At 36.9% G+C, this 144,179-nt stretch overlaps 2 protein-coding genes across 2 annotated transcripts; one reads left to right on the plus strand and one right to left on the minus strand.

Annotated features, from left to right (window-relative positions):
* Nucleotides 1–6,729: 6,729 nt before the first annotated feature.
* Nucleotides 6,730–68,978, plus strand: LOC131032938 (uncharacterized). The gene is made up of 9 exons (XM_057964040.1): nucleotides 6,730–7,629; nucleotides 7,871–8,027; nucleotides 8,219–8,305; nucleotides 30,605–30,732; nucleotides 67,476–67,572; nucleotides 67,664–67,741; nucleotides 67,872–68,097; nucleotides 68,253–68,476; nucleotides 68,566–68,978. Exons 1-9 carry the CDS (start codon nucleotides 7,457–7,459, stop codon nucleotides 68,593–68,595), a joined length of 1,200 nt encoding a protein of 399 aa, XP_057820023.1. The 5' UTR covers nucleotides 6,730–7,456; the 3' UTR covers nucleotides 68,596–68,978.
* Nucleotides 68,979–112,814: 43,836 nt separating this feature from the next.
* LOC131032945 (uncharacterized) lies at nucleotides 112,815–115,170 on the minus strand. The gene is made up of 3 exons (XM_057964050.2): nucleotides 115,074–115,170; nucleotides 113,604–113,685; nucleotides 112,815–113,269 (listed from the first exon to the last, which is right to left on the minus strand). The coding sequence occupies exons 1-3, from the start codon at nucleotides 115,125–115,127 to the stop codon at nucleotides 113,031–113,033; spliced, it is 375 nt and encodes a 124-aa protein (XP_057820033.1). The 5' UTR covers nucleotides 115,128–115,170; the 3' UTR covers nucleotides 112,815–113,030.
* Nucleotides 115,171–144,179: the final 29,009 nt, after the last annotated feature.

A 144,179-nucleotide genomic window follows, 5' to 3' on the forward strand; every position in this document is an offset into this window, starting at 1 on the left:
GTTTGCAATGTCAAAAAAACTAAGATCGACTATTGATTTGTCAAAATTTGAGAAGGTAAAAATTAAGGTCAATTTGGTTGAGGGCATGCTTTACAAGGCAATTTCTGGAGGTAGCTAAAAAATCTGGACACTTTGGCACATAATGGAGGTCACCATCGTGCTTAGAAGACCCAAAAACCCCTAAATTGTCTATCAAATCGTCAAAACTGAAGACTATAAAAATTTCGAGGCATTTTTTTGAGTTTGTGCATTGATTTTTTGTACATTCGTATGGATCCGTACCCATAGATGTACTTGTAGCATCAAAAAATTAGTGTAGAAAAAAAAGCAGGGGGGGGGGGGGGTTGGAAAAATCGCAAGTTGGAGCTTTTAATAACATCAAAATTTGTTTCATTAAAATTTGAAGAAAATTTTTTAATGTGTGCATGCGTGGGAATAAGGGGGTTTGAAATTTTAAAGGAACAGTTGATGACATTAGCAACTCCTTTGAGTTTTCCTTGAGACTTTTTTGGTGGGTTCCACTAAAATAACACCTTCTCCAATTTTAGCGAGCCTCTCTAATTTTAGAAGACAAAGGAATATTCCAAGGATCAAAGAAGATTTTTTGAAAGGATCCGATTTTTTTCCACATCAGTAGTGCCACATCATCAAGGTACCATGTTAGTAGTTTGATCGCCCAATCAACAAGTTGACTCTGATCAGGTTGACTAGTTTGATTCTCCAAGGCCTAAATAGCAGCATGTGGTTTTTTGCCCATCCGAGCTCCGTTTTGCACAAGAGAGATATTGATAGAAAGCTAGTTCAGAGGGCTATTCGAATATGGAGTTTGTGTTGTCAGAATTTTCTCTAGGTGTTTGCTACATGCCTCCAAAGTCATACTTATTTTTCATGATTTTTGGGCCATAACTTGGGCAAACAGACTCCGTTTTTTGACTTCCACACATAATTGTAAAGGTTTCAGAGTCCTACATCTAGATATATTGCCATGTTTTTTGCATATTGTTCTCTAGGTAGATTTTATTTGAGTCTATTATGTTTTTTACTTCATGGCTGATTACTTGGTCATTATGGCTCTTGAAATCTTTTTGTTTACAATGGATGGCTTCTCTTGGGACGCCCTACATGTTTTTATAGAACTTTGTCCTATTTGGGAAGTTTGGGCACATTCACTTTGTTGTTTATAGACACATTGAGATAAAGTGTCACTCTTGTGTATGATTTTTGAGATTTTGCAAATTTTATTGTGCCTTATTTTGTACATGCACTATATTATAAAGTGCCATGGGGGGTTGTTTCGTGCCTTTTGTTTTTCCATCACACCTTTGTCTGGTGAGTGTCCCTCCACGACAACATCGAATCTCAATGATTCTTGTCCCATGCATGTGTGCATTGGTTGCATACTCTTTTTCAATTGCAGGTACTTTCTTGAGCACATTCAAATTCTCCTTCATGCACTTCATGGTGACACACAATTTCAATGGATCTATCATGCCTCTCCCTTGTTAGCATTATGGGGGGGTTTCTATTGTTGGTGTTAATGCTTCCCTGGTTTTGTCTTGGAGGTGACCTCCCATCCTCAGTTGATCAATGTTCATTAGACTATTGGTACCTATATTTTGACTAGCAGTTTTCTCTTGCATGGTTGAGTAGTGTCATTGGGGCCACTCATGTAGATTCATGTGCCATCTATATCTTTGACTGACATATGTTTTTGCCTTTATTTTTCATTTAATTGTTCGATTAGTGTCATTGGGGGAACTCATGCAAATTGTTGTCTTCTTGATCCTGATCATCATCTTGGTTTTAGAGGAGGTTCTTCATTCAACACTATAGCAGTTATCATTCGAAAGTTGTTTGTAGCTTCTTTGTGCTTTGAGGATGTTCTTAATGTTCCTATTCTTTTGGGACATTTATTTGGACGCTTCTTAGTCCTTCATTCCTTTTTTTAGCAATTCATGTTTCTTTTTCATGCATTGCATCTCTCGCTTTTGGAGGCTTTTTTCCCATGTGGGTTTTCTCATTTTCTCCGCTTAGAAGGATTTCATTCGTTTGTACATGGGTACCTAATCAGGCCCTTTGTTGTCAAGACCCATTTTTGCATTCAGGCATTTAGAGTTTTTATACTCACCAGTGTTAGGGCATATTTAGCTATTAGTTGTTGTTTTACTTGATTACTTATGTTTTTCTGCTCAAGTTCACTTAGTAGTGCTTATTTTAGTTGTGATAGTTGTGCATCTAGTTTATCTTTTCTGCACACAGTTTAACTAGAGTTGAGCTTTATTTAGCTCCTCATGCTTGAACTTTAGTTCTCCTAAATTTAGCTTTGTGCTTTCTTTATAGCCACCTCATTGTACAATTATAACTCATTCTGTATTCTTTGCTTTTGAGTAATATAGCATTCTTTTGTGCAACTCTCTCTCTTGTGGAAGGTGTTTTTGTTTGTTGTTTGATCTTGGAGGAGCTTGTGTTGCAAAATTCAACAACATCATATATCGATATTTAATTTATTTTTTAATTATTTATTATAAGAAAATGTTCTTAATTATCCACTTCTTATTTTGAAAATTTTTATTGAGAAGAAAAATTGTAAATTCATCATACTTAAAAACTAAACTAAAATTGTAATGATTGATTGTCAACAAAGATAACTACTAACATAGAATTCAATATACATTTTCTGGGTCATATAGACCAATTCATTTTTGAAAGACATTATGAGTCCTCCTAATCATATAATTTAAAATTTTAAAAAGTCTTCCTACCTATCAACAAATATTATTATAATATTATAAAAAGAGACACAAAGCGTCAAGTTCTTACCATTAATATGGTTAGTTTAGAGTAGATAATAGTAGAGATGAAGATAGAGGGGGAGACAGAGAGGGAGAGAAGCAAATAGAGAGATAGAGAGAGAAAGAGATTCAAATAGAGAGATATAGATAAGGAGACTGAAAGATAAAGAGGAAGAGGTAGGGGAGAGAGAGAGAAAGAGATTCAAATAGAGAGATATAGATAAGGAGATTGAAAGATAAAGATAAAGAGAGAGAGAGAGAGAGAGAGAGAGAGAGAGAGAGAGAGAGAGAGAGAGAGAGAGAGAGAGAGAGAGAGAGAGAGAGAGAGAGAGAGAGAGAGAGAGTATTGTTTGATTTTAACAATAGCGTATGGAGGAAGCCCATTTGGTAAACACATATTTATACGAACTACAATTTTTTAATTTTATATTAAGTATATGAAAGGTGGTTAGATATGATGAGTTGTGTAATATGTGTGAGAAGTTATATTTATGCTTAAATTTTTCTTTAAAAATTCAATGGTATATTTAAAAAATATATATTATGGATATTAAGATCATTATCTATTTTTACTTATAAGGAAAAGGTTATTTTGTATTTAAATCTAGATTAAACAGTTAAATTAAAATGATTATCTAATAATTGATCTAGGATAGATAATTGAAATTTAACTTGTATGTGTTATAATTAAATAAAGGGATATGTGTACATTGTTCTAGAATCAATGATGGATATATGATGTAGGTTTTGATTGAAATATGTTGTTGTTGTTGAAAGATTAGTTATTTTAGTTTGATGAATGTTTGAAACTCTAAATTGATAAAGATAATTATGTAGATGGATCTTGAGATCTATGAGTTTGATTCTCGATTATCATGAACTTCATCTAATGTATAGAATTGATCTTGAGATCTATGAGTTTGATTCTCGATTATCATGAACTTCATCTAATGTATAGAATTGATCTATATTGTGTGGGAATGGACTAATAGAATGTAATCATGAAAAATGTCTCACCATTGTCTTATAGATATATGCATATGTTAAGGTGGTTTCTAGAGACAATGATTTAGTAAGTGAACACGTTCTCCTAGGTCAAACCCTTTAGTGAATTAAATTAATGACAATGAGAATTATTAAAGGTAACATTTGCAACCATGCAAATGTCTTATGCGATGAAACTTGCTAAGTGAGGATCTTCTCCTTTGAAAAAGTCCATGCAATTTTATATTTCTTTTGAAGTGAGGAAGATAACACAAAATGAATACATTTAGAATTGCGCTAAATGAGAGCGACGTAGAACTTAGAACAAAATACAAAAGGATGATACAAAGACCTAGTGTGAAACTAGGGTTTTTGAAAATTTGTTGTCAAAGGGGTAATGCAATCAAAACATGCAAATATAACATAGCATTATGATAAGAGGCGAGATCATTTTGAGAGTAACTCAACTAGATAAGGACCCCTCTATAAGTTTGGATGATAGATGGATGATGGATTGTAGATCTTGGATGATAAATGATATTAAATGAGGGGGAGGAATGTCTTTTATAATTGAATTAACACATAATTTAATAATTTGATGCAAGAAATAGATGATGATTAGCTTGAAAGGAGTCTGGTTCCACCTATTTTAAAATTTTAATTTGAATCTTTAAGGGTTGAGTTTGTAGGTATGAAAATGAATGAGTCAAATCCACAAGAGTAGAATTAAACTTGGGAGGAGAATACATAGTATAAGATTTGATAAATGTTGAAGGATTGCAATATTATTTTTCTTCAAAATCTAAGGTTGGAAAGATTTAGTTGTCATAGTTAAGTTAACATGGTAGTGGGTTTATTATTAATAATAAAAGATCTAATCGCCATTCCAATATTAGTACCCTTCCGTTGCACCTCCTAGATGTTAGTTTTGTATTGTATAATGGTGTGTATTATGAATTACTAATGTAAGCACAATTTTGACTTAATTCATATATAAATCCAAGCATCCCAATTTGTATTTGATATATTAAAATTTAAATGCTATAGACTAACTTAGTCTATATTAGATTTGTAAGAAACATGTGTAATTATACAAATTTTATAGAGTCACACCTTTATATGATTACAAAATATTTTATGTTGTTAAATCTTATTCTTCTTCTTCTTCTTCATAATTTGAACTTATTTTATATTTTTATATGGTTAAAAAATGCTACTTTTTTCTTAGTTAGAATAACTTATCCTACACTTTTTATTATTTTCCATATCCATAGTTAGGAATTTTTTTGTTTATGCTCATTTTTAAATAGTGTCTATAAACATAACCTCCTTTTAAGACAAACACGTGCATTCCAACAAGGCAATAACTTAGAAACATAAGAATAGTTCAGATCTAAGTGTTTAATTCAATTTCACATACATTTTTTTCAAAGCAAAATAAGCAATGATAAATTTTAAATCTAATTATATTTACTAAATACAATTATGAATTTTTACAATGTTAATTGTTAACACTTCCAATAATTATTTTCCACTATTAAATCTAGATATTTCATTAAATTTAACATTAATTTGAATATTTAATTTCACTCTTTATCAAACTAATTTGTGACACGTATCATTTTCCCTTACAAAATTAAAATACTATGCTAATATGAATAATTTAATAAGATGAAGGCAAATTGAAACTTTTTATCTTCAATTTAAAATCGATTTTGCAAACATTAAAATCGATATGGAGATGATACTCCGCCCAAAAATCAGTGTCTAAAATGACGAATTTTCTTAGTAAACTTTTTAACAAGACTCGTGACCTCATGCTTCACCACAAAAAACTCTCGCCAATCAAGCTAGGCCCCAACCTTGCATTAAGGCTAATTTAAAACCAGGGATAAATATTAATTATTTCCTCAAATTTATGTCCATATTTAAATTACATGTAAAGCAAGAAAATGCAATTTGGTTAATTATGGCTTCATTTACAAAGTCAATGCAACGTGTCCCATTCAATCATTGGAGATTTCTCTACATTTTAAATATACATAGGAAGAATCTCTCGCTATGGGGATACGTGCCAAGGCAATAAAAAGTGGAATAACATATTGGCTGAAAAATGATTTTACGTGTACAACAGTTAATGCGATAGTCAATTCCATCTATGTCTAGCGTACATTGTCAGTAATATTTATGCAACATAAATTAATTTAGACGCAATCTATAGTATCAAATAATTTAAATAAAATTAATTGTCACGATTTGAATTAAAATATGGAATATTTTAGAAAAGAAATTTTGATTTTTGCTCTTATTGTAACCAATAAGAACATAAATAAATGATATTTTTACAATTATTTAAAATTAAAAACTAAATATGATAAAAAAAGTTGTGTTCAAATTTCTTAATTCTGTACTATAATTAGTTAATTTATTAAAAATTTAGAACTGAAAAATATAAATGTAATGTTATAATTTATAAATTGATAAGCATATTCTGTTAAATTTGAATTGTAGAAATGTAAATAAATATGCAGTGAAGATTAAATAATATATTTATAAATATAATTCAAAAATAATATTAAATTCAAATCTTCTTCAATATTAAAAAAAAAAAAACTCAATAATAAATTTAAAACAACAATCCATGTACCTCCTCCAAATTAAATATAGGTTCACTGAAAAACACTGATCTGAATTCCAGAAATATACAGAAACCCCGAATATCTATTTTTCTTTTTATTGGAAAAGCTAAAAATTTACATAGACACCCCAAATACTATATTGCTTGTTGCATTCGTGTAATCCCTTGATCGGGTTGATCATCATTAAGAAGGCATGTGTACCTGCAATAATGGAAACCACAGGAGGCTATAAAATCACTTTAGTTCTTTCCCAGTTGAACTCGAAGAAAGTTATTTTATATCTTTTTGTGTAAAGCATCTTTCTTTTTCATGTGGGCCAGAGTATGAGGGCTAGTGGGATTTATGGGCCGACTTAAACAAGTTCAAATTACTCTCCAAATGTGATTAGACTGAAAACAGAATCTGTAAAATCCTCCCAAAGAGTAAAATGACAAATGTTCTGTCGTCCTTAGTGTAAATTACATGTCCCCAGCAGACATCATACTGACCCACAGAGTAAAAACAAAACAATAATTCTGAGTCTATAAAATGAAGAGCAGTTCATATTAGCAAAAATAGTTCAACCGCTTTAGTATTTTCTCACCTAATTGGCAACTCTCCAAAGGGAATCGTATAATTAGAAACTCGGAAGAGGTGTTTCTTAATATGATATAGGGAGTCTTTAACAATGTAAGACATCATATGTGTTTCAGTGTTTCAGGTCATTGATTTGTTGGTCAAATGGATAGTTAATTTCCCCATAGATTTGTTATTTTGCACTTATTGTTGACCACTTTGAAATGATTGATTTGCTTGTAGAGAGATTATTTTTTCCCTAAAAGTTGAGATTTTGCTCGTGGTTGCATTTTCCGATGGTTGTTGCCTTCAACTTGAATTTTTTATCCATAGAATGTGCATCTAGGGCTATAAACTCTCATTGCATAGAATGTGCATGTTGGTCTGGAGACTATAATGTGATAGAGAATACTTCTGAGTTTCTCTGCTATTAGAAAATTTGGTAATGTAAATCTTCATAGCTAGAGTTTTGGAGCGGCAAAAGCCATGTTGGGTTTGCACGGGGATAAGCGGGGAACAATCAGGAGCGTCGTGCTTTGTCTCGCTTTGTTTGTTCTAATTTGCTACACCAATTTATGGAATCTACGGAGAGCATGCTCTCAAGATATTATACATTTTGTAGGAAGAAGTCTTCTTTCCTGGGAAGAAGTCTTGGAACTGTAAGTAGGGTTGTCTCAAGACTAATTTGTTTTTGCTTTGTTACATTTCACCGGTTCTCTAATGTGTAACAATATGTAGATAGTTATTGGGGAGGAGTATTTACAGGGAATTGGAAGTTAAAAATTCTCTGCAATAATACACAATTCCTTGTTCCTTGTGGGATTAAGACTGAGTAGAAGGAATGAATTTAACAAATAAAATATTATATGTAATTATGCAACTGCCGATGTTATTATGTAGGAAGATGGACAGACAGTACTCAAAAACTATGAACTTAATTCAACATTCATCGGGGGAGCCTTTGCCTGCTGCCAATCCACTTATTGTGAAAGACGAATACACATTTGAAGCTAATACTGCTCCTTTTAATAGTTGCCATGCATCTACTATTGTTGAGGCGAGTGAAGTATTTTTTAATCTAGTAATGCCATTTATTTCATTGGCCTCTAGCATTGCTTTTAACTATGATTTGCCATTAATCTGTCGACAAAGAATCTGGTATCCATAACTAATTTGAGGGCTACAAGCATTACAATAGCTAGCATTTTTCCCGTTTCTGACAACAGATATTCTGGACTGGTTCTACAGATTGAGCCCGACCATCTATTAATTGCTTATTTTGGAGGGAGTTACGAGGGTGCACCTGATGTGAAGATATGGCTGCAAAGGTACAAGGTGTGTATTTGTTTTAAGGTGCTCAATATAGATTCTGTTGCCAATGCTGCTGAATCAGAATGTAGAAGCAGAAAAGAGTATCCATCAAATAACGAAAATGGTGACATGTTATATGTTCTGAATTGAATCTGACAACAGAGAAAAACAGAACAAACGTTTACAGCATCATTTACAAAACTGTGACATTTTTTATCTAATTTTCTCGCTTTTCATAGCTTACGAAACTGAATTACAATGTTTTCACACTAAGAATCGCTATAGATATGAAAAATAACCACTTTATAGGGAGTCTTTAGCCTATCAGCTAGCACCTTCAGATAGCACAAAACATCATAAACAATTGTTGGAGAGCTGTGGGCTCCCACTCAGGCGTAATCTGAGAAGAGTACAGATGCTGCAGATGGCAAGAAACAGTCTTTCTAGTACTTTTATAAACTTTCCAGTCAAAAGAAGAAACTCTATTGTTGTCTTAAAGGCCTTCTATAAACACTCACAAGCATAAGGCACTGTGTAGCTGACTCTAGACTCCTTTTGCCAACCTGTAAGCTCAGTTATATTTTAACTGACATATCTGTTATGGTTGCAAATTGATGGTAACTGACTCATTAGAACTTTATCAAATGTCCATGCTTCTATAACCAAGACCCTTAAATGGTGATCTGTTCTTCACTATGATGGGCTGGAGTATTCATTCCTTGGCCATGTTTACTGAGTCCTTTTCCATCATATCCCATCCTTGCAAGAAATCTTGAACCTACACCCTTAGTGTGCTCTTAAAACTTACGAGTGGAATCATTAGATTTCAAATCACTGAAGGAAACTTGTTCGTGGATGCTCATGCATTCCATTCAAATAGTTTTTTCTTCTCGAGTAGAAACTGGTCCACTCGTCATGGTAGAGCCCTTTCTCTTCTCGGAGCTTTGATATAAGCTCATCCTTCCCTATCAGCTATAATTGCAATTGCTCGAGGATTCCAACAAAGAACTTAAATAGGTTCTTCTCAAAGAACTTAAATAGGTTCTTCTCAACTTGCTTCAATCTTCTCTCTCAATTCCCAAACTTTTCTCGAAAAAGCTTTGACATTTCTCCCAAAACCAACTCATGGCTTTCTTGGAGGTCTTCAAGGTTCTTCTTTTGAGACTTTGTTGTGGTTGCTCCTTGATAACCTACACAACTAGAAGAATTTGAAACAAAGGTTATAGACACAAAAATGTAATGTCTCCAATTAAGTATTTTTGCAGTACTCTGATTTTTTTTGGTTTTTCTGCTTTTTGAAAATGAAAACAAACTGGAACAGCAAAGTAACCTTGCACACAATCAACTGAAAATACTGAAACAAACCCTTAGAAACATCGCACAGTAAGTTTGAACCAAATAAAATCAATTATGCTTTCTGGTGGAAACCTTAGAGCACATCAAACATGCAGAGGTGAGCCAATTATGAACAAAGAAATGATCCAAAGTCTGATTTTATTGATATGCAATTGGTGGAACTGATTTACTGGGCTGAGAACATCATCATAATGTCCAGGTCTGAATTTTACATGCCATCAATATGTACAGTTCTGAGCATACATGAATTATTTAGATTTTTCAATGCCAAACCAACTTACAAATCACTTGAAAAGACTGATCAGGTATGAGCCTGAAATGACTGATAAACAGCAACCAGGAGATGCATGGCCTGCTGCAACAATGGCTTTTACAATTGGAAATGTGATGTTGTACAGCTACCACAGGAGTGAAACAGATCTGAAAATATTATTTTAATCATTAATGCTGAGCGCTCCAAAACCTTTAATGTTGATGTTGTATGAACCTCCAAATGCTTGATCTATTGCAAGGAATGGTTATACAGCTTCCTCTTGGGCTGGCACACCTCATAAAAAGCCTTCAGTGCCTCTCAAATGATTCTCCCACCTCTAGAAAATATTTTGAAATTTGTTAAACAAAATTTCTGAATTTTGCCAAGGTAGGCGACCTCCAAAAATGATGAAATATCCTTGAATGGACCCAAACCAGCAATCTGCACTATTTGAAAATCTCCAATAATCATTTGCTTCCAAATCCAATTGATAAATCCATAAAATTTTGCTCAAAATTGCCAAAAACCTCAACATGCAAACCCTAGGTGGAATTTTCCTATGCCAAAAATGAAGGTTTTCATCCTCACCTCCAAAGAATCAATAGTCAAGAGAGTTTTCATGCTCTTGGATTGCTAAAAAGAGCCAAGGGTTTTTGTTCTTGGATGCCAAAACTCAAAATAAAATGCCAAGTGAGGCTAGGTGCCTTCATTTTATACTTTATCAATTTGTGCCATTGATTAAATTTCCCTCCAAATAGTACTTAAAAATACTTTTATTTTATTTCATTTTTAGTATTCAAAAGTACTTTTTATTTTAATATTAGTGTTTAATATCACTTTTTTTTAATAATATTATTAATTTTGCTCCTTAGATTAGAAATTAATGGGCCAACTTAAAATAATATTAAAATTTATTTCCTTTGTTCTGCCCTTTAGCCTACGAGAAATGGGAATAGGCTAGATGTCTTCTCCATGGCACTATTTTTGAAAAAGGACATGACAAAGAACCTCTCTGTGTCAGCCGAATTTCCTTACAAGCATAAAAGGATGTTTGGCTTTAGTTGATCCATAATTTCCCTTATACTAGGTAACTAGGGAATCAAACATTGATGCTGTTAATCTACTAGAAATCCAAATAATAGTGAAAAATGGAGGTATTAGAGTGCTGCTTTACGCAAGAATGAAAGTATCAAAATGTAAATGCAACATTACACCATAATATGAGCTGGGAAACCCCCTACGAGGTGTGAAAAACCAGGTTAGGAGCAATGCTTCACTACTATCGAATAGACAAGTATAAAGTTGATACATTCTTTGTCAAGCCTATGGCTATTTTAGCTTCCCAATCCAGGAGATGCAACATATGATTGCCTCCTGTGTACCAATTTTTGAAATGTCTTCAGTGATTGTTGTAGACTCCTTTTGGTCTTTACAAAGTCTTGGAAGACTGCCCTTACATTTGCCATGCCTTCAAATTAGGAATTGAAGAGGCAAGAATGACTGTTCATTTCAAATTCTACTTCCTTTTTCAACTAAAGTGAAATCATCCCTTTCCATAAGTTCAACTATCTTGTCTGTTACACTTTCGCTAGTGTTGAGTACAAAACTGCCATTATTAGCAATTCTAGGTCCCACTTCTTCCTGAAGCCATAACTTCTGCTAATAAACTCAAATGAGATGCCAATTTTTAAAAAGTGCATAGCATTTTAAGAGGAATGCGGGTTAAATTTATGATCAGATTTAGAACAATGCAGATATGAGACAATTCACACAAGTTTACACAGCATATACCCTGGGAAAACCTTCCAACTTGAAGGTGAAAAACCCAGCCACAAATGTCTTTTATTATATTCGACAAAATAGCAAGTTGTATTTACAAAATTGCTTCACTTCTTGAAGCTAGATGATTGGAAACAATCCACCATAGATGATATACGATATGCAATGTGAATCGGACTTCCTTAGATAATCCACAAACTGCTGTAGATGATCTTCGATCTGCAGATAGATGCGAACTCCTTGTGAAAATTCTACGATCTGCTGAGTGTGTATTCGAATGCCAAGGGGAAGATAATTGATCTTCCTTTATACCCGTGTTAAGTTGACTCTTCACGAGGAGTTGGCTCCCTTAGGAATAAGACATCTCTTCGTTTAGGGCAATGTAACCTTTCATTAAGGGTGGTGGACTTTGCCAAAAGTCAGCCCCCTTTATAAGTATATTTATTTTGCAACAAATAAGGAATCACACCACTTGGATAATTATCGATAAGACTCCAAATATGTAAAGCCGAAAACTAGTTACATATTTGGTGGAATTGTCCCTCAAGGAGACTCCCGCAGATACATATGACAACACTCCCTCTTAGCTAGGGAGGACTCCTTGCTCATATCTATGTCATGGAATGACATCCACCATGGCTACTCCTAGAGGGTGGAATAAAGTTCATCACGGAGGCACTCAATGTGATGACATCCATCATGGCTATACCCATGAGTGGAAATGAATATGAACACAAGTGCCCATCACGGAGTCACTCAACGTGATGTCGTCATCTCATCATGATAGTCACCGTGGCTACTCCCAAAGGGTGAACAAACACAAGTGATGTTGTCATGGAGTCTCTCAACATGACATCCACCTTGGTTACTCCCAGAGGGTGGAACAAGGGCTTTTACCTCAAACTTCTCTCTCGCAGAGAAGAATGCATTAACAAGGGCTTGCACCTCAAACTTCTCTCTCACAGAGAATAATGCATTAACAAGGGCTTGCATTTCAAACTTCTCTCTTACAGAGAAGAATGCATTAAAGTACATCTCAAGAAATCACTGATGTTGAGACTCCCTCTTAGCGAGGGCTTCATTCTCCACAACTCCAAGATTGTCTCGAAAATGCACAAACTTCACTCTGGCAAGAGGCTTGGTGAGAATATCGGCCGTCTCATCATCAATGCTAATGTACCTCAGTTGAAAAGTATTCCTTTGCACCATATCTCTAATATAGTGATATTTGATCTCTACATGCTTTGTTCTGTCATGAAACATAGGATTGACATAAATTTTCACACAGCTTTGGTTATCACAATGAATAACTGTAGGCTCCAACGATTGTCCAAACAATCCTGCAAGGAGCTTCCGAAGCCACACTGCTTTGCGAGCTGCCACACATGCTGCAATGTATTATGCCTCTGCGGCACTCAGTGCCACTGAAGACTGCTTCCTGCTACACCAAGAAATCATAGCAGATCCCAAACTGAAGCAACAACTAGAGGTGCTCTTTTGATCAGTAACACTCCTTGCCCAATCAAAATCAGAATAGCCTTGCAAATTCAGGTCCACACTGGAAGAATATTTCAAGCCATATCCAACTAAGCCATGCAAATATCTCAAGATATGCTTGGCTGCAACTATATGTATTTGCCTTGGTTCACACATGAATTGACTAAGTGCACTCACTGCATAGCAAATATCCGGTCTAGCGTTAACTAGATACATCAAAGATCCAATCAACTATCTGTACATAGTAGGATCCACAAGATCTGAACTAGCTGCAGATTCACTCAATTTTTTCAAGTTAGTTTCCATCGGTGTAGACATAGACTTGCAATCTAACATTCCAAATCTCTTTAAGATGTCAATGGTGTATTTTCCTTGACTCAGGATGATCTCATTAGGCCTCTGCCACACTTCCAATCCTAAGAAAAAATGCATAAGTCCTAGGTCCTTCATCTCAAATTCTGAAGTCAACTCCTTCTTGAATCTAAAGATGAGATGTTCTTCTCCAGTAAGAAATAAGTCATCAACATAGAAAATCAAGATTAAAGCTTCACCATTGACTACCTTGAAGTAAAGATTCAGATCAACATCATTCTTGTAGAACCTTAAACTCACCAAGTATTGGTCAATCCTTTCATACCATGCACGAGGAGCCTCCTTAAGACCATAGAATGCTTTCTTTAATTTGCATACATGAGACTCTTTCCCCTGAATCACGAAGCCTTCATGTTGCTCAATGTAGACCTCTTCTTTAATTACACCGTTGAGAAAAGCTGTCTTCACATCCATCTAATGTAGCTTCCATCCCTTAGCTGCTGCAATGGCAATGATGGTCCTGATGGAAGTATAGTGAGCAATTGGAGCATATGTTTCTTCATAGTCTATTCCTTCTTTATGAGAGAAACCACGCGCCACAAATCTAGCCTTGTACTTCTCAATGCTTCCATCAGCTCCATGCTTAATCTTGAATAGCCACTTGGAAGATACAACTGATTTCCCTTCAGGTCTAGGTACAATATCCTAAACATCATTCTTAATAATGGATTGATATTCTTCATCCATAACATCTTTCCATAGTTGCTAATTTGAGGCTTCCTCAACATTGGAAGGTTCAGTCTCAATAAGATTACACATCAATGCAACATAGCTAGAGAATCTCTCTGGTCTTCTACTTTCTTTGAATGTGCCTCTAGGAGCCGCGAACTTTTCTGCCTCTTGCATAGTGTTCCTTGCCCCAAAGAGGTTTCTTTCGATTCACAATAATATCTCTAGGCCCATCAGTAGGATCCAAGGGTTCAATTAGATCAATAGTCTCTACTGGTTCAATAGACTCCCTCTGAATCTCAGGAGCATGATCAATGTCCATGTCTTGAGGAGTCTCTTGATCTTCATCATCTATCTCCATGCACGAACCTTTAGATTTTCTGAATGCAACATCTTCTTCAAAGGTGACATCTCTGCTAACCTCTATATGCTTTTGACCTGGAATGTAGATTCTGTAGGCTTTAGAAGTTTCACTGTAGCCCACAAATCCCTTTCTTTCCAGAAGGATCCAGCTTAGTTCTTTTATCTTTAGGTACATGAACATACACTGGACAACCAAAGATTCTCAAGTGATTGACTTTAGGCTTCACACTTGTAAAGGCTTCTTTTGGAGTCATATTCTGCAGTATTCGATGAGGAGTTCTGTTCTAAACATATATTGCTGTCCTGGATTCGGCCCAAAGAAATGTTTGAAGGTCTTGATCATGGATCATGGCTTTTGCAGCTTCAACAATGGATCTGTTCTTTCTTTCTGCAACCCCATTTTGTTGTGGGTTGTAAGGGACACAAAACTCCCTCTTAATTCCTGCCTCAGTACAAAAATCACGAAAGCTACCAAAGGTGTATTCACCTTCATAATTAGACCTTAAAACTTTAATTCTTTTCCCAAACAAGTTTTCTACGTGGGCCTTAAACTCTTTAAATCTACCTAGGACTTCATCAGATTCAATCCAAGTTTTCTACGTGGGCCTTAAACTCTTTAAATCTACCTAGGACTTCATCAGATTCAATCCAAGTTTTCTTAGAGAAATCATCTATGAAAATTACATAATACAAAAATCCACTTAGGGATGCCATAGACACTGGACTTGTTTCCCCCACATTTGGCATACCTAAAATTTAAACTTCAAATCAGTCTCAGTATCGAGGAAAGGTCCAGAGGGTGTTTATGCATAAGAAATAAGCGCGTTGTCCAAGGTCATTACCAGTCAGAATTTGAAAAATGGAAGAATTTTGAAAATTATCACAAATTGAGGGAAATCAGTTGACAGTCAGGATCTAAGTGTCATTTTGTATCACGTGGCCAACTTTCACCTAAACCCAGTTCATACTCGGTCATATTTTAAACTTTCAATTTTTGGTGTCTTTTGCTCCCAAATGATTAAAATATCTCATTTAAGGCTTTGTCATGAGGTGTAAATAATTGTGTGGACCCTTTTCCCTTTCATTGACGTGTGTTTCGAATTTCAGGACCTAACTCCCTACCATTTGAAAGTTATGCCATTTTTCTCCAGCCAAAGTGATATATTTAAAATATTTAAATTATTTCTCAAATGATAATTTAATATTATAAATTATTTCATTATGTTTGGTCATTTGCGATAAGAAAATCGTCTTCAGACATCGGTGACATTCTTCCTTGATTCATTTTCAATGAAAAATGGTTTCCAAGGTGTAAAGGATAGCTCGTTGAAGCAAAATGCTCACTTTTTGAGCATTCTTAACCTCATTTCTTAACCTTTTGCCAAAATGGTTAGAAATGCTCAAAGAAATGCTCACTTTTTGAGCATTTCTAACCCATATTTCTAACCTTTCACAAAAAGGTTAGAAATGCTCACTTTTTGAGCATTTCTAACCTCGTTTCTTAACTTTGTGGGTCCCACCTTGTCAGAAAGGTTAGAAATGCTCAAAAAATGAGCATTCTTAACTCTTTTTCGTAAGAGTTTTAAAAAAAGAAAAGAAAAGAAAAGAGAGCTTCAAGTAGCAGGTTATCAATGCACTGAAGATAGCACCATATGCACCAAATGGATTTGACGAGGAATCTTTAGAAATTTTCAAGTAAATGTAGCCATTTGTTTATAAGAGCCAAACTCTGCAAACTACGTCAACATTCTCTTCGCCTTTCCTGGAATGGAAGTTCTGGAAGGGATATCAACATGCACCAGAGTATAATGGATATGTTCTAACAGCCCTGGCCGCTATGTTTGTAGAATGAATAAGAGTAAACAACGCATTGACATGTTTAATAAACCTCAGACAAGGGAGCATGGGCATGCCTGAAATGTGAATACGGATGCGAAATGTGGAAGGCATAGAAGAGCCGCAAACCATTTGTCAGAATGCCTCAATGATTTGTCATCTCAGGGAATGACGTATAGCACACAATCTGTTTGATAGAATTACATAGTAACCCAAGCATGTAAATCATGGTTGAAATAATGCAGAATGTGGAAGTTTTGACTTGGCCATTGTAGTAGTATACCCTGAATGTATGCCTTTAAATCTGCGACATTCATCATAGCACAGAGGATAGAAGATGCAGCTGCCTGGAACGGTTTGTATGCAGAATATGGAGGTATAGTTAATGCACGTGGAGTGTTTGGCAAAACACCACGTGAAGCGTGATAATGGAAGCATTGACAAGGCGTTTACTGTTTGACAAGTTGCCACCAAGGAATATGTCACCCAAGCTACAAACCATGGAAGCAGATCATGGGCACGTGAACTATTTGACAGAATATCATGGCAGACATGAATGCAGATCGTGGAGCATAGGGAAAGCATAGACAACACACGTGAATAGTTTGACAGAATTCCTCAAAGAAACATTATCTCATGGCATGCGTTGATAGCAAAAATGTGGTCTCATGAAATGCGATGATTGCTGGATATCCACAAAATGGATTTCTTTACATGCAATAATCGCAGAAGATAGAGGATTTCTGTTCGATGTTGTAGTTGCAATGGCTTTGGGAGATGATGCTGCAAATCGTGGGAGTGTAGCCAAGGCAAGCAAACCGTTTGACAAAACGCTCCAAAGAGATGTCTTCTTAGCAATGAAACAGATATGCCCTCAACTGTCATGCGATATGACTTGTTTGGCTGATGTGGAATCATTGGCACCGCATCTTAAACATTAGAAATAGTGCTTCAAAGAATTGTGGTGTCATGGAATGCAATGATTGCGAGATTTGCAGAAAATAGATTTGTCGCCAAGGCTCGAGAAACTTTTTGCAAGTTGCAGGTGGAAATCCAAGTCCCACGACCCCTGCCATTATCCTCCACATCGCTGCCCAAGAGGAGGCATTCTACCACGATTGATTACTTTGCATATTGATCAGAAAGAAAGAAGTGTCCATGCATCTCCAGGTGATTTGGTCAAATGACGCTGAAAATGTGATAACTGGTTATAATTGCAGCTACTCTGGTACTGATAGATGTAGATTGCAGTGCATAGACAACGTGTGTTATACGTTTGACAGAGAACAAGGCCGAATCTGGAGTATTGGATAGTATATCACGTAACATACAATAATGGAAAGACTCAGATACGACATATACATTGTTTTCAAGCAAACAGTCTCATTTCATGCAATGATTGCAAGGTACAAATAAGATTAATCCGCAGAGTACAGAGGAGGGAAGTTGCAACGGCTCTTGTTTCAGAAGATTTGCATTCCATTCAGGACAAAGAATAGAGTATAAATTGTAATGGCAAAGTGGGATGCTTTGAAAAGGGATTCATTAAAGAAACACTACTTTCTATATTGTGAAGAACATCAAATTTGTTCCAAATAAGACTTAAGACTTCCAATGATGGCAAACACCAACTTGCGAGGATTTGAATAAAGTCAAGTGATAACAATCAAGTGAAGATACTTAGTAGATGTAGAGGTGGTTGGAGAGCATCTCCTCAAAGACAGGTTATTGGTGGACAAATACTTCTTCATGTCAATGATCATTTTATCAATGCATGGGCATATTGCAACAATCAATCCCTTAAATTCTTATGGAGAACCTCAAGGTTGTCTTTTCCTTTCAAATGGAAAGACATATTGAAAGTCCAAATGAAGTGGATGAAGACAAAGAAGTACCTCAACATAACTTATTACTTTATTTTTCATCAAAATCATAAAGTTTCAAGCTGTTCTTTTTGTAAAAAGTGACTTATGTTGCTTATTGTAACCAAAGGTTAGGAAATTGACTTTTTCTACGCATAAGTGGGTAAGTTATTAACTCATTGAAATTCATGCAGAAAAGAGTTAGTTATTAACCCAAGATTAAAGTTAGTTATTAAGGTGGTTATTCTAGGAAGCCTATAAATACAAGGCTATTTGTAATGTAAAGGGGGACTTTTTGACAGAGGGGAAAACTCTGCTGGAATTCCAGGAGAAACTTGTAATGACATTTTGATTTGCACTATGTATAGAAAGGATTTTGGACTTGTATTTTTCCATAAGGATAATGAAGAATACGTCTTAGTTCGTGTGTTCTAAATGTATTCATGTGTTATCATTGCTGATTTCTCATATGTCAAATTGGTAGTCTTTTTATGCATATGTGATTTGTACAATTGATGTGATGATGCACAAGCAACCTTTGGTATCTCAGTTTGAATGTGTTGAAGTATCTTATCTCTTCGTATGTTGAGATTTGTCATTCTTCTTTATCGTCATCTCATGGTTAAGCATATTAACTTATAAATTCCCCTTGTTATTTGTTGCTAATGTTGAGAAATCTCAGTTGATGGTCGTATGTCTAGTGTTGGGGTTTCTATCTTTATTTCTTTTTAGTTTTATGTTTTCTCCTTTATGTACTTTCAGGTTAAAAGTACATAAAAATCCTAAATACCCCTATCATACGAGGGAGCTGCCCCTCTCAAACGCAGAGGAAGATCGTGTTTCACAGAACGATCTCTCCAACTGTTGGAACGTTTGTCACTGCTTATCGAGCAAACAGGGTCAGTTTCAAGTAAATGACCGCAGTGACAAATCTGTTTACCAATAGGACCACATAAATTAGAATGTACAAGATCTAATATTTCTTTTGACCTACTTTCACTGCTATGAAATGGACTCTTGGTATTTTTACCCATAGCACAACCTTTACAAGTACCGTCATGTACATGACTAAGTTTAGGAATACCTTTAACCATCTTTTCCAATGATAGAAGAGCCCTATAATGTAGATGACCAAGTCTTCTATGCCATAGTTCGTTGGAACTGAAAGAGTCATGTAGAAGAGCTTGAACTGGACGAATGGAAAGCTTGTACAAACTCTCATGTCGATTCCCGATCACATGAGTAGTCTTGATGCTGGAGTTTTTTGGCCATGCAAGAACTATCCCTTCTGAAAATGCTACTTGATAACCTTTGTCCTCCAAGGCTGAAATAGATACAAGATTCCTCTTGATTCCTGGCACTAACAAGACATCACTTAGATGAAGGGGAATGCCAAATTCTAGATGGAGAGAAGTGGCAGCAAATCCTTTCATGGAATAGCATGCATCATCTTCAATGATCACTTGAAGATTAGTCTCCCTTTCCACCAAATCTAAAAGATGTTCTCGATAGCCTATGATGTGACGAGAAGCTCCACTATCAATCAACCAGGTGTCACTATTTGTGGGAACATTACTTGATAAGGCGGATATGAAGAGGAATCCATTAGAATTGTCTCCAGCTTCCTTTTGAGTTGAGACTTCATTAATGTTTGCCACTGTTGCTTTGGCCTTGTTAAACAATCTCTTGCATAGTGACCAAACTTGTCACATCTAAAGCACTGAATGTGGGAGAGATCTTTCTTCTTCTTCTTTGAATAAGGTGCAAAATCTGATCTTTGATCTCTATTCCTCTTGAAGTTGCCTTTTCTCCAATTTCTTCCTTTCTTCTTAGTAGATTGAGTGGCTAGAACATGAGTGTCTTCATTTTGGGAGCCTTTGCCATTTCCCCTTGTAGCCAACCTAGATTCTTCTTGGATGCAATCAACACAAAGAGGATCAAACTTGGTCAACTTGGATCTCCCACTGATACTTTGAATAAATGGCTCCCAAGAATGAGGAAGGCCATTTAATGCCAACATGACAAGATCTTTATCCACAACTCGATCTCCAATGGCGCTTAGTTGATCTCTCAGCTCTGAGATCTTCATGAAGAATAATATGACTGTTTCTCCTTTCGCCATCTTGACTTGATGAAGTTGTTGATCTCATATAGACCTTCCTGTTATTGTGTAGCTAGGTCGGATCCCTTCCAGGGCCGACCTAGTGCACAAAATGCCAAGTGGCATGTCGGCCTTGGCATTTGGTTATCTCAGTTGTATGAGTCTAATTTGGGGCAAGCCCTATTTGGGCGAACCACTTGTGTGTAACTTGTGATTAAGTTAATGTAACTTGCAACTAAGGGAGACTCATATGTAACTTGTAATATATTGGTCTGACCCTATCCTTGGCACCAAAAGTATTTGGTTGACTTGAGGTCTATTAAGAGGTATTGATTCATATATATGCAAGGTCACCATTGCATCAATATATATGAATTCAGCAACATGAAGGACATGTACTGTGCTCGGGGGTGATGATAAGAGCTTATCGTCTATGGTTGGGAAGGCAACAAATCTAATGTTTGCCTGTGGTTAACGAGCACTACCATAAAATCAACATGGTATCAGATCCAGATCCAGGCTAGGAGCCCCAAGCACACGAGAGGTGTGGCTTAAGGGGGGGTGTTGGTGTTGGAAATAAGCCACACTCGGACCGACGATGGACCGGTCCAAGAAGTGCCAGTAGCTTAGTGGTAGAGCACTCCAACAACGTATGGAAGGTCCTAGGTTCCAGTCCTAGCTGGTCCATGTCTCAACATGTAGTATCCCAGTTTTTTTTGTTTTTTTTTTAGGCCAACAATAGTCATCAACAAACAAATAACCCGTTAAGGTTAGAAAGCATAAACTGAAACATGCTGGAAAAGCAACCCTTCCACTTTCTGATCACCAAGTGCCCAATGTGGGAAGGTGAGAGCATACGGTGTTGAGGGGATCGTTAGCTTCAACTAATTGGAAACAATACAATGCTTGGGCGGCAAGCCAGCCCCATCTGCTTATCCAGCGGGAATGCAAGAAACTTGGCGATGAACCAGCCAAGAGAGACACACAAAGGCACAAATCACTCAACCACAATATTTCAGTGGGAGGACTGAAATTACATAACAATCTCAACTCAACCGCTTATGCAGCGGGAGGACCATTACACTTAGACATCACTCGACCACTTATGCAGTGGAAGGACTGAAATTACAATTTACTTGATAATAGGCGGCAAGCTAGCCTCTTCCACTTTTCAGCGGGGTGAGAATTACAAATCAGAATTGGTTAGTAGTACTACTACTTAACCTTACAATAATAAAAATGATGTGAGAAGAGAGTAATGTTGAATATCCAAATAAGAACATGAAATTCTGCTAACATCAAATCTGTAGGCTAGAATTGCAAAACCAGCAGCCTAAGGAATCACTAAAGTGCTCACAACTCTCTCAATACTTATCCAAAGCACCCAAAATCAGTCCCAAACCCACACTAGACAAGCTACGATGACAACCAACCAAAGACAAGCTATCATAACTCCCTTATTAATTTGGCATGCATCCCAATGCACTTCAAAACCTCACGCCTAGCTAAGGAATTTCGATTTTATCTAATAAATTCAAAGCTCAACCAAAGATGCCGCAAACTTACATTGTAAATCGCTAGTACTAGGAAGGATGAATGAGCCAATACCCATAACAGTCAGTCACTCTAGCAGAGAGGTATGATAAAAAATGCACTTCGGCCATAGACAAACCGGCAAATTCCAAAGTCGCTCCAAACACCAAAAAGGACTAAGATACGCACTGAGAATATGGTAGATTACAACACACAACTATGTACTATATTTCAAGTACGAAACTGGGAAGCACTAGGGAGATGCACTCCAAAGCCTCAAAGTTCTGACGCCAATCCGACAGCATAACAATGCAAATTTTCAAGATGCCAAGAATGGGAGCCCAAGGCTCTTATTTATAACCTCAATATCACCAAATTCAAATGCAAATGCTTCAAATTCAACTTTCCCATTTGCATTTCATTACTTCTCACGTGGACCCCAAGGATGGCGCCATTCCTCAAGTCAAACCTCACGCCAAACAGCAAGGACCACGATTTTTGCTTAGCAAACACTTGAGATGAAATAAAATAATATCTCTATTGACAATTTGACGTCCCCTTCTAGACATAATATTCGCTTAGCACTTAGGAGATATTATGCACTATTTCCAAAGCCAATAAATCAGTAGTAACTAATCAAATTAATTAAATATTAAACCTTAGGATAAGGAAATAATATTTAATTATGTCACTTATGACTCCAATATTGATTATTGTCAAAACCAGGATGACGCTGAGCCAGGAAGACCACTGAACTACTGCAGGATCAGGACCCTGTCCACTGCCAAAAATAGAAATATGCCATACTGCCACTTACTAAAAATAGTAAGTCATGAACTACTGCTTTGAAAAGCATGATCTTCGTGCCTAGTGACAGAGCATGGAGAGTTCAGTAGGACAGTATCACCAAAATGGCCAAACCCTGACTTACTAAAAATAGTAAGTTCTCGCCTCATCAATGCTGGACACTCATTCTTCATTCCACCTAGCCTACAGGTCTCAGGAATAGGCTAATGGACCACTGGAAGGACATCAACGAGAAGGGGACATTACACAACACTTCCAAGGTTTTGAACATGTCTCTTGCAGTTGTCATCTTGGAAATGAGAGGCATTAAGTGATCCTTCACGGAGTCAATCAAGATCTTCTTTGCTTTTATGGCATTCTTCTTGAATTGAAGTTTCTCCGCTTGATCTTCTGGCTCAAATAAATCTTTTTCTTCCACAAACTGAAGATCATTTTCTTCAAGTGCAATAAGAACTCTAAACTTCCACGAAGTGAAGTTTGAAGCACTTTCAAGTCTATCTTCGACCTTGAGACCGTTCACCATTTTTTCGAGGCTTTGATATTGCTCCTTGAAGGTGAGAGATGAAAGAGAACTTTGCTGCTATAAGGAAATCTGATCACGATCTTCTCAAACCCGCTCTGATACCATGTTAAATTTATGATCAGATTTAGAACAATGCAGATATGAGACAATTCACACAAGTTTACACAACATATACTCTAGGAAAACCTTCCAACTTGAAGGTGAAAAACCCAAAAACAAATGTCTTTTATTACATTCGACAAAATAGCAAGTTGTATTTACAAAATTGCTTCACTCCTTGAAGCTAGATTATTGGAAACAATCCACCATAGATGATATATGATCTGTTGTTTTTAGATCAGAATGATAGCAATTAAATAAATCAACACAATGAACAAGGAGAACACCAAAATACCCTGAGAAAACCTTCCTCTTGAAGGTGAAAAACCCAGCAATCAAATCTCTGATTATATTGGACAAGTACAAATATATCTTTACAAGTTCGCTTCACCTCTTGAAGCTATATGAACAGACTATACATAGGGGAACATGAATCTGAACAGCACTAGGGTACCAAACAGTCTGCAGTCTGCTTAGCACAAGCTGATGAAGTACTACAATCTGCTGTGAATGAATTCACTTGCAGAAGAATGACTTTGTTTGACTGAGATGTGAGTTCACTGCCCTAGGAATGAATTTGTTAGCCAAAAGGAATTCGCTGATCTGTATATGTTTACTCTGCTCAAGGAAGTATTTGCTGAATGCTTGAATGAATTGATGCTTATGAATGACAAATACACCTTGTATATATATGCAAGAGGCACCCTTTCATAATGGGTCGGCCCTCAAGCAATATAGGATAAGAAAACAATAACATTAATTTAATATTCCTCAAAGGGTGGCAGACATATAGGGTCGGCCCTAGATAAGTTATACTTTATTTTTGCACATTTATTATGATTAAGGCCGATAGGCCAATTAGTCATCCATGCGCTAGGTCGGTCTTAGAAGGAATGCGACCTAGCTACAAACATGCAATGTGAATTGGATTTCCTTAGATAATCCACGAACTGCTGTAGATGATCTTCGATCTGCAGATAGGTGCAAACTCCTGTGAGAATTCTACGATCTGCTGAGTGTGTATTCGAATACCAAGGGGAAGATAATTGATCTCCCTTTATACCCGTGCAAGGTGACTCTTCATGAGGAGTCGACTCCCTTAGGAATAAGACATCTTTTCGTTTAGGGCAATGTAACCTTTCATCAAGGGTGGCGGACTTTGCCAAAAGTCGGCCTCCTTTATAAGTATATTTATTTTGCAAACAAATAAGGAATTGCACCACTTGGATAATTATTGATAGACTCCAAATATGTAAGGCCGATGACCAGTTAAATATTTGGTGGATCATCCCTCAAGGAGACTCCCGCAGATACATACGACAACAATGCAAATATTTAATCATATTCAACATTTGACACCACATGAATATGGTTTTTGGCCTTGCAATATGCTGAAGTATCTTTCCTTGTAGGCTGAGATGACACCTTGATCCAATATGGATGACATAGATAGGTCTTAAAGAAGTCATAATTATCAGCAATAGGTGAAGAATGGCCATAATGACCAGCAATATGTGAAGAATGGCATTCTTAAAGTACTTTACTCTTTTTGATATTGGGTATGGCATTCTTAAAGTACTTTACTCTTAAATCTGATATTGGGTAGAAGGTATATCCAATCCTTATAACAAATTAAGATGCATGAAATGGTATACATGTTGTCCTCTTGATTCTTTTGAGTCTTGTAGCATAACAACAACTTTATGATCTTTATATTCAGTGAATATTTTTATTCTATTTCCCCATCGTACTATAGATATCACATGCAGTTTAGTTAGCTCAGATAAGGAATCTGCAACATCATCATTTATGACCTTTTGTATCGAACTTTAAAGTCAAAACCTTGCAGTTTTCTTAATCAGTGTGCTTGTTATTTGCTTAAATTTTTCTAGGATAGTAAATAGTTTAAAATTTGATGATCTGTTTGACAGATGCGACTCTTGACCCAATAAATATGGCTTAAAGTTTTTTACAACATGCACAAATGCCAACATTTCCTTGTCATAGATGTGTAACAGCTTCTCTTTCTCAGCCAAATTTCTTCATTCTAAAGCAATAGGCCATTGATTTCGCATGAGCACAATTCCATTGCTTTTTCATGAAGCATTACATTCTATTACAAAGGGCTGTGAAAAATATGGAAGTGCAAGTGCGACACTAGATGTCACTACCTTCTTTATTCTTGGAATTTAGCACATGCTGCTTTGGTACATATAACGTGATCTTTTTCTATAAGATCTTTGAGAGATGCCATGATGCCTCCAAAACCTTTGACAATTTTCAATAGAAATACATATTCCATTGAATCCCTTGAGTTGAATCAGGAGCAACCCAATCAAGAATGGCCTCAATCTTACATGCATTATGTAATATCCCGGATAGTTTTTTTTTGTTTTTAAGAGCAATAAGAATTACCAAGCAACACATAACTCGTTAAGGTTAGAAAACATAAACTCAAAGCTTGCTGAAAATGCAACCCTTCCACTTTTTGATCACCAAGTGCCCAATGTGGGAAGGTGAGAGCATATGGTGATAAGGGGTTCATTAGCTCACAAATCTACTGGAAATGATAAAGCAAATACAATACTGGACGGCAAGCCAGCCCCTTCCGCTTATCCAACAGGAAAGCAAGGAACTTGGCGGTGAACCAGCCAAGAGAACAATACTGCAGACACAAATCACTCTACCGCAATATTTTTGCGGGAGGACTGAATTACAAATTACTCAACTCAACTGCTTATGCAGCGGGAGGACCATTACAACCAACATCACTCGACTGTTTTTGTAGCGGGAGGATTGAATTACAATTTATCAGATGTAGGTGGCTAGCTAGCCTCTTCCACTTTTCAGCGGGATAAGAGATTACAATTCAGAATGGGTTAGTATTACTACTACTTAACCTTACAATAAAAAGGAAAGTGAGAGTAAAAGGATAATGCTGAACATAAGAGAGAATGATCATGAAACTCTTTCAACATCAAAAACAGCAGGCTGGAAATGCATAACCAACAACCTATAAACCCATTAAATTACTCAGATCTCTCCCAAATCTCACTCAATTCACCCCAAAACGCTCCCAAACCAACACTAGACCAGCAGCGACTAAGTCAAACCAAAAGGAAGCTACCAAAACACCCCAAATTACTTGGCACACAACCCAATGCACCCTCTAAAACCCACGCCTCGCTAGGTATTTTCAATTTGCATTATTAAATTCAATACTCAATGAAAAGTGCCACAAACTTACAATATGAATCACCAACAACAAGGAGGATGATTGAATCAGTACCTAGAATGATGACCAGTCACTCAGGCATAGAGGTGTGATAAAAAAACGTGCTTTAGCCACAGGGTTTCCAGCAACTCCAGAAATCACTCCAAACTCCAAAAACACTAAAATATGCAATGAAAGTATCATAGATTACAACGCGCAACTAGGTACTATATCTCAAGTACGAAACTGGAAAACAGTAGGGAGCCGCACTTCGAAGCTTCAAAGTTCTGACGCCAATTCGACAGCATAACAATGCAAATTTTAAGATCCCCAAAATGAGAGCCCAAGGCTCATATTTATAACTTCATGCCTTCCCAAATGCAAATGGCGCCCAAACTCCATGGAAGAGTTGCTCTACCTTGGTCACATTATCAGTGCAGGTGGTGTGAAGGTGGATCCTGAAAAGATTAGAGCCATAATTGATTGGTCTTCTCCCGAGAACATAACACATTTGAAGGGATTTTTGGGTTTGTGTGGGTTTTATCGGAGGTTTGTGAAGGGATATTCTCAGTTGGCTGCCCCCCTCACAGATCTTACGAAGAAAGGAGCTTTTGAATGGTCCGAAAAGGCACAGATAGTGTTTGAGCGGTTTAAGGGGATCATGAGTTCCTACCCTGTTTTGGCGTTGCCTGATTACACCAAACCTTTTTAGCTGTAGTGTGATGCATCTGGAGAAGGTGTTGGTGCAGTCCTCATGCAGGATAAGCATGCTATAGTCTTCGAGAGCAGGAAATTGAGAGGTCTTGAAAGGCTGTATTCAATTTATGACAAGGAAATGCTTGCCATAATGCATGCCCTTGCAAAGTTCAGGCAGTATCTGGTGGGGAGTAAATTCATTGTTAAGATTGATCACAATAGTCTTAAACACTTCATGCATCAGAAAGATTTGAATGAAAGACAACATAAGTGGTTGAGTTAGCTACAGGCTTACGATTTCGATATTGAGTATGTTAAGGGAAAAAATATGTTGTGGCAAATGCCTTATCCAGAAGACCCCATTTAAGCTCACTATGCGAGCTTACTGCTGATTGGAGAAAGTTGTTGCTTGCTGATTATGCCAAAAATCAGTTTGCAACCAGCCTTATAGAAGGTACTTGTCATGATGAAAGGTACAAATTGGTTGAGGGATTGATATTGTACAAGGGAAGAATCTTCATAGTGGTTGAATCTAAGTTAAAAGAGAAGATTCTAAAGACTTTGACATCCCCCTCGCTGGTCACCAAAGTTATTTCAAAACATACAAGCAGATCTAGGAGAGATTTTCTGGGAAGGGACTTAAAAATGATGTTTTGAAGTACATTAAGGAGTATCATACATGTCAGAGGAACAAAGATGAGCACACTCTGCCAGCTGGTTTGTTACAACCCTTGCCTATTCTCAGTAAAAAATGGGAAAGTATTTCCATGGATTTCATCACTGGGTTGTCTCGGGCTCAAGGGAAGGACAATATTTATGTGGTGGTAGACAGGCTAACTAAGTTTGCTCATTTTTTTGCCATCACCAATTATTTTACAGCAGCTCAGGTTGCTGAAGTGTTCTTTCGGGATGTGTTCAGATTGCATGGGTTACCAAAGAACATTGTGAGTGATAGGGACAGCAAGATCCTAAGTGACTTTTGGCAGGAGATCTTCAGATTATGTGGTACTGTGCTCACTCCAAGCACAAGTTATCACCCACAGACTGATGGGTAGACTGAGATAGTGTATAAATGGTTGGAAGGATATCTAAGGAACTATGTCTCGGAGCAGCAGAATAGATGGGTGAGATGGCTTCACCTAGGAGAGTATTGCTACAACTCCTCCTATCACATGTCCATCCGGATGTCACCATTCATGGCACTATATGGTTATGAAGCTCCTAGCTTCGCAGACTTGGTATTTGGTGATAGCAGGACCCCTCAGGCAAAGGATCTGATGCAACAAAGTCAAGATATTTTGAGGGTTCTGAGGGACAATCTCCAACATGCACAGAATCAACAGAAGTTGTATGCTGATCAACAACAAATTGAGCGCACCTTTGAGGTGGGCGACATGGTTTACTTGAGGCTCTAACCCTTACAAACAGTCTACTCTCAAAAAGAGTGGGGTTGAGAAATTGAAGCCATGATTCTATGGGCCTTTCAGAGTCAACAGGAGGATTGGAGAAGTGGCGTATGAGTTGGAATTACCAACAAGCAATAGGATCCATAATGTATTTCATGTGTCTCGCCTTAAGAAGGCCCTGGGACATAATGTTGTTGCTTCAACTGAGTTAACTCCGCTTGATGAGGAGGGAGAGTTGGTTTTGGTTTCTGAAGCTATCCTTGATTTCAGGGAATGATCTTTGAGGAGAAGAGTGATTAGGGAATACTTGATCAAATGGAAAAATCTACCAGCAGAGGATGCTACGTGGGAAAATGAGGAGACTTTACTGCATCCAGCCTTATAGTTGCTTGAGGACAAGCAATTTTGGAGAGGGCGGATTGTGGTTATGATAGCTTGTCTTTGGTTGTTTGTCATCGTAGCTAGTCTAGTGTGGGTTTGGGACTTATTTTGGGTGTTTTGGATAAGTATTGAGAGAGTTGTGAGCATTTTAGTGATTCCTTAGGCTACTGGTTTTGCAATTCCAGCCTACAGATTTGATGTTAGTAGAATTGCACGTTCTTATTTGGATATTCAACATTACTCTCTTCTCACATCATATTTATTATTGTAAGGTTAAGTAGTAGTACTACTAACCAATTCTGATTTGTAATTCTCATCCCGCTGAAAAGTGGAAGAGGCTGGCTTGCCGCCTATTATCAAGTAAATTGTAATTTTAGTCCTCCCACTGCATAAGTGGTCGAGTGATGTCTGAGTGTAATGGTCCTCCCGCTGCATAAGCGGTTGAGTTGAGATTGTTATGTAAATTTCAGTCCTCCCGCTGAAATATTGCGGTTGAGTGATTCGTGCTTTTGTGTGTCTCTCTTGGCTGGTTCACCACCAAGTTTCTTGCATTCTCGTTGGATAAGTGGAGGGGGCTGGCTTGCCGCCCAAGCATTGTATTGTTTCCAGTTATTTGAAGCTAACGATCCCCTCAACACCGTATGCTCTCACCTTCCCACATTGGGCACTTGGTGATCAGAAAGTGGAAGGGTTGCTTTTCCACATCATTACATTGTATTACACTTTCATACAATTAGAGGCATAGATACAAACCAAAACATCAATTTCTGGTTTCGAACTTGATAAAAGTTCTTTCCATCAATTCTCCAAAATGGTAACCCGAGAAATATCATTTTTCACAATGTGTCAATGAGAAAATGGAACCTGATTTCCCCATTTTCGTTATACTATCTAGAGCAATACATGTTGCCTGAACATGGAAAGATTCAAAGAAATAGGTTCAAGTTTCTTGTTTAGAAAGTTTGTATATAGTACCATGGTCTGTATTTTGTATAACTGTAGACAAACCATGTGATTCCATAAAATTAGATCCATATTATGTGAGTTATACACTTGATTAGATCAATATAAAATTAGAAATATACATAGTGTGATTCACTGTCAAATAATCTGGGAGGAAAGATCAAAGCTCACTAGGCAAAGATTCCCTATCGCACGCTCTCCTAAAATACTAGTATGAAATCAGTTAAATGCACAGAATTATAGAATTCTGTTGATCCTTTTATCGCTGGAAACTATTCATGGGCTAGAACTCACTTAAATAAACCGTACATGCATCAAATAAATGATGCAAAATAGTTTTATGTTGAAAAATCTTTTAATATGTCCTTGGATTTACATTTTTGTTGCAAAAATAATGATGAGAACGAGGCTTCATTTCTTTGAACGTTTATGGAAAACTAGCAAACCTTGTACTGAAAAATGTTTCTACTGTAAACTATCGTGCATTCAGTTTCTTTCTGCCTCCTAGATCATTTGTTCAGAATTCTATACATTGCGATTTCAGCTATTTCTTTCGCGTAGTACTATACAAGAAAATTCAGAACATGTAAGATCAGTGTTTATTCCTTTTCAGGATGGTATATGGCATGCTCCAGAGGTGGGAGATGAAGAACTTGATGTTCCGATGTGGAATCCAGTTCTTTTTAAACTTCCTAGTGGTGAATTGCTTCTATTCTACAAGATTGGTCAAGAGGTACAGAAGTAAGTTGAAATTCCCACATTTATCGTTGGGACGTTTTGGCTATTGTTTAGCAGTTTCCTCTAGATTTTATAAATTATAGAATATAGATAAATCTAAGATTTCAGAATTGATTATACTGATCTAAAAGGAATTCTGACTTTTTTTGTTACCCGCTTGGAGGAGGAAGAGAAGTGCCACAAACAATTTTTTTAGCTCATTCATTCCAATGGCAAAGGAAAAAAATTCTTTTGGAGAAAACAATAAGATTTTTTAAAAAAGGGAAAATTTTCTGATTTAAAAAATGAATAAGAAAAAAATCTGTTGCTTTTTAAATTTAAATGCATTTCTATAGCATAAATCTATACAAGACAAATAAAATTGAAAATTTACTCATGAATCATGGCTTACAGATTTTTTTGTCATTTATTTTTGTATCACTGATAGCATTGCACAATGCATACTTCATAATGCATAAATAAGAATTAGATGCTAAATAGTTTTCAAAATTTCAATTCCAATTTACTTTGTACAAAGTCAGTCTACCTTAGTCCTTAAAAAAATGGCCTTACATTTACAAGAGTGAGATGGATTCCCTTTTTCTTTTGGGGGCTATTTTCATTTTGTTTTTTGAAAGTATTCGAAATCAACCTTTAATTTGTAGCCATATTTTAAGCCAATTTTGGTAGTTTTTTACTTTTTTTTTCAGTTAAACTTATTCGTTGTGTGCGTTTTGTTCTCACCTGATTTTCTTGCAGTTTAAGTAGGTAGCAAATGGTCTTTACAAGTGACGTATTATTTCCATTAGAAGTTTTTGACATTAAAATATTTTTTTTTTTAGAAAAGAGGGGTAAAAATTTATTAATCAACAAAGATCGGTACAAAGTAGCACGAGCCAACAAACTCAACAATAGGTCAAACAACAAAGAAGACAACCAACCAAAAGAAAGCCCTCAAACCCCCAAATAATCTCTCATATCCCCCATAACCAACTCTTATAATAACTGAGACTACTCTATGGACAAATGTCCCCAGTCCCAAACATCCCAAATTCCCAAATGTTTAGAAGCCCATTTCACCAAATGATCTGATACCTTATTCCATTCAGGAGGAATGTGATAGAAGGTAACAAACTTCAAAGATCCACAAAGTCTCTCAAACTGATTGACCACCAAGGCCAGCTGCCAATTCAATCCCTCCACTTGCTGGTTATTGAACATATCAATCACAATCTATGAATCAAAACCATAGATGATCTTTTTCCAACCAAGCGCACAACTTCATACTAGAGCATGAAGGATAGCTTATGTAAAGTTGTTAGTATGCTAACTGTAGACATGTTTTTTATGACGACTTTGTAATGTCCCCTTCTCCACAGTGATTAGTTCAGCTGGCCATTTGCCTATTTTGGAGGCCCGTAGGCTAGTTAGGAGTAGAAATTAGGGTTTCCTATTTTCTAGGAGGATTCTTTGGTGTTTTCAGGAGGTGTATGTGGGAGTTTGACAGTTTGGATTCTGGATTCCTTTTGGGTTTTTAGAGAGCTTCAGGATGGTTCGACATGCATCTGCATCGGGTTACTTTTTCTGGACTTACTATTTTTAGTAAGTGTGACGGCTACTCAGAATGTGGTTAAAATCACTTTGGAAACACTTACTATTTTTAGCAGTATGCTATTTTTAGTAAGTAATAATTTTAGCAGTTCTATTTTTAGCAGGATGTCAGCAGGCTTGTTCAGATGGCTATTTCCGGTAGGTCAGTTTGAGCAGTTGGTCTTCCCTCATTTTTTGGTGCTATTCTTGGCAAGGGTTCCTCAGCTCAGTTCAGTGACTATATCTGGCAGGACAAGTCTCTCAGCTTGTTTCCCCATATCCTTGGAGCTTGTTTTGGCAGGTTCAGTATTTGATGAAAAATGGTGTTTAAAATTAAATTATAACTTAAGGCAAAGGTTGGACGATTTATTTAAAAGGGATTGCTTAAGTTATATTCATATATAAGTCATTTCCTTAATTATATATTGGGCGATTTATTGTTGAGGAAAAATACTTTATAAAGTGAAATATTAATAAGGCAAGATGGATGCCTTATGGAGAAATAAGTTAATTTTATAATATATTTCACTTATCTACCTTGGATGCCACATTATGATTTTATTGTCATTTTTATAAAGAATATTTGCTCCTATGAGAAGGTCGATTTGGAGAAAGGAGAAATGAAATGTAATTTCAAAATAATGTGAAGTGAATGTGCATTTGGGTTTGGCGTTCATTTGGAGGGAATGTGAATTTGAATTTGAGCCCTCAAAATCTATAAATGAGAGTGTTGGGCTTCTCATTTGGCATCTCAGACAATTTACACCGTTATGCTGTCGGATTAACTCCAGACAATCTTCGAGGGTGAATACCTCCTAGGGCTCTTGACAGACTTCGAGTGTGAGACATCACTCCTAGCTGTGATTGGATTTTCTGAATGTGTGGTTCGATTTTAGTGTGCATTTTCAGATTCTTAGTGTGGTGTGGATTTTAGTGTTGCTGGTTTTTGGTGTGGCTGAAGCGAGGATTTGATCATATCTACTTGCCTGTGCAATCGATTATTCTGGGTAATAGCTTGTTGGAAGCGTATCTGGAGGGAGATCATTCTTCTACCTTGGTATTTCATTTGGTGTTCTTTCTGATTTTTGGCAGCAAATTGAACTTTCCAACTAGGTCCTACCATCTCTTGGCTGCCTTGGGTTGCGTGTTGGCTGTTTTTGGTGTTCCCGGTGCAGGTTTGAGTCTCTGGTTGCATTGCCTTAGTCATAGCTTTCATTTGCTTCCGTTTTTGTGTCATTCGGAGTTGATTTGGAGAAGTTATGAGCATTTTGGGGTGTCCGTAGCTTGCTGGTCTGCGTGTTATTGATTTTCAGAATTTCATAGTTGTGTGTTAGAAGAGCTTTTTGGTGTGAGTAGTCTAAGTTGGTTTGGGAGTGATTATCTATTATTGTTGTAGCTGTTGGATTTGTTATCAGCACTTGATTCTTCATTCTATATGATTGTAATGCTGGTTAGTAATACTAACAGCAAAGTTATGTTATTTCTTAGTCCCACTGCATAAGTGGAAGAGGATGGCTATGCCGCCTATCTTTGGGATAGTGATATTTCATGTATTGATAATCCATAATGTGCATTGTAAAGCTAGTTAGTAGTACTAACAGCTATCTTTTGGATTATTACTTGTAGTCCCACTGCGTAAGTGGAAGAGGTTGGCTTAGCTACCTATCTTGAATATTTTGCAATAGTGTCCTCCCGTTGCATAAGTGGTGGAGTTGATTGCAATGTTGTCCTCCCGCTGAATAAGTGGTGGAGTTGATAGTAAATTTCATTTCTAGTCCTCCCGCTGCATAAGCGGTAGAGTGATTGCTCTTCAGTTTCTTGTATTATCCTTGGCTAGTTTACTGCCAAGTGATCTTCAATATTCTCCATATCCTGCTGAAAAGTGGAAGGGGTTGGCTTGCTGCCCGAGCATTGTATTATTTCCAGTTATTTGAAGCTAATGATCCCCTCAACAGCGTATGCTCTCACCTTCCCATATTGGGCACTTGGTGATCAGAAAGTGGAAGGGTTACAACTTCAGCATTATTGTATCTTGATTTCCTAACCTTAACAGGTTCTTGTTGTGATTGTAATTGGAAACAAATTGAAAAAATTTGTTAGGGATACTACAGACTTCTAACACAGAATAAAGTAACCAACGGTCACCTTACTCTCTCTTGAACAAAGTTAAACTATATGCTAAGATTGCAATAAGATCAAATGGCTAACTCCAAGGTTCCTTCGTGCAACGGACGTGACTCAGTTGGCTGATGTGTTTTACTGGTAATCCAAGGGGCCTTACATTTGAATCGCTCTTTCACTCCTTTGCCGTGTCTTGGAACTTCATCATCGAATATGGCGATTCTATGATGCTTCTGCTTTGAAATCAACTGAAACTAAAGGGGAAAGGGTTAGAGGATCTACTTCTACTCCTAAGGGCAATGATTATTAGAATAATATCTTTCTCTTTGTGTTATTAATGGTCATTTAAGTTGTTTCTAATTTTTCCTCTAGTTAATGATTGTTTCTTTTAGAAACATCATCTTTGTAACTCTATTTAAAAGAGCTTTGTCTCCTCAATTAATTGAACAACATCGATTCTTTGAAATCCATATGCTTTTGCATCTGTATTATGGTATCAGAGCCTTGGTTATTTTCAAAATAATTTTTCAATTAAAAATTCGTAACAGTTTTTTTTGAAAAGTTTTCTGTTTTTTGGCAGTTCGTTTTGGCTGTGGCTACTAGGGTTTTCAACTATTTTCTGGCTATTTTTTGCCCTCTCATGCGACCTGTCTCTCCTGCATTTTGTGTGACCACGCGACGCAATTTTTTCCCGCTTGCAAATTTTTTCGGCCATTTTTTGGACGGAAATCTGCATTTTCGACTAGGGTTTTTTCCCTTCAGATCAAGTTGATTTTTTTTTCCGATTGCAGATTCTTGGTGGGTTTTTCGAGATCTCAATTGGGTCGCCGTCAGAATTTTCTGGGTGCCTGGATTTTCGAGCCAGCGGATCCAGATTCTGACAACAAATTCTTTTTGTGTTTTTTGCAAGGATTTTTGGGTTGTCTTTGGATTTTTCTGGGTCAGCCGAATTTTTTTCTTGAAATTCGTGCCAGTCATACTTCATTTTTTTGAAGATTGTACCTACATCTATATTTGCATTGGGATTCAAATTTTTTGAATTCCATGCCAGTGCCTCTCCTCAGTTTTTCGTTTTCCGTGCATTGGGAAACGTGCAAAATGGCATCATTGACCAACTTGATGTTGGAAGGCAGTCAGCGATTTAATGGGAAAAAATATAACACCTAGAAGCAGTGCATGTGCATTGAACCTCGTACCGTAGGTTTTGTGCACTTAGCATCTTTTCAGTACCTCGTTTTTCGTGCCTCAAAAAAGTGTGAAGATGGCTTATGGGCATCGATGTTTGTTTCGGTTTTTAATATTTTTTTACCTGAAAAAAATTCTGATGGGTTTTAATATTTTTTTTCCCTTAAAAAAAGTGTCTGGGTTTTTAAATATTTTGTCCCTGTAAAAAAAATATGGGAGGGTTTATGATTTTTTCCTCAAAAATTGTACTTTGCTGCAGTTTGTTTTTAGTCGCACTTGGAGTTGTTGTGCGAACATCTGTACTAGTCTCTTATTTGCAGTCTATTTTCGGGCATCTTGCTCATCTGCAATAGTTTGGAGGGTTTGTTGATTTTTTCCCTCAAAATCGTGACAGCTGTTCTTGGTGTGTCTCTGGTTACAGGGAGGGACAGTTCTCCAACATCAGGTTGGATGGTTGGTGTTGTTTTGGGTACTTGCAAAAGTTCTGCAGTTTCTGGGAGGGTCGGTGGCAGACTCATCTCAAGTGGCAGAGTTAGTGGCAGATTTTTGTCTTTTGTTGTAGCGTGTTTTGAGAAGAAGGGGGCAACCTTCTCTATTATTTCTCTTGGTAGTTAGAACAATGACCATTAAGGGAGGGTATTAGAATAATATCTTTATCTTTGTGTTATTAATGGTCATTTAAGTTGTTTCTAATTTCGCCTCTAGTTAATGATTGTTTCTTTTAGAAAAATCATCTTTGTAACTCTATTTAAAGGAGCTTTGTCTCCTCGATTAATTGAACAACATCGATTCTTTGAAATCCATATGCTTTTGCATCTGTATTAATGGTATCAATGAATAGTGCTTTGGTGGAAAAATTCCAAATAAACCAAGCTCCGCTTGGCCAAGAGAAACTACAACTCCGCTAGAACCACTGCAATCTTCTGGGGATGTTAGAGGATTTTCAAATCGAGAAAGTGCATTTGAATACCCAAAATGATGCAATCCAAACAACTATCCACAATCAAACTTAGCACAAATTAAGGGGCTCAGACTAACTTTACACTGCAACTTACAATCAGCAAGATGCAAAAAGTATGAACCATGGAAATTCATCAAACACCATTACATTTTCCATTGAAATCAAAGCAATATACTACTTCTACTCTAAGTGAGGAAGGTGAAACCATGCAAACTTTGAAAAAATAACTTAAGTGGACACCATCAAAGAACAATGTTTCACTGTTATTATCTCAAAACTTATCGCAACAATTTCATACAAGTCTCACTCTTTTACAAATGAGGGGGGTCACCCCTTTATATAGGCTTCATGCCTTGAGGGTACATGCAGACCCTGATTAGGGTTCTCCCAAAAAGATTCCCCACACATGATGCAACAAGGTGGGAATCAACAATTAATGACTCATCATGCCCATATACAATTAGTTTTGCGTGCCCAAAATGGCATCCATTGTGCATTAAATGCACTTTTTTCAAATTTACCCAATGTGTAATAATTGCTCCATCATCTCCTGAATACGATAGTTACATGCGAAAAATGCTCCACCACTGCATTAAGTATGACAACTGCCATCCAATAAATTAGCCGTCACCATGGTCAAATATTCCAGCAATGAATGCTCCACTATGCCTTCATGCGACGGCTGCATGCAAGAAGAAATATGCCGTAAAGTCATAAACCTAGCGGCTACATGCAAAAGTGGTGTAGGGGCATAGTTGGGTCCATGGGACCTATTCAGTGTGTTTGTTCTTGGTTTCATGTTTGTTGTTCATGTTGGATGTAATTAGGTCTCAAGGACCATCTTCAAACTTTTGGAGTCCTTTTGTCTCATTTTGTAAGGCCTTGGTGCCAATTTGTTGAATGTACTCAAATAGGGATATCTTGGTCAAACTAGGTCAATGCCTCCCAAAGTGTGGTATGGGAGTATCTCTGATGTATTTGGTGTTTATGTACCCTGTTTGAGATGTCTTCGAGGTTCCTAGGGGTCATTGGTGTCAAATATGCAAAATGTGCATTTTTTGTAAAAGTTGCTTGACAACTTTTCAGTGTTGTCAAGACACTTAGCATACCAAAGGTAGTTGTACGGCTAACCAATTCAAATGGTGGTTATAGCCATTGAGTTTGGAGTATTTATAGATCCTTCAGATGTTTGGAATGGGTTGGTTGATGGTATTGTATGGAGAACTCAAAGTTTGAAGGTAATTCATGAACATTTTCTCTGCAATTTCCAGAAAAACACTGCACTTTGATTCATAACTCTCTATTTTGGATGAATTAGAACTCAAGGCTGGACTTGTTGGAAAAGTCTCTGAGTTACCTTTCATTTGGCACCGGTTTGGATTGATTTCATTGGGTTTTGTGCATCTACAAGCGATTTTGTCCAGACTGGTCTAAAACCCTAGGTTTGGAGGGTTTTAACAAGAATTATGCATATCCACTCATTCCACTAATGGCTTGACTCAAGACTTGGTGGAAGGATGGGTATGAGGGTGCTTCAGATGGTTTTTGAACCATTTTTGCAGAGGAGTTCGAGTAGGGTTTTGAGCAATTGAAGGCCTAATATCTCCATGTATTAGGCCGGTTTGACAAGGTTGAGTGACTTATTGATGGTTTTGGTACCAAAATGGCCAAGGAGACCATAAAACCTGTGAAATCCATCCACATTTGTCATCCCCTTACCTTCCAAATTGGTTGTGCAGAGCAATGGAGAATCTAAGAGGTGGCTATAGTGTAGTTGGAGGCCTAATTGGGCTTTTGTAGGACTGTAACAGTCTGATTTTGAGCACCTTGGTCAAAAGTACTGTTGACGTATCTTTTGTACACGACCAAACACAGAATAAAATACCTAAAGGTACCTTATCCTCTCTTGAGCAAAGTTTCCCGACTGCTGAAGATCTCGCCAAAGGATCAGTCGAGGCAACTACAAGGTTCTTGTATGTAGGTTCTCTACTTGTGGATAAGCTCTATGTGGTATGATGTGATTTTGCTGGAATCACAAGGGGACTTACACTTGACGACCTAAACGTTTGATTTGCTGGAATCATAGGTCCTATTAACTAACTAGAAGACAAACAAATGGTAAAAGATGCAGGGTTCAAGAAGTCTACTCTACTACCTAGAACGCGAGAAGTTGGATGAATGACTAGGTGGAGTCCTACTGGGCCGGGTCTCACCATCAAGTTGAACAATTCAACACCAACTCAGTGCGATCTTCTGGGGGATGCTTCAAATATATTCAAATCGGACACCATCAGATACTGATCATCATTCAAGTTAATGCATGAACAATAGACATGCAACGACTTGAGATTAAGCTCATTTTATGCCAGTTGACCACACAGGGCGCACTTACAATCAGTAAGAGGCTAGTGGTATGGATTAGACGGATTCCACATAGGTGCATTCAACAACTTCTTTCATTCAATTTAATTATCTATCATCTAAAATGAAGATTCAACAAGAGGCCATGCATATTGCAACGAAACGACATATTTCACCATATCTTCAATTAAAAAGAAGTCTTTACAATTGAGGCAACAATGTCTTGTCTTCTCTTCCTAGTCTACTCTGATTGCTATTCTATTTGCTATTCTACTACTTATTCACCTACTATCAACTATTTACTAACTATTCTATATTAGCTAACCATTGACTAACTATTAGCCTTTACAAATGAGGAGCCAGGGCTTATATAGTGCCCTCAATACAATTCAATGGCTCAGATCAACTTAAGCTCAATGGCCGAGATTTTACAATGAAAACCCTAATTAGGGTTTGTTACAACAACTCAATTTTGGCCAATGAAATAATTGCATTATTTGGACACATGTCTTCTCTGGAATATTTGACCAATGGATAACCGGGGTAGGTACATCGAAGTTTGCGCCATCTTTGATGAGTCAGGTACATTGAATCTGGACACGCTAAGGTGGACCAACCCGATTGGAGGAGTGATGACTGAGACGCCACCTTGTTTGACACTTGCAACTTGGTTGATGTTCAATTTGATGATGCTGAGAAGCTAACTTTAATTAACTCTTCTGGAACTATCTGCTTCTTCAATGAACCCTTGCTTTAACCTCCTTTGTCTTTGATGTGCAGGATGGATGGTGTACCTTTCCTTCAAATGCTAGACTGGAAGAGGTCGTCCCTGATGATGCTGGACCGGAGAAGGCCGTCCTTGTTGATGCTGGACTGGAGAAGGTCGTCCTTTTCTTGGCTTGATCTTCTTTCATCTGCAAAAACAAATCAAAAGATGATTAAGGACATAATAAATTCATTTCAACATAGTATTTCACACCTTAAATCATCAACAAAAGATATTAAAATGAAGTTAGTTTTCAAGACTCTTTCCAGGGACAGGCCCTATAAGAATTTCGCCTTGGACCCTCTGGAAGGGTCAGGAGCGAAATTTGCATTCCTGGCCAATTTAGACCTTTTTTCAACATTACCTCACAACCAGCACTTTGCCTGGCCCAAACAAGGTGAAGAATAGGCCTCCCTAAGGATTTCGCCCTGGACCCCTTTGGAAGGGTCAGGAGCGATTTTCTTGATTAGGCCTCAATTACCCCATTTTTTCACTCCAAAAACCTCCGGAAGGTGAGCATATGCTTGTTTTAGTTCAACAAAGTCTAGGGATCCATCCTTTTAGCTTCTCACATGGGCAAATTAGGTGATAATGAGAATTTCGCTCTGGACCCTTTGGAAGGGTCAGGAGCGAAATTCCTTCTTTAGGCTTTATTTTACACTTCCTTTACTTCAATTCACCCTACAAGGCAAGAATACACTTCTCTTCTATCATCCAACTCCAGTTTGACTTAATTTTGCAAGGAGAAAAAGGTGATTGAAGAATTTACACCCTGGACCCTTTGGAAGGGTCAGGAGCGAATTTCTTCATTTGGCTTAATTCCTTCAAACTTGATAATTATTGACCATTCAAGGACATGCTTAAAGACACCTCTAATCTTGACCCACACTAGATTTGGCATAAATTTGAGGGAAAAGATAGGTTTTGAGAAAATTCGCTCTGGACCCTTTGGAAGGGTCAGGAGCAAATTTCTCTCTTTGCACAATTTCGCCCTGGACCCTTTGGAAGGGTCAGGAGCGAATTTCTTCCTCTAGCCCAAAATCATCATTTTTGGAGACAACAATCAATTCAAGGGCAATCTCAAGGGCATCCCTCACCTTAGTCTAGGCATGGCTTGGCACAAATTTTGGGGAAAATGATGGGTTTAGGATTTTCGCTCTGGACCCTTTGGAAGGGTCAAGAGCGAAAATCTTGTTTTAGGCTCACTCCTCCATCATTTCAACTTGAATCCACCTTAAAAGGCAAGAAAATACTTCTCCTCTCACATCCAAGTTATAGAAACCCAAGTTTGACTTGATTTTGCTAAGAAAATAAAGGTTTTTAGGAATTTTGCTTTGGACCCTTTGGAAGGGTCAGGAGCGAAATTCACCTTCTTGGCTAGAATCCTTCATTTTTTTAAAGTTTTCAAACATTTCCAACGTCCAAACATGTCCACTCTTCCCTTCAAGATGCCTTACAAATCAAAGTTTGGTCAAATAAGGCAAGAAATGAGTCGTAGGTTGATTTTCGCTCTGGACCCTTTGGAAGGGTCAGGAGCGAAAATCACCATTTGGGCTTGATTGTTCATTTTTCAAACTTCAATTTTCTCCTGGAGGCAAATATAGATCATTTTCCATCTAAGGAGCAAAGTTTCAAGCTAAAACAAGGGAGCAAATGAAGTTTATAGGGAATTTCGCTCTGGACCCTTTGGAAGGGTCAGGAGCGAAATTCTCCTTTTGAGCTAAAATCTTGATTCTTCAAAGCTTCTAACTTCCTCTCAAGGCAAAAACATACCCATTCATCCTCCATCAAGCCAACGCCTAGCCAAAATAAGGAAGAAAACAAGAGTTATAAGGATTTTCGCTCTGGACCCTTTGGAATGGTCAGGAGCGAAAATCATGTTTTGACCTTGATTCTTGATTTTTCAAACTCTAATCTTCCTTGGGAGGCAAACATAGATCCTTCCTCATGCATCTCCACCAAGATCCTGACTTTGGCTAAGGGAGAAATGAGTGCTTTCAAGGATTTCGCTCTGGACTCTTTGGAAGGGTCAGGAGCGAAATTTGACATTTTGGTCTCTTCATCAGGATCATTTTATGGAATATAACATTTAAGTATAAGAAACATCTTTCTTCTTTCTTATACTTTAAGTTATTTTCCATATATACTATCAGGATGTTTGAGAGTGGTTTCGGACCTCCAAGAGTTATATTGCAAAATCTAGTTTTTGGAGGATTCTTCAGTTTTCCAGACAGTCAAATTTCAGGATCAGGACATTCCAGACTTAGCCAAATTTCAGGGCATTTGAAGATCAGGATGACATTCCAGACTTCATCACTCACCAACTTGACCTAGCTCAGACCTTCAAGAATGACACTCACTCACCAAGCAAGACACAATTAGCAACAAGATTAAAACCAGGCCCTAAGGAAGACTTTCAAAGAAACCCTAATTCTGGGGCCCCAAAGACTCACCTCGGCTCAAGTAGAGCCTGCCATCCTAGTGATCCCCTTGACGACACTCGAAAAGCAAAGGCTAACAGAGAAAACCCTAAAAGACCTAGAAAACACACCCCAGAAGGCAAAAAGCAAGGGTCCCCATTTGCAATGGGGCGATGTGTGAATACGTCACAACATCTAGCGCCACCTTGAATAAATGTTTCGGAACATTTCAGAGATAAAGACTCAATTGACACTTAGAACCTCTGGAAAATTCAACCCAACTTATCAAGAGACTAGAAAATGCACTCAAAGTAGAAGAAGAATCCCTAACCGGATCAAAATGCTTAGTCTTTGATTACGCATGTGTGTGCAAGTGTATTCATTCCTCTCGACAAGACAATTATGATCTCCGGGTTCCCCTGTGATCGGCTACGTAGTATATCTGAACTTCAAAAGCATCCTGGATAGAGCCTTGTTGCCAGTCAGACGTCTATAGTCTCGACGAGGTTATCGCCGCAAGCTCACGAACATTGCTCCATTGCCAGTCAGGTGTCCATAGCCCCGATGGAGTTATCCGTATATTCCCGTTAGCCAATTTTGGTATTTCATTTCATTTCTTTTTTTTTTTTTGATTTTTTTCTCTTTCATTTCTCATTTTTTCTTTTTGATATTGCTTTTTTCATTTCGTCAATTCCTTTGGCTCATAAGCAGTGAAGCTTACTAGGGTTTGAGGATTGCGGTGGCGCTGAAGCCAGATTTTAGATTTTTCACCAATCACAGCTTTGCCTGAAAACCATAATGACTCGGAGTCTATTAATGTGTGAAGATATAGTAATCAATAGATGTCGGCATCAAGATACAGAAAATGATTCCCTTCCAAGTCAAATATAGGTCTTGATCAGATGATGAAGCTGGAGAGGAACAACCTCGGATTCTGAGCACTTCATGAATAGATATCTAAGAAATGAGTCTAACATAAGATCCAAGATATTGCCAGTATGTGAGCAACAACACAGACGCCTTTCTCATGAATGGAGGCTCCCACTTAAAACACCTAAACTAAAGCAAACGACCGACGGACTGACCCAAGGCAAACTAAGCTAAAGCGCACACCAAAAGCAAACTAAAGAAAAAAAAGCAAACAACTAAACTATCTGAGCCACACTAGATCATGAGTCAAATGACTCAAGGCAAATTAAGAACAAGGCTCAAAAACTTCAAAGCTAAGACACGCAAAAGAAAAACCTACTCTAAAAGCTATATACAAGACTCCTAGATTCGACACGACTCAAAGAAGCGAAATATGTACATGACTTCACTTGATTTCTTAGGTTGTGTAATAGGAGCATGGCAAACGTGATGGTTCTCAACCGGGCAAATTCATCCTTAAACACAGAAAAGCAAGCTCTCACCATGGATCTCTCATATTCAGGGAAGTTTTCACTTAAAATGATCAACTGGGGTAATTCGTTAGGACCATGATCAATCCAGATGCAAGTTGTTTTCCCAAAATCCCCGTAATCAAAATCATAATAACTTTCAAGGCTAGGATTAAGGAAAGAGACAACCTGATACATTTTTGGCTCAAACGGAACTGTATTGTCGGAAGCGAGGTCACCAGCTGCTTCAAGAGGTCGCCATTGATGATGAATCATTCCATGAGCATTTGCAATATGTTGACCTTGATTTGGAAAGTCCTCTTGAAACAAGCTCAGCGCCCCTTTGAATAGCTCAACATTCTTTGTTTTCATTGAAATATCTTGCATAAACCAGGCATCTTCATGAAATTTTGTTAGCATATCCTCAAAAACCAAGCACTCCCTGATGGATTGAGCCTCAAACATTTCCTCTAGTTGATCTAAGATAATCTCAAGTGACGTCTCATTCTCGAGCAATGTCTCGGGAGGTCGCAATTGATGATGGATCGCATCACTCACCATAGCTTGTTTATCTTGAAATTTTTTTGGGAGTGATTCCACTTGTGCTTCCTCTATATGGTCCTTCAGTGCTTCCTCAAAGACTATGATGGTGATGAAATCTTTAAGCGCCCCCTTGAATTGTTCTTCATACCTGGGCTCACTTATGATGATTTGTATTTCTTTGTTTAATATGTCAACTTGATTGTCTTCTTTAAGAATGCCATTTGAGACCTCTTGCAATTCACTCTCAAGGATCTCCCTTTGTAGCATAAGTGAGAATTCCTCAAGGAATGAGTCATCTTCTTCTTTGATTGCTTGTTCAACTCTTGGATATTGCCTTTATCACTGCTTGAATATTCTCAACTGCTTCTTCAACTTTTGTTTCATGGTATTCCTTTTCAGGTGCATGGCCTGGCGAGCTATCCACTGTAATACATTGTCCCTCAGGTGCATTTGTATCGTCAACGTACAACTGATCCTTCTCACAATCAGATGCCAGAACGATGTCTTGTTCATAGGTTCTCCTGAATTCAGCTGCGAGATGTGCACCCCAAGATTTGTTCATGATGCATTCTTCCTCGGACAAAGTTGGCATTCCAAACTGGTTTCTGACTTGATTGATAGCCATTTCACATACTGAGCAAGTAAATTCAGAGTGAGGTGAGTTGTGAATTCTACACCACAATGGTAGTAATGTGTTTTCTAAGCGCATTTTACCATTCAAAATGAGTTGACTCTCGATCATCCACAAGAAGCTTAGAAGAGGATCCTTGCTCTCTGGGACACTGAAGCTGCCTTCTTCTGTTTCTAGCCTGGAGACATCCCAAAAGAAGATTTTTCCCTGCGCTGCCAATTCCATCCTTGATAAGTACTTCAAGCAATGCATTTCATCATGCTCCTCTGGTCTTGCAAACTCGGACAATCTGCATGGATAAAGCTGTGTGTCTAATCTCCACCAAAGTTCAGGAAAATCAACTTGTTGCTCCATGAGAAATCTTTTTTGATTTTTTGATTTTTTTTTAATTTTTTTTGATTTTCTATTTTTCACTTTTTTTTGGATTTTCTGGAATAAGAGAGATCTTGAATATCTCAGATTCAACTTGAACGTTCAACTGGTTCCAGCTTGCTTCCTTGTTTTCGCAAGTCCAACTGACGACCCAACGATCACCTTCCTTCTTTGTATCACTTCCGTCGAGTGTTTGAGAAAAGGCTTTCCACTCATCTTGGATACAAGAGTTCGTATTCGCTCACCTTTCTTTTGCTTCAATTCTGTCGAGCGTGGAGGAGGGTAAAAAAAGTCTTTAAGATTACTCCTGTAAACATGAATTGATATAATTTGAAGTCTAGCTGTTTAGGCATTCATTGCGATCATGCCCTCCTTCTAGCGCCAATTTTGTTGAGCGCGAGAGGAGGGACAAAAGTCCTGGATAACTCCTTGCGAATTAGGATCTCGATTTCATCTACTCACGGCATGATAATGCTCTACCCTCCTTCTAGCGCCAATTCTAAAGGTACAAAGAGCCCGAGTATACATTCTTATTACACAAAGGACATGCATGAAAAGACATTGAAAGTATTACAACATTTGAAAGCAGAGTATAACCTCAAGACAATACAGAGGTTTCTGTAGTGAACACACAGTGAAGATGCACACTCAATCATATGCAAGTTTTGACCATCAAACAGTCCAAGAGTAATCTCAGTTAGAATATATTTTAGTGTGGCAGTCATTTCAAAATTAAGGCTTTGGGGTAATTTTCAGCAAATATAATCAGACCATGTGGGAGGCCACATTCATGAATATATGCATAATATGAAGATAGCAGCCATGGTGACGTGCTAGCCAGTCAAGACAGATTTTCAAAGGGTCTGCAATAAAAGAAACAGCAATGTCGCCATAGCAAAGTGGTACAGAAAATCCCAAAGGGCTGTGAGATTCCAAGTCATTATTAGTTACAAGGTCTCATAGTTGCAGGTGTTAAAGGCAATGCTCAACATTCAAAAGACTATCATAGAGCAGATCACAACAGTAAACATCTGAGAACAGCTCCAAAGTAATAATGACAATCATACCTTTGTTGTAGCATTTAAGAATAATGCCATATCTGAGAAAAACAAAGAGCATTCACCGATTTTATACATCTTAAGGGCAAATTTGAAGTATTAGGAAGCATACAAAGGAAAATTTTGCAGATTTGTAGCAGTCATTTGTAGCTACAGCAGACATGAGGACTGTTTAATACAGTCATATATGGCATATACTCATAATTAACCAAAGCAGAATGCAGCAATTCAATTTGCCTTTCTCATCTCATATTTTTTTTTTTATGGCATCAAGATAAGGGTTGTATTTGCAGTAATAGCCTTCAAAATCCAAGTATGCAACCCCAATAGTGCAGATAGATTCAAATTTTGCGGGGGAGCCACGTCGATTTTTTTTGGCATTTCAATAGCAGCAAGTTTTTACAGTTATTTGCAAATACAGCTACAGAAAATCGGAATACATTTCAGTCATAACAGTTAAACTATTTTCAGAGATAGCTTTCAGAAAGGATTTTCTTTCTGATAGAATCGATTTTCAGAATTAAGGGGAAATATACACCTCAAAATCTATAAATTGTTTCCAAAATTTCGAAAAAGCCTCAAAATGTGGCATAACTCTCATGGCGGCACCCAATGCAGCAGCAAAACCATGCCCAACACACATAATCGAAAAATAGGAAAAGAAAGTTCAAGCATGGCAGCTAAAGCGAACATCACAATAAATTTTTCGGTTCTTTTCACCAAGGAAATGCTAAGAAATGGGTCGTTTTAGCTTACCCATGGCAGCATATGACGTGGCGGATTTCTGCACTTCAAACGCCACAAAAGAGTCTGCTTATATTTCCAGATTTGCAGACCAAAGGGTAACCAATAGCGGTCTGCAATAAATCCCTGCGATTTTCCCCCATGACGACACTCAGAATCCACAAAAATGCAAATCAATCATGGCGCTTTCAACTTGTTCAAACCCTCATGGTGGCCGTCTCACGTTTCCAGCAGAGAGATGAGAAAATCGAATGCCAAAGATGAAGGAATAAATGTCTCTTTTTAGGGCTTCTTTTCCCTAAAATGCATCTCGAGTTGCAAAGGCATTATTTGCCTTTGTTTTTATTTTTGTTTTCTCCTCTCTAATACCCCTGTAAAATGCCTCGGGGAGGGACAAGTTTTTTATTTTACTTTATCATTTTATAATTTCACATACAATATCTATTAAGTAATTATTAAATTATCACTAAATAAATGTTTATTAATATAATAAAAATAAATATCTATTAAGTGAAAATTTATAAATTACTTAGTAAATGTTATATGTGAAAATTACAAATTGATAAATGTAAAAATGTAATAGGTAAGTATTCATCAAAGTGGAATTATTTTGTCATATATTACTTGGATTCTAATATTTAAATGTGTGAAAATGTTTATTAAAGTGAGACAAATCATCACTTTATTAAATCAATATCTTGACTTATTGTAAAAATGGAATGAATAAAGATTTAATGAAGTGATAATAATAATAAAAGATCACTTTATTAGGTATTTATTTACCTTTATTAGAAAGTCAAGATATTTTTCACATTAATGAAGGCTTGCAGGCCTGTCAGTGATATTTTGGGGCCATTTATGGTGCTTTTAAGAGCTTTTATGGTTGCAGTATGGGTTGGCTGGACTTTTGGCCCAGATTTCTCCCTTTCAGACCTGTTTCAGGTCTTTTAAAGGTGGTTTTTTGTTTCTACTCGCCCAAGAGGAGGTGGAATTTATTATTCATTATCTCCTTTTTGGGAAGCATATATAGTACCTTCCTTCTTCATTGTAAGGCTTCTTCTTCATTCATCTTTTCGGCAGGCTGTAATTTTTGAGTTCTTTCTACAAGAGGGAATGTTTTTGTAACACTTTTTCAGGAATAAGAGAGCATTGTAACAACTTTGAGCAGTAATAAGGAGTCTATGCCTTCCCATATTCTTTTGTCATTATGAGTACTTGGTGTTTATGCAAGTTTTTGTGATATTCTTGTCCTTTAAACTGTATTTTCATGTAGGTACCTTGTGCAGAAGCATAATTATTCTGAGGTTATAAGTTGTGAGTGAAATAACAAGCTTAGGTTGTGAGAAGTGTTTTTCTCTTCTAAGGACTGTGATTTTAGCCTTCTTATAAATTATTTATGCAAGGGTTATAATCTACTGGGTTGTGTAGGTGAGTATTATTACTGTCATACTGTTTGTTGTTTGTTGTTTTCTTCCTCAAGACACTCAGTTTGGTGCATCGCCTGTTAGGTAGTAAGTTCATTTTTCATGTTCCCCTTCTCTTTCCTCAAAAAATCATTAGGATAGTCGTAATTAGGTGATAACCAGTTAAGAACCAGCTTTCTCTTGAGGTTCGCTCCAAGTATTAGGCAACCCACAGGCCTAGGAGAGTTCCCATGTGTCTCAAGCCTGCTGAGTTGATAGCTTAGCAAGATAGGGTGCAGGCTTGATTGATAATAGTTTTGGCACGCTCGGTGGGACCAAGAGTGTATTTTTCAGTCTTTACCAGATATTTTATGCTGCTGTTCTGGTGTGTGCAGCAGTAATTTCAATTTTTAGAGGCATCTTTACAGCATACCTAGCGACTTTGAGGTTTGGTTTAGTAAAACTAGTATATTTTGCGTATGAGAAGAATTCATACCAGGAGTAATTCCTCAGCCTTTGAATATTTGCAGTTATCCCCACCTAGGAGAAGAGGGATAGTAGCTGAGAAACACAAGGAAAATCGTGTTTATTCTAGGAGAGCCAAGTCTACTCCCCCTGTTGTTGGGACTCATACGGTGTTACCTAGAATCCTAGTAATCATGATTCCAGCAGGCAGAAACCAGCCATTCGTGGCATTTAATCAAGGCAACCCACTTAATTTAACTCAACATGATCCAATTCCTGTTGCTGCTTTGAAGAGTTTGCCATACTTTAATGGTGAAGATCAGACTACTCCAGTGGAGCATGTAAAAGATGTGGCGAATCTGTGTGCTGTCCACCATGTGAGAGAGGAAAATGTGGCGATCAGACTGTTGGCAGCTTCCTTCAAAGGGAAGGCTTTGCAGTGGTTCAGGAGCCTAGCAGTTAACTCCATTGACACTTGGGATCGTTTGGGGGAAGAGTCGTGCAAGTTCTTTGAGGACAAATCAGACCATTTGTCGCTAATGGAGCAACTGTCTACAATAAAGAGAGCTCCTCATGAAGTCATTTCAGATTTCAGCCACGGTTTTCAGAAGACTTGGGATAGAATCCCACAAATGGTAAGACATACTGCTGATCACGCTTTCTTGTACTATTTAAGAGCTTTGAATAGTGATATCTCAGTGATGGTGCAATCGATGGGAGGCACTTCTTTACCACAGGCCTATGCTATAGCTATTAGAGCTGAGAACAACCTTATACAAGTTGGTAAAATTGCCCCAGGACCTGCTCTACCAATTTTTCCTACTATTTAGCCACCGATAGCAATGCAAATACCTCCTTTAGCCGTTATCCCAGCTGTACCAGCATTACCAGCACCAAGTTCTCAGTCTGTTAGACAAGAGAACAACTTTCTAGCACAGTCCAATGATTTACAAGAGATTAAAGGACTGCTGCAGACGTTTGGCAGCGAGATTGTGAATCTGAAAAGGCAGCAAAACCAAAATTATAGGCCAAATACAGCCCCTTATCAGGCTCCTTTCCAGCCAAATAGGCCTCAATACCAGCAAAATCCTCAAGGCCAAAGACCATTCATGAATCAAAGGCCATTTCAACCTTATAATCCAAATGTTGCGAGTATCTTGAAAGAGTTGGTTCTTATGCAAAATAATTTGTTGCATGAACTTGAATGGTATTTTCAATCTACCTTATGACCAGGCCACATGTTCTAATGGTCTTATTAACCAAGCTCTTATGGTACAAAGTGCATCTGCTATTCAACAAGTTTCAGTAGATGATACAACAAAACAAAATGCATCCATACACTTGGATATGCAAGGAGAAATGTCCTTTAACTTTCAAAGGGAAGAATTTTGTGGAATGAACAACCCACAAGCACCAAATCAATTACATAATGCTGTTAAAACGCACACGAGGTCGAAAAGGAGAGTTGTAGATGATGGACAACAAACAGATAGTGGTATTTCTCAGCAGAAACACATTCCAAATGCCCACCAAGGGGCTGTTGGCTCATCTAATGGACAAAAAATCCCATTTTTAGCAGCAAATCAATCTGCTGAAAGTACAAAACAGCTAAAAGATTCAGCGCAGCCAGCACTTGTAAAGGAAAAAGGTGTTGCTGTTCAAAAAATTCAGAACAAAGTGCACCTGCCTTTAATATCATTGATCATATGAAAAAGGCTAACGCTACTTTGTCCATGTGGGATTCATTGGCTATCCCTGGTCAAAAGAGTCTCCTACAATCAGCCCTGTCAGATGTCAGTTTGGCACATGAGCCCACCAATGAACAATCTAGAGTGATGCTTACCAATGTTTCGAAAGCAGGTATTGAACAATCGGAAAAAGAAGTCAAGCCAACTCCTTTTTATGTTTCTCTAATCATTGGTAAACACCTAGTCCACAATTGCATGGTAGATTCAAGAGCTAGTAGCTCCGTAATGCCCAAACAAATAGCTGACAAGCTAGGAATGGAATATGAACCTCTTGAATAGGGAGTAGTCCAGTTAGATGGTACTGCTGTTAAAACAGTCGGTGTCATAAAAAATCTGAGTTTGACCTTACATGCATGCCCAGGTTTTGCCATCCCTCAAGAGGTTTATGTCATTGACTTACCTCCCTACTTTGCTATATGTCTGTCACGGGATTTCACTGCTAAGATCGGTGGGTATTTATCTTTAGATTGGTCCCACATGTTTTTTAGGACCAGGTATGGCACTAAGGTCACTATTAAGTTAGAGGCAATAGCAAATGACCATATAGAACCTTATATACCCCTGCCATAAATGCTAACTTGTCTATTCTTGACAAAGAAGAGTGTCCTATGGCGAAAGAATTGGATACACAGGTCGATGGTATTCCTGACATGATATTGGACGAGTGGGCAGCTGAAAACAATCAAGATTTAGTAAGCAAACAGCTGCAGGAGCTTGGTTTTGGTGTTTACTTAATTCACGACCCTGATACCTTCCTTCCCAACTTGGTGAAAGTTGAGGTCCAGCAATCAGATCAGTTTGATAATGAGGTTTGGAGGTTATTTTTTGATGGTTCTAGGAGTTCAAATGGCTCAGGAGGAGGTTGCATGCTTATATCTCCTCAAGGGGAAAAATATTATTCTTCTTTCAGGTTTTCATTCGGCTGTACTAACAATATAGCAAAGTATGAATCACTGGTTCATGGCCTATTATGGGCAAGGAAGAAGAAAATCAGATGTCTCTAAGTGTTTGGAGATAGTGAACTCATTGTGAATCAGGTACGAAGCCTTCATGTCACAAAAAATGATGCTTTGAAATGCTATAAACATAGAGTATGGGAGCTAACAGAAGAATTTTGTGCTTTCAATTTGTTGTCTATTCCGAGAAGGAATGAGAATGTTGATAGACTTGCTGCGATAGGAGCACAATATGATATCCCGAATAACATGAATAAGTTGTTGTTAGACCTTCTATCCTAGATAATAATGTTTTTTGGCAAGTCTTTGAAAATGACCAGCAGATTGTAAACTTTATAAGGGAAGAGGCTGAGTTGTCATGCAGAAATCAGGATAGATTCCAACAACAATACGAAGATCAGATCATACAGCTGAAAAGTAACAAGTTACCCAAAGGATTGGTTATCTTGGAATCCATCTTCAATTCTGACGACCAAGTCAGGAAAGAAAGGTCCAGCATTCAGATTGATCGGGACCACTATGAGGAGGTTGAGATTTCAAGGGGTAAGCTTCTTAAACTTGGCAAATTTCATATCAAAGGAAAAGAGGAAGCTTTTATATCCCTCTGTCAAGAATTTAATGATATATTTGCTTGGCAATATTCTGATTTGAGGGGATTTGACCCTAAGCTTGCACAACATACAATAGAACTCAAGCCTAATTCCAAACCAGTAAGACAAAAACAAAGACCATTAAATCCCAAATTAGAGTCCCTGATGAAAAAGGAATTAGACAAGCTGATTGAGAGTGCTATAGTTTTTCCCATCAAGCATACTTCATGGGTTTCAAACTTAGTTCCCCTAAGAAAGAAAAATGGTGAAATCAGGCCCCTGTGTAGATTTTAGAGACCTTAATCGAGCCTCATTGAAAGACCATTATCCTCTACCTTCTATGGAGCAGATTCTGCAGGTGGTTTCAGGTTCTGAAATGTTTTCTCTACTGGATGGTTTTTCTGGTTATAACCAGATTTTAGTCAAAGAAGAGGACCAGTATAAGACAACTTTTACTACTAAATGGGGTACTATGGCCTATAGGAAGATGCCTTTTGGGTTATCCAATGCAGGGGCAACCTTCCAGAGAGCCATGGATATGGCGTTTCAAGGTTTGATGTATAAAATAGTGCTGGTTTATTTAGATGACATCACAGTTTTCTCAAAGGAAGCAAAGGATCATCTAAGCCATTTGAGGCTAATCTTCGAGAGGTGCAGGGAATTTGGGGTGTCAATCCCAAAAAGTGTGTATTTTCTATCCATGAGGGCAAATTGCTTGGTTACGTGGTCTCCAAACACGGTATTACTATTGATCTTGAGAGGATAAATGTCATTCTGGCCCTTACTTTACCATCACACAAGAAGGGTCTGCAAAGTTTCATTGGAAGGATCAATTTTGTCAGGAGATTTATCCCTGATATTGCAGATTTGTTGAATCCTCTGACTACTATGTTGAGAAAGAATATGTCTTATAGCTGGACCAAGGAAGGCAAGAGAAGTTTTGAGCTGATTAAAGAAGCATTGGTTGCTGCTCCTACACTTCTAAATCCTGATTTTTCTCTTTGTACACTTATGGTAATGTTGATTCTATCTCAGCTATGTTGGTACAGCAAAACGATGAAGGCTCGGAATAGCCTTTAGCCTTCTTCAGCCAAGCATTGAAAGATTACGAGCTAAGGTACACTTTTGTAGAAAAACATGTGCTTGTTGTTATCAGGAGTTTGAAGAAGTTCAGACACATGCTGTCTAACAATAGCGTTAATCTAATGGTTGCTCATCCAAGCGTAAAAGAGTTTCTGTTGAGCAAGGATCTCAATAACAAGAGGGCTGGTTGGGTAACCAAAGTAATGGAATATGACGTCAATATTCAGGTTACCAAGCTGGTTAGAGGCAAAGGTTTGTGCGAACAGCTTGTTGATGGCGTTTCTAACACACCAAAGCATGAACAAGAGGCTGTCCTAACACTGCAAGATGATGAACAAGCAGAGGTTTTAGTTCCTACTGCTGATTGGGTGCAGGAAATGGCACATTTTCTGCAAACTGGTGAGTGTCCTAAGCTCCTGGACAGAGCTTAAAGAAGGTATTTCAGACTGCAATCCATACCTTGTGCACTTCTTAAAGGCGTCTTGTTCCGTAAAGATTTTAACGGTGTATTAGGCCTGACCAAGTAAATAAAGTGCTGCATGATTTTCATGAGGGATCAGCCGGAGGCCATTTTTCTCCAAGAGCAACAACTCTTAAGGTGATGAAGGGTGGCTATTATTGGCCCACATTATTTAGAGATGCGCACATATGGGTTAGAAAGTGCAAAGAATGCGCCCTATTTTCTGGCAAAGTGGGATTGGCAGCTTTACCTTTGTAGCCAATCCAGGTGGAACAACCCTTCATGAGGTGGGATTTGGACTTTATTGGGGTGATAAACCCTTCATCCAGTGCTGGCCATAAATGGATACTTACAGCCACTGACTATTTCACCAAATGGACCGAAGCAGTGGCACTCAAGGAGGCAAATGAGACTGTTGTTCTAATTTTTTATGAAGATCTAGTTGCTAGATTTGGGGTTCCTGAGTCCATCATTTCAGACAATGGCCTCGCTTTTGTTGGTCTTAAAATCTTTGATTGGGCTGCCAAGAAAGGGATCTACCTAAATACATCCTCCAATTACTATCCACAAGGCAATGGCCAGGCATAATCAACCAATAAAAATTTGATCAGGATCATAAAGAAGACCATGGAAGGTAACCAACGAATCTGGCATACTCAGTTAAAGTCAGGCTTATGGGCTGATAGGATCACCCCAAAAGGGTCCACGGGATAGTCACCTTTTATGTTGTTGTATGGTAGGGAAGCAAGGCTTCCTATCTCATTCGAGCTTCCAGCACTTGACTTGGCAAATCAGGTGGACACACTGGAGGAAGGCCCTCTAACAGTGAGATTAGCTCAGTTATTCGAGCTAGAAGAAACTAGGAATGATGCTATGAACAAGATAGAGCAGCATCAGGCTCAAATGAAGAGATCTTTTGACAAAAGAGCGTCTCCAAGAAGCTTCCAGGAAGGAGACATAGTGCTGAAGTGGGACACCCTCAAAAGCAAGCCTAGAAAGCATTCCAAGTTCGATGCATTTTGGAGCGGGCCTTACATTATTTCTGAATGTAAACAGCACAACACTTTCCATCTTTCCAAGCTAGACGACAATATAGAGCCAATCCCAGTCAACGGTATTCACCTCAACCATTGCTTTTGAGGTATGATCAACAGCTTGTATATAGTAGAGTAGCTTTTTGGAGCTGAATAAGTGCTGCTGCACTATAGATTAGTTGCTGTTTTGTTTTCCCTAAGCGCTTTGTGCGTAGTTAGTTGTTAGTTGTTTCAGTTTTTGCGGAGGTAAAGCTGTTGTAAGTCACTACAGTTCTATGAGGTAGATACTTATCATATGAAGCAGTGAATACATGATTTCACTACCACACATCATATATATCTGCCTCATAAAACTTGGATAGCTCGCAACATTTTTGTAGGGAGGTGTTATTAGCAGAGGTTTCAGTCTGAATCTGAGTTTTCAGTAGTGCAAGTGAATGTGTCTCAGAAAGTTTTGTCAATTTGAGTGACTCTGTGCCCAATCGATAGCTTTAGGCAGCTGGTCTGGGTACTTAGCAAGCAAGCACCATGCAGATGTCGCCAGAAATGTTACCCATTTTTTATTCTCTAGCTCAATTAGGTGGAGCTGTTCAAGTTTTATAGTTTTAAGGAGACATGTCTATTGTTTGTGTTTTGCCAAGAGATACTATAGAATGCTAAAAAAAGTTCCAAGTAAATGCAAGTGTTCACAACCAATCAAGAACCATACAACATTGCATATTTGAAAAAGCATTTTTCTTTATTCATAAATGTTAAATGAGATACTCCCACACAAGCCATGGGAATGACTACCTATGATGCATTATACAAGAAAATGATGCATGTAAAAAAACAAAATATAAACAAAGATAAGGGATCCGTCATTGCCTCGTAATGACGAACCCCCCGCAGTTGAGTAGCTTCATATCCAGCTCCTTTGCATAAGTCCCTTGCTGCTCCAAGTGTCTGCAAGGAGATAAGAGAATTGTGTTAGAGCTCGAGATTCCATATCCTTGCATATACATCATCAATGCATGCACGATCCACTCCTCCAATGCATTATACCAATCCAATCATTGTACGTATCAGAAACAACAAGAAACATATCTGAAAATTCATAGTTTTTGTCTAACAATTCGTCCAATGTGCAAATACAGGTAAAGTTTTATCGCTGATTACTTCAATTAAATATCTGCATCTGGGAAAAATGGGCTCCCACGAGGGTTGAGCTTAGCATGTATGACATTAGGGACAAATTATTATGACATCAGTAAAACAATCCTTACCTGTCTCCTACGGTGGTCACAATAAAGGAGTACATGTCGCTCATGGCATTAGGCTGATAGGAATATGAGAGTCCAAAATGTCAACACCGGCATACTGTCATAAGCGAGGGGCACTCATTCACGGAGGCCATCGTACAAGAGAATTAAGGAAGATTGCATGATCATCACGATAATTGTAGTTAAGAAGGAAAGCTCATCATTTAATGTGTCACTACCAAAGAGGTGCCATCACAGTGTTCCAGAAAGCTACATTTCAACAGTCACAAAGCTCAAAACGACAGGTACTGTAACCAGGGTACAAGTTCTGGGGGGTTAAGAATAGAATGATCAGAAGTAGTTCTGAAGGCACAAAGAGCCAGAGTATACATTCTTATTACACAAAGGACATGCATGAAAAGACATTGGAAGTATTACAACAGTTTGGAAGCAGAGTATAACCTCAAGACAATATAGAGGTTTCTGTAGTGAACACACAGTGAAGATGCACACTCAATCATATGCAAGTTTTGACCATCAAACAGTCCAAGAGTAATCCTAGTCAGAATATATTTTAGTGTGGCAGTCATTTCAAAATTAAGGCTTTGGGGTAATTTTCAGTCAATATAATCAGACCATGTGGGAGGGGCCACATTCATGAATATATGCATAATATGAAGATAGCAGCCATGGTGACGTGCTAGCCAATTAAGACAGATGTTCAAAGGGTCTGCAATAAAAGAAACAACAATGTCGCCATAGCAAAGTGGCAAAGAAAATCCCAAAGGGCTGTGAGATTCCAAGTCATTATTAGTTATAAGGTCTCATAGTTGCAGGTGTTAAAGGCAATGCTCAATATTCAAAAGACTATCATAGAGAAGATCACAACAGTAAACATCTGAGAACAGCTCCAAAGTAATAATGACAATCATACCTTTGTTGCAGCATTTAAGAATAATGCCATATATGAGAAAAACAAAGAGCATTCATCGATCTTATACATCTTAAGGGCAAATTTGAAGTATTGGGAAGCATAAAAAGGAAAATTTTGCAGATTTGTAGCAGTCATTTGCAGCTACAGTAGACATGAGGACTGTTTAATACAGTCACATATGGCATATACTCATAATTAACCAAAGCAGTATGCAGCAGTTCATTTTGCCTTTCTCTCTCATATATATATATTTTTTATGGCATCAAGATGAGGGTTGTATTTGCAGTAATAGCCTTCAAAATCCAAGTATGCAACCCCAATAGTGCAGATAGATTCAAATTTGCAAGGGAGCCACGTCGATTTTTTTTGGCATTTCAACAGCAGCAAGTTTTTACAGTTATTTGCAAATACAGCTACAGAAAATCGGAATACATTTCAGTCATAATAGTTAAACTATTTTCAGAGATAGCTTTCAGAAAGGATTTTCTTTCTGATAGAATCGATTTTCAGAATTAAGGGGAAATATACACCTGAAAATCTATAAATTGTTTCTAGAATTTTGAAAAAGCCTTAGAATGTGGCATAACTCTCATGGCGGCACCCAATGCAGCAGCAAAACCATGCCCAGCACACATAATCGAAAAATAGGAAAAGAAAGTCCAAGCATGGTGGCTAAAGCGAACATCACAAAAAATTTTCAGTTCGTTTCACCAAGGAAATGCTCAGAATTGGGTCGTTTTAGCTTACCCGTGGCAGCATATGGCGTGGCGGATTTCTGCACTTCAAACGCCACAAAAGAGTCTGCTTATATTTCCAGATTTGCAGACCAAATGGTAACCAATAGCGGTCTGCAATAAATCCCTGTGACTTTCCCCCATGACGACACTCAGAATCCACAAAAATGCAAATCAATCATGGCGCTTTCAACTCGCTCAAACCCTCATGGCGGCCGTTTCACGTTTCCAGCAGAGAGATGAGAAAATCAAATGCCAAAGATGAAGGAAGAAATGTCTCTTTTTAGGGCTTCTTTTCCCTAAAATACATCTCGAGTTGCAAATGCATTATTTGCCTTTGTTTTTATTTTTGTTTTCTCCTCTCTAATACCCCCGTAAAATGCCTAGGGGAGGGACAAGTTTTTTATTTTACTTTATCATTTTATAATTTCACATACAATATCTATTAAGTAATTTATTAAATTATCACTAAATAAATGTTTATTAATATAATAAAAATAAATATCTATTAAGTGAAAATTTATAAATTACTTAGTAAATGTTATATGTGAAAATTACAAATTGATAAATGTAAAAATGTAATAGGTAAGTATTCATCAAAGTGGAATTATTTTGTCACTTATTGAATTACTTATTATATTACTTGGATACTAATATTTAAATGTGTGAAAATGTTTATTAAAGTGAGACAAATCATCACTTAATTAAATCAATATCTTGACTTATTGTAAAAATGGAATGAATAAAGATTTAATGTAGTGATAATAATAATAAAAGATCACTTTATTAGGTATTTATTTACCTTTATTAGAAAGTCAAGATATTTTTCACATTAATGAAGGCTTGCAGGCCTGTCAGTGATATTTTGGGGCCATTTATGGTGCTTTTAAGAGCTTTTATGGTTGCAGTATGGGTTGGCTGGACTTTTGGCCCAGGTTTCTCCCTTTCAGACCTGTTTTAGGTCTTTTAAAGATGGGTTTTTGTTTCTGCTCGCCCAAGAGGAGGTGGAATTCATTATTCATTATCTGCTTGTTGGGAAGCATATATAGTACCTTCCTTCTTCATTGTAAGGCTTCTTCTTCATTCATCTTTTCAGCAGGCTGTAATTTCTGAGTTCTTTCTGCAAGAGGGAATGTTTTTGTAACACTTTTTCAAGAATAAGAGAGCATTGTAACAACTTTGAGCAGAATTGGCTTGGGCCGTGGGTTTGCTCCCCATTGGTCTCGGGTTCGATTTGCTGCCAGGTTATCCCGGCGGCTGGGGACTGCGGGCGGACTCATCCGCCTCCAGAGGACTAGTCTCGCCTTGTCTCGCCTCTCCCCTGACCCCAACTTGGCTCCCATAAGCCCAAGGTAAGGCGGGGTTGGTCGCTGGGACGAGACACGGGGATAGGTTTGGGTTCCCAAAAAAAAAAAAAAAAAAAGCTTTGAGCAGTAATAAGCAGTCTATGCCTTCCCATATTCTTTTGTCATTATGAGTACTTGGTGTTTATGCAGGTTTTTGTGATATTCTTGTCCTTTAAACTGTATTTTCATGTAGGTACCTTGTGCAGAAGCATAATTATTCTGAGGTTATAAGTTGTGAGTGAAATAACAGTCTTAGGTTGTGAGAAGTGTTTTTCTCTTCTAAGGACTGTGATTTTAGCCTTCTTATAAATTATTTATGGAAGGGTTATAATCTACTGGGTGGTGTAGGTGAGTATTATTACTGTCATACTGTTTGTTGTTTGTTGTTTTCTTCCTCAAGACACTCAGTTTGGTGCATCACCTGTTAGGCAGTAAATTCATTTTTCATGTTCCCCTTCTCTTTCCTCAAAAAATCATTAGGATAGTCAGAATTAGGTGATAACCAGTTAAGAACCAGCTTTCTCTGGAGGTTCACTCCAAGTATTAGGCAACCCACAGGCCTAGGAGAGTTCCCATGTGTCACAAGCCTGCTGAGTTGATAGCTTAGCAAGATAGGGTGCAGGCTTGAGTGATAACACCTATTTTTTAGGAACTTTCCAAAAATAGGGTTCCAGGTTCCATGAGAGAGAAAATTCTCCCATGAATCCAAATTTGAAAGAATTTTGAAATTTGGATGTATTTGATGCCCAAAAATGGATTTTTCAAATTTTTTCCCGAGGGGGAACTTATTGTTCAGTTCATCTTTGATTCCTTACTTGCCTTAGAAATTTTATCTTCAATTCATCCTTGGATGTGATTTCTTCCTTGCCTTAGAAATTTATCTTCAATTTATCCTTGGGTGTGATTTCTTCCTTGCTTGGAATTTTGTCCCGAAGGAAGGAATTTCCAACACAGCCAAATTTTCACCTTTCCTGGAATTACGTCATGAAGGATGCAATTTCCATCACTTAGCCAGATTTTCACCTTTCTTGGAATTATGTCCTGAAGGAAGGAATTTCCATCACTTAGCCAAATTTTCATCTTTCCTAGAATTTTGTTGTGAAGGAAGAAATTTCCATCACTTAGCCAAATTTTCATCTTTCCTAGAATTCTGTCATGAAGGAAGAAATTTCTATCACTTAGCCAATTTTTCACTTTTCCTGGAATTCTGTCTCGAAGAAAGGAATTTCCATCACTTAGCCAAATCTTCACCTTTCCTGGAATTCTGTCCCCTGGGCACATTTCTTCCTCAAGGAATGATTTTTTTTTGAATTCTTGAAGTTTCCTTTCTGAACCTTGATTTTCACATTCTGCTTCCAACCTTAGGCACATTTCGGAACTGGATAAGGAAGTTTGGAAATTTGTTCCTTGAGGAAGGAATTTGTGCTTTTTGAGTTCATCTTGTTCCGAGGAGGCTTTTTCATCAATTTGCCACATTTCCTATTTTTTAGGAATTTTCCTAAAATTTAGGACCTAGGTCTAGGAGAGAGAATTCTCTCATGATTCCAAATCTGCAAAAATTTTGAAATTCGGATGAGATTTGGTGTCTAAAAATGGATTTTTCTTAAAATTTCCCGAGGGGATTTCCTGCTTCTTCATTCCATTCTTGACCTTCAAATTCCCCTTTGCCTTGGAAAATTTCCACTCCTGGGCATGGAATTCACCTGGTGATTGATTTTACATCGTTTCACGAATTCCTTGGCACATGGATTTTGGTGCCTTCCCAACTCCTTGGGCAGAATTTTGACTTGGTCTTGGATTTTACATAATTTCATGAATTCCATGGCACATGGATTTTGGCGCCCTCCTGACTCCTTGGGTGGAATTTTGACTTGGTCTTGGATTTTATGTAATTTCATGAATTCCATGGCACATGGATTTTGGCGCCCTCCTGACTCCTTGGGCGGAATTTTGACCTGGTGATGGATTTTTTTCATGATTTCCAAACTTAGTCATGCTTCAGAATTTAGGATGCCACTTTAGGAATCAGGGTGAATTTTTTGGACTTAGATGATTTTCAAGCTTTCCATTCCTAGACTGAATATCCACACTTGCAAAGTTTTGATCACTCTGCCTGCTCTTTGACTTTTTCGGATTTAGAAATGATCGTGCATATTTGGTCTTCAGTGTCAGCCTGCAAGGACCTGTCACAAATAGACTTCCCAAAAGTAGAAACTTTTTCAAAATATCAAAGTTAGAGCCAAAACAGGACACAGGGTGACTTACTATATATAGAAACTTCTTAAAAATAGAAATTACTAAAAATAGTTTGATTTTTGGCAAAATGAAGACATTTCGGGAGGTAGTGAAATCCCTAAAAAAAAACTTTCTAAAAATAGAAAGTTGCTCACAATTCTCTCAAATTTAACGTGTCGGATCCTTAGAGGGTTCTGACTCCAATGCAACATTCAATTTTCAAAAACCCTAAAGGGAAACACCTAAAATCTAGGACTGAAGGCAGAGACCCTAGAACAGACAAAACAAGCCCTAGACTTAGCCAAAATTGCTCAAACGAAAAACAGACTAGATCAAATTGGACCCACTCACACTTGCAAACTCAAAGGATTGATGAAACGGCTGCGGAAAGACCCAAAAACCAAAACCAAAAGACCAAGAGGGCCTAAAAGTAGGGGGTCCCCATTTGCAATGGGGCGATGTGTGAAAACGTCACAACACTAACCTTTATACAAAGAAAATAAGAATTGTACCACCACAAAATTATCTCAACTGACTCCACCAATCCCAACATGCCCAGGATTACCTTTGGAAGAACCATCAATATTTATCTTCAACACATCATGAGGAGGGGGTGACCAACAACCATCCTGACAGACCTTCTTCTTAGTATGCTAACCTTTATACAAAGAAAATAAGAATTGTACCATCACAAAATTATCTTGACCGACTCCACCAATCCCAGCATGCCCAAGATTACCTTTGGAAGAACCATCAGTATTTATCTTCAACACATCATGAGGAGGGGGTGACCAAGAGCCATCTTGACAGACCTTCTTGGCTTGTCAACCACCCTAGAAGAGGGGGACCTTATACTGCAACTTGCCAAACCCAACCTTTGAATGATAGCTAAATAACCCAAATTCACATGGGCAAACATATCACATTTTGTTGATAAGGTTTCTTGAAGAACACTAATAATTTGCATCCATAATTGATGACTCAACATTTTCTTATCCTAGGAAATCCTTCTATTCCTTTCCAAACAAATTTGCCAAAGAATAAAAGAAGGGCCTATGTTCCAAGCAATGTGTAAAAAAGGAGTTTTAGCTGGGGAATTCCCCAAAAGATTCCAAAACTCAACCAAGGATGAGGCATGAAAACAAACCTTATTCCACACCTCCCACTAGCAATGCCAAATTTCCATAGAGAAGGGGCATACGAAGAACATATGTGAAGAATATTCCTCACTATTATTGCACTACACACATAGAGGGCCCTAGAATCCTCTCTTTGTCAAATTATCCTAGGTGAGGCATCTATTTTGAGCAACCAGCCACATGAAGAAGTTACATTTGGGCAAAGAGAACTTGTTCCACACCTATTTCCACCAAAGAACCTTAGTTCTTTGTAATGTCCCCTTTTATAAAATGCCCTAGTTTACCGTGGATTATGATTCTGAACTATTAAGGGTGGGTTAGAGAGGGAATATCTTTGTAGTTTGTCTCTTTAATAGAAAAAAACCTAGAGCATCACCTTATCTCCTTGATGGTTGTAGGTTCGATCTGTTCTTTATATTCCCCCTTTTCGAGATTATTCGATCCACAAACACCAATGCAATACTTAAGCATTGATCAGTAATTAATTACCAATACAATATTGATCATAATAAAATGAAGGAAGGCTAATTATGTAAAACAAGAAGACCAACTATGATTAATAAATCAAAGAGAGATAACTACGATCAATAAAGTAAAGGAAAGCTAGATAAATATAAATTTAAAGAAACATGGATCATAAGTAGAAGGATCCCAAACAAAGTGACTTAGGAGGGATGACTCAATAGGGTGTCCTCAAAAATTGTTCTCCCTTAACCATACTTGATAGGGTGTCCTAATCGCTGTTCTCCCTCAATCAAGTCATACTTGGTAGGGTGTCCTTAACAGCATTCTCTTTCAATTGAGTCACCTTCTCCTACTCATATGAATCATCATCATCATCATCGTCATCATCATCATAGAGAGGATGGAGATTGCCTCAATAGGGTGTCCTAAGTCTAGCCCTCCTAAGCCCAAAGGCAAAGCACCTTCACCCCCCTTTGGCCTCATGTGGACTTTGCCATACATATGAGGTGACACGCTTAGAGGTGACCCTTAATGCCGTTCTCCCTATTGCAATCATTCTTCTTCTACCATGTCTGATAATAAACAAACCAGAATATATATATATATATATCCTTAACAGCATTCTCCCTCAATTGAGTCACCTTCTCCTACTCATATGAATCATCATCATCATCATCATCATGGAGAGGATGGAGATTGCGTCAATAGGGTGTCCTAAGTCTAACCCTCCTAAGCCTAAAGGCAGAGCACTCTCATCCCCCTTTGGCCTCATGTGGACTATGCCATACATATGAGGTGGCGTGTTTAGAGGTGACCCTTAACACCGTTCTCCCTATTGCAATCATTCTTCTTCTACCATGTCTGATAATAAACAAACCAGAACACACACACACACACACACACACACACACACACACACACATATATATATATATATGCAAAGCATCATATTTCATCACTTTTTACAGAATATATAACCATAAACAACTCTAAAGTATGCTGTGTAAATGTATATAATAGTGGACTGTTATCAGACATTAGTATGCAAAGAATGCTGTAGAAATATGGTGCATAGGATCACGTACTGGAATGTCTTAATGTCTTAAACATGGATATGACAGAGAGTTCCTTATTGTGAGTTCAATCTGCTTTCTTTGATGTTCTTCCTCCTTCGGTCTCATCCGTAAGTATTTCCAGGCAATGTGCTGACATATTTCTTCTTTTTCTATCCTCTTCCTGGATTGTTTGATTCAGACTCAAGCCTGATCTTTTGTTCCTTTCTATCTATTTAGAATGAATTCAGATATAGTATTCTGTAATTTAGTATTTAACTTATAGATGCTTGCCAGCAATATGATGCGATTCATCTCTTTTGATGAACACCAATAATTTTTATTATTCCTTTCTGATTCTTTCCCATGTGATTATTACCAAGTATATTTTATAATTTCTCATTCCATGATTCCCTCTCTCTTGTGGTTGATACTCTTTTATGTCTTTTGGGATTGAATAGGTGTGTCTCATCTTGACATACTCTTCTTAACCGTATCTCTTCATGAGCAATGATTATGGTCTTAATCGCATCTCTTTACTAATTTGTTATTTGTACAAATCGGGTTTGTATGTTTAATCGCTGCCTTGTAATCTGTTGTTTACTTCATTTGTGATTCGGGATTTATTAGTAGTTGTTTTTAGATATCACCACTGCCTAAAAAGTAAAAACATTACTTGTTTAGTGGCTGTAAAGGCAGACAGATCTGACATGCGTCAGATCTGGTCTGCCACTGTATGTACTTTATAATTAATCTAATTTACTCAGATTGCTGGGATAACAACATAAAGTCTTATTCTGTTTAGTGTTTTTTTAAATTAATGACAAATTTCTTGAAATCGGTTAAGGAGAATTGGTTCTTTATTTAATAACAGTGAACTGATTTTATTCAATTTAATCAGGGACATGACATTCTTCCATGAATTTTCCTATTCAGCACCTGATAACCCGAAGCCACTGAGAATATACCTTTCGGATCGGGGCCCCAAACAAGAATATCTCTCCCCTCCAAGGAGTTACAAGTTCTACCAGCCAAAATCGTTCCAAGCTCTTGGCAGTCCTCCTCAAAGCCCCTTGGAGATTATTCATGAGCTTCTTTCCATCTAAACACTTCCATGTGACCCAAAACTTGAGAATTTTGGTAGTCTTGCACCTTACTCCAATCTTCTTCAAGAAAATTGTTACACAAAGAATGCAAATATGGAAACATAGAAAAGATAGGAGGGGCTCCATCCTAGGAGTCAAACCAGAATAAAGCCTTTGAGCCTCTATTGTAGATCCAAAACAGGGCTTAATTAATTTAAAAATTCTTTTGAGGGTGCTATAAATCATAGAGCCTTTGCACTCAAGGCTACAATGAGGAACATCTTTACTCTCCAATCCATTCAGATATTTCAAAGTAAGGATCCTAGCCCAATACTATTCTTAATGACAACACCACTGCTAAAAGTGTTTAGCCACCAAGGCTTGACCATGGAGGCTTGTTTGTCAAAGAACTAGACCCCCTTTTTGTTTCAGTCTACAAACAGACTCCCAATTGGCCGAACTCCATTTTTTCAACAAGTTACCAGCCCATAAGAATTGTCAAGAGAGGGCGTCAAATTCATGAATGAAACTAGAAGGAGCTGCCTACGCAAAACGCCTATATAAAGGGATAGTTTGAATCACCGACTTTAGAAGAGTCACCCTCCCAGTAGTAGAAAGCCACTTGTAGCTCCAATGAGTAACTTTCTTCCAAAGCTTATCCAAAACATTATGCCAAAAAAAGCGAGGCAAAGAGCTTATAGAAATGGGAATACCAAGGTACACAAAAGAAAGAGCATCAATATGGAATCTAAGAATCCAAGCAATCTTGGTCTGGATACTATTAGGGGTGTTAAAGAAGAATATGGAGGACTTGTCTTAATTAATCGTTTTCCCAAAGGCTGCCAAGTAAATATCCAACACCCTTCTTCGATTGACTCCATTAACTCTTGCAAGTCCCTTCAGAGCAGTATCATCCACAAATTGTAAATGAGAGTACGGAGGCATGCTGCCACCCCAATTCCAACCCTAAATCAACCGTTGCCTCACACAAGACATAATAAATCTCCCCCCCAATTCCAACCCTAAATCAACCGTTGCCTCACACAAGACATAATAAATCTCCCCAATCCTTCAGTGATTAAAATAAATAAATAAGGTGAAAGAGGATCCCCTTGGCACAGACTCCACGAAGCTCCAAATAGCTCAAAGGGCTCACTATTCATGAGAACAGAAAAGGAGGAGGAGGTGATGCAGGTCATAACCCACTTGACCCACTTGTTGCCAAACCCAAAAGCTTGCAAAACCTTATGCAAAAAGGACCAATTGACACGATCACAAGCTTTGGCCATGTCGAGCTTGATAAACACAGCCTTCTCTTTGGAGCTTGCCATGCAATGAGTAGCCTCTATTGTGACCACAACCCCATCCAAAATCTTTCTACTAGCAACAAAACCACCTTGCTCCTCTGAAATTAAAGAGCTAAGCCACAACGTAAGTCTCTTAGCAATCAACTTAGTAATAATTTCGTAGATGTGATAAAAATATTTTACTTGATACCCTTATTGTTTGTTTGTTTCTACTATGATTAGTTTAGCTTTACAAATGTTGACTTTCCTTACCAGTGAAAATATTGTTGAAAAAAGGAAAGTAAGTATGACTTAGCTGTTGTTTGAGTCTAGCCAAACTTGGCACAGTTTCTTTGTTCAAAACTAGCAGAAAAATTAACCCACCTATGTTGTTTAAAATGTCCCTTCCAAATGCCCAAAATAGCATAAAAAAATTCCTTGAAACATTGCCTAAAAAACCCTAAACGACAAATTTTCACGGATAGGTGAGTTTGCACAGGCAGGTTAAAATCTGTACTGTTTTTTATCCAATTTTTTTCACAATTGAAATGTGTGTACACAGAAAAAAACTGGGCAAAATTTTCAAGGCAAAATTAGCAATCCATTGCGATTAGCAACTAATCGCAATTTGTCCCCTCTTGCTTCTATGATGTGAAGAGATATTCTGTACAATTATATCTAGGCAGCACCATATGGATAATTCTTATTACCACTAGAAAGAAAATGATGAGCTTGCTGAATTCATAACCTTCACATCTCTTCTATAGAAGTAGAGATATGTTTATGACAAAGAAACATCTAAATTTGAATCATAAAGAAAAAGGTGAAACTTGAAACAGAATGTGGCAGTGTAGCAGTATTCTTCACTGCACATAGGAACTATCTAAAATACCAACAGACTGAAAATATCCCTATTAAGTATGTTAATTCTACTCATAAGTGTTCACCAAAACAATACTACTACTGATACATTGGTCTACTATGTAAGATTGTTACTTTGCAACTGGAGGTATGAATTTTGTTCCAGTATGAAGTACCATACAGATAAAACAAGGGCTCCCACCCATTGGATAGTATTTTATATCATGTTACATGGATGCATTCTTTTTTCCACTCTTGTTTCTTTTGAATTTTTTAATTCAGCCTTTCAAGAGCACATCAAAATCCTTCCCATAATTGCGCTTCCAATCTGTCATTGCTTAATATTTCATATGATATCATGACCATCATCCAGACCTATACAATTATCATCATGCTATTGAGCAAACCTGAAGAACTTGAATATTGTTAAATTGCAAATTGTGGAGTCTGTATTGCATTTTTATCAAAATTCAGAGCACAAACTAATATATGATATTTCTTGTTGACATATTATTTCAGGTGGAGTGGGTGTATGAAAAGATCAGCTGACAAGGGTATGTCTTGGTCAGAAAGAGAACAGCTCCCACCTGGAATTTTAGGTCCTTCTAAGAATAAGGTGCTGAGACCATAAATGATAAAATAAGTTCTTGCATATTTAAATCTCTATCACTTGGGTCACTAATATCTTGTTTATATGCACTTTTCAGCCTCTACTCTTGGATGATGGGAGCTTATTGTGTGGCTCCTCAGTTGAAAGTTGGAATGCTTGGGGTGCTTGGATGGAGGTTAGTTTAATCAGTCTCTCTTGCAGAAGCGATTTCAGATATATCGGTAGCAGTTAATATCAAAAAAGAATGTGTTTGTACAAGCAGTTTCTGTGCAGAAATGTTGATAGAATTTTTTGGTCTGATGAAGATTACACATGATTCGGGTTACTCATGGAGAAAATATGGGCCTATATACATTCCTGGATTCCCAATGAGTGTAATTCAACCAGTACCCTATCTGACTGCAAATAAGACCATACGTATGTTGCTGCGTTCGCCAGAGCAGATAGGCAAGATTTGCATGTCAGAATCATCAGATGGAGGTTTAAGCTGGAGTTATGCTAAACCAACCGTGCTTATAAATCCAAATTCTGGTATCTATTCGCATAGCTAAATAGTTTGCATTCAAAGTGAATTTGAATCCCATCTAGCATATAATTGACCTTTATAATAACTGGCAAAAAGCATCTAGGGCTTTTCTGGATTTTAGATTACTTAGAAAATATGCAATGGACTTGTTTCAAAACAGGTATAGATGGTGTAAAACTGCATGATGGAAGATTGGTACTTCTCTACAATACAATATCACGGGGAGAGCTCAAAGTTGCTGTATCAGATGATGATGGAGATTCATGGAAGGATGTTCTTACACTGGAGGATCAAGAAGGAATGGAGTTCTCATATCCAGCTGTGGTTCAAACAATGGATGATCTTGTTCATGCAACTTATACCTATAACCGAACACAAATCAAGGTAGGTCTTATCAGACTGAGACAACTAGTTCACTACTTTGTTGATTGAACAGTAATTTGAAAGCTAACATGCATGCTTGCTTGTCACAGCATATAGTACTTCAAACAACTGCACTGTGATGATCCAAAAAGTTTCTTGGCTCATCTTAAGTGATCCCATGCAATAAGCAGTGTTCTTGTGGAAAGCACTTCAGTTCAATTTTCCCATTAATGATGGGCAGAATTTTCTGAACTCATATGTAATTGTAGAAGATTGTAAATATTTGTCCTAAAAGACCCGCTTATTGGAATTGAATCATATCAAGACAAAGTGATATGGAAGTTGAGTAAACCGTACTGGGCTTCTTAAAGATCAGGGAGAAACAAATTGTACAAGTGTGCTTTCTTGTGGTGGAGTAATCATTTGTAATCAACTCTGAATGTGATCAGATGTAGGAAAAACATTTCAAACATAAATTACTTATGGGTCATCAAATGAAATTTTCACGATATTTTGACAATAATGAGACTAGATAATACAAAAACAAATTAATCTCGAACTATAAGGGTTTTTCCCAGAATGACAAACTGAATGTATTCAAATGCCTGAAATACTTGTTGAATCAAAGATCATTTGTAGTCTAACCTGAGTAATACATTCTTTTTTTTTTGTTCTCAATTTTCTTTAAAGATTTTGGGGATTGCTTCAGGTGAGATTGACTTTTCAAATGTAATAATAGTCACAGATTTTTTTTGAACTGGTATTTTTCTAAATAAAAGTATCTATATCGACTTTTGGCCATTCCCAAAATGATATGCATATGCAGTAATAAGTTCACTCAGAATGTGCTGGCAAGAAGGCATTGAAGCACTTGAGGACAAAATCAAAACGTGTCATCATTTAAACTGCATACAAAAGACATCAATATTGCTAGCCTCCTTTTTTTAAGAAAATTTCAAAGTTTATCTGAAGAAAATTTAGAGGTTTTAAGCCATAGCTTGCAAACTTTGCGAGTACTTACCAAGTTGCCAGAGTACTCTTTTTTTTTGGCTGTGTGAGTTCTTACAAGTTTTGACTTGCGAGTTTGTACAAAATCAGGAAAAACGTAGTTAAAAACACTGACGCGGGCAAAACTCTAATTAAACTGCATTTTTCACATGTTTGTTTTGCTATAAAACCATCCATTTTCTCTTTGAGATATCAATTTTTAATTTACTACATTTTGTAAATGAATTTTGCAAAAAAAATATCGTTTTTTAAAGGAATTTTAAATATTAGTACTTTCTAAGTTGCCAAGATGAAAGTGTTGGGCTTGCCAAGTACTCTCCAAGTCCAAGTCTGTTAACTATGGACTTTAAAAAAAGGATTGCCATTTGACTTTGCAGCCGTGAATTGTAGTCAACCTCATTTTTTCTCTATCTAGAGATGTATTTCTACTCATGCTATGTCCAAATGCTGTTTCATCTTCAAAATCAGCTAGGGTACTGTTTTGACGTTTTCACACATCACTCCATTGGAAATGGGGACCCCCTTGTTTTTGCTTTTTAGGGTGTGTTTTGGCGTCTTAGGTTTTGTCTCCAGTCTCTCACCTTCGCAAATGAGTCAAGTTCTTCAAATTCGGAGGAGTCATCAAATCGGTAAGGAGAAAGAATGATCAAAAGAACGTTCTGATGCTACGGATGGGCTCAGACAGGTCGAAAAAGTAAATATGCAATTTTCCAAGATCAGTTTTGAAAACTTCTTATTTTTTAGGAAAGTTGCTTTTTCTTCATTTTGCTTTTTCATTTTTCGCATTTTGGGGCCAATCCGGGAATGAACCTTTTTGTTTTTGTTTTTCTAAAAATAGAAAGTTGTTGTTTTGCTTTCCTCGGATCACAAGTAGTTATTGAGGTAGAAGAAGTGTTCGGAGAAAATGGCTAAGTATAAAGTTTACACCAAGAATTCCATGATCTCATGCCAAGTCAGGTCCAACCATGGAAGAATTCCTTTTTTCCATGCCAAGTCCGCTCCAACCATGGAATAATTCCATGATCCCAAGTGAGGTTTGCCCTTCCTTAGCATGGATTCCTTGAACAAGTATGAAGTCCACCCTATGCATGATGAAATTCCTTGTTTGCAAGAAAAGTCCGCCTAGACATGAAGAAATTCCTTGTTCTCATGTGTAAAGTCTGCCCTCCTAGGTGAAGAATCCTTGTTGAAGTATGAAGTCCGCCATAGCATGGAAAATCCACAAGTTCATGTGAAGTCTGCCCTTAGCATAAGAAAAATTCTCAAACAAATAGCAAGTTCGCCCAAGGTGGATAAAAATTTGGCTGTGTTGATAAATATGAAAATTCGAATCAAGATCAAGTTTGCCATAAAGAGAAGGTTCTAGAAGAAAGCACAAGAGATCGCCATTAAGATTATGAAAGCAAGAGAAGGTTAGACTTTGGTGTTTAAAACAAGATCAGATTCATTTCCAAAGACAAAAATAAAACAAAGCAAGAGTTTGACTTCTCTATAAAATGAGCATTGGCATTTCATTCGCAAATCACTTCTCAAGGCTGAAAGTTGAAGCTTAGTAAACATTTTTTTCTAAGTTCAAGGCAAATTTCAAAGTAAATGGCAGGTGCAAGACAACTTTTAGGAGGATTTCAGGTCAATTTCTACGCTTGGAGATAAAGTTGAAGGTGATTCCTTAAAGAAATTTAAGGAATTTTATCGAAATTCTCAAGTTTACAAAGGATTGAAGGCAGGTTTTTTTTTTTTTCAGAATTCCAATTTCTTTTAGACTTCAAGATAAATTTCAGTCAGAATTTCTAATTTTCTAGACTTGCAAGAGAATTTTTATTTCAGATTGTTCAAATTTTACTCAAGATCATCTTGCTTTTTACACTTTTATGTAGATTTAGAGGCAAAAATTTCACAGTCAAACGTAATTTCAATTTCCAAAATTTCACTAAGTCCGATTTTAGTTACAATTTCTAGAATTTCATAATTTAAATCAGAATTATCCTTTGAAATTCCATCAAATTTGTATTGTGGGCTGGAAACAAACATCAAACCCCCTATTTTTTAAACTTAGAATTTTTCCATGTTTTTCAAGTGGTAGATGTCAACTCAAGGAGGGATTTCTAGAAAGGTGCAGATGAAGTTCAATAACAAAGGATCACAACTAGAGTCCAAGATTGTGACAAAATGGAAGAAGGTTGGAGATACCAACCTTGGCCATGTGGACCTCAAAGACTTCAAGAAAAGAATGTACAGGCTCGATGAATGCTTTCCTTTACCCTTAGCACATAGATTGATGAGAAATGGAATTGTCCAAGCAACTAGATTTCCTTCAACTATGCAATGCAATGAGCTGATAGTAGAATGCACCAAACATTACAACATCTAGGAGAGATAAGGTGTGGTACCTAATGGTAGAGTGTTGGCCTACCTTGAAGAAATGGCCATCAAAGAAGCATTCGACATTCCAAATTACCATTCCACCATATACAGGACCAAAGAGGAGACCTTAAGAATTTTTTAAGCAAAACCTGACTCCTGTTTTGAAGTAATCAACAAGGAGTGGTCGCAAAAGCCAAGGGCTCATTATACCAAAATGCCTAAGAAACTTTTCTGGACAAATTTCAAAGAAGAGTATGGAGACCTCATCCTATTGCTAAACAAAGTCACGTGAAGCCCTCAACCCTCCCCATTCGAGTCTTGGATGTTCTACTTCATCAATGAGGTCACTTCCGGTGTCAAGATGATAAATTGGGCAAAAACAATCAATAATAGCATAGATGAGCAGCTAAGAAACATGGACTGCACAAAGTCTTTTTACATGAGTTCCTACATCATTTACATGGTGGCAAGATGTTACAGATATAAGGGATTGATTTGCAAAGGCATTGTGGGAAACAAGGATGGTCAATTCAAAGCATATGGCTGCTATCCGCAATTACATATATAGGAGAAATCCTAGTTCAAAAGAGTCAATGATGCATTCCTAATGTACATCACCAAGAAATTTCAAGGAGGCACTCATCAACGATTGGCACATAAGGCCAAGAATTTGATAGGCAGGTTTGGATCTTGGTATATTCTATTCCCTAGATTCACATACTTGAGGGTCCAAGGACTTATAGGATGCCCATACAAACTTCCAAGATATCCTACAAATAAGATGCTACTGCTAGAAGTCATCAAACAACTAGACACATATGAGAAAATCTAAAGAGGTAAGAAAAAGGCTAGAATTTCTTTTCCCCTTTTCATTTTAAAGATGTTAGAATCGCGTCCATCAACACAGGCAACTAATAAGGTAGATGTGGAAATGTAATGGTACCCATTTTCCTTCTATTAATCAAGGTCCAACTTTGATCCCCAATACCATATTGGGATGGTAAACAAAAATAAGTATAAACATAGAGTTGATCTTGAGGATTTCTGGGCCAATGTGGCTGATGAGTATGAAACAAGAAAGATAATGTGGTCTAGTCTAGGATATCAATGAGTATGATCAAAACGATTAAGCTTTTCCCCATACTTGATAAATTGGAGGATGATGGGAATTTCACCCAGCCACGCTATGAAGAAGAAAAAGATAAACCTCTTCTTGCAATAGATTGGTCTGGACCAGAGATTTCAATTTTGGATACATTAATGAGGCCAATCATGAGATACACTAAGTGGTGGGTGGAACAACAAACTCACAAACTGAAGCAGAAGAATACTGCCTTCTCTTGTGATTTAATAGGAAGCATGGATTTTTGTTTTTCTGATGGGGATGAAGTGACTCACTATGCTGAGAAACTAGAAAGTGGAAATTCTAGGAAAAGGAAGGATACAACAGAGAGTTCACTAAGGCCAAGAGGAAAGAAGACTTCAGATGGGGAAATTATACACAAGAAGAATAAAGCAAAGAATACATCTTGATCTACCTACACTTCTTTGGTTGAAGAAGTTGGCTCGTACACAGATAGGAACAAAGCTTCAATTGCAGACAATCTACAAATTGAGATGGAAATTCCTCCTCCAATTTGTGAAGAACTAGTCTAGCAACAAATTGTTCCTGATAACCTTGATAATCCAATGACAATAATGGATGAGGAATTGGAGAATATTGAAGTTGTTATATTGGAAGGAGATTTTCAAAGGGGAATGATTTCCACTCCAAGGAAATGAAGGAAATGAAAGAAATGAAGGTGATGACATTGAACAACCAATGGTACCAGATTGGTTAATAGAAAGAATGAAAAATAAAGATATTATAGAATTCAATCCAGTGGATGATTCAACAAAGTTCTTAGCCTGATTGAACCGATCTGTGGATATGAAGAAGGTAAATAAATATTCCTTAATCCATAAAGATGGCACATGATCTCGTTTAGTATAGGTGGCCATTCCAAAAGTTGACAAAACAAAAGAGGACATCAGTCCTTAAGATTACAAGCTAATGACTATGGACTTAGGTACTGCTACAAAGGAATAGGAAGTTCAGGAGTTAGATGATTTAGTCAAGGCCATCAAGGAAAGGCTAGGGAAAGAGGAAGAAAAGAAGGATAAACTCAAAGTGGAGAATAAACAATTAAGGGATAATATCCAACATTTGATAAATCCTATTAGAAGAGAAGAGGCAAAAATTAGTCCACCTTTGGCTCTTCCACAAGAATCGGTTGAGAGCTTTGAAGGAATGAAGATGGTAGCCAAAGAAGCTAAGGAATGGATTGCAAAAGTTGCAAACAAGACCATCAAATTTGTGGAAGAATCGACATAGGTCTATGGTTGGATTTCTTCATTCATATATAGAATTCAGAGCATAGTTGAGTTTTGGTGTAATGTCCTCTTCTAGCCAGTGATCATTCCTAGTGGGGAATAGCCTATTCGGGAGGCCCGTGGGCTATTTTTGGTAGAATTAGGGTTTCCAACTTCTGGGTGGATTTTGAGTGGGAAGTAGCCAGAGTTTGGAACTTCTGTTAGGGAAGTTTTTCTGGGTTTTTAGAGAGCTACTCAGTGGTATGACATGCATTCAGTTTTGAGAGGAATTCTGAACTTACTATTTTTAGTAAGTTGGTGGCAACTGACTAGATTTTGAGGGTTTTCTAGGTTTTTTAAGCTCTCATTGGGTTTGATGAGCATGTCTTTCTGAGATGATTTCATGATTTACTATTTTTAGTAAGTATTAGTTCAAGTAGTTCTATTTTTAGCAGGGCGGTTTAGAGCTCCAGTTTAGTTCAGCTGTTGGTCCAATACTTCAGTCCTCAATTCATTTGGTATTGAGTAGTAATTGGCTTGCATAATGATTTATTAAATATTAACACTGCATTCTAAGGTTAATATTTAATTATTATTATTTGGACGACTTTGGGAAATAAAAGCTTATTTTATTTAAATGATTTTATTAATTTTCCCTAAGTTAGTGGCATAAGAGAAATAAAGCTTATTTCATGAGCTTATTATATTTATATTTGCAAGTTATTTCCAAGGCAAAGTTCAAACTTGCCTAGATGGAAGGGGACACCATTTTGAAGGGGCAAATGAAATGGAATTCAAATGGGTTTGGGTGCCTTTGGGGTGAAATGAAATGACATGTGATTTAGGTGTATTTGGTGTGCATTTGCATTTGAATTTGGTTGCACGAAAGTTATAAATGAGAGCCTTGGGCTCTCATTTTGAATATCTTGAAGAAATTATATTGTTATGATGTTGGAATGGTGAGTGAACTTGAGCTTCGGAATTGTGGCTCCCTAGTTTAGCCAATTTCGTACTTGAAACATAGTACCTAGCTGAGTGTTGGATTGTGGTGAAGTTTTCAGTGTGGTTTTTGGAGTGTCGAGTTTGTTGCTGTGATTTCAGTGTTGTTGGTTTTTGGTGTGGCTGAAGCAAAGATTCGATCCTACCTCCCTACCTGTGCGACCTATCATTTTGGGTATTGGCTCAAAATATTTTTGTGCATTTGGCGATAAGATTTGTAAGTTTTTAGCCCCTAGTTTTGAGTATTTAATTTTATAATGCAAATCGTACTTTTCCAGTATAGGCGTACTTTTTGTGGGTGCATTGGGATGCGTGTTATATGTTTGGGGGCATATTGAAGCTCATTTCTAGTTTGTTCTTAGTCACTTTATGCCGAGTGTTAGTTTGGGTGTGTCGTGGGGTGTTTTGAGTGAGTTTGGAACAAGTTGGGAGCATTTTGGTGTGGTTTGGGGTTATTGGTTATGCATTTCCATTCTGTTGTAATTTATATCAGATTTTTGAAAGTTGATGTTTGACTGAGTTCTTGCGAGTGAGTGTAGTTTGAGATGGTTTTGGTGGTAGTTATCTTTTGTGATCAACATTGCTCTTCTATTCTATCTTTCCTCTCTTTGTAAGGTTGAATAGTAGTACTATCAACCACTTCTGGATTGTAAAGCATACCCGCTGAAAAGTGGAAGAGGCTATCTTGCTGCCTACTTTTGATATTGTAATTCTTGTCCTCCCACTGAGTAAGTGGTTGAGTGATATTGTCCTCCCGCTGAAACATGTGGTAGAGTGATAGTTGTTATGTATTGTCCTCTCGTTGAGATTTGCGGTAGTGTGATTGAGTTGAAATTCCTTGTTGTTTCCTTAGCCGGTTCACCACCAAGTAGTTTAGTTTCTATCTTGCTGGATAAGAAGAAGGGGCTGGCTTTCTGCCCGTGCATTGTAATTTTAGTTTAGTTTATGGTGCTAATGATCCTCGGAACACCGTATGCTCTCACCCTCCCAGATTGGGCTCTCGGTGAACAAAAGGTGGAAGGGTTCCCTTTCAGTTGTTTTAGCTTATTTCTCTAACCTTAACGGGTTATTTTGTTTGCATTGTAATCTTACTAGAAAATAAAAAACAAATTTAAGGGGAAAATTACAATGGTATCAAAGCCGGTTTTCCTGACAGCCTATGTGACTGAAGGGTTCCATGAGTGATAGAGATATCAGGTACTACAACCAGGAACATAGAAGGCATCAGTATCAGATACTGTCAATGCCGGTAGAAGAAACATTTTTAGAGGTTTTGAGAAACAAAAATAAGGAAGTTGATTTAGCAGATTTGGTGGATTCAATGGTAGAGAGAACATCGGATCAAAATGTTGTCATTGGGGCTGTGGAGAGAGTTAAGAAAAAATTTGATACTATGATGGACATGATGTCCCAGTTGATCAAATTCTCCATGAGTGATAGAGAAATCGGTTATTCCTGCCATCGCGTGCTTTCAATAGAAATTCAGAATTTAATGATGGGTTCATATGAGGAGAAGATTAGAGAAGGAATTCTTGGCATGTTTGAGGAATATGATACACTTCCTCAAGTCATTAAGGAAGAATTACCTTTCAATTTTTTCATGAACCACCATTCGAAATTATGCCACAAGACTGAGTTTGCAAAGAAAAAATACCATATGACAGCTCTTACTCTGTTTTCTCAAGAAGAGGAAAGAATAACTTCAAGTGAGGAGATTGAGAATGTTGATGATGATTCCCATGTCATGCATGCACCTACCATTAATGAGGTTGTCATTCAAGAAGAAAAAAAATCAATATTTGAGGTTGTGCATGATGAACCCTTTAATGTTGCTTATGGAGCTAGTGATGGTGTTGAATGCACTCTTGTGCTTTCAAAGGAAGAGCAGATGGCGATTGAAGAAGATACTGTCATTGAGATTATAGAACCAACTATGATAGATCAGCCACAAGGTGTGAATTCTTTTGGTTCCCCTCTATTTGAGCCTAGCATTGTTTCATCACCTTCACCTCATCTTGGCAAGGAATCAAACCTTAGTTTGGGATTTGTTGGGCATAATGACGATGAGACAAGCTTCGAAGAGGAGGTACATGAGACTTGGGGCAGTCACAGAGTCACCGCTGAAAGGTATGACAAAGATTTTAATTTTGGTATTCATCATAGCAGCTTGGAAAGTCAGTTTATGGTTTCTAATGATAACCCATTGTTTGAGATGGGTATAGAGAAGACATATGACAATCCAATTTTTGAGTTGGGTATGTGCAAGATCATGGTGTGCCAAAACAAGCCTTTAAGTGGCAATGAAATTTGAAAAAATCAGAGTTATGCAACTTGACATGAAAATTTGAATAAGTTATGAACATTATTTTTAAAATATGTAAGAAGAGAATCTATAGAAAATTGAATGTAGTTTCTAAGCTACTAGTTGTTTTTTGGAAAAAAAAAATCCTATTTGATGAAAATTTCACAATGGTACTAAAATTTCAAGAAAAAGATAAGAAGTAGGCGTATGTCTGACCACCCTAATCACAATCAAATCATAATATTTTTTTATAAGATTTATAAAATAAGTATTAGACTCATGTCCAGATGTGACACATATTTTTGTATAATTTTTTATAAAGTAAATAATTATTTATGAATTTTTCCTTATAGTAGACGAAGCATAGGATATGACGCATGTTTCAAATTCAAAAAATGTTTTACCGTTTGAAAGTTATGAGTGTTTTTCAATCAGTCTATCAATTAGAACTTTTGTCAGAATTCAATTAGAAAATAAATAATTATTTATTAAAGTCGAAATAAGACAAGCCTTATATTGTTGGAAAGCTGAGAACGTCCTTAAAAAACACGTTTTTGTTTTATCAATTTTGGCTATAAAAAAAGTCATCAGCCACCAGTGTAAAGTCTGGAAAGTCAAGGAATACTAAAAAACACATTTTTTCAGTTAACTTTTCAGGCTTGTCACTTCCAAGCCAAATCCCAAAGCAAACCCAAACGAAAAAATGGAGGGAAAAATTTATGTTTTAAAATTGGATATCCGTTTTGAAAAAATAAAAAAACATATTTTAGTAAATTAGGCATAATTTTTGCTTTTTATATCAAAACTTTAATTTTTATAGGAGTTGGAAAGTGTTGTGACCATTTCACACATCGCCCCATCAGAATGGGGACCCCCTCTTTTTCCTAGGGTTTTGCTTTCCCTTAGTTAGTTTTTTCTCTCTGCTTGCTGGGTTTTGAGTGAGTGAGTGGTTGTCCAGGCTGGCTAGTTTAGGGTTAATCTCCGAGGGCTCATTTTAGGGTTTCTTTCAAGCTGAGTCTGGAACCTTAAGTTTGTCTTGATGAAGTATTCCTTTCAGGAGAATCAGGATGGTGAGATTAGAGAGTAGGGTGGATAGGTCTAAGGTCCAGGTAGGTCTAGTTTGATGGTTTTCTTGTTAAAGTCCTGTTTGCTTCTAGGTCTGAGTCGATTGAGCAAAGTCAGTGATCAGAGGGAGATCAGAGTGGTTATTTCAGAAACTGATGAGCGAATGCGCCTGATGATAATTGAAAGAATTTTGTAGGAGGGAAATGAAATGAACCAGGGCAAGAAACAAGTCAAAATCTTGATTTTCGCTTCTGGCCCTTCCAAAGGGTCCAGAGCGAAAATCCTTCTAGACCACCTTTTCTTCTCAGTTTTGGCTAAGTGTTGCTTTCTAGGGCATGTTTGAGGGTGAATTGATATGTTTTGCCTAGGGATGGAGTTGATTGATTTTTGAAGAACAAGATTGTTGCCTAAAGGAGAATTTCGCTCCTGACCCTTCCAAAGGGTCCAGAGCGAAATTCATCATAAACCCTATTTCTTGCCTTGGATAGACTTGCAACCTTGTTCCTAGCTTGGAAAATGACCTAACTTTGCCTTATGAGGTGGTTTGAAACTTGAAAAGTGAGCAATATGGTCTGGAATGAGATTTTCGCTCCTGACCCTTCCAAAGGGTCCAGAGCGAAAATCTTCTTAAAAGCTCATTTCTCCCTAACTTTGGCTAAATTTTGATGTGCAGGGTATCTTGGAAGGAAGGTTGGACATTCTTGTCACCTTTGAAGATTTGAAAGCATGAGAAAATGAAGAATTTTTGACAAGAAAGGAAATTTCGCTCCTGACCCTTCCGAAGGGTCCAGAGAGAAATTCCCAAAAGCTCTTATTTTGCATTGAAGAAGGTCAAGTTTTTTGACATGGATGGAAGAAGAATAACTTGATTTTGCCTCTTGAGGTTGTTTTGAACTGAAAAAATGAAGGATTTAGCCCAAATGGAGAATTTCGCTCCTGACCCTTCCAAAGGGTCCAGAGCGAAAATCTCTATAAGAGACATTTCTTGCTTGGTTTGGTCAAATTGAGGTGTCCAAGACATGATGAAAGGAAGTATGAACATATTGAAATCATTGGGCATGTTTAGAAGTTGTGAAAATGAAGGATTCTGGCCAAGAAAGGAAATTTCACTCCTGACCCTTCCAAAGGGTCGAGAGTGAAATTCCTTGTAAACCTATTTTTAGCCGTTCTTGGACATGAAACTTTATTCCTATCACAATGGAACATGAAATCCTACCTTGCAAAGAAGTTTCAAGTTGAAAAAATGAAGATTTTTGGTCAAGATTGAGAATTTCGCTCCTGACCCTTCCAAAGGGTCCAGAGCGAATTCTCTCAAAACTTCTTTTTGCTATCAAAGTTTTGCTAAGTCAAGTGTGGGATAAGGTAAAATCAAGAAGGAATTGCCCTTGGGAGTGACTTGAAGTTGCAAGAAATCATGAAAGATGAAGGAATTGAGCCTAGAAGAGATTTTCACTCCTGACCCTTCCAAAGGGTCCAAAGCGAAAATCCTCAAAGTCATCTTTTCTTCCAAATTTTGGACAAAAATAAACTTAGACAAGGGTGTGAGAAGGCATTTGGTTTGCCTTAGAGTGGATTTTGGTTGCTAAGAAGGAAAGTTTTGAAGCCTAATGAAAATTTCGCTCCTAACCCTTCCAAAGGGTCCAGAGTGAAATTTCTAAATTCTCCTTTTTTCCTTGCAATTTAAGACAAGATTTTGGTTTTCATGACTTGGAGAGGAGAGAGGCAAGATGTTCTATGCCTTGGAGGTGATTTGAAGATGAAAGGATGGGAAAATTTCCCTAAAACCTGATTTTCGCTCCTGACCCTTCCAAAGGGTCCAGAGCGAAAATCCTAAAACCTATGTATTCTTTTCAAGTTTATGCTAAGACAAGACTAGACCAAGGTAGAAATTGCCCTTGAGACCACCTTTGAGTTGATGTTGGCTTCCAAAAGTGATGATTCTAGGTCAGAGTAAGATTTTCACTCCTGACCTTTCCAAAGGGTCCAGAGCGAAAATCCTAAAATCCCCTATTTTGCCTTGCAAAAACAAATCAAACTTGGATTGGGTGAAAGAAGAGGACTATTTCCTAGCCTTGAGTGGTGGATTCAAGATAAAATTATGGAGGAGTAAGCCCAAGCAAAGAAAATCGCTCCTAACCCTTCCAAAGGGTCCAAGGCGAAAAACCCTAAAGTCACCTTTTCCTCCAAAATTTAAGTAAAGCTGGGCCTGGACTACAGTGAAAGAAGCCATTTAGAATGCCTTGGAAAGATTTGGACCTTCAAAAAATGTGAATTTTGAGCTCAAGAGAGAATTTCGCTCCTAACCCTTCCAAAGGGTCCAGAGCGAAATTCAGGATAGGTCCTGACCCTGGCTAGGTTGTTGAACAAAATTGACCTTTTTAGCCTTGTGAAGATCAAATCAATGATAGCAAGTTGAGAAGTGGATTCAAACTGAGCAAGTTTTGATGAATTGAAGTGAAGGAGACTAGAAAATTGACTTGAGAAGTGAATTTCGCTCCTGACCCTTCCAAAGGGTCCAGAGTGAAATTCCCAAAAGGGTGGTATTTCCTTCAAAATATTGATGAGTCAACTCAGTAGGTGAGATGATTAGATCTTGGAAATTGTCTTGGAGGAGGTCAATGATCAAACTAAGGTGAATTTTGACCTAAAAAGAGAAAATCGCTCCTAACCCTTCCAAAGGGTCTAGGGCGAAATTCACATTTTTCACCTAATTTACTCATGTGAAATGCTAAAATTTGAAATGCAAGACTTTGATTAGGTCAAAACAAACATGAGCTTGCCTTCCGGAAGATTTTGGAGTCAAGAAAACAAGGTACTCAAGTCCTAATTAGAAAAATCGCTCCTGACCCTTCCAAAGGGTCCAGGGCGAAATCATCAAAAAGCATATCATTCAACCTTGTTAGATTGAGTCAAAGGCAAGTTACAAGATTGTGAAGACAAGGACATCGGAATTTGCAAATCTAGGTTGTGAAGATTTTGATTTATGAAGTGAGCAAGTCGACATAAGGGGTTCAAACCATCACTTTGGATATTTTGATGCCTAAGGAGGAAAGAAGCTTTATTAAGCCTTGATCAAACCTTGACATTCTGAAGCTAGCCCATAATTTTCATTAAATTCGCCAATTTCAAGACATTTGGGAACCTAAATCAAGTTCACATGAATTAAGGCATTTGCAATTTAATTAATTAATTTTTAAGCCTTAAAATAAATAAAAAATTCACCTTTCAAGCCTTGAAATTAATTGTAAAAATAAAAAATTAAGGTGAGCGCTCAAGCCTATTATTTGGTTTTTTTTTAAAGCAAGTTGGCCTTCCTTTGAAAGGGATTTTGATTTATTTTATTGTTAATTTGCTAAGTCGGCCTCATGGAGAATTAGGGTGAGCGCCCTATATAAGGGAGATGTATTGTAGCAAATGTAAATCATTCATTCAATTCTTCTCATGCGAATTTGAAGAGCAGATTAGAGGAGCGAATTCTACTTGATTTGGAGGCGAATTTCTTGCTAGATTGGAGGATAATTTCCAGAATTTGCTAAGTGTTTGGAGGTTAGTGGAAGGTGAATTTTTTTGAAGGCTAATTGAAGCATAGTTCATCCAAAGGAAGACCATAAATTCAGATCAAACATCCTTGCCCAGCAAATTCACCATCTTCCTTCTTTCATTTTTTCAAGGTTGATAGCTAAAATTCAAGAAAAAGGTATGAAGAATCAGATTTTTAAAGTTTTTATTCAAGATTTAGTTTGATTTTCCATAGTAATCATTTTGAAAATCTAAGTCTTGTACAATTTGATTTAAATTAATTTGAAAATTCATAATTCTTGGATTTATCATGTCATTTTCAAATTAATATCTAAATTATTCCCTTGAAAGGTCTTCTTAGATCTTATACCTTAAGATATTATGCTCAAAGCCTAACTTTAAGCTTTTGTGTAGGTGTCAAATGACGACCCCCAAGGCCAGAGGATCTATTACTCGACAGGCTCTCATCAAGGAGGATCAAAGGACTGACGAATTGGAGACCAAGATTGTGTCCAAGTGGAGCAATATCGGAGATACCAACCTAGGAAACTTCAATGTGAAGAAGTTTCGAGAAGCGCCCTACATCAGCAAGCCGTCGCCTGTTGCAAAGAAGATAATTGAGAGTGGCATCATCAAAGCTGCAGGTTTCCCTCCCGCAATCAAGTGTCATGAGTTGATGATTGAGTGCGCCCGACACTATGATTCACACTCAAGGACGATCGTGGCCGAGGATGGAACTATCTTAGCCTATCTTTCGGAGGAAGCTATAAGTGAGATTTTCCATCTCCCGGAACATAGAGACATGATCTACAAAAGTCTAGAAGGAGCTAGGTCGATCTATGAGGATGATCCTGATTCCTGCCTGAACTTCATCAACAAGAATTGGCTACTCAAGGGCAGACCTCGCCTGAACAAGATTCCCAATACACCGCACAGAATCGACTTCCAAGAAGAGTTCAAGGATTTGATAACCTTGCTCAATCGAGTCACAGGTGCTTCTCAAGCTTTCTTCTTTGATAAATGGATGTTCTTCTTCATACAGCTGATAGTCCAAGGAAAGGGAATGCTCAATTGGGCCAGAATCATTAGTAACAGTCTGGATGTGCAGTTGAGAAGACTAAGGCCTACCAAGTCATTCCACATGAGTTCATATGTTGTATACGCCTTGATCAGAGGTTTTGAGTATGCAGGACTACCTCACAGAGGAGTTGTTGGAAGAGGACCCGGAGAAATAAGAGTTTGTGATTCTTATGTTCAGCTTCATCATCCACCCAGAAGTGACTACAAGCTAGTCAATGACACCTTCACGATGAATATCACTAGGATATTGCAAGGTGGGATTCACAATCGACTGTCTCTGGACACACAAGAGCTCGTGAAGAAGCATGGAGCATGGTTCATTCAGTTTCCAAAATTCACATACATCAGAGTTCATGGGTGTCCTTCACCTCTCTACATGTTGCCAAGATATCCTACTGACAGGATAGTACTACTTGAGGTGACTAGACAGTTGGCAGCTTATGCGAAGGCATCCAGACACAAGCATGGAAATGGAATTCTCATGCCCATCATACTAGGGAACTCAGTTGAAGTGTGTCTTAATACTCAAGCCGCGGAAGATGTAGAGAAGGAATTATCTCTATACTCATTCACATCCTTTGCCTCGAGAGAGAATTTTGATCCTCATTGTCATATAGAAGAAACAGTTGGGAAGAAGTACAGGCATGAGTCTTAGGTGGAGGACTTTTGGATGAATGTCCAAGATGATGTTGAGGTCAAAAGAAAGATGCATTCCAGGTTACCCTTGGATCTCATCAGGAAATAAAAATTTATAGAGTAGACGATCAAGCCCAGTATAATGGTAGATACCTCTAGTCATCCTATGAGAAGGAAGACAAAGAAGTGAAGATAGATTGGAATGAGCCCAAGGTTTTAGACCCGAGAGCTTTGATGGCTCCCGTTTTATCCTGCACTCGCAGATGGGTGGATGTACAACATCAAAAGTTGAAGGAGCAGAATGTATCTATGACATTCACCTCGGAAGCAAGACCAGAAGAAGGGGAGGCAAGTGTGAGTGAGAATACTTCTCATTCCAAAGGCTCAAAGAGGAAAGAAGGACCTGAGAAGAGAGAACCTTCCAAGAAGAAGCAGAAAACGAATCCTGATCGCCCACCAAGCACATCCTCTAGGCATGGAAATGAAGCAAGTCAAGGAGAAGATCAGAGGCATATAATATATGAAATTGATGAGTCTATGGAATCCATGGTACAGAATGATAAACAAGGGAAAGGACAGACACCTCAGCATTCATCAAGTCAATCTCCCCGAGTTGATGCTAATGAGCAACATGAAGAAAATAATGATGATGAAGCAACATCTCCTTTCCAGGAAGATAGACCTCTACCTAAAGAAATACAAGTGAGGGAAATAAGATCTGCCATTCCTGATTGGCTGAAAGAGAGGCTGACGAGGGTAGTTGTGGTTGAAGAGGAAGAAGATGTATTTGACTTGGAAAGCCTTATAGGAAATTCTCATGAAGTAGTAGAGAAGAAGAAGGTTGCAAAGATGTCAAAGGTAATTAGAGATGAGATAGGATCCAGAAAAGTGCAGATAGCTACACCAATGGCAGACAAATATGAGGATGAGATTCTAGCGGAAGAATACGATCTAGAAACATTTGATCTTGGTCCACTTACCATCGAGCAGGATATGGAAGAAGCAACCGATTCACTGAAAACACTCAAAGACAAAATCAAAGAGGAAGTGGAAAAGAATAAGAAGATTGAAAAGGAGGTCAATGCTTGGAGGAATTATTTTAGCCATCTTAACTAGCCTTTGAGACGATAGGATCCAGCAATATCTCCTTTACATGCACTTCCTCTTGAATCAATAAGTGAGGCAGAAAGGGTGAAGAACCTAGTTCAACTCATGAGTTCTTAGATTGATGAATCTCACAAGGTAGTCGTTGAATTTGCAACAAGAATGATGAAGACAATTCATCAAGCTATCCAAGTCCTTGAGATTATCCATAACCCAATGATAACTGTGGCTGCATTCACTCACACTAGAGATGTTATCATCCCAGTCTTACAAGTGATAAGAGAAACACCAAGACGGATTCTGATGCAAGAAAAGATAATGGATGGAGGAACCCATAGTCTCCTACAGTGGTCAGCTCTACTCCAGATGAAAGAAGTCCTTTCTGAGGACGTCAACACCAGATGCAGCCCGGTTGAAGGCATCATTCATCCAATTCAAGATAAGGTGTTTGAGGTGTTGTGTACCATCCTTGATAGGTGGATTGAGATCGAGACAGATGTGGACATCCAAGAGTTGGAGGACAAAATCAAGGTCATCTTTTGCAAGGAAGAGAACATCATCACAAAAAAACAATGAGATCAAATGTATACTACTATGTTCCTGATTGAGAAGACCAAAGAACTTGAACCTGGGTGGGAGACGACTCTTCTCACGGCTTTTGATCAAGTCCTTCACTTGGAAGAACGAATGAAGAATCTTCCTGAGATTCCCATTGCTGAGATTGAGGGAATTGTGTCCAGATTCATTGAATATGCTAGAAAAGAGCATAGGAAAGGGAACAAAGTTCTAGATGAAAATTTGTTATAAGATGATGTGGCAACTTAATTCCTATTGGTCTATGTCTCCTCGGTATTTGTGCCAATTTTTTATTGGCTATGGATTAATAATGTTTATCTAAATGGGGACTTTTTTGTAACAAACCCTAATTAGGATTTAGGTGTTAAAATCTCAACCGTTGATCTTATTTTGATCTGGGCCATTCATTGTATTTGAGGATGCTATATAAGCCCTCACTCATTTCATTTTAAAGAGTTAGAGACAAAGAGAAAAAGTTAGAAAGTTGGAGAGAAATAAGTTTAATTTTGTTAGTAGCAAATTTGAGTAGTGAAGAGAGAAAGTTGAACAATTGTTGTTATTTGGCTATGAGATCAACGAAATATTGAAGTTATGGTGTTTTGTTGCAATCCTTGTGGCTATCTTCATGGTTGTTTATCTTCTTGAATCGCTCTTAGTAGAAATATCATTTAGATTTTAAGTTTGAAGGACGAATGTTGTGCCTGATCTTTGATAAGACTCACATTCCAAACTACTAACTTCTTACTGATTGTAAGAATGCCTTGTGTGGTCAACTAGAAACATTGAAATTGATTAAGAGTTCAATTATCATTGAAGTATTGGTACGTATCTCCCCGATAGTATCTATCTCCTTGGTGATTGGAAAATCGTTAAATACCTTAGAAGATCGCACCAATTCCAGTGGAGTTGTAATCCTTTGGCGATACTGAAATTGGTAGAATCTTATCAAGACCAGCCTTCATCAAGTCATTCTTAGGATTAGTTTAAGTATCTCTTCCTTGAAACCCTTATCTTTTGATCTTTTTTTGAAAATCTGTTAGTATTAGGAAAATCATGTTTCCTCATTTGGAAAGATAGTAATATGGACAAGCTTTCTTTGAAGGTACGTAAGGCCCCTTGAAGAAACAACAAACACAACAACCACTGGTGCTTATCCGAAAGTAGAGATCCTATAAAACAGAACCTTGAAGTCCTTCTGATTGATCCTTTTTGCGATATCTTCAGCATTCAGAGACTTTACTCAAGAGAGGATAAGATACCTCTGGGTATTTTATTCTGTGTTTGGTCGTGTACAAAATACACATCAACAGAAAGGTAATTCAGAGCTCTATGCTATGGAATGGGTAGATTTTCAATAATTTATTTTAAAAAATAATTATAAATCATTTAAATTCATCCTTCATTTTTAAAACATAAAAAGCTCATGACTTTTTCATATGATTTCCCTATTGCATGAATTTTTTGTAGCAATTATCTCAAAATAAACTAAGTAATTAATAATAAATTTTTTTAGGAATTTTATCGGGTTCAATAAATTTTGATAAACCATGTTATCTATGTTTGTTCATTTCTCCACCTCTCTCTCCTAAGCCTATCACTCCACCTATTTGTTTCTTCCTCCCTCTCTTTTATCCATATTTATACATCTATCTCTAGACCTATATCTCTAACTGTCATTGAATACCTCATTCATTCTCTCAAGCTCTACAAGGTGTTTATATTTCTACCTCTTCATAATTCCTCCTCTATGTCACTCTCTCTTCCTTAAGATCTAGATTAGTTTCTCTGCATTTCCTTCTCATCTCTAGCAACAAAATTTAGAGGGGACAAGGAGAGGCGTAGGGAAGTATCAAAAAAAGGAGAGGGGGAGAGAGGTGAGAAGGAGAGAGTAATTGGGGGGAAGAGAGAGTGTGAGAGAGAGCTAGAGGTAATTAGGTGGTAGGCGAAGGGAGAGAGGGAAGGGGTGATTGGGGTGAAGAGAGAATGAGAGGGAGAGTTTGCGATTATTAGGGGGTACGAGGAGAGGGGGAGAGGGGAAAGTATCAACAAAGAGAGAAGAGAGATGAGGACAAAGGTGAAGAGAGACATAGAGAGTAATTAGGGGGTGGGTGAGGGGGGTGGGGTGGGGAGAGGGAAGTATCTATAAAACCATAGGAGGAGAGAGGTGATCGAGGGTAATTGAGGGAAAGAAATAATGTGAGAGAGTTGGGTGTAATTAGCAGATAAGAAGAGAGGGAGAAGAGTAAGTATCAACAAAAGGAGAGGGAGAGATGTGGAGAGAGGTGAAGAGAGTGATAGAGAGGATAATTAGGGGGAGCAGAGGGGGAGAGGGAAGTATTAACAAAGAGATGGAGAGAGAGGGTAATCAGGGGGCTCTCTCCCCATATCTCCCCCCTATTCTCTCTCTCTCTCTCTCTCTCTCTCTCTCTCTCTCCCCTTCTCTCCCCTTCCCCTAATTACCTTCTCTTTAGACCTCTCTTTGAACCTCTCTCCTCATCTCTCCCTCTCCCCCTTTGTTGATACTTTCCCATCCCCCCTCTCCTCCCAACCCTTAATTACCCCTATCTCTCCCTAATTCTCTCTTCCCCAAATACCATCTCTCTATCATACCTATCGTCAACTCTAACTTTACCATATGACCCCTTAGGTGTCATTAGGGGTCATATTGTGTCCTAACAGGTCATGTGGTGTGCTATGAACCCTTAGGACACCATATGACCCCTTAAAACACTATATGATGTCGTTATGGGTCGTATGGTGTCCTAAGAAGTCATATTGTATCCTATGGCCCCTTAGGACACCATATGGTGTCATCATGGATTGTATGGTGTCCTAAGGGGTCATATGGTGTCCTATATGACCCCGTAGGACACCATATGACCCCTTAGGACAACATATGATCCCTTAGGTGTCGTTTGGGGTCATATTGTGTCCTAACTGGTCATATGGTGTCCTATGACCCCTTAGGACACCATATGGTGTCGTTAGGGGTTGTATGGTGTGCTAAGGGGTCATAGGATGTCATATGACCACTTAGGACACCATATGACCCGTTAGGTGTCGTTAGGGGTTATATTGTGTCCTAAGGGTTCATATGGTGTCTTATGACCCCTTAGGTGTTGTTAGGCATCATATTGTGTCCTAACGGGTAATATGGTGTCTTATAACACCTTAGAACACCATATGGCATCTTATAACCCCTTAGGATACCATATGGCATCGTTAGAGGTTTATATAGTGTGCTAAGGGGTCATATTATGTCTTAAAGGGCTATAGGACATCATATGACCTCTTAGGACACCATATGACCCCTCAGGTGTCGTTAGGGGTCATATTGTGTCCTAAAGGGCCATATGGTGTCTCATGACCCTTTAGGACACCATATGACACCATAGGACACCATATGATGTTGTTATGGGTCTTATGATGTCCAAAGGGGTCATATGGTGTTCTATGACCCTTTAGGACACCATATGGTGTCGTTAGGGGTTGTATGGTGTGCTAAGGGGTCATATGGTGTCTTATGACCCCTTAGGACACCATATGACCCCTTAGGTATTGTTAAAGGCCACATTGTGTCATAAGGGGTCATATGGTGTCTTATGACCCCTTAGGACACCATATGGTGTCGTTAGGGGTTGCATGGTGTGCTAAGGGGTCATATTGTGTCCTAAGAGGTCATAGGACATCGTATGGCCCCTTAGACACCATATGATCCATTAGGTTTTGTTAGGGGTCATACTATGTCCTAAGAGGTCATATGGTGTCCTGTGACCCTTTAGGACATCGTATGGTGTCGTTATGGGTCTTATGGTGTCCTAAGGGGTCATATGATGTTCTATAACCCCTTAGGACACCATATGACCTTTTAGGACACTATATGACGTCGTTAGGGGTCATATTGTGTCATAAGGGGTCATATGGTGTCTTATGACCCCTTAGGACACTATATGATGTCATTAGGGGTCATATTGTGTTCTAAAGGGTCATATGGTGTCTTATGATCCCTTAGGACACCATATGGTGTCGTTATGGGTCGTATGGTGTCCTAAGGGGTCATATGGTGTTCTATGACCCCTTAAGACACCATATGGTGTTGTTATGGGTCATATTGTCTCCTAAGGGGTCATATGGTGTCCTATGACCCCTTAGGACACCATTTGGTGTCTTAATGGGTCATATGGTGTTCTATGACCCCTTAGGACACCATATGGTGTTATTAGGAGTCGTATGGTGTGCTAAGGAGTCATATGGTGTCCTATGACCACTTAGGAAACTATATGACCCCTTAGGTGTCGTTAGGGTTTATTTTGTGTCCTAAGGGGTCATATGGTATCCTATGACCCATTCAGACACTATATGATGTCATTAGGGGTCATATTATGTCCTAAGGGGTCATATGGTGTCTTATGACCCCTTAGGACACCACATGGTGTCGTTATGGGTCGTATAGTGTTCTATGACCCCTTAAGACACTATATTATGTTGTTTCAAGTCGTATGGTCTCCTAAGGGGTCATATGGTGTCCCATGACCTCTTAGGAAACCATATGACCCCTTAGGAGACCATACGACCCGAAACAACATAATATTTAGTTTATTTAGTTTATTAGGAAATTCATAATATGGTTTCCTAAGAGGTCATGGGACACCATATGTTGTTTAGGAAACCATATTTTCTATTATTAATTAATTACTTATTTAGTTTATGGTGTCGTTAGGGGTTGTATGTTGTGCTAAGGGGTCATATTGTGTCCTAAAGGGTCCTAGGACATCATATAACCCCTTAGGACACCATATGACCCCTTAGGTATCATTAGGGGTCATATTGTGTCCTAAGGGGTCATATCATGTCTTGTGACACCATATGACCCCTTATGACACCATATCGTGTCATTATGGGTCTTATTGTGTTCTAAGGGGTCATATGGTGTTATATGATGTTATATGATCCCTTAGGATATCATATGACCCCTTAGGACACCATATGGCATCGTAAGGGGTCGTATGGTGTCCTAAGGGGTCATAAGACATATGGTGTCCTATGACCCCTTTGGACACCATATGATCCCTTAGGTGTTGTCAAGGGTCGTATTGTGTCCTATGACCCCTTGGGACACTATATGGTGCTATGGGTTGTATGGTGTCCTAAAGGGTCATATGGTGTCATATGACCCCTTAGGACACCATATGACCCTTTAGGACACCACATTATGTCATTAGGGGTCATATGGTGTCCTAAGGGGTCATATGGTTGCTTATGGCCTGTTAGGACACCATATGGTGTCATTAGGGGTCTTATTGTGTTTTAAGGGGTCATATGGTGTTTTATGACCCCTTAGGACACCATATGACCCCTTAGGAGACCATATAACCCCTTAGGAGACCATATGTACTGTTTCAAACAAGGAGAGATATAAGAGTGAAGAGAGATGAAGAGCTAAAGAGAGGGAGAAGAACTAAAGGACAAGGACATAAATAGAGATATAGATATTAAGGAGTATGAAGTGAGAGGGAGAAAAACTAAAGGACAAGGATGCATAGAAAGAGGTAGACATATCTAGATATTGTCAATTATTTATAGAAAGAGGTGGGTGGTACTAGAGCTGCTGAAACCACTACTCCAACGAATGGAACGTGTCAAATCTACCTCATTTTTCCATAGCCGAAAAAATAAACCAACTGTTTATTCCTCACAATAATATTCAACTATACTAGCAACTGGGCCCCCTACTATTCTCACAAATTCAATTTGATTTTGTCAAACGTCCATGCGGCTCTGGAATGATATCCGCTCTGGGACACTCGGCCAGTGCACTAACATCCATCTCTCCCAAGCGAATCAAGCAGAGCAGAGTGGGCGGGGCAAGTTAGCTTTGCTTAGAAAGATTTCAATGATGTCGGAAGATCGGGATTGCCTCTACTTCAATAAAAAGTTTCATCCTCAACTACCAATTGGTGGAGTGGGACCTATTGATTGGGAGACCAGCTAGACCTACCTTTTGATTGGTTTCTCGCCATAGTGATTGGGAGAGACCTATTGATTGATATTACATAAGTAATATAATACCTATTGATTGATTCGACATGGAGAAGACAAATCACTCGCATTGACATAATATCATTGGCACCCCCCCAACCATATAACTTGACTCGGATGTCATTTATGTGCTCTTCCCAACTGATCGAAAAGGAGAGAGGAAGATAGAGATAAAAATGAAGATAAAGGGAGAGGGAGATGAATAGATAGAGAGAAAGAGAGAGGTAAAGACAAAGATAAATATATAAAGAGATGGAGAAAATGGACAGAGAGGGATAAAGAGAGATTAAAAAAAGGAAGAGATAGAGAGATATAAAGGAAGAGAAATATTGATAGATAGAGAGATATAGATAGTGCAAGAGAATGAGAAAGATAGATAAAGATTATAGATAGGGATAGATAGAGAGGGAGAGAGAGAAAGAGGGAGATATAGAGATATATAAAGGCACTATAGAGAAGGATGGAGGGAGAGAGCTAGAGATATATAAAGAGGGAGTAAATAAAGAGATAAAAGAAGAGAAAGTGAAATATACTTCAAGAGGGCGATAGAGGAAGAGACAAAGAGGTAGATTAATCATGTATAGAGGAAGATATATAAAGATAGAGGAACATATAGAAAGAGAAATTGATAGGGAAAGAGATGGAGATGTGAAGATGGAGATAGAGATAGATATGGATAGAAAGTGATAGAGAGAGTAAGACAAATGGAGGGAGAGATGGAGTGAATAAGTGAGATTTAGAGATAATGAGATATAAATATACATGAAGATAGATCTATAGGGATATAGAGATAGAGGGGACAAGATAGGGAGAGAAAGGAGGTGATAGAGACAAGTAATAGATAAGTATAGGTAGGATAAAGTAGAGGAGGGAGATAAATAAAGAGAAGAGAGATTATTAGAGAGATATAGAGAAATAAGGAGTGACAATGATGGAGTGTGAGAGGGAGAGATAGGAATAGAAAGATGGAGATATATGCAGAGATGCATGTAACTTGGGAATTTATTTATTTATATGGGATGAGAAAAGAAGTGACATAAGTAGAGAAGAAAGAGATGGATAAAATATATTTATTTAAGTATGGTGATAAAAATATTGTCATTGATGTCAAGAAGGGAAGAAGTTGTATCAAATCCGCAACGGTGATTCATCAAGTCAATACTTAAACAGACCAACATGTAGCAATCTGTTTAAATTTGTCTCAGAATAACATACTGAGACAGACCAACTACTATTTGTCATGAAATTGTTAATATAAAAAAGACTTATGGAAGATCAGCTATGTCTCGTTTACAAATGCCAATACTTGTAAGAGTATTGATTGAAAGAACTCTATTAAGTCAATAATTGTACACAGCAGTAGCTTTCTTATCCTCATTTTACAGAGACTGAAAAAATAATAATTCAGTGAATAAAATGGCATGTCATGGAGAATACGTAATTAAAAGCTATGAATAAATGGATCGTGGTAAACAAACAAATAAAATATATATGCATCGATTTAATAAGGAGACCACAATATGTAGTGTGAAGACTTCATTTTGGTCACAGTTGGAATGCCTTTTGCTGGGTAGAACATTTCATCAGGCTCTATGCATTCAGCTATTATATATTTTTTGAGCATGAAAGTCCATGAAAGTTACAACAATAGTAGACCAACGATATTGGCATATTAGAAGTCCATGAAAGTCTCATGACAACCAACCATATAAGGAAGACGGTAATTTATAAATAATAGCGATATCAATATTAGAAGCATAAGGCTGCGATTTAGAAAAAGGTAGCATAAAAGACAAAATTTGTCTTATTCAGTAAACATCTAGGTGGCATATTTTGTCTTATTCAGTAATCATCTGTTTAGATAAAATACGAGTTTATAAAGTCGCATGTCAGTAAAGAAAACGATATTGACAAGTCAACAAACCAAAAAGGAAGCCCGGTAAAGTGAAAAGGTGCGATTAGTTTGTGTTGAAAAGACAAATCATATAAGACAAAACTTTTGTCTTATTCAACTAACAAGTCAACATTTCACTTAGACAAGGAGACGTCTAAGTTAATTAACTTAATTGATTTGCTAAATGGAAAGGTACGATATGAGGAGGCATGGTTTAAGGGTTAAAATACGTAGGGTGGTAATTATTACAAGAGAGGTCTCTTATTAAAAGATATGTCCTTTCGAAGCCATCTGGGAGATATGTGAAATACATTTAAAGTGTGTAGAAAAATAAAATATCAATTAGATATACATAGATCTGAAAATGAAGGCATAGAAGAGAGATCACCGCAGATTTTATCAAAGAAAATCATTCCAGATTTGTAGGTGTGTTGTGTGTTAAAGACATATCATATATACTAGCAGATATATGAATATGAATATGCAGATTTGAAATAGAGTTCAAGGGACAAAAAATATAAGAAGACCACATGAAGAAAGAAGACTGATCGAAGAACATTATACAGTAAACTGTAAAGTAATCTTTGCAGCAAATTTATCAAAGGAGATAGAGGATTTATAACAGAGTTGAGAAGGGAATTGTAGTAGATATAGAAGAAGATTATGCAGACTTAAAGGTAGATTTGTAGAGTTTATAACAGAATTATAAGTGCAAATTGGAGAACAGATTGGAAAGGATTTTATCAAGGAATTGTGATAAATTTTGTGGCAAATTTATTGTCACCATAGTGGCAATTTGAATAAGAGAGTTTGAGAAAGAAAAGGATATCCATCATCCGTTGTTATAGCAACATTGTCAAGGTGCAATTTCAGATTTATGTGAAGTGGGTTGGTGCTCACTAATTCTGGATTAAGAAGTTGGTGCTTCCAATGGGTTGATGCTCACGAATTTCGATTTGGGAGTTGGTACTTCCAGTGGGTTGGTGCTCACAAACAAACTTAGGGGTTGGTGCCTCTAGTAGGTTGGTGCCTACGAATATTGTAATAGAAGAATTGTATAAAAGCATTTATTGTCGTGGTTTTCTCCCTCATTGGGTTTCCACGAGAAAAAGTATTGTGGTCTTTGTGTTCATTATAAGTGTGTAATTCATTAAAGTTCCAGCGTTATTTTAGTTTGTTTTAAAAAGGGGTAAAATTATATAATATACTGATTCACCCCCCAACTCTCTCAGTATATTTGAGTGCTCTTCATATAGATAGACAAGTGATAGATAAAGGAGGTGATAGGAAAAAAATGAGACTTTGTATGCAAAATTTGTGAATATTATAAGTTTTAAAATTGAAGGAATAACTTCAAATGATTATAATTAATTTTTGGTGTACAATATCACAAAATTACCTTATCCATTTGACAGTTCTCTGAATTACCTTTCCAATGCCTATAAAAGATCAAAATTTTGATAAGAAACACACAAGTTATGCCCATTTTACTAAACTATACTTTTTATGTTGAGAAAAATGAATATCCGATTTTGTTTCCAAAACAAATATCTGATTTGAAAAAGTATGGCATCACAATAGTGACATCACAAATCGGATATCTGTTAATATATTAAAGGATATCTAATTTGGTTTGGTATTACCAAACTAAATTCAAATTTTGACCGACCTAAACAAAAAGTCAAAGCGGATTTTGGCGTGTTTGGAAAAGTTTAAAACACATTTTTTTCTCTATTGCCACTTTTTGCCCTCCCCCCCACCGCCCAATGATCTTGCACATACCCATGAATAATGAAATTAATCATCTAATGAGGAAAATGAAGGACTTGTTAATAACTAATAAATTGAAGAATAACAATGATTGGCTTCATGACTAGTCTCTCAATCAATTTTCATATATTGAAATAGATTAATTATGTTAATCAAGTAGGGGACATTACAGACAACAAAAATAATCCGACTGTGTACGTATTCCCAAAAAAATACATTAAACATGACAATTGAATTTCATTAAGATTTTTCACAAATTGCATTGTGTTGTCAATGATGCCAATGAGAAAAAATAAGCAGAGTTTGTAGGAAAAATATTACAGAACCCTACCAAAGCAGAGTTTCTAAACAAGTTAGAATTTTGTTTTTAGGTGCCTTAGATTTTAAAAAAGAAAACTCACTGAGATCATGGCAACGGACTTAACATAATGATTCTGCACAAATTGTGCCCTACTACCAATGACGTCGATGAAAAAAAAGAGTTTGCAGAGAAATTTTTACAAAACCCTTACACTGCAGAATTCTTTCTAAATGAGACGAACCAAAACCAAGCTCCATATAGCCGTTGTTTCAATCGATTCTAGTAAACAAAAGTGAATTTTGTTAGTTTCTTTTTATCCATAAACCACTACTTCTGTCATTTTTGTCGGTGAATAAGGCAATGAGCTTAAAAGGCGAGGATGAGCATAAACATCAGATCATACACTATGAAAAATCCTGCATCGATTAGATTGCAAACAATGCAAAATGTCGATTGATGAAGGCACGTGCTACACCTTTGCCGGCAACGGCAAAAAATACCCAGCATGGGACTCATGGATTCTGGTGGGAATTCCCCATAATAAATAGCCTATCAAATTTCTATGAATGGAAAATAAATAATGAATTTATAAAGCAATAATAGACATGTTACTAAAATTAACATTTAACACCTTCCAAAACATACACATTTTGGCTATATTTAGTGTTGTAGAAAATAAATAAGGTATCATAGACAACAAAATCACAAACTAGGTTTAGAAAAAGATTTTGTAAACTCTTCAACAATTAGAAGGCACAAAAATATTTTGAACTCTAAAATGTATTCTGTGTTAAATATATAGCATCGATCGGATGGCCTTAGACATTTGTCTTGTATTCATCCGTAAATCTATCCTTATTATTCTGATCACATATAGATATATATTTATCTAGATGTAATCATTTATTTATTGATCGCTTAATATTATGATTAATAATATAATCAACATTATGAATAATTAGTAACAACCTTGTGTTACTAATTATTCATAATATTAATTAAATTATTTCATTATTGAAATTAGCGATTTATTATGAATGATCACATATCATTATCGGTTTGGTTGACCGATTATGTTTCATGAATACCAACGATATTATCGTGGGTAATATGTTAGTTGAAGATTGTCGATGTGACTCCACATAGGAGTCACGACTTGAAGATTGTCGATGTGACTCCACATAGAAGTCACAACTCCTTGAGGAATCATGTCGGTTCCACAAGGAGTCGTGACTCCTTTGTTAACCACCATTGCATATATATTCCATGTTGTCGATGGAAGCAGATGGACAAGAAATACATATCACAAATTGACATTCCATCACAAGTGAAAAGAGAGACAGTCGTGGAAGTGTTAATACTTGTATGTGAATTACGTTTTACACTATAATATGCAACTACTCAGATCTAAAGGCGAAGTTGAAATAATAAACAAGTGCATTCAATATTATAACATACAACAAACTATATCATTGCATGTACAGTTGTTGACATCTTTGTTGATTATTACTATATTATAATTTAAAATTACCTATATATAAATCTGATCCACTTCAACATGGTATTAGAGCCAGCATAAGAAAATATCAACATCATATTTATATAGTCAAAACTATTCTCTATATTCTTCAACTTCCTTCTATCCGTCAAAATGGTGAATGGTGTTAGATTTGAGGATCGACTTGAAGGAGCTTCCAACTTTTTATCTTGGAAGTTCAGGATCATGCTTGCATTAAGAGAGAACGAATTAGATGAGTTCGTAAATAAAGCTACACCAGAACTAGAAGAAGAAGATGAAAAGCCTCAATGGATGAGAAAGAACAATAAAGCCATGAAGATGTTAGTTGACTCGGTGAAAGATCATATTGTGCCAATTATCTCCAAGATGGAGACTGCCTATGACATGTTCAAATCATTAGAAAACATGTATGATATAAACAACACAAGCCAAGCTCTTTCTCTAAAGCAACAAATCCATCATGTCAAAATGACGAAAGGCATATTCATCACCTCATACTTCATGAGGATTATTGAATTAAAAGATCAACTCTCTACTATAGGTCATATAATAGAGAGCAAAGAGTTAACCATGCTGGCACTAAATGGTCTCCCCTCCTCATGGGAGGCATTTATTCAAGGGACAAGTGCAAAGTCAAAACTTCCTAAGTTTGATCGATTAAAGCAAGATTGTATTCAAGAAGAGTCTAGATTGGCTATCAGAGGCATTGGCCAAAGCTCCTTAAATGGAGATATTCATGTTCTTTCCTCCCACTCCACAAAGATGAAAAGTAAGAAAGGACATTTCAAAAGGAAGAAAGATAAGGAATCTAATGGTGCTCCTACATTCAAAAGAAGGAAGGATATTTCATAAATCCAATGCTTTAGATGTGACAAATATGGTCACTATGCAATGCAATGTCAACCAGGACTATGCCTCAAGCTTCCATTGCGGATGTTTTGTGAAACTCCTCCACAAAAGGATTCAGATGGATTCATATTCTGATTTGAAAGAGATAATTGTTCCTTTTTTTTAGTTGAATAATGTTCATGAATTTAATATGTAGTTTTTGTTAATTCATGTAATTACATTATGCGTGTTATTTGTGAAACAACTTTGTCAGTAGATGTTTGCTTACGACAACTGCATTTGGATATCTTGTGTTTTAAATTTCTTCAATTTACTATGAGAAATTTGTCCCTTACATTTAGGGCATCTTTAGAATCATAGTTTGTTGTTTTTTAGGCTATAGAGTTTTGAAGTTCTATTTGCGATGAAGAGATTAAAATTCAGGAGGAATATGCAAAGGACTTTAGTGAAGATTTTGAGATTTTGCATTTCCATTTTTTATAAAACAAATATCTACCTATAGAGGTGCAACAATTCACTTGTGAAAGTCATAGAGGCACTTGTGTTGGTAATGATAGCATCTAGGGTTCAAAGTCAAGATTGAGACAAGAGGACTCTCTCAGTGAGAGGGAACATACTGAAGGGGGATTTTGTTCTAAATCTTAAGATGATCATATTCCTACCTAGGGCTCGATCTTATGACAGTAGATCCATGGTGGTTTTGGATCTAGCACTTCCAACTGTATAAGGATCATACCAGATGATGAGAGTCTCCTAAAGAAAGATATCCTCCATGATTGGGACCATGTGAGAAGGGGATGCTTCTGTGACATAGAGAGCAACTAAGAGGATGTGCTTCTATTGATATACGAGGATCTTGATTATATTGGTTCATAGGGAGTGGACCATGTCAAAATGGTTTCTCTAGTGATCATTCAAAGGACTATGATTCAGATGGAGTCCCATTTATGTAGGCTGGAAGGCCTTTATGCTGACTTCTAGGTCATGATATTCCTGGATAGATGAATACTTGGTGAGCTTGGAATACACCAAGAGTGATGGAGACTCCAACCTTGTATTTCATGAAAGGTCAAAGCACGTGGAGATCAAGTATCACTATGTTAGAGACATGGTGGAAAGGTATGTTATTCACCAATGTATTCTTCTTTTCAAAAGATGTTTTAAAGTGTAAAGTCTTGTGATTATGCATTTCTCTTTGAGAGAGACTTAAGGAGAAAGCCCTTATCTACACCCTCTGATATGGTTCATGGTAGATGTCATGTGTGTGACTCCATGACAATTTTGGTTCAGTGCTTGATAAGCCCCTATGAACATTATTGTGAGGTGACGATCTCTCAATAGTGAACACTTATACATCTAACCATTATCGTAAGGCGACGATCTTACAATATTGATTGATCATACCATTATGATGGATATCATGGGATGTGATATCTATGGACATGTCATAATGGTTTATATCTTTGTAGTAATATCTATGGATATGCCATAATGGTGGATATTACATAGAGAGATACTCATGGTGGATTTCATGTGACGTGAAATCTGTGGACATGCCATGAAGTAATGTCTTTAGATATACCATGATGGTGGATATCATGAAACGTGATATCTATGGACAAGCCATAATAATGGATACTACATTAAAAGATTTATGGTGGACATCATGCGACATGATATTCGTGGATATGCCATGACTTCTGATATCACAGTGAGGTGATATCCTTGTCTCACACAATAATTGGAACTAGTGTAAGGTATTATTACTTATTGAAGGATAGAAAGATTTTCGTGGATATCATGAGACGTGATATCCATGGATATGCAATATCTCCTACTATCACAGTGAGGTGATATCTATCTCTCTCTCTTATAGATGAATATATTGTGATCATAATAAGGTATTGTAGGATAGAAGATTATCCTCCCTTGCTAAGAGGGAGTGTTAAAATAAATAGCATCAGTCGGATGAACCAAATGTCTAATTGACCTTATGGCCTTAGACATTTGTCTTATATTTATCCACAAATCTATCCTTATTATTCTGATCACGTATAGATATATATTTATCTATGTAATGATTTATTTATTGATCAGTTAATATTATGATTAATATTATAATCAACATTATGAATGATTAGTAACAACCTTGTGTTACTAATTATTCATAATATTAATTATATTATGAATGATCACATATCATTATCGGTTTGGTTGATCGATTATGTTTCATGACTAGCGACGATATTATCGTGGGTAGTACGTTAGTTAAAGATTGTCGATGTGACTCCACATAGGAGTCACGACTCCTTGAGGAATCATGTCGGTTCCACAAGGAGTCATGACTCCTTTGTGAACCACCATCACATATATATTCCATGTTGTCGATGGAAGCAGATGAAGAAGAAATACAGATCACAGATTGATATTCCATCACAGGTGAAAAGAGAGATAGTCGTGGAAGTGCTAATACTTGTATGTGAAATATGTTTTACACTGTAATCTGCAACTACTCAGATCTAAAGGCAAAGTTGAAATAATAAACAAGTGCAATCAATATTATAACATACAACAGACTATATCATTGCACGTACAACTGTTGACATCTTTGTTGATTATTACTATATTATAATTTAAAATTACCTATATATAAATCTGATCCACTTCAACATTCTATGGTTTTAAATATTTGATGAAAAGGCTTTAGAAACTTTCAAGCAAATGCAATTGACAGGTGTAAAGCCAAATTCTACAACCTTTCCCAACATCCTCCCTACTTGTGTCAAAATGGAAAAAACTGGCCATTAAAAAACTTTCAAGCAAATGCGGTTGGTAGGTGTAAAGCCAGATTCAACAACCTTTGCCAACATCCTCCTTGCTGTGATAAAATGGGAGCTTTGGAACAAGGTATGGATATCCATCAAAGCATAATGAAGATAGTTTTTTTGTCAAATATTATGGATGAAAATGCTCCAGTAGATATGTGGATTTTTGTCAAATATTTGACTTTGTAATATTTATTATAATTAACATTTCAAATCATACTTCATAATCCATCATCAGGATGAGGTTAACTAGTCTCTTTTTGATGATGGATCATGAAATATGATCTAAGACAAATGTTAATAAATTTTATATAGTCAAATCTAGAAATCTAGACATATTCATATCATAAACAATAGAAAATTGATGCAGTTAAATACAACTATCTTTATTTCTCCCCTTTAACATGGCAGTATACCTGGAAAAAATGCACAAAAAGGATTTGTTGAAAAAACTTTCAAGCAAATGCAGTTGGTAGGTGTAAAGCCAGATTCAACAACCTTTGCCAACATCCTCCCTGCTGTGATAAAATGGGAGCTTTGGAACAAGGTATGGATATCCATCAAAGCATAATGAAGATAGTTTTTTTGTCAAATATTATGGATGAAAATGCTCCAGTAGATATGTGGATTTTTGTCAAATATTTGACTTTGTAATATTTATTATAATTAACATTTCAAATCATACTTCATAATCCATCATCAGGATGAGGTTAACTAGTCTCTTTTTGATGATGGATCATGAAATATGATCTAAGACAGATGTTAATAAATTTTATATAGTCAAATCTAGAAATCTAGACATATTCATATCATAAACAATAGAAAATTGATGCAGTTAAATACAACTATCTTTATTTCTCCCCTTTAACATGTTTTTTGTCATTGAATTTAAGCTGAACAAAAGATATGTGATCTTAAAGGTACCTACTAATTTTAGTTTTTCCACTACTCTTCAAATCGGAGTAGAAAATGCTCTCATTCTAAATTTGATAAATTGATTTGAATTGGTGTAACTGTGTAAGATATGCTTAAGACTAAAATCTTATGCAATCTTAGTTTCCCCAGACACTGAATCTCAAACAAATTGATGATTTGTGAAATAAAGTTCATTACTTGGGTGGCATTTGATTTAAAGGGCTTGCAGGAAACCCCCCAGGCTGAAGCATAAGTCATAATAATGTATAGATGAGGAGATATGGTTTACGGTAAATGCTAGGAAGTTCCAATTGGTATCATTACATGCCCTATACTTATCAATCTTGATGATAATTCCATCTCTCTTGCTAAGTTTTGTAGATTACATTGCTTCAATGTGTAAGAACCTGTTCTACCTTTTACATCATGTAATGTCCCATTCTCATTGATGTACTTGCAGTGGTCCAATGGCCTATTCCTGAGACCTGTAGGCTATGTGGAATGCAGATATAAGGTTTCAATCTTTGATGAGGCGAGAACTTACTATTTTTAGTAAGTTAGGGATTGGCTATTTTGGTGATACTGTCCTACTGAGCTCTCCATGCTCTATCACTGGGTGTGAAGATCTTGCTTTTCAGAGAAGTAGTTCATGACTTACTATTTTTAGTAAGTGGCAGAATGGCATAATTCTATTTTTGGTAGTTGACAGGGTCCTGATCCTGCAGCAATTCAGTGGTCTTCCTTGCTCAACTTCATCCTGGTTTCGACAATAATCAGTATTGGAGTCATAAGTGATATAATTAAATATTATTTCCTTATCCTAAGGTTTAATGTTTAATTAATTTGATTATTTTTACTATTGATTTATTGGCTTTGGAAATGGCGCATAATATCTCCTAAGTGCTAGGCGAATTTATGTCTAGAAAGGGACGCCAAATTTATAATGGAGATATTATTTTATTCACCACACATGTTTGACAAGTCAAGTCGTGGTCCTTGACTTACTTGGTGTGATTCTTTGTCTAAGTATGGCGCCATCCCTAGGTAAAGGAAATGCAAATGGAAAAGTTGAATTTGGGCGAATTTGTGAGCATTTGCATTTGGTTTTGGAGAGTTAGAAGTTATAAATAAGAGCCTTGGGCTCCATTTTGTGGCATCAAATGAATTTGCATCGTTATGCTGTTGAATTGGCGATTGAAAAATATGAGCTTCGAAGTGTGGCTTCCTAGCTAAGTCTCAATTTCGTACTTGCAAGATAGTACCTAGCTGTGTCCATGTATTTCCAGTGCTATTGGTGAGTGAGTTGCAGATTGAGGAGTGTTTTCTGGTTGCTGGTCGCAAAGTTGTTGAAAGTGTGTTTTGCTCATACCTCTTGGCCAGGCGATTCCATCATTCTAGGTTCCAGCTCATCCTTCCTTCCTACCACTGGGAATGCACCTTGTAAGTTTTTAGTATCTTATTTTGAGCGTTGATTTTTATATTGAAAATCGAACTTCCCAAGTTAGGCGTTGGGTTTAGTGAGTGCATTGGGAAGCGTGCAAAATAAATATGGGTGTTTTGATAGCCTCCTTTGGGTTTATTTTCATTGTGGATGGTGTAGCATTAGTTTAGAACTGATTTTGGGTGAATTGGGTGAGTAATGAGAGAGTTATGAACATTTTAGTGAATCCATAGGCTGCTGGTTTTGCATTTCCAGCCTGCAGATTTTGATGTTAGCAGAAATTTCATGCTTATTATTTGGATGTTTAGCATTACTCTTCTTCTCTCACTATCTTGAGTATTGTAAGGTTAAGTAGTAGTACTACTAAGAAATTTTGGCTTGTAACTCTTATCCCTCTGAAAAGTGGAAGAGGCTGGCTTGCTGCCTATCTCAATTGAATTGTAATTCAGTCCTCCTATTGCATAAGCGGTCGAGTGATGATTGTTTGTAATGGTCCTCCTGCTGCATAAGCGGTTGAGTTGAATTTGTGTGTAATTTCAGTCCTCCCGCTGAAATATCGTGGTCGAGTGATTTGTGCCTTTGTGTGTTCCTCTTGACTAGTTCACTGCCAAGTTTCTTGCATTCTCGCTGGATAAGCGGAAGGGGCTGGCTTGCGGCCCAATATTGTATTCCATTTCAACTTTCAACAGTTATGAAATCTAACAATCCCCTATTCACTGTATGCTCTCACCTTCCCACATTGGGCACTTGGTGATCAAAAAGTGGAAGGGTTGCAATTTTTAGCAAGTTTTCAGTTTATACTTTCTAACCTTAACGGGTTATCTGTTGTGGATGATTATTATTGGCCTAAAAAAATAAAATAATAACTGTTATAATACAGTGGTATCAAAATTGGTTTTCCTACTAGTCTATGAGTTTTAGTGGGTTCAGAAGTCTCCATGAGTGATAGAGACGTCAGATACTACAAGCGAGAACAAAAGAGACAACAGTTTCAGATTCCGATAGTGCCGGAAGAAGACACATTTTCAGAAGTACTGAGGAACAGAGGAAAGGATTTAGATTCTTCAGACTCAGTGGATTCAATGGCAGACAAGGCTACATAACATAATGAGGCACTCAATAAGAAGGATGAGAGACAATTCAATGCCATGATGGACATGATGTCTCTATTGCTGGCCAAACTTAACCAGAACGTTGTTGGGACCCCTAATCAACCCAACAATGGACCAGAAGCCAACACTTTGAATGCTCCTATAGGCAATGGAAATGGGAGGAACAACAGGAGCAACAATGGAGGTTCAACCCCAAGACCTCTACAACCTGCATTTCGCCAAGAGAAGTACAACAAGCTGAAACAGAGATACCCACAGTTGATGAAATAAGAAACAACTACATGGAGTATGCTTCTCTCCCTGATGAGATCTGAGATATCCTCACTCTGGATCAATTTATGAATCAGAAAATAAAGAGAGGAAGGAGGAATGACTATAAGTTTGTTGCCCCAAGAGATTATCAGCAAGCTCTTGGAAGAGTGACCTTAGCACACTTTGATGGAAGCACTAAGAGCACAACTAGAGCAGGGGTGCAGAAGTTAGACAATTACTTGTCCTTGAGTCCTATGCCGGAAGAAGATGCCATCAAGTTTGCTACCTTGCACTTGGATGGAGTGGCCCACAAATGGTGGTACCATGGGTTGGTCACCCTTGGTCATAACTTGATCACCACCTATGCTGATTTCACCAACAAGCTGATTGAGAGATTCGACACCAAGGATCCAGAGGTGAAATTTAGAGAACTTGCACAACTCAAGCAGCAAGGTTCATTGGACACTTACATAACTGAATTCCAAAATCTGTTAGTTATGGTAAGTAGCATCTCTGAGAAGTGGTTAGTTGTCCTTTTCACTGAAGGACTTGAGGAACCTTTGAAAGGATGGGTTAAAGCATTTGATCCGCCCACCTTGGCAAAAGCTATTAAGAAATCTCGAAGCATGGAGTTGGCTGCCCCAAGTAATAAAATTCAGCCCAAGCCTTTTCCTTTAGAAAGGATAAGAAGAAATTCACAAATCAGACCAACAGGTTCCCCCCGCGAATGGATGATGAGCTCTGTCAAGAGCTTCAAAGGACAAATCTTTGTTATTCTTGCAAAGAACCTTGGGCCCCAGGACATAAGTGTCATGGAAAGGGCAATTTGCATCAGATGGAGTGCTATTCTGCGGATGGATATGATTCTGAAATTTTAGAACAACAAACTAAAGTTGAGGACATCGAGTACGAAGAGGCTCCTGAAGGGCCTGAATTTGGGTCAGAAGATAGAGGAGTGGTTGCTCAACTCTCAAGCATTCACAAAAATGAGTCCTTTAGAGTTCGGGGCATGATTGGAGAGCATCGTGTCATTGCTCTTATTGACACATGAGCGACACACAACTTCATTGAAGAAAGGATTGTTGCTAAGAGGGGACTAGTGACAGAGGAAGTTGAGGGCTTCAAAGTCATGGTAGTAGATGGCTCCACTATATCCTGCAACCGGATGATTTCCAACATGTCTCTGAATTTGGGAAATCATGACATGATTTCTTTGTGGTTAGCATTGGTGGGCTGATGATGCAATCCTCGGGGTTCAATGGCTGAGATCTCTTGGTGAGATCACACTAAACTTGCAAACCATGGAGCTGAAATTCATATATGAGGGGAAGAAGGTAGTATTGAGAGGAATGTCGCATGGTGGACTTAAAGTTGTATCTTTGAAAAGGATGGAAAGGCTGATCCGCCATAATCAGGTGGAGTGGGCAGCAGAGTGTTTGATAATGCCTTCAAATCCATTGGTAGACAAGGGCAACTATTCCACAGACATTCAAGTAATGACCACAGATAAAAGTAAGGTCATGGTCATGCCCTCAGAACCACAAAAAGAAAATCGAAATTATCCTGAAGACATTCAAGCTTTGATAACCAAGAGAAGTAAGGTGTTTGAAAACCCACCTCCTGGTAGACCCCTTGAAAGAGGTGTCGAACACATCATTAAGCTTGAAGAAGGAGCTAAGCCAGTTATGACTACTCCTTACCAGTATCCTAAGAAGCAGAAGAATGAGATTGAGAAAGCAATCCAAGAATTTCTTGACATGAGTTACATACGGCCTAGCAAAAGCCCCTTTGCTTCGGCTATTGTTTTGGTGAGAAAGAAGGATGGGACCATGCACATGTGCGTGGATTACAAAGCCCTGAATCAAAAAATTATCAAGAATTGGTATCCTATCCCAAGAATTGATGAGCTCATTGACGAGCTACATGGTGTAGTGTTCTTCTCTAAGATTGACCTCAGGTCAGGGTATCATTAGATTAGAATGCGAGCTTTAGATGTGGAGAAGACCGCTTTCAAATGCCACTTTGGGCATTTTGAGTTCCTAGTCATGCCCTTTGGCTTGACTAATGCACCCGCTACTTTTTAGTCATGTATGAACAAAATCTTCCAAGAACAACTAAGGAAGTTTGTTTTGATATTCTTTGATGACATACTCATATTCAACAAATCTTGGAAGAAGCATTTACAACACTTGGATGAGGTGCTAAGCATACTAGAATCCAAATCCTTGTTTGCCAAGGAGTCCAAATGTGAGTTTGGAATGGAAGAGTTTCTCTACCTTGGTCACAATATCAGTGCACGTGGTGTGAAGGTGGACCCTGAAAAGATTAGAGCCATCATTGATTGGCCTCCTCCTGAAAACATAACACATTTGAAGGGATTTTTGGGTTTGTGTGATTTTTATCGGAGGTTTGTGAAGGGATATTCTCAGTTGGCTGCCCCCCTCACAGATCTTATGAAGAAAGGAGCTTTTGAATGGTCCGAAAAGGCATTGACAGTGTTTGAGCAATTCAAGGGAATCATCAGTTCTTGCCCTGTTTTGGCTCTGCCTGATTTCACCAAACATTTTGAACTGCAGTGTGATGCATCTGGAGAGGGTGTTGGTGTAGTCCTCATGCAAGACAAGCATCCTATAGTCTTTGAGAGCAGAAAGTTGAGAGGACCTGAAAGGCTGTATTCGATTTATGACAAGGAAATGCTTGCCATAATGCATGCCCTTGCAAAATTCAGGCAGTATCTGGTGGGGAGTAAGTTCATTGTTAAGACTGATCATAATAGTCTTAAACATTTCATGCATTAGAAGGATTTGAATGAAAGACAACAAAAGTGGGTAAGTAAGATGCAGGCTTACTATTTCGATATTGAGTATGTTAAGGGAAAAAACAATGTTGTAGCTAATGCCTTAACCAGAAGACCCCATTTAAGCTCACTATGTGAGCTTATTACTGATTGGAGGGAGTTGTTGCTTGCTGATTATGCCAAAAATCAGTTTGTAACCAGCATTATAGAAGGTACTTTTCATGATGAAAGGTACAAATTGGTTAAGGGGTTGATACTGTACAAAGGAAGGGTCTTCATTGTGGTTGAATCTAAGCTTAAGGAGAAGATTTTGAAGACTTTTCATGATATCCCCCTTGCTGGTCACCAAGGTTACTTCAAAACATACAGGCAGATCCGAGAGAGATTTTCTTGGAAGGGACTTAAAAATGATGTCTTGAAGTACATCAAGGAGTGTCACACATGTCAGAGAAACAAAGACGACCACACTCTGCCAGTTGGTTTGTTGCAACCCTTGCCTATTCTCGGTAACAAATGGGAAAGTGTTTCCATGGACTTCATCACTGGGTTGCCTCGGGCTCAAGGGAAGGACAATATCTATGTGGTGGTGGACAAACTCACAAAGTTTGCTCATTTATTTGCCATCACAGTTCTTTTACAACAACTCAGGTTGCTGAAGTGTTATTTCGAGAGGTGTTCAGATTACATGGGTTACCGAAGGACATTGTGAGTGATAGGGACAACAAGTTCCTAAGTGCTTTCTGGCAGGAGATCTTCAGATTATGTGGTATTGTGCTCATTCCAAGCACCAGTTATCACCCCCAAACTGATGGGCAGACCGAGATAGTGAATAAGTGGTTGGAAGGATATCTAAGAAACTATGTCTCGAAGCAGCATAATACATGGGTGAAATGGCTTCACCTAGAAGAGTATTGCTACAACTCCTATCACATGTCCATCTGGATGTCACCATTCATGGCACTATATGGTTATGAAGCTCCTAGCTTCGTGGACTTGGTATTTGGTGATAGTAGGACCCCTCAGGCAAAGGATATGATGCAACAAAGTCAAGATATTTTGAGGGTTCTGAGGGACAATCTCCAACATGCACAAAATCAGTAGAATTTTTATGCTGATCAACAGCGAATTGAGCGCACCTTTGAGGTGGGCGACATGGTTTATTTGAGGCTCCAACCTTATAGGCAGTCTACTCTCAAGAAGAGTGGAGTTGAGAAATTGAAGCCATGATTCTATGGGCCTTTCAGAGTCAACAGGAGGATTGGAGAAGTGGCGTATGAGTTGGAATTACAGGCAAGCAGCAGAATCCATAATGTATTTCAAGTGTCTCACCTTAAGAAGGCTCTGGGACATAATGTTGTTGCTTCAGCTAAGTTACCTCCGCTTGATGAGGAGGGAGAGTTGGTTTTGGTTCTTGAAGCTATCCTTGATTTCAGGGAACAATCTTTGAGGAGAAGAGTGATCAGGGAATACTTGATCAAATGGAAAAATTTACTAGCGGAGGATGCTACATGGGAAAATGAGGAGATTTTACTGCATCCAACCTTACAGCTGCTTGAGGACAAGCAATTTTGGGGAGGGCGGACTGTAATGTCCCCTTCTCATTGATGTACTTTCAGTGGTCCAGTGGCCTATTCCTGAGATCCGTAGGCTATGTGGAATGCGGATATAGGGTTTCAATCTTTGATGAAGCGAGAACTTACTATTTTTAGTAAATCAGGGGTTGGCTATTTTGGTGATACTGTCCTACTGAGCTCCCCATGCTCTGTCACTGGGTGTGAAGATCCTGCTTTTTGGAGCAATAGTTCATGACTTACTATTTTTAGTAAGTGGTAGAATGACATTTCTATTTTTGGCAGTTGACAGGGTTCTGATCTTGCAATAGTTCAGTGGTTTTCCTTGCTCAGCTTCATCCTAGTTTCGACAATAATCAGTATTGGAGTCATAAGTGATATAATTAAATATTATTTCCTTATCCTAAGGTTTAATATTTAAATAATTTGATTATTTTTACTACTGATTTATTGGCTTTGGAAATTGCGCATAATATCTCCTAAGTGCTAGGCGAATTTTATGTCTAGAAAGGGATGACAAATTTATAATGGAGATATTATTTTATTCACCACACATGTTTGCTAAGTCAAGTCGTGGTCCTTGACTTACTTGGCGTGATTCTTTGTCCAAGTATGGCGCCATCCTTGGGTAAAGGAAATGCAAATGGAAAAGTTGAATTTAGGCGAATTTGTGAGCATTTGCATTTGGTTTTGGGGAGTTAGAAGTTATAAATAAGAGCCTTGGGCTCCATTTTGTGGCATCAAATGAATTTGCATCATTATGCTACTGAATTGGCGATTGAAAAATCTGATCTTTGAAGTGTGGCTTCCTAGCTAATTCTCAGTTTTTACTTGCAAGATAGTACCTAGCTGTGTCCATGTATTTCCAGTGTTGTTGGTGAGTGAGTTGCACATTGAGGATTGTTTTGTGTGAGATTGGAGTGTTTTTTGGTTGCTGGTCGCAGAGTTGCTGAAAGTGTGTTTTGCTCATACCTCTTGGCTAGGCGATTCCATCATTCTGTGTACCAGCTCATCCTTCCTTCCTACCACTGGCAATGCACCTTGTAGGTTTTTAGCATCTTATTTTGAGTGTGGCTTTTTATATTGAAAATCGAACTTCCTAGATTAGGCGTTGGGTTTAGTGAGTGCATTGGGAAGCGTGCAAAATAAATATGGGTGTTTTGATAGCCTCCTTTGGGTTTATTTTCATTGTGGATGGTGTAGCATTAGTTTAGAACTGATTTTGGGTGAATTGGGTGAGTAATGAGAGAGTTATGAGCATTTTAGTGAATCCATAGGCTGGTGGTTTTGCATTTCCAGCGTGCAGATTTTGATGTTAGCAAAAATTTCATGCTTATTATTTGGATGTTCAACATTACTCTTCTTCTTTCACTATCTTGATTATTGTAAGGTGGTTAAGTAGCAGTACTGCTAACCAATTCTGGCTTGTAACTCTCATCCCGCTAAAAAGTGGAAGAGGCTGGCTTGCCGCCTATCTCAATTGAATTGTAATTCAGTCCTCCCGTTGCATAAGTGGTCGAGTGATGATTGTTTGTAATGGTCCTCCCACTGCATAAGCGGTTGAGTTGAATTTGTGTGTAATTTCAGTCCTCCCGCTGAAATATCGAGGTTGAGTGATTTGTGCCTTTGTGTGTTCCTCTTGGCTGATTCACCACCAAGTTTCTTGCTTTCCCGTTGGATAAGCGAAAGGGGCTGGCTTGCCGCCCAGTATTGTATTCCATTTCATCTTTCAGTAGTTATGAGATCTAACGATCCCCTATTGACCGTATGCTCTCACCTTCCCACATTGGGCACTTGGTGATTGGAAAGTGGAAGGGTTGCAATTTTCAGCAAGTTTTCAGTTTATGCTTTCTAGCCTTAACGGGTTATCTGTTGTGGATGATTATTATTGGCCTAAAAACAAAAAAAAAATAACTGGAATATTACACATCATCATTCTAGCTACTTTGATACATTTTTCAGTACATGATTTGGCCTTGAACCATCAATTTTTAGGCAAGTAATGCACAGGTAGAGTGACCTATAGGCATTAAATTTGTTGCATCATTGAATTCAGCAATTAAAAAAAATGTAGATTTTTATTCATATTCTTTTAGATTCCCTCTTACTTCTTTGCTCCTTTAATATCTTCATTCAATCTCTTTTCATGATATAGTAGAAATTTGCGAAAAAGCTTATTGGGAAATTGGTTCTGTAGTCCTTTAGTGTCTTCATTCAATCTCTTATGAGATTGAGGAAATTTGTGAAAAAACTTATTGGGAACGCATTGGGTCTGCAGGCTTGTCCTTGTCGAGAAAGAGCAAGGATTAATTAATTTTACAAATGTTTCTAGCGTGGCAGAATTTTTTTGTGTTGGAAAACTCACAAACTAAAAGTTCAATATTTTTTCAATTTATCAGCATTAAGTTAGGGGAAAACTGGGTTGGGTTAAGGGGGAAAAAATAAGAAAAAATTGCTGCAAAAATCAAATAAATCCTGGCCCTAACCTAGAAATGAATTTTTTCAAAAAATAAAATAAAATTAAATTGCTTAAAAAAAAAAAAAGTGATTTTATAGTTATTAATTTGGAAGATCTTAAAAAATTTTCAATGAAAAAAACTTTAAATAGTGCCACAATAGTTCAATTTTTCAACAGAAAAGAACTGTTTTATGCTTTCAAACAAAGATTCATAATCCTTCCCATGGTTGATGAAAAAATCTTTCATTGATGGCAATTCGTCCTCATCTTCTTCTAGTAACATCTCCTTTATCCTTAAAGGAAATGGCCTGCCATATAATTTAATAGGAAATGCTTGCCTTTCTAATTTTATAGGAAATTTGAATTTTCTTTTTATTAAGTCGGTTTACAATTTGTATCCTACTTAATTGTCATTGAACTATCATTGATTTGTTGAAAAGTCCTTCAATATCTACTCCCTTTGTCATCCACACTTCTAGATTTCTGCCTTCAAAGAACATCATACGTATGTCGCTGCTTCATGTTTGGCTGTTTGCCTCCTTTTTCTTGGGTTTGGTCCAACTGAATATGGCAATTATATATCTGATGATTCAACATTAGTTGTCAAATCAATAGATGTTAAGTCATAATAGTTGATAGCATAGGAGTTTTACTTGAATTGGGATTTACCAAGTTGCAGATCCTTCAAAAATGCATTTTTAGCGTCGGTATGCTCAGGGTGTGGCCTTGGTTTAGTTGAATTTATGATATTACTGCGTTAAATGGTGAGACCAGGGCTGGATCCTGGGGAAGATTAGAATTTAGTCTAGACCAGTCTAGGTTTGTTTAGGGTTACAGTTAACCTTTTAGTAAAGCCTCATATTTTTATTCTTTATTCAATCGACCAAAATTAACTTTTATATGTTGAATCTTTCTTGGGAAATATCATTTTCTTAAATGTGTTTTGGAATGAAGCTAGCTCTTGTTTCAAGTGTGCTCAAGTACATATGGACTATTACATGTTTTCCTGTAGAAACATATTTTAGCCTTGAATATGCCAGATGCCTGTGACCTCACATTTTACTTTTTACTTAAGATGGCTAGCAGCTGCACCCATAATTTGTGATTCTTTCATTTGATTTATAGATTGTATAACATTTCACTATAAAATTTATACGCAAGCTTAAAAATGTGCTTCTACAGGTTACAAACTCTCATGTGCCTTCTCTTTCTTTAAATGGGAGAGCATTGAGGTAATAAAGAAATGTTGTCTCATGGAATGCAATGATCACAAGGTTTGAAAAAAAAAAAAAATGGATGCGTTGAAAATGTTTTAGAAAATTTCAAACAAATGCAATTAGCAAGTACAAAGCCAATTTTTTTGCGTGTCCTCCCTGCCTGTGCCAAAATGGGAGCTATGTAATAGGGTATGGGCATACGTCGAAGCATAATGGTAGGGAGAATTTTGTCACATAATATAGTTGGAAATTCTCTGGTAGACATTCATGCAAAATGTGGAATCGTAGACAACACACCTGAATTGTTTGACAGACAGAATGCATAAAGAGATGTCATCTCAAGGATCGAGATGAAATGATAGCAGAATGTGCACCAAATGGATTTTGTAGGGAATCTCTCAAAATCTTTGAATTAATGAACCAATCTTATTGCATTACATATATAGTTGATCAATAGGTGTCCATAGTTGACCTTCATGTCCGTGTTGGTTATCTTGAGGACACCCTAAACCTTATTATTAAGATGCCAGTTAGACCTATGGCGGTTGTGTGGACATGTTTTCTTGGTGCCTATAGATCATATATGAATATAGGCTGAGAATTTCCAACACTAAATTTTCAGTTGGATCCCAAAAATACTGCAAGACTGCAACTTATTGATGGACCCTGGGAAGGTAAACCCACCAAGCTCTAGCAGAGTACAATCATTGATAGAGTTAACCGAATTTTTGTTCCCATTTGTTCCACAGAGATGAGACCATGAATAAAGAAATTCTAGAGCAAAGTCTCGTTGGCTATGGCGTAAGTGATCATGCAACACACAGCAACACCATCTTTCAGCTGAGTTACCTGCAGATTTCATATTAACGATTAACTACTATAACCCTAAAAAAACCCTTATACAAAGAATTTTAGCTACGAATTACAACATTCCAACAATTTTCCTTTGCATAGATGAGAGCATGATAATCATCCCGAAGTAATTTTGTTGAAGGTAAAAGTTTCTTAAAAGCCCTAATTTGCAATCAACCTTTATCATTCCGAACCAAAAAATATGCATTCATTTCTTGTTGAAACCTTAAAAACCCTTATACAAAATATTTCAACTTTTTTCCGTAATAGCCCTAACTAGCAGTAAACCCTTATTATTTCAAAACTGAAAAATATTCATTCATCGAATTACCTGGACTGCGTTGACCTTCAAAATTGGCAATCTCGTTGAGAGCAAATAGTTCTTCCACAGCTGGTGTAACTTTTCGATTTGTCTGACAAAAATCTTTTAATAAGCTGCAATTATTTTCTTTCTATCTCATTTTTTATTTCATTTTGAATTTTTTTCTGTTGAAACATAAATTCCTCTAGAACAAAAATGAAATCTTACAAAGTACAAAGTACAATCACATTTTTCCAATGCAATATACATAAATTAATTGTCATTTTTACATTCAGAGTTAATAACATTAATATGGGTATCTACTTTGAATAAAAATTGAACTTCTGGTATGATTACCTTATAATATATCATTTTCATGTATTTTACAACTTTTGCTCTGAAATTATAACTTTTGCTTCAATACTTCCATTCTTTCTTATGCCAATCTTTTAATTAAAGAGTAATATTCGATTGTCTGATCAACGTGATATTACTCTTAATCAAGAGATCCAAATAAAAAAAAGGAAGTATTGTATGTAATAGAAGTTATGATTTTAGGAAAAAAATTACAACAAAATGCATGTAAATCACACATTATGACTATAAAATGACAGTGAATTTATGTGGACAAATGCGATTATAATTTGAAAAATTTAATCTTTGTTAAAAAAAAATAGAAATATATCACTTAAAAACAAATGTTTATGAACACAAATGTTAGACTATACTTTCGAATGCGAGATGCCAATATTGTAACTTGAAATATTGTTAGATTATGTATGAACGGAAATATCTGTCTGGAGGAAATAAAAACCAAACCGAGATAAATCTGGCTATCCATGATCGGATTTTTATTGGCAGAATCGATGGAAAACCCACCCGAAAATAGCTATGTCGGCATGATTCTCCAAATCCTAGGTTCTATGATTATTATCCTCTTCATCTTTCAGGAATGAATGCTATGATTATTATACGAGGTGCTATTTTTCATGAATGCTATGGTTGTGAAACGCAAGGCGGAACCATGTCCGGGTTCATACATTAAGCGAGCTTCTTTCACTGCCTGCCAGCTTGACTGAAAGTTAACAATGTAGGAAGACAATCCACGTATTGTCTTTTCCAATATTGCAAAATTCGATCGATACAGCAACAATCAAAATGCAAGCTTATTAGCAATATAGAAAATAGAAAGATGAAGAGGACAATAATTCATGATTTCATAGTAAGAATAAGATGAAAATAGAAAGTAGAAAATCCATTTTGATCTGATAATTTCAACCTGCTTTTCAATCATAGCATTCATGGAAAGGCCCTAATTTGCAGCCAACCCTTATCATTCCGAACCAGAAAATATACATTCATTGCTTGCTGAAATCCTAAAAACCATTATACAGAAAACTTGAACTCAAACTAAAAAATTCCGTCTATTTTCCGTAATAAACCCAGTAAGCAGTAAATCCTTGCCATTCCAAACCAGAATATATGCATTCATTGAATTACCTGGATTATAATGAAGGGAATGGCCTTCAAAATTGTCATATAGGAGAAGAGCATCCGTAGCTGTCATAGCTAATTTCGCGCATCTATCGATCTTAAATGGTACATCGGATTTTGATTTTTTTTTATTTGTCTTCCTATGAGACTTAACTGCTTATAGCTATTGATCTGGGTTCTTGGTAGTAGCGTTGCACGCTGTGGAATCAGTTATGTGCACAAAGGTCAAAAAGTACACATTTCAAAGTGTCGCTTGATACCTAACTAAAGATGTTTCAGTAACCGTCAAGCCAAAATCGCTACTACTTGTTGACAAATGTCCCAATAGTGGTGCACAAATGTTCCAATAGCGGTGCACAAATGGGCCAATTATGAACAAAAAATTACAAAAAATGATCGCCTATTGGTACAAAACAAATTTATTAATGGTGTTTTCACTATGACAACTATTGGGGGGTCAACATGACAATAAGGTGACGGTTATTGGAACTATGTTATCTATTGGTGCTCTTCCCCTAGTTCTTCCACTAACTTCTGTTGTGGTAAGATCTGCGATAGTTAGGTTTTCTTCAACATACAGTAACAAATTTTTACAATTCTTGGACAACTTAAAGCCTTCCAATTCCTCCTCAAATACAATAAACTTCATTCAAATATACCTATAAATCAATTTGTTCTTTAAAATCCAAAAATGAAGCAAGAAGAGAACTTTTCTCTGCAAAACTTTAAAAAAAACTTACAACTAGCAATCACACCTTGGTGTGCAATGGGTACGCTGAATAGGTATGAAAGGTAAGTTGGGAAAGGAATTGATTAATTTTTTTGTATACATTTGTGCAATACATGGCATCAATAGGAGGAGGTGGGAGGAAAGAGTGAGAGAGAGATAGAGATGTAAGATAAAGATAGAGAGTGAGATAGAGATAAAGATGAAGATGAAGATTGATGTGTGTGTGTGTGTGTGTGTGTGTGAGAGAGAGAGAGAGAGAGAGAGAGAGAGAGAGAGAGAGAGAGATGGAAGAACAAGTATGGAGGGATATACCTAGAGAGGCAAAGAGATATAGATATAAAGGTCTAGGAAGAGAGATAGATGGATAGAGAGAGGGAGACATATGTATAGATAGAGGGGCGAAAGGAAGATATGTGTAGAGACATTGAAGATAAAGGGGTGAAGAAGAGGGAGAGAAATAGATAGAGATAAAGAGAAAGGTATAGGGATAAATAAAGGTAGATAGAGATAGGGAGATAATCAGGAAGACATAGAGTGATATATAGAAATAGAAAAGAGAGAGAGAGGAATAGATAGAGAGAGATATAGATGGTCAAATGAATTGATAGAGAGATAGAGATAGAAGGAAATATAGAGAGGGGGAGAGGGGGATATTGATAGAGAGATAGGGATAGAAGGAAATATAGAGAGGGGGAGAGGGGGATATTGATAGAGAGATAGATATTGGGAGAGACAAATAGAGAGGGAGAGATGTAGACATGTGGGAAGAGAAAGAGACATACGGATATAGAGATTTATGGAAATATAAAGGGGGATGGATAGATAGATATAGAAAGATATATATGAGGATAGGGAGGACGCAAAGGAGGGTAAGATGGAGAGAGATAGAGAGGGGGAGATATAGATAGAGGGTGATATAAAGATCTAGGGAGAGAGATGGACAAAGATATATTGATAGAATAGAGAGAGAGAGAGAGAGAGAGAGAGAGAGAGAGAGAGTTATTCCACAATAATTCACATTTTAATAAAATAAATATAATTATAAATTGAACTACTACTAATACATTTTGTATATTATTGTGATTTCACAAAATAGATACAAATAATTTAAACGAAAAATATATAATAAATAAATATGAAAAACAAAAAACATATAAAATCTAAATGTTAATAGAATTATCAATTCAATTTTTTTATTTTCCATAAATCGATACATTGAATATTTAAGAAAGAGTTTGTTACTATTTATATGGAGAAAGACCTCCACAAATTAGGATGAAATAGAAAGCATAAAAAAACCTAGCCCAAAAACAATTCCTCAAATTTCTTGTCAAATGTGTTGTGTGTACTTGAGGCTTTATAGATTGAATCTACACTTTACACATTTGGAAATTCGAGCCACTTTAGCAACATAAAATATCTAAGCTTAATTCCAACTATTCTTAAATGATATAACAATTGGCACTGCTGAGTACACACTTTTATAATGAAGTATATTGGAAGACCCACATTAATTGTGATTGACACAAAACCAAAACAATAGATATATACATTTATTAAAAAAATTTCAAAAATAAATATTCAAAAAAAAAACCAAACAACTCAATCTTTTGAAAAAACAAATAAATTCCTTTAAACAATTAAAAATAAAAATTTTCTTTCATTTTTTTTTTAAGAAACACCACCATCTCAATACATAAATAATAAATTTATTATGTATTGAAAAAATAATTACTACTATGGACCACCACAAATTCAATTTTAATATACCAAAGCTACACTCAAAAAGATTTTTTTACTAAAAGGTTTATTTTCTAGTACCATGGATTATTGAAGATTGTGGAAGATTTATAACCAGAAAACCAATGAAATAATTTCAGACAAAAAGAAGATGATATAGAGAAACAACAATTAGTTAAAAGATTAAAAAAAAGAAAATAAAAATTGGGTCATACCATAAGGCATGCCAGATCTTTGTGTTGTGTGGACAAAGCTAAGTGGAGAAGAACTCAGCTCAAGCAGTATTGGGATTCCACTTAATATAAAATCGAGTGTGAAACATGAAGACATTTATTATTTTCGTACCTAGTGCAGTGTGTCATGTTGTCATCTTGAGGAGAAGAAAGCAATGAATACAGAAATAACAACGATGGAAGAAAGCAGAAAATGATTTAGACCAATTGAACGTTGAAAGCACACTGTGCTTGTCCATTTCAAATAAGGTTTGCATAGATTTGAAGTTCGGACAACCTAAAGCAGCCAATGATAATGGAGGGTTCTAAATACTTGAATTGTCTTGCATTGCTTGATACAAAATATTAACTGTAGATGCTGAAAATGAGGATGTCCACTTCAAATAAGAGACGCCTTCAACGTAAAAATAATGAAATGTTCCTTATTTCATTTGGGAATACTCCTCTTTTTAAATAAAAAGCATGTCTTGGGTGTTAATGCCCTTTTGATTGCATGGGTACAATGGTGGTGTGATGTTGATACATGTGTTCGAGGTGAGTTTGGCACAAATTGATAAAGGGTTGGAGATAAGGAGAGGTTGTTAGGTTGGAGTGATAAGGAGACTTTACAAAGAGATAAGGTGGTCTGAGCTTCGCGTATGGAGAGATAAGGTTGTGTTGCGATCAACGAAGTGATAAGGTGTTCTTGTTCGTGGACAAAAGATGTGGAGAGACGAGTCGTGCTTGAGTTAAATATAGGAGGTGTTGATAACTCAACAATGTAACCATGGGGATGGGATCCCCTAATGTGATCCCACTAGTGAATTAGTTTTCTCAAAATCTTTACTTAACTCAAACACAATTTCAGATCTGATAATTAACCGTGAATGCATAAATCAACACCACATCAATAAAACACATAACACCAATATTTTTGACGTGGAAAACTCAGTCAAGGGAAAAATCATGGTGGGAACCTACCCACAATATGATGATACCCTGTTAGAAGTATATGAAATATTACAATGAGGAATGCATGTGCATTCAAGCACACTACCTAGAGCTCACTTCTCAAAAGCAACAAAGGGCTACAACCCAGGGAAGACTCACTGTCTTACGAATAGATTTGGATTACATTTGAAAGATCATGAATTGAGAAAATAACATCTCCTAATGCCTTGTTACAGTTTTGATTAAGCACATACAACTTCTACTTTTCTCACACTTCTTCACACTACTTTAGTATTTCTAAAAGATCAAAGCATTATTTGCACACACAGATATCTGTCTCACATAAGCATTACATTTATTTATACATATCATCAACCTATCTTTCAATGTCGGCTCAACACACATCAGAAATTACAAATATATAACCATACACGCTACAATATTACATGTGGACCAAAACAATGTCGACTATGACATAGTATGGACCTACATCAACACCTCAAACAAGAAACACATCCAAGAATTATGCCTCAAACATCCGCAAAATGCTACAATCATCATGTCACCCAAGAACATGAAGAATGCCACTGAATCAAGGAAAACCATCATTAACATGCACAATGATCAATGTGGACCACCAACACAAATAGAAAACAATCTAAAAATATCCACAAGCATAATGAATTACCACATAAACAACCACACCAACACCAATTACTAGAATCTTTATCATCATTATACCGAAGTTCAAGAACACTAACTGCAATGATTGTCAAACTGAAAGATTCACTTGCGGACCTCCAAATCATGAACCATATGAATTGAAGACACATTAGAACATCCCAAACACTCTGCAAAATCTGCAAACCAAAATTTTGCAACGCGGAGCAATGTGGAGAAAAATCTAGAACACTAATCAACACTGAACAATTGAAAAACCAACCGCAATATTGGATCTAATAACTCGATCAAATCTTCATGTGAACCATTGAAACTTGAGTTGAATCAACTAGAGATACTTATCTCAAAACCCTTTAATCCGCAACAACTCATCTGCAACACACTGGCCCAACCAACTCACTTAATCTGACTACAACACTAGAACACACAGAGGAATATGTTGACAACAATGACGACACACCACTTAGTCAATCCAAACACATATTTTCACATTATCCCAACAATCCCCCCCTTTGGCATTGATGGCAACATATGAGGTGAAAAAAATCAATGACAAAGAAAGAACAACTCTCAACAATCTTCCCCTGAGATCTAGCATATGATATGATATTTTTTCACATGATTCTCTCCCCCTTTGACGTCAATGCTAAAGGAACATATGCAAACCACAAATCACACAAAATTGAACATTTCAACCACAAAACTAACTACTCCCCCTGAGTAGCAGCCACCACTCTTCAATCCGGATCACAAGATATGACTATGAAATTCACTGGACTAATACAAATCCATGCATCTTAGTTCTTATTAGGAGGAGAAATCACCCCTAGCTTCTCTTTGAGATACTCAAAAGTATCCTTAGGCAAAGGCTTCGTGAAAATATCTACAATTTGTTCCTTTATAGGTATATACTCCAATCTAACTTCCTTCTCATTCACCTTTTCTCTCAAGAAATAAAACTTGATTGATATATGTTTAGTCTTTGAATGCAACATTGGATTCTTAGAAATGTTGATAGCACTTGAATTATCACAGTATATAGCAGTAGGCTTATCATAAACAACTTTGATATTCTTCATCTGCTTCATCCATATCCCCTAAGTACAATTGCTAGCAGTAGTAATATATTCTGCCTTTGTAGTAAATAAAGAAATAGCATTCTGCTTCTTAATCGGCCATGAAACCAATCTCTTACCCAAGAAAAATGCACCACCACTAGTACTCTTCTGATCATCAACATCACCTACCCAATAAGTATCTATAAAAACACTCAAAGTAAAATCATTATTCTTAGGATACCAAAAACCAAAATCAATAGTTCCTTTCAAATATTTGAAAATCCTCTCCACAACTACATCATGAGATTCCTTATGATTAGCTTGAAATCTAGCAACAAGACATAAAACATTCATAATATCTGGTCTAGTCTGAGTTAAGTATAGTAATCCACCAATCATAGATATCTATCTAGTCTGATTTGTTTTAGGAGACTTATCATCCTTTGTCAACTTACATCTGGTCACCATAGGAGTGCCAACTAGCATTGAATCATCTAAACCAAACTTCTTCAACAATTCCTTCACATACTTGGACTAAGATACAAAAATACCTTTTTTCTGATTGTGTAATTTGCAATCCCAAAAAAATTTCATCTCAATGATCATATTCATCTCAAATTCATTCTACATCTCATCAACAAACTTCTTGCACAAACTATCATTCCCTGCAAAAATAATATTATCAACAAAAACTTCAACAATCAAAATGTTATCATTATCAATCTTGAAATACATATTACTATCAGTAGTACCTTTATATAATCCAAGCTTCAACAAATACTTATCCAATCTAGCATACCATGCTCTTGGGGCTTGCTTCAATCCATACAATGTTTTTTTCAATCTACAAAACCATATCTTCCTGATTTATCATTTGAAATCCATCTGGTTGCTCAATATAAACTTCCTCTTCTAACTCACCATTAAAAAATGTTGACTTGACATCCATCTGATATACTGTGAAATCCTTGTAAGCATCATAAACAACAAATAATGTAATAGCTTCAATTCTTGCCACCACAAAAAAAGTCTCTTCAAAGTCAATTCCTTCCATTTGAGAATATCTCTTACAAACAAGTCTTGCTTTGTTCTTAACAACTACACCTTGTTCATCCAATTTGTTTCAAAAGACACATTTAGTTCCAATTACATTTTTATCCTTAGGTGTGGGAACAAGAACCCACATATTATTCTTCTCAATCTGGTTCAATTCTTCTTCCATTGCTTTAACCAAATTTTCATCTTTGCATGCTTCATTAACATCTTTAGGTTCAATCTTAGAAATCAAGCAATATTCTTCAACAACTTTTTTCTAGTCATTACACCTTTATTCTTATCTCCTCTGATTTGGTTTTCTGAATGATTTAACCTTACATACCTAGGATTCTTAGGATTTTCTTGATTTCCAGACTCTTGAGTTCTTTCTTTTGCACTAGCATTAGTTTCTTCTTAATTTTCAAGCTTTTGTGAAACAATCTGAATTGGATTTTGGGTTTACACTTTCTTTCCTTTATTTGATCTATGATTCTGATCATCAGAATCATATTTGTAGGATTTGATTTGTTTGTCATTCCTTTCATCAACTTTCACATTAGCACTTTCAACTATTTTTCTCAATCTCTAATTATAACACTGGTAGGCCTTGCTCTTAGTAGAATAACAAAAAAAACCCTTAATCACATCTAGCATCAAACTTTCCTATATCTTCATCTCTTTTGATATAGCATTTACTTCCAATTTTTTTGAAATATCTAGTTGTAGGAACATGACCAAACCATAACTCATAAAGAATTTTACTAGTATCACCTTTGGTATGCACTCAGTTAAGAGTGTATACAACCATACTCATAGCTTTTCTCCAATAGATATGCGGAACATTTCCTTCCAACATCATGGTTCTAGCAACTTCCTGAATTATTCTATTCTTCCTCTCCACAACACCATCTTGCTGAGGAGTTCTAGGTACAGATAATTGTCTCTTCACTCCATGCTCTTCACAAAATTCATTGAACTTACTGGAAGTGAATTCACCATCTTTATTAGATCTTAGAAACTTTAGCTTCAATCCTATCTTGATCTCAACCATGGCTTTGAAAATATTGAACTTTTTTGAGGCTTCAAACTTCTCTTTTAAGAAAGTAACCCACATCCTCTTTGAATAGTCATCAATTAGCAACATGAAATACATGTCTCCCTACAAGCTTCTCACTCTAGAAGGACCACAAAAATTAGTATGCACAAGATCCAGCAATCCATTAGAACAATATTGTTTTCTTTTATTGTCTACTTCCCTAACTGACATTCCTTGCATATCAGATTAGTAGGATTTACCAACTTAGGAAGATCTCTCACTTCTTGAGTAGAACTTATCTTGACCATGCAATCAAAATTCACATGACACATCCTCCTATGCCATAACCAACTTTCATTAATCTAAGCAATCAAACAACTTTTACCACCAGCATTCAAGTGAAAGATATTACCTTTAGTCTTTGTCCCCAACACAATCTCAATCCCTGAACCATTTAAGATTCTACACTTGTCATTCTTGAACTATAAATCATATCTCTTGTCAACCATCTATCCAACACTCAAAATATTATTCTTTAGAACTTCTACATGCAAGACATCATCAATATTGTGCTTACCATCAAGAGAAATGGAACCTCTACCATAGATTATACCATCTTTGTCATCACCAAATCTTACTACACCACCATCATGTTTTTGCATACTCACAAACTTACTCTTATAACCTATCATATGATGAGAGCAACCACTATCAATAACCCATTCATCTTTCTCTTCAACTTTAGCAACCAAAGTTTTCTCCTCATTAGTGCAGCTAGTAGAATCAGTAGGCACTGGATCATCTTCCTTGATAGCAATAAATACCCATTCATCATCACCCGAATTTCTTTTCTCAGATTCATAATTTGTCACACCTTTATCAATAGCATAATAACATTTCTTCTGATATTTAGGCTTGTAAGGTTTCTTAGAAACTCTTTCCGGACACTTTGAAGAAAAATGTCCTATTTTATTACATGAATTTATACTTACTAGCTCCTTTAGGCAGTCTCCTAGCAATAAGAGCTTCAAGCTCCTCAAGATCTTTTTCTTCTTCTTCCATCTCCTTCATTTCCTTCCCATATCTAGATACCATTCTTGAAGAACTTTCTCCCGGATCATATCTCTGCTTTCTGGCAATAGTAGTTTTGAATGCAAATTTTGTCTTAGGAAGAGAGTCATGTCAAACTCACTCAACTCAAAGGAATCAAACTTTCCAATCAACATGTCTCTAGTCACATAAGTCACGGTTCAGATCTCCTCAATAGCAGTAGCTTTGTGCTTGTAAGCGGGAGGCAAGGATCTCAACACTTTAGCAACAATCTTTGATTCTTCCAATACTCCACCAGAACATCTAATATTGCACACAAGCTCATTCACTTTCTGCATAAAAGAAGTAATGTTCTTGTAGACATCTAAAATTAATTAATTTAAGTGTCAACATAATTAATTAATTTAATTGTGTTGGTCCCTTTCTTTTTAAAATTAATTAAATCAAATTTAATTATTTTATCACTATAGTCCTATAATTAAATTTTCAAAATTAATTATTCTCCCATTCTTCTAAAATCAAATATCATTTATTTCTTCTAAATCTCATTTAGTTAATTTATTTTAATTAATTAACTAATTTCATGGTTCCTACAAATCCTATCATCTAGCCTAATTAATCGTGCTTATCATTTTCCTCAAATTTAAATTCCTCCACTCATTCTCTCTCCCTCATATCACATCCTCCTAACATTCCCACTTGCATCCTAATCCTCCATTATCCCATCTAATCAATCTCCTTAATCACCACTTGCATCCTAATCCTCCATTATCCCACATAATCAATCTCCTTAATCATTTGCACATCCCTAATCACCTTGATTAGAGATGGGTAAACTCTTTTCCATAATGACTACCCACCTTGATCCTTTCAAAGAAATTTAAATTCTTTGAATCTTCCTATTCTAATTTAGTCCTCACAAACATCTCTTATTTTGAAATTTTTAATTCCTCCTGCCTTCCCTCAAAGAATTTATATTCTTTTTCTCTTCCCAATGTACTTGGGAAACTCTTCCCCATGAACCTTGAGAGGTGTGGAGACACGAAACGCCTTTATGGCATATCCCTTGAGTCTCACACCTTGTCCTCTCAATCCTCTCCTCCGTTTCAAATCAATCTCAACTGTTCATCCCAAATCAATCTTGACCCTTCATTGTGGCCTTCTCAAATCTATAAATTGGAGTCTCCTCTCCTCACAAATCATCCACTTCCATTGCATTCCTATGCTACTCTTTTATTCCCATATCCACTTTTCATCTAATCTTATATTGTCCATTCGAGATCCAAAATCATCCATCATAATGCCAAAATCTGGCCTCACATAAACCATATCCACCATCACCATTCAAATCCAATCCAATCCCTCTTCTTGTGTAGTGGAGAGCAATCCACAATCCTATCAAAGAGTCAATCCAATCAAGTGGAGAAGGGGCACATTCTTCATTTCACCGAAGGCTCAATCCGAGGAACAAGAAAAGATCATTGTGAAGGTATAAATAGTTTTATTTCATGCATGATTGAATGTTATATGTTTATTTGATTTCAAATTAACCATTAACTCAAACTACTAATCATTGTTGTAAGACATTTTGTTGAACAAATTCATATTTTTCAACTAAAGTATATTCCTTTTTCATGTCTTATCTTAGCAAACATATTTTTAGGTTTAAAAGAACAATTCTTTTCTATCTTGTGCACTTGTATGCATGTAGGGTGGATCCACCATTGTACCAAGTATCCTCTCCCCTTGCCTTCGTGGATCTGGTGTGTAAGAGAAAGGTGATCAACAACACTCACATTTTCTTTTAGTGGTTGAGGGCTATTCTTGATTAGCGATTTCATCACCTCACATGGATATCTTTAATTGGCACACATCATGGATATCAACTCTCCCGATGCGATTTCAAGTGGGTTTTTTGAGCCACTATATAAATATACCGGTTAGGTGGCTGAAATGCTGAGTGAATTCGACATATGTGGAGGCCCCCTATGCACCAATAAGCTCAGTTAAAGCCTTAAATAGATTTCTTTGAGAATCCGTTGTTGGATGGTGATGCCTTGGAATTACACTAAGAACCTTGTTGTAGTAGCCAAAATCCCATATTCATAGTGTAGGGGATGCAAATCGTACCCCAAAGTTACCTCTCATGTAACCACTCAAGATGAGACAATAATCCCTTGGTTAAAAGATCTTCGGATCTTCAGGATAACATAATCTAGCATGCATGAGAACTGAGTGTGTTGTAAGGGGGAGCTAGTGCTACCAAAATCTCTATCGGTCCGCTTGTTTGAGGTATCATTTGTGCAAGAGGCCTATTGAATGGTTTCTGTCTTTGAACCTAAGTTGTATGTTTGATGTGTGTCTTCATTTGTGCCAAACCAACGAAATTTTGTTTGGGCCAATCTAGGCCCCCTTCACTTTCATGCTTGTCATAAAGCATTACCTTGGCCAATGTACTTGTCATTGTTTGATTTCTCTTGCCAAGAGTAGATAACATCCAAAACATTCCCAAATTTGACCAAACTCTTCAATTTTCACTTTGTCATTGTCAAACCCCTATTTCATCATCTCCATTTGAGATATAAATCCCCAATCAATTTTCATCCATCCAAATGATCATCAATCCCCAATTAATATCTCTATCCAACCATCAATCCAATCTCGAGCAACCTTCCCCTTCTTATGCCCATTATCAATTCATTTTCTCATAATCATTTTCATTTCATCCTTAAGTTCTTAGCACATTAACCTAATCGAATCTCCAAAATCCCAATCAATCCTTATCAAATCCAATTCATCAAATTATCCAATCAATCAATCAACCTTATCCTAAGGTCGATACTTTGTGAAAGTTTGATTTGGACCTTTATCTTTAATCAATCAATCAATTATCTTTTGTTCTTGGGAAAGAATCTCCCCCAAGTACCTTTGCTTAATCATTTTGGGTTGATCAAAACCCTAATAATTTTACTCTATTTTTCTTAGGAACGTAAGGCTATCCTAAGTAGAAGAAGGCTTGATCAATTATATCTTAATCTAAAGGTCTAAATTTTACCTGGCTTGGTTGTCACCTTGCTTTGTGGTTAACATCATCAATTCTCATCTAAGTCCTAATCTAGGGGATAAGGTGTCATCTTAATCTAATCAATCTTTTCCTAATCCAAGGACCAATCCAATCCAATCCAAGAAAATCAAATCAAATATAATCAATCTTTAATCCAATTTGAATTTGCTAAGTCCTTGTCCTCATTTGGCATCATCTCATCACTTTTCTTGATCAAGTCTATTAATTCAATTCCAACTTGTCACCCCATTCTCATCATTGTGAGGTTACTTTGTATGGTTTTGACTCACACTCATAAAAGCAAAAATTGGCTTCCCAAAATCCACATTCAAACATCATGAGTTGGTTTGAAGAAATCGTTATTGAAGTTCAAGAATCATCCTATCAACCATGCCCATCTAGCTCATGCATGCCTCAAAGCTATCCATCTTCCACCTATTCATGTCTCCCACCCCAATCCACTTACAAATTCAATCCCAATTCATCTCACATTCTCTATCTTTCCCCTACCATTGAAAAGGGAAATCCATCTTATTCCCCATCAATGTCTTCATATTATCCCTCATCTACATACCTCTCTGATCCAATATATATACCTACATCATTCCACCCATCCACATCACAATCCCCATCTTTTTATAAAACCTCAATCATATCCACTCCCCATCCAAGTTGCTTACACCATAGTCCCCGAATCCATAATCCCAATCCTCCATCTAACACTAAACCTCCGCATAATCCCCATCCTCCAAGTCCTTTCTCCACAATTTTATCCAGGAAATACTAGCAAAGGAGACAAAATCCCCACCTTAAATCAAAGTTACCCCATCTCCTTGAGTCCTCCATCCACCTCCATGCCCTCCAAATCAAGAGAAAACTCAATCCCCTAAGCTTCATGATGCTACCATCCCTCCATCTACCCAAGTTGAAGAATACATATCCTCCAACATCACACCATCCCCACAACCCCAAACATGTCAAGAGCTTGTTCCAAAGCATGCAAGCATAGATTCCTCTCCACCTCAAGATCAAAGCATCCCTCCATCTCATGATACATCTACATCTCAAAATACAAGTCTATCCTCACTCCATCTCATGATCCCATCCCCTCCACTCCATATCAAGAAAAAATAATCCCTCCATCCACTGCTCTCCTTTCATTTCAAGATCCAATCATCCCTTCCACTCCATCACATGATCCTATCCCAAGTCAAGATCAAAGTATTCTTCCATCTCATGATCTTAATAATCATCACAATCCCACACATTATCCTAATCCTCCATATGATCCTAGTCCTCCACAAGATCCCATCACCCTTATCCAAGTTATCCATGAATCCCATACCTATTAACTTGGCTCTTCCACCTTCATCCACTATGATTTCCTCCAAGAGCTTACAATCCCTTCTAAATCTCACCCCCCTCGAGATGGACTCGCATCTTGTTTCCAACACAATAAGTATCCTATTGCAAAAAGAATTTATCAAAAAATGAATTATCAAGGCAAAGGGTTAGGCCTCCATGAACAAGGCATATTGGAACCCCTTCAAGTCAAAGAAAATGAAAGTTCATATGGCCTTGGATACAAAGATCATGCTCAATATATTAGTATACCTTCCATCTATTCTAAATCTAAAATCCCTCCATCTAAATCCAAACATTTTCATTGCCCATCTTCCAAACCCCTTTTGGGTCCTTATATCCTAAAGTCCATTCCTTCCTCATCAATGCTAAACCCTTCATCCCTTCCATACATTGTGGGTCCTTATATCCCTCCATCCACCACTCCATCACCTCATATGATCCCTAAGATAGATCAACAAAGGCACACATCTTTGAATTCCTTCCAACATTCTCCCTCCATCATCCCATCCATAAAATCTTCAAGTCATTTTTCCTCATGCACCCACATCATGGCTAATGAAAGCAATTTGGATGCCAAATCTAAAATGCATAAATACAAAATTCCACAAAAATCCAAGGATCAACATGTCCCATAAAAAAGACAAGCTGAAGAAAAGAAAAATATGATCCAAAAGAAAGAAAAATCCAAAAGGCCACAAAGGCCCCAAAAGAAAAAATCAAAAACTATGTGGATTCTCAAGATACTCATAGAAGAAATGAACCTCAAAGTAAAATCCAAATTAGCATCCAAACTAGATAATCCAAAATCTCCCTCCACTCATAAGTCCTCCAAACCTACATCTTCAAAATCTATTTTGGGTCGTCATGTCCCAAAATCGACCATCCCAAGTCCATCATCTCATTCATCTATTTTGGGTCCTCATGTCCCAAAATACACATTTTATCCTCCATCTAATTCAAAATCCTCCCCTTCACAACTCCACCACCCCTTAAGGTGTGTGCCAGATTTTGATCTTCCCAACATCCCCATCCATTTATCCACATGTCTTTCACAACCCCATCCATTATCCAACATTCATTTTCTATAATTCCATATCTTTAATTGAAGATTTTGCATAACTCTTTGCCCCCCTCTATCTTTCATCTATTCCATCTCCCCATCCATTTCTACCAACATCTATGAGCGTACCTCCAGTTATCTAGGGTCAATATATATTAAAGGGATATCATCAATGGAACTTGATGCTTGAGTCCTTCCTCCATCCCCCTATCACTTATCTACATCCTTATCCATCCAAACTATTCTCAGAAAAATAAAAAAATCAACAAAAAAAATAAAAATAAACTAAAGAGAAAAAATTCATCCAATGGTGAAAACCACTTCTTGTGGCACCTTAGGTTAGTAGCATGATGAAAAAATTGTAAACAAGCATCATGTGTAATCCCTTCATCCCCTTGCACTCTACACTTGGGAGCTAGCTTCATATATGCCATCCTACCATCCACATCTTCTATATATTCCTTATCCACTATCCACATCCTTTCTACATTAATCCTCCTTGCATATCTTTGATCTTGACTATCATATCCTATCTACATCCATCCTCCTTGCATATCTTTGATCTTGACTATCCACATCCTATCTACATTCATCCTCCTTGCATATCTTTGATTTTCAAGGCCGCTACCTAAAAATTCTTGCAATTCATTCTCAATAATCTCCCTTTGTAGTATGAGCAAACATTCATCAAGGAAATCCTCCTTTTGCAATAGATGTGAATCATTATCTTCCTTGACCATCAGACTGACACTTTGATCATCGTCTGCCACTACTTTTGTTTCAATGGGCTCACTTACACTATCTTTTTGTGTTTCTTCATCTTGAAATGAAGTTGCAGCGTACTCTTGTGTAAGGTGTAGAGAGCTATCTACCGCAATGCATTGATCATCATATGCACTTGTTCTTGTACTCTTCTACAATCAACAACTACAAGGTAGGAATTTCAAGCTCTTTCCTTGATATACTCATCCCAACATAGGATTATCAATCCAAACTAACATCTGATTCCATTCATAACCTCTTGGCATAGGAGACAAGTGAATTTAGAGGGGTGCATTGTGAATTCTACACCATGATGGTAACAATATCTTTTCCGAGCGTAGTTACCCTTTCACAACAAGCCGACTTTCGATCATTTTTATGAATCATGAAAGAGGATCATTTCTCATCAGGCCACTGAAATTGTTTTATTTTGCCTCTGGCTTGGGAACATCCCAAAAGAGGATCTTTCCTTTTACTATTGATTCCATCCTTGACAAGAATGTCAAGAAATGCATTTCATTTTATTCATTCATTCCATGGAGTCTACATTGTCTTGGTGATGCAAACTCAAACAAGAAACATGGATGTAGCTACACATTTTATCTCCACCAAAGTTGAAGGATATCAACTGCCTACCCATCTTGGTGATGTTGTTGCCCATCCATTGAGAAAACTTTCTTTTTAAATTTTTAGATTTAAATTTAAATTTTTATTTTTCCAGTCTTTTAATTTTTTGGATTTTTTCAGAATAAGAGAGATCTAGCAAATCTCAAATTTATCTTGAATGCTCAACTAGTTCCAGTTGCATGAATTCCTTCTTTGTTTTGCAAGTCCAATTGACAATCCACTGTTCTTTCTTTCCATTGAATTCACTTGTTCAATAGTTTGCATTCATGCAATTGCTATCAACTAATTTTGTTGAGCATAGAGGAGAGTAAAAATGCTTGACACTACTCTTGAAAATATGAATTAATAAGATCTAGATTTCAACTGTTCAAGCATTCACAATGATCATGACCTCCTTCTAGCACCAAATTTGTAGATGATGTTTCTACACACTATGCAACACAAAATAAAATACTAAGTATTATATCCTCTCTTGAACAAAGGCTCCCCAAATGCTAAGTTGTGTGATCAAATGGGATGACTCCAAGGTTCTCAATGTCAAATCTTGACATGATTTTGGATAGGCTCAATTGTTTGATGTGATATTGCTAGAATCAAAAGGTGGAGTCACGTTAAATGCTTGAATGTTTGAATGTTATTGGAATGTGAAACTTAATTTGATTTGAAAAAAAAGAAAAAGGATGAGGGTTTGAGGAAGCTAATCTAACTCTAAGAATGCAAGAGCGATGGACAATCTTTGATGAAATTCAACTAAGCTTTTCTTTGACATGCAATGAACATCTCCACAAGGCTAGTGTGATCTTCTTAGGATAGCTTGATGATTTTCAAATCACAACCACAACTATAGATGCCCTCAAGGTGAGGCATATCAATGAAGAAGTAGCAATTGAAGTTAAGCTTGGCTAAGATGGATCCAATTGATTATGCAAGGCACTTTACCATAGACAAGGTGTTAGTAGTATGGATGTACAAATTTCACCATTGATCATACATAAAGTTCTTCTATTCATCTAAACAACATGAAAATCAAATGAGAAGTAGAGATCATGAAAATTGTTGAGTCAACATACGAATTTCATCATTACTTTATTGAAGCTTACATGCTTCTTACAACAAGATCTTGGCAACAATATTTGCCTTCTCGATCTTCCTACTCTACTTTAGCTGTTATCTACTACTGAACTATTCTTGAATTATTTATTCCCCTTTACAATTGAAAGAGTGGAGCCTTATATAGTTCTCTCAGGAATGGATCAGATTGATTTACAATCAAAGGCAAAGATTGAAAGATAGAAACCCTAATTAGGGTTTGTTACACCCGTTGCAAAACATTTGATGCTTGAACAATGAAAATTTCTGAATCAACATACGAATTTTTTCATTACTTCAATGAAGTTTACATGCTTCTTACAACAAGATATTGGCAACAATCTTTGCCTTCTCTTCCTACTCTACTTTAACTATTATCTACTACTAAACTATTCTTGAATTATTTATTCCCCTTTACAAATGAAAGAGTGGAGCCTTATATAGTGCTCTCAAGAATGGCTCAGATTGATTCACAATCAAAGGCCAAGATTGAAAGATAGAAACCCTAATTAGGGTTTGTTACACCCGTTGAAAAACATTTGATGCTTGAACAATGCGAAATTTACATTTAATGGGACACATAACCTTTGGTTTTTTTACCAATGAATGATGAGGGTAGATGCATCAAACTTTGTGCCCACATGTGGTAGATATCTCATTTATGGATGAGTCACATATATTGAATTTGGACACCTTAGCTTGAAATGATGTGATTGGACAAGTGATGACTAGGTGCCACCTTAGCTTGCTTGATCTTTGTAACTCATCACAAGTTGTGAATGAATGAGGCATATCTCTTGATACTCAACATTTCCAAGTGCTTTATGTGATTATGATTTTTCTCAAATCGATCTTCTAACTTTTATTAATTGTTTTGAATCTATGTCTTGTCTTGGTCACTTTCATTCTCCTTGTGTTGTGTTGAAACTCTTTCAACTTGATTTTCTTTTAGCTTCTTTGCCTTTCTTGATTACTCTTTTGTAATAGAAATGCTTCTTGGATTTTCGAAGGAAATTCAAGATTGTGTGAATTATTTCCTTGAGTTCTTGATGTTGATTGCTACTCTTTTCCTTGTAGTTCCTTGTGCTTAGTGATCACATTAGCTGCATTGTATGAGATTAGGACATGAAGTGCAATGTCTCCCTTGGGCCCTTGTCTTTGCTTATGTGATGAAATCTTGAAGTTGTACATGAGATGATGTTTCTTCCACACCTTAGAGTCTGATGTTCCTTCCATGCCTCAAAATTGACGCTTTTCATCTTTCTTTGCTTGTTCATTCCACTTGCATCAAACCTAGAAACAAACAAAACTTGAATGAAAACTGCAAAAAGTACTTAACCATGCTTCCTACTACCTTCACTAAATCTATAGATGTATTTTCTGATCATGGAAACATCTGATTTTAAGTCTAATTTTGTGTCTCAAGCTTGATTTATGTCTGATTTCTCACTTTTATATCCCTAGTTTGATAGGTTTCATGTTTGAGACATGTTTGATCTGCCTTGGTTTCATGTGGCAAGTGAAGTTCATTGCTCTCATTGGGAAAAGAAAGTAGAATTCAACCTTTCTTTGTCCCTCGTATCCTTTTTATCATTTGATACTAATCAGCCTCTAGGAGGGTAAAGACAACGGCTTGATGCCTAGTCATGGATCTGAGAGGGCAAAAGAAGTGCTATCATTGCCTTGGAAGAGCAAAGGAAATGTCGACATTGCCTAAGGAGGTCCTAAATCCTTAAGTCACACTTTGTCATTGTCCAAGAAGGCTACAAAACCTTATGTTGTTGATATCATTAGTCAAAGGATACATGAAATCCATTAAGTCGCCAATATCATTTGTCCAACGATGTATGAAATTCCTTAAGTTACCAATATCATTAGCTCAGGGATATAATATCCTTAGCCCAAGGATGTATGAAATGGTCACAACACTATCCACTAGGAAGAGTCACACTATCCTAGACCCATACTTATGTTCATTGCATGTGATTAGGATTTCAATGAGTGTGTGTGGGATAAAATAGATTAAAGAAGGCTAAATTGAACAACATTGACAGTGTTGGAAATGTTGTCACTAATTTCAAAGGTATATAGATTGAATGTCAAGATTATCAATGATGTCAAATAAGAATGGACAAGATTGTTAGAGCATATTGTCATTAATGTCAAAGGCAAATTGATGAAAGGAAAGACAACTCTTAGAATGAATCAAGATATGCAAAGGGATAATTATAATATATATGATTTAGTTTACACAAGGATGCTACTAGTAAAAATGACTGATCTGATCCATATCTATGCCAATCTTGTTGTATTGTCCCCTTTTGAAAGGACACTAAATCTTGCCCAATATACCTGTAGAATTATTGCAGGTTACATATTTTCAGTCTGTCGTGGTAATTAGATGAATTCAATTCGATGTTGTTTCCCTCTTTGAAAGTTGAATGTTGCTCTCTTGGATGAGTGTTATTGTTGAATGGTTTGTTTTGTATTTGATTGTTGAAGGTTCTTTGCTCTCTTAGAGAATTGATGTTAATTGTATTGATTTCCTTCATTGATTGATAAGTCTTCTTAAATGCTTGGGATGAATTCTCCTTTACACTTTATTGGTGGAAGGGTCACCACCTATCATAAGTATTGAGTCACCCACCACTTTTCATTGTGGCCCTTGAGAATAATATATTATTCCTCAAATTTATATCCCCTTTTTATAATCTCCTCCTCAAATGTGTGAGAGAGTCACACCTCTTCATGATGGTCACAACCTTTAACAATTACCGCCCTTTGAAAGGGGTCGCATCCCTTCATCATTGTCGCCCCTTTGGAAGAGTCACTTCCTTATCTTCTTCTCATTAACTCTTCCTTAATTCCTTTGCTTTGCTCCCTTCTTTCTTCCCTCCTCCCTTTTCTCCCCAAATGAAGTTTCCTTCTCTCACTTTTATATCTCATGTTTAAGGGAGTCACAACTTTTCATTTCATGTTTTTTGACCATTCATTAGACAACTAAATTTTAATTATATTAAACTTTATTTTGTTCTTTTATATTTTAATTTACTATTATTATTATTTATTAGTAAATCCTATTTCAACAAGGGGACATTATAATCCACCCTTCCTAAAATTGATTGTCCTCAAACAATAGTGGGATGATCATGGAGTCTAGTTCATAATCTGCCCTTTTGCAATTTTACTTTGATCTTTGTGTTAACACAAAGACATCATATATCGAGATGAGGATTAGAAGCATGACACACATCTAAGACCTTAATTTCAATGTTCTTTCCTAAACAAAATCATCTTCTTTTGTTTACCCTTATATTCTCATGTTCTAGGTTAACAAAAAATAGAATTCATGACGATAGAAATCAGTAATAATAAATATTCATGTAGTAGATTCTCCAAACACGAAGTATACAAATAGAAACACAAAGTATACACATGAATTTTCAAAGACACGAAGCATACACAAATACTTGAAGTATACACATGAATATATGTAGACAAAGTATACAAACCCCATGTTAGATTCCTTCAAGGGGTCTAATCTCATCTTTCTATTTGATTTAGAAAGTGGGCCTAACCCCAATCCTCTAGTCCTAATCTATTTCAAGTCAGAAAGTGGTCCTAACTCCAATCCTTATGCTCCCATTCTAGTTCAAGCCATAACGTAGGCCTAACCCCATTGCTTCTGCTCTCGATCCATTTCAAGTCAAAAAGTGGGCCTAACCCTAATCCTTCTACTCATGTTCCAATTCGAGCTAGAAATTGGGCCTAACCCCATTCCTTCTACTCCTAATCCATTTCGAGCTACAAAGTGGGTCTAATCCCAATCCTTTTGCTCCTATTCTAATTTGAGGCAAAAAGTGTGCCTAACCCTAATCCTTTTGGGTAAAAGCACAAAGTTGTGTCACACTTTTATAGAGGAAATGACCAATGTTGATTCAACTTTTTAAATTGAACCAATAGAATGTGAAATATATGTTTTGAATTTTGAAATGATGTAAAACAATTATATATATATATATATATATATATATATATATATATATATATATATATATATATATATGTATATATGTATATATATATAGTGTATTTTATGTTTGTAATTTTTTTTTAAATTTTAAAAATTATTTAAATATACTTTCTTATAAAGTAAACACTATAATTTAGTTGCTAATAAAATACTGAAATTGAAGTTACACGAGGCGTCACACTTGATATAGTAAATTTTACCTTTTTCTCTTCAATTTTTTTTGTGTATATTGATAACTTGAAACTTTAGTGCAAAAATATATTTTTAACTATTTTTTATGTATATAAATTTTCAGTAAATTTGAAAAGTTGTGTACTGCAATATAACTCTTTCCATTTGGCGTCAGATTTTTTCTTAATTGTTTATCCAAATTAGAAAAAGAATTATATCTTGTCATAAACTCTTTTCTCTAGTGCATTATTTTGTCAAAAATCTTAAATAAATTTTAGCATTTTTCCTTTACAAGATAATCAACCTTATTTTTTAGTGTTGATGACTTACTTTCAATAAAAATAAAATATAAAATATAAAAAATAATTAAAGTATTAAAAGATATATATTTAGGAAAATTTACTTATAGATCTATAAATGGGTATTTTTACATTTTAAAAAAAAAATTATAAGAGGAGTTGTTGAAACATCGAGTTTTTCAATTTTATTTTTTTTGCTAATTAGACCCAAAGTGGTGTTGTTGTGTAGCTAGGTCTGATCCCTTCTAGGACCGACCTAGTGCACAAAATGTCAAGTGGCCTGTCGGCATTGGCATTTGGATATCTTAGTTGTGTGAGTCTAATTTGGGGCAGGCCCTATTTAAGCAAACCACTTGTGTGTAACTTGGGATTAAGTTGAATGTGACTTGCAACTAAGGGAGACTCATATGTAACTTGTAATATATAATTCTGACCCTATCCTTGGTGCCAAAAGTATATGGTCGACTTGAGGTCTATTAGGAGGTAGTGATTCAAATATATGCAAGGTCATGATTGCATCAATTGTAATGAATTCAATAACATGAAGGACATGTAGAGTACTCGGGGGTGACAATAAGAGATTATCGTCTATGGTTGGGAAGGCAACATATCTGATGTTTGCTTGTGGTTAACGAGCACTACCATAAAATTTAACATGGTATTAGAGTGGGTTCCTCCTATAGAGCCTAACTACTTGAAGGTAGATCCTGTTCTTTTGAGGGAGTTCAATCAAAGTAATTTGTAGACTGAGAAATCTAAGTACAAGCAAAAGTCAATTACCGAGTCTCTCAACTCAGACGTGAGCATCACATATGCTCTGCAACGAGTAATGATCGTTGAGGTGCCGATGATCACCATAGATCTGTCGTTAGTGCTCAATGTCAAATTCAATTCGATGTGTTGGTGTTGAAAGTCACCAAGCTTGGTATCAAAATGATGATGGTAAGTGGAGTCGCTATGGACATCTCTGTCCGTTTTAACATTCTATATTCGAATTCTTCATTCGGGTGGAGAACATGTTGTGGAGGATTCTCTCCGACGATTGTAACATTTTACTAAAAAATAAATGTGACAAAGATCACTCACTTCATGAGGCTTGTGGCTATAGACATCGACATGGTGACATCAAGCATTCTAAGGATTCAATGAAGTGACATGGGTTGATACGCATGCTATCGACTGCTTAGTGTAATGGAAGGTTGATATCAAGCAACATCATAGTGGTGAGTTTTATGATGATCACATTAAGCCGTACACAAATGTGAAATGTGTGCATATGGGGACGAAAGCGAATGGAGGCACCTAACAATCAAGAATGGTGGATAAGGCTTCCATGCAATAATGTCTTGCAATAGCTCTCACATCATCCTAGAAGCTTTGAGAGTCACATGAAGCATTTGTTTCACTAAAGCCTGCATAGGCATCAAATGATATTGCAACTAAAGGTCCATTTATTCAAGTTCTTACTTATGTCACTCTTGAAAATCATCTAACATTTGTCCTAGGATGGGCACTGCAGCTTAGCATTCTGGCACACCTTGCTTCAGGTGGATTTCTGTCACATTTATGCGGTTGGTCCATCACTTTGTTGTGGATGGTATTAAAGACAGTTCTTCAGATGATTCTTAAGCTATGCATGAAGTAGATATTGTGTACAGATGATGAGTGATGGCGAGGGCCAAAGGCTACGCATCCATCAGATCATCACTAGGTGCTTCGATGTTTTCAATTCAAGTGAATGGAAATTCTATTGCTGAGCAAAATTATAAAAGATAAACACTCTTTATGTTTGAATAATGTTCATGAATTTTTCACGAAGTCATGCTACATCATTGAATAGTGAATCGTGTATTGGCATTTCCCCTGACTATCATTATCTCTCTCTGAAATGCTTCTAAGACAAATCAGATATTGCATTCAAGGAAGGAAGATTGCTTGCATTTTTTCGCAGAGGAAGAATCAACATTCAGAGGGAGTCTGACATATCATCAGAAGTAACCTTGGACGAAGAGATTAGAAGGTTGATATTTGCTTCAGAGGTAGCTTGACATTTCAGCTTCAGAGGAAGCATGACATTTCAGCTTTTGAGGGAGCCTGACATTCCATCTTTAGAGGGAGCCATGTCATCATGAAGATTTGGTTAATGCATTTTTCTTTGTGATGGAGAAATTTGAGGTGAAAGCCCTTGTTAATGAGTTCTTCTCCGCGAGGGATAAGTTTGAGGTGCAATCCCTTAGTGATGCATTCTTTTTTGGGAGAAGTCTGAGGTTAAATCCCTCGTTCCACCCTCTATGAGTAGGTATGGTGGATCCATCCTCTGCAAGTAGGCATGGTAGAGATGCATTCTTCTCTAGGAGAAGTTTGAGGTTATAGCCCTTGTTCCACCCTCTGCGAGTAGGCATGGTGGTAATGCACCCTTCTCTAAGAGAAGGTTGAGGTGAAAGCCCTCTTCCACCCTCTGTCAGTAGGCATGGTGAGCTCACCCTCTGTGAGTAGGTATGGTGTGTATTATGGAATAAATTCCATGATGTGCTTGTTCACCCTCTAAGAGTAGCTATGGTAAACATATTATTCATGGGAGTAACCATGGTGGTAGTCACTATGTGACTTGGTTATTTAGAAGGAATCCTCCCTAGCTAAGAGGGAGTGTTGTGTAGCTAGATTAGATCCCTTCTAGGGCCGACCTAGTGCATAAAATGCCAAGTGGAATGTCGGCCTTGGCATTTGGATATCTCAGTTGCATGAGTCTAATTTGGGGCAAACCCTATTTGGGCAAACCACTTGTGTGTAACGTGATTAAGTTAAATGTAACTTGAAACTAAGGGAGGCTCATATGTAACTTGTAATATATAGTTTTGACCCTATCCTTGGCGCCAAAAGTATATGACCGACTTGAGGTCTATTACAAGGTATTGATTCATATATATGCAAGGTCACGATTGCATCAATTGTGATGAACAACATGAAGGACATGTAGAGTTCTTGGGGGTAACGATAAGAGCTTGTTGTCTATGATTGGGAAGGCAACAGATTTGATGTTTGCCTATGGCTAATGAGCACTACCATAAAATTTAACAAGTGGTATATAATATACATTTAGTAAACAGTTTCAATTGGAAAAGCTGTGACCCATATATAGGATAGCTATAATGTATCTCTATAAACCATATGTTTGACTAAAATTAAATTTTAGTTATAATTACTTAAATTCTTTATGCTGATAAGTTGGCCTGAAACATGATAGTTTTGTGCTTTTACCCTTCTGCTCCTATTCCAATTCGAGCCAGAAAGTGGGCCTAACCCCATCTTGCTGCTCATAAGTCATCTAGAGCCAAAAAGTGGGCCTAACCCCATCTCACTACTCCATATGCTTATTAATGTGTCACAAATTTGTTTCAATATGCTTCAAACATTTGCTTAATATGTCACATTGATTCATTGTTATATCTTGTTCACATCCATATCTTTCATAATTTTTCAAACTCACTTATATATGTTTTGGGATATTCATATATTTCTTGTTCTTTCTAACATTTCACACTTCATTATAGATATTACTTCATATATCTCTTCACTTCTTTTATTGATGTGTCTTTTATATTTATTGTCCTCTTTATATTTATTTTATTCACTCCATCCGTTCTCCTTGGTTGATTATGATAATTATTCTATTTTTATTGTCACACTTCTCATTTTCCCTTTATGGTTACTCATGCCCTCTAGTAAGGGGTCACATTATGCAAGGAGACGTGCATTATCCTTTCCTTTTAGACTCCATGCTATCATTTCCTAATAGTGACAACATTAATATGTCTTCAATTCATTGATAGGCATGTAACTAATCACTTTATTATTAATCTTCTTTGAGATATGTGCTACACTTTATGACTTATTATCACTTTATGTTTGATATTTGTCCTTTTAATCAATAATAATTCATACTTGTGATGATATGATTATAATTTTCTCTTTGTTCCCTCAAGTTGGCAATAAAGGTGCTTCGATATCACGTGCTCCGATACCACTTGTATTGTCCCCTTTTGAATGGACACTAAATATTGCCCACTATACTTAAAGAATTATTGTAGGTTATGTATTTTTAGTCTGCTATGGTAATTTAGATGAATTCAATTCCATGTTGTTTCCCTCTTTGAAAGTTGAATGTTGCTCTCTTGGATGAGTGCTATTTCTGAATAGTTCAATTTGTATTTGATTGTTAAAGGTTCTTTTCTCTCTTAGAAGAATTGATGTTAATTGTATTGATTTCCTCCATTGATTGATAAGTCAACTTCAATGCTTGGAATGAATTTGTAATGCCCCGCCAGAAACCCTAAAGGAAAACCACACTACAAGGCAACTAAAGGGTGCAACATTTTTTTTTTAAAGATTAAGTGCATTCATTATAACATTTCACATATAATAACACAAGCGGAAGTCTAACAATGACATCCTAAAGGGTTACCAACGAAGATTACTTCGAAATAAAACTTCATCACAAAGTTAATCCAATTATCCATCTAAATTAGGGAAAAGCAATTACGATTAATTAACTCAAAACTCATAAACTGGTCTCCATTTAGATAGGTTTAAAGAGTTACAATATATTTACTTCCAATGATTCATTTACACAAAATATGAAGGATAACTGAAATAACTTACATTCCATTGAATCTTCAAATTACAACATTCCATAAATTACATGGCTTCAATAGAACAATTAAAGTATATAGGTTACAAAGTTACTGATACAATGACCACACGGGTCTCAAAGGTACAATATTGAGAACATGAGCTGATACATGAAACACGAACCAAGGTACACTGGCAAAGCAAATCCTCGCATGAAGGTAAGAACATAGATATCCGATGCGAAGTGGCACTACCACCCGACCATGTGATCCCATAATGGAACCACCCCATCATGCTAGGAGATAGCAGAAGACCCTCAAGAAAGCAATAGGACAAGTACGACAGTACACATGACTCCGCAGAACTCAAGTGACTCAACTCACAAAACACTAGTGACCCTAAAGAGAGAGTGTCATCACATGGCTTAAGATGGTTACCCTAGGTAGGTCTCCATAGGTCCCGACCCCCATCCTGGGTTATCCTGGTAACCTTTCCCGAACCCCCAGTTCCATCTAAGCATCATGCGGACCCTACCTACCTTTCATGAAGACAAGGGGGTAGGTTTGCCATTCCAGGCCTTCCCACACACCTTGAGCCTATACAAGAACTCAACCGTGTGCGGGGTACAATATCTTAATTAATTTAATAACTACCCACCCCCTAATAAATTATTAGGTTATCACTTATTATCTGACTTCCGAGGGGTTATCCTGCCATCCACTTCGAGTGTGGCCCCCACCCGAAAGCCACCCTCTCTCCTAGGACACTAACAGGAAAGGTCTCTCTATGAGAACTCTATGGCGAAACTGACAGCCATAAATAATCTTGACATACCACAGGTGAAGGAATCACAGTCACTAACCCAAGATTGACCATTTAGAAACATAACACACAATGGCTCACATCCCCAGGGTTTAAACAAGGACACCTGACTAAGGGGTATACATTATATGACATAATGACAACTCACTAGAATTGCAACGAAATTTAAACTTGACTGCAATTACTATAATACAAGATCCTAAATAGGCTATCTTTTCTTAAAGCAGTCAAAAACATAAATCACTTGCAATAAGGATTTCCAGAAATAAAGAACTCACATCTATATTAATATAAGGAAACAATGAAGTCACATGTCTAATAAAATTAATTGAAACCACATTTAAAATTTAACCCCCCCAATCATTTGATCATGATTAAACTACAATTAACCCTAGTTGGCTATAACCATGATCTAAATTTAATTCCAAATTAAACATGTATATATAATAATATAATATAATTTCAATATAAATAAATATTCATCGAATATAATACTATATGATTATATTATATTAACATATATAAAAAATAATAATATTTAATTCTAAAAAAAATCACATTTATTTCCAATAATCATGAGTAAGCTTTTATTTTCCAAAATACATAAATAAAACAATAACCAAAATAACATATATATATATATATATATATATATATATATATTATTAAATATATATTATTATTATTTTTTAAACTTAAAAAAAATAATTTAAAAAAAACATTGTTTCATTTTTTTGGATGACGGTGCCCTTGCTGCTACCGAAAGGTAGCAAGTGATACCTTACGGTAGCACTACTACCAAACGGTAGCAGGTGCTACCGCAGGGTAGCACTGCTACCTCACGGTAGCAGGTGCTACCGCAGGGTAGCACTGCTACCGTGAGGTAGCAGGCGCTACCATACGGTAGCACAGAGATTTTCATTCTTTGTTCTACATACTCTGAGACAACAAAGTTAAATAAAACACAATCAAATTAATTAATTCTTTTAAAATTGAATAAAACCAGCATATCAAATTTAATCACTGCCAGAAAACACAATTTCTGAGACAAAAAAGAGATGAGAAATAGCTTCACAAAACAAACAATTTCATTCCCAAAATCAAATTGACTGGGAACTAAATTGATTGTCATTTCCCAATTGGATTTTTTTTGCCAAAACAAGAATGGGAAAAGAGGAATTTAAACTTAGAATTTTCCCCAATTTTGAAACTACCAGGAAGAATTTTTATTTAAACAAATGAAGACACAAGGCGAATTTCTTGACAAAATTTTGCCAGCATGATTCTACCAATTTCACAAAATTAAAAAGCTACAATTACCAGGAACCAAATTCCTTGCATAAACAAAATGAAAGAATGAAATTTAAACCACAATTTTTCCATGAAGTAACTTAGGGAGAGATTGAAGTTGTATTTTGATAACAAAATGGACTGAGATTTTTCAATAAACCTCATGGCAACTAAACCCATAACTCAACAATCATTTAATTAATCTTTCTACAACATCCAAAAATTGGGAAAGAAGCATGAATTTTTTAAAAATAAACAAGTAGAGTTCAACCAACCTATGGAGCTTCCAAGAAGATATTTGTGAGCTTCTATCCTTCAACAAAATTCCTAACCAAAATCAAAATCTTTCTTCCAAACAATTTTCCAGAATTTCCCCTTTCAAAACAAACATCCTCTTCCAAAACAAGCCTCCCTCTTTCAAAAATATTTTTAGGGATAAATAGGGAAAATATCTTAACCTAAGCTTTTTAGGTTGAAATATTTTTCTCATGAAAACATTTAAATAAACAAATTGACTTTTTCTATTTTCCTTCAAAAGTAATTGGGGAATTTCTTCTTTTTAAAAAAAAAATACATTTCTCTCATTATGAAATTTAATTAACTTTTTCAACAAAAGTAAAAATCAATAATTTAACTCTATTTTTGTTTTTCTTTAAATCTAAAAGAAATAGAAGTAACTTTATATATTTTACTTTTCTATATGATTTAAATATAGTTACTTTTCCAAAATAAAGCAATTATTAATTTAAATCTAATAACTTCACTCAATAAGCTAAGTTCATAACACAAGGCATAATAATACATAAATTACTTATACCAACTATGAAATGATGACTTAAACTCAATTAAATAATCACACCCACTATGACACACAAATCGAGAAAAAATACAAGAAAACTCTGACAAAGCCAAACAAACAAGACTCGAAGGCTGAACAAAAGGAACAGACGAACAACTAACGACACTCACAAGAGTAGACTAAGGATAAGAATTAGGGTCAACAACTATCTCCTCCACTCCCATCGGACATATAAAGCTCGCTCAGACCTATGAAGCCAAGTGGAGATGATACCCCTTACCTACCCGATACTTGTACTTGCGATATCCTGCATCATCGAACCACACGTGTACGTGTACAAAAATATAGAATACACAACACACACACTGATGAAAGAAAATCGCGACGTTCCCTGTCTCATCGAAGTGAGTGAAGGAAAATTGTCCCTTTGCATCCAATACATTTGCAAACACGCAACATATATATGACACATCACATAGATAAAGTAAAATGTCAATACAATGCAATAATCCATAAATGCTACAATCACAAGTACTGAAATACTATAAATAAAGTATGCATCCCATATCCAGATAAAGCATGAAATAATATCAAATACGTTTGAATAAT

Source organism: Cryptomeria japonica, chromosome 4, assembly GCF_030272615.1.
Source record: "Cryptomeria japonica chromosome 4, Sugi_1.0, whole genome shotgun sequence".
Taxonomy (NCBI): Eukaryota; Viridiplantae; Streptophyta; class Pinopsida; order Cupressales; family Cupressaceae; genus Cryptomeria; species Cryptomeria japonica.

Excerpts from the sequence above, each read along its gene's own strand:
- LOC131032938 (XM_057964040.1), top strand. The coding sequence starts at position 7,457 with ATGTTGGGTTTGCACGGGGATAAGCGGGGAACAATCAGGAGCGTCGTG. Across the intron at positions 7,630-7,870 it reads TGGGAAGAAGTCTTGGAACT|GAAGATGGACAGACAGTACT; the intron begins GTAAGTAGGGTT and ends GTTATTATGTAG. Across the intron at positions 8,028-8,218 it reads ATGCATCTACTATTGTTGAG|ATTGAGCCCGACCATCTATT; the intron begins GCGAGTGAAGTA and ends CTGGTTCTACAG.
- LOC131032945 (XM_057964050.2), bottom strand. The coding sequence starts at position 115,127 with ATGCTCTTCTCCTATATGACAATTTTGAAGGCCATTCCCTTCATTATA. Across the intron at positions 113,686-115,073 it reads TTCCCTTCATTATAATCCAG|ACAAATCGAAAAGTTACACC; the intron begins GTAATTCAATGA and ends GATTTTTGTCAG. Across the intron at positions 113,270-113,603 it reads TGAAGGTCAACGCAGTCCAG|GTAACTCAGCTGAAAGATGG; the intron begins GTAATTCGATGA and ends TGAAATCTGCAG.